Genomic DNA, 138,534 nt, shown 5'->3' on the forward strand with positions numbered 1-138,534 from the left:
GATCTCTTAATTTTTTCCAGAGCTGTATATATATTCATTTTGCTGCTGCTCTGTAGTTCATTTAGGGTCGTTCGTTGCATTTTATGTAATTCATAGGGACTGAAACTGCTGGAGTGACATTAAATACCAACTTGATTTTCTCTCTTGTTGGGATAAATGCAGTGAACCTGAGTGAAGTCAACCTGCTGGAGACCAACTCAGAAGCAAATCCTGCAAAATCAGGTGTCGTCAAATTCAACCAACCTAGCAACAAATGTGGCAGTGAGGATACAAAACAACAAGACACCCGGTCAGTAGGATGAAATAGGAATATATTTTTGGTGCTTTGGACCCAGAACACATCAGAACAGCACAAACAGACACCTAAAAGCGCTTCTGTGTTTAATAATGATCCTGAGGGAGGGATTCACATTCTTTGAGGGAAGCTGAGGAAGTATATTTTTTAAATAAAAAGGGAATAGAAAGAAGAAATAAGTGCTCAGACGGGAGACAGTTTGGTGGCTTTAGATGGATTCATAATGAGCTGACGTTGCAACAGTGTGGAAAATGCAAGAACACACATTTCAAAGCTTTTAACAGAAAGAAAAAAACATTACAAAGTACAATCATTTTATATAATTTGAACATGGGTAAAAAAAAAAAATCCAAAGGAGATTTTTTTCAATTAAAAACAAAATGTTTGTCTACATAATGTAAGTTTTGGCTGGAGTCTTCATCATGTTGTCCTCTAATGTCAGCAGAGTTTGAGACGAGGTCTTTGAAAGTTTATTGAGGTAGGCAGATGTGAAGTGTGAAGCAGCAGTGCTGGATTTTAAAAGTGTGTCTCATTTGGCTCAGTTTGTCCCTTTTTGATTTCAGTTCATTTAGTCAAAATCTGCCTCAGTGAGGCAGCTTGTCTGCTGACCGAGGCGCTCCGAACGCCTCCTGAGAGGCGTAGGTGATGTACAGGAAGCCGTCGGCGTCTCTGAAGCGGGAGTAGATGTCCCTCATGCTGGAGGACATGCAGGACATGCTCCGCTCTGCCACCAGGAGGAACAGCGTCTGGGTCTGGTCCAGAGCGATCTTATTCCTGAGGAACAAGAGACAGAAAGGTCAGAGGTAAAGGAGAACTGTTATACTTACATTTAGGTCTCGCCTGCTTCTACAACCAGCCCACACACTTAAAAAACCCACCTTGCTGTTTTTTTTGGTAATAATTTAATGTTTTTTGGTGTCTGGAAAATGAGCCGTCACCATCTACAATAACTCTTTAATTAAATAGGTTACAACAACATTTTATTTCCCTTTGTATCAATAAAGTATTTTTGAATTTCAATGTCATTTAAATTTGATTGTTAGGTCACATTCAAGAGGCACTGCACCGTTACCTAGCAACGAAGGTTTACCTGAGAAGGCAGAGGAACTGACCCAACGTTAGCTCAAAGGGAACCAGAAACTTTGTTTTGTCCAGCAGTGGGAGGCTTTTCTCTCTGACGTAACGTTCAACTATCACCTGAGCAAAAAATGCAACTAATAGTTAGAAAGAGCCTTCCAAAAAACACGAGTTATATGTGGAAAATTTCAACTCACTGGCAGCTTGTTGGGGAATTTAGACCGAATATTGCACACTTCATCTTTTCTCGTCGCTAAATACAAATGAGGAAGATTATTTTACACAATTTAAACCATCATCTAAGCAGCATGTGCAGAGTTTGGCGTTATGAACCGATGCAACAGAACTAAGAGAGTCTTACCGAGGCATTTCCTCTGCTTGAAGGGCGTCATCTCCATGGATTTCTCAAAAGGAGCCATGTTTGCTCGTCGTTTGGGACGGTTTTGGAAAGGCCAATGGTTGGAAGTAAGCGAACCTCAGCGAGCTGCGGAGACCGCCGAGGTTTTATAGCCGCAGAGCAGGGAGGAGTCCAAAGACTCCTGGGTGAGGATGCAGAGACTCGCACTGTCCTGCAACGGAGCATTTTCACATCAGCGTGAGACTTGAAAACTGCTTTTCAGGCACACAAAAAGAAGAGTATAATTAAGGCAGCCCAACAAGCCGTGATGAGACGCCTGGAAAACCTCCTGAGGCCATCCTGAAGCTGAGCACTCTCGACCTTCTAACTTCTGCAAGCCTGTTTTTAAAATGTTGTACATATAAAAATCTAAAAGTGTATTCGTATTCAGCCGTCCTGAATTTATACTTGCCTCTGGCTCTCTTTTCAAAGCAGCTGAGCAAAATCATAGAAGATGTAGATGATTTCTAAAAATCTATTTTCAAGTGTTATCAAAGACTCACTGGGATTTAATATCTATACTTAAGAGACTAAGCTGCAACATTTTCCATCACATAAAGATTAACTTGTGTATTTTCATTTAGTGTGTGTGAATATGGCCAGATTTTTATTTTGGAGAGACAAAAGTCGTGGAAGACCGCAAAGGACACGGAGCTCCAATCAGATGGTGTGTCGTGGTGAAACACCGCCCTCTGCTGGTTGAAATTGCGAAAAAAGTTAATTGCGTTTTGCTCTCGTAAGATTTCTTGCTTCACTTTTATCATCAGTAAATGATTCACACAATAACGCCAGAACAATCCACCTATTCTCTCAAATTTTGCATTTAAAGCGCACAAGAAAACATTTTCTTCCTGTGAGTTTATAAAAATAATACAGCACAATTCAAATTTAAAGCGGCGCCAGGTTGCAGATTTCCAGCTATTAAAACTCAGCAATGTTAGATTAGATGAAATGTAAGTTTTTTTTTCTACTTTTAAATAGATTTAACATTTACAATTAAACAATTAAATAGTTTAGGCTAAATTTATATACCTAGTAGCTCAAGTAAAGTTCAACTGATAATAATATTAAGACATAATGTTATTACAGGTTAGAAAGACGGCATGATGTTCTCCTCAGACTTATCATCCTCTGTAAATTGAGTCTGTTTTTGATTATAGCAGACTGATTGCTGCGTGACTCATCTGCGTGTGATACAGTTAGCCAGCTCTGGTTAATTTGATTAAAAAATATTGAGACATGAAATATGTAATGAGAGTTAAAATCTGGGCTGAAAGTTTTCACTCAGAAGGAAAAAAACAGTTGCAAGTTTCAACAATAGTTTTACTGGCAACAAAGGAAAAACTCAGGGAGCTTCAATCACATTAAATAATTGATTAAAGCTCAATTATTTAATTCTGAAGATGGTGATAATGAGTAGAGCTTCAGGACAGAAAGCAGCAAGTAAAATAAAAGGGAAATATAAATATATGTCGTTGAAATAAATGTCATTTTATCGGGAACTTTGCCAAACTTTGTCCAACTGTTCCAAAATTGACCACTAGGGGTCAGCAGTGCATGGGAATTATTCCCAGTAACTGGGATAATAAATTTACCTGCCGTCTAAACACGAACACTACTTTAGACTCACTTTTATCATGGTTGGCATTCGTTGTGTGAATTAAGGCAACTTTCTCAGCAACACAAACTCAAAACCTCCAGATTAAAATACTTACAACATTTATCATTAATATTAATTAACAGATGAACTAATAGATTTAAAGTTGCTTTTCCACTGATGCCGTCAGTGGCCAGGTGAGCAAAAATATCGGTAATATTGATACCAAGTTCAGATCGATAACTTTAGTTTCAGATTCCATCTTGAGATTTTATTTCATTTTTGTATTGTAGTTTCTCGTCTCTACTTTTAAAGAAATGTTTCGATTTGCTTTCAAATGATACATTTTTACACTTTGTTTGTTTAGGGACACAAATCCTGTTAATGTTATTTAAGTATTTTATAGACGCCTGTAAACTTCGTCTAAATTTTGTCTGCGGTTTGAACAAAACAACTCGGAGGAAAAGCCGCACAAACACCTAAAGGTCAGAGGTTTTATATAAACTTAAATAAGACGTTTAGACGTCAGCATTGATATCAAACAGATGAGCCATGTTTTGGTATCACATCATGCCTAAATATGCAGGATGGCGCGCTTCTAATTAGAGCATACAAATGCATGCCACACTTTTCAGAAAATGTACAATTTTCCTTTGATTTCACGGCATTTATGCACGTTGTGTTTTTCATAGAACAATCTTCAAAGTTTTTTTTTTTTTTCATTTAATTGAGAGAGACTGAAAAACGTGTTAGTCAGCCAGGTATAGAGAGTACAATTCTCATTAGACTCCACCGCTGAGGGGAGGTATAGTCAAATCATTAGCATACATGTATACTAATGATTTACTAATCAGACTATACCTCCCCAATATTAAATGAATGAACAAAGATTCTCCAAACGGTTTACTCGGTTGTTTACAATAAATTACTTGTGGTCAAATTCCTGCACACTATAGTCGGACATGCGGGGAGGTTTCTGTGCGTCCATTCGAAAATCCCGTCCGTCCAATCCGTGCGCAGGTCCGGACCAGTGGCTCCTCCTCTCCGCCGCCAGCTCCCACATGTATCTCCCCTCTCAGTCTGTTGCATTGTCTCATTGGGGACGCAGCGCACGGAGTCCAGCGGGCTGATGGGAACACCGGAGGATGTCAAAGGAAAGTCAAGCCGATGTGAGGAATGAGTTGCTGAGGGTTTGGACTGATTGGCTCCAGTTTGGCTGCAGTAAGGGTGAGAGCTGCGCGGCTCTGCACAGATGGACAGGGCTGCATTTCAGTCAGTTATAGCTATGTTAGTAGCGTTCGTCCGGAGTTGCGTGGCTCTACCCGGAGCTACACCGTAAATCCCGGTCCGAAGCCTCATTTCTGCCGCCGCCGTCTCCCAGGATGGCCGCTCGCCGCAGCTGCGTAAACTCGCTCTGGTCGGGCACCGAGCGGGTCCGCATCGGAGAGCGCCTCAAAGCGACGCTGGCGGGGGTTCTGGAGCTGGAGGTGCTCCGGCGCAAACACCTGGAGATGGTGGACGCCGCGCTGAGGGAGCGGGCGCCCGGGGAGCCGCGGGCGGAGGAGGCGGAGAGCGCCGCGTCGGATACCGAGCGTGGCTCTGCGACATCCCGCAGGCAACAGGTCAGTCTGTGCGTCTGTCAGCTCGCAGCCCGGGTGGCGACATGACGGGGTTATTAAATATGAATGCGAGTTGGCGGTGATCTGCCAAGGAGCCGGTCCCTCTGCGGCTCAGTGGGCGGATTTTTAGGATGCGCCTGGAGCTCAACGGAGCCGCTTGATTGAGACCGAGCCAAAGCTCATCCGAGCATGGTGGCTGGTTATTAGATTGAGTGGCGGTCACATGGAGCAAATGTCATTTAGGTCAGGGGAACCAGAACCAGCTTCAAGGTCGACCCTGCTGGTCCATCTCGCCTCTAAAGGTCACTTTAACATCCTGTTCGACTCTAAAGAGGCTAGAAGAAGGATTTATCCATCACTCAGCAGTTTTCAGCTCATTAGAGCTTTGTGGATAAATTGATTTTAAACGTCAAATTCTTTGCAAAAAAGAACAGACTATAGACAATTTCACTGGAATTTTATCTAATAGACCAAAAACAAAGTGATGCGTAACTGAAGTGATGAAAAAACGGCACAGATTACATAAAAATCTTGTGTTGTGTATTTGTGTACGCAGCTCCTCTGAGTCAATTCACTGCCAGCTTTTGGGTTTCGTCTCTACCAGCTTTGCACATGTAAAAACTTAAAAATGCAGCTTTTTTCCCTAATGCAAAATGCCTTGATCTCTGTCATATTGGAGGGAAAGCATCCGTGGGCACTGATTAAGCACTGCTTAAGGTTTCACACCCTGATCCAACACACCTGAACCAAATGGCTGAATCCCGTCATCAGCATAACATTCAGCTCTGCAGAGACCTGGTAACAAGCTATTCATTTGATTCAGGACTGTTTGAGAAGGGATGCATCTACAAGTTGCGCTACAGTAGCTTTCGAGGAACCAACTAGGACATCTGTGTTCGTTCTGCCGGAAGGTGAATCTCCGCTTTACTCTCAGGTCTTTTAAATCTTCTAACAGGGATTGTGTGTTCAGGTGTTAGTTTTCTTTCTAAATGACTTTCTATCTCCCTTGGCATCATGAAGATGCTGTTTGTTTTCTTAAAACCCCCAAAGCCTTTACAGAGCAGCTGGATTCATCCTGAGATTAAGTCGCACACAGACGGATTCAGAAGTTGGCTGTAGTACAGAGGACAAATGCAAGCCACACTTTTCAGGTTTTTGTTTGTAAAAATGTTGAAAACAATGTATCGTTTTCCTTGAACGTCATAGTTTCGCTCTATTTTCTTGTTACATAAAAATGTTAAATTGTTTCCCTTTTCCTCCAAACCTCGGCCTGTTTTGTGTTGAGAATGAGGGCAACGTGGGTCGACATGCAGGACAGGAATCTGTATCAAAATTATTACAGACATCAATTTTGCTGATGACGGAAAGACGATGGTGGATTTTTGCAGGAAAACCTCGAGCTAAAAATATGGAGAAGAAATTTATGAAACAATTTGACTTTTGCTTGATTTCTTGATGTCATCGCAAACATCTCATTTTTATGCTTAAGATAAAAAAATGAGTAGGTATTCAAAGCTACAATATGTTGAATCACAATATCAGTTTGCAATCACAAAGCGTTGGTAGATATCTGTTAAGTTATTTGTATTCCACGTGCCGTGTGTTCGCGCTCTGCAGTTGGATGAACTTTCTCTGCCCTGTTTGCCCACACTTGACACAGATTTACCAACGCTAAAGGTCATGGAGAGTGATGAAAACCTCATGATAACAGAAAAGATAGAGATTAGTGAGAAACATGGGTTTTTTGCAACAGATATCCTCAGCTGTAATATCACATTTGCATATTTTACTTATATTTTGTAGCTGAAAGGAAATTATTGATGCTTGGCTTTAGAAAATACATTTTTACGTTGTGTTTTTTGTTTTTCTTCTAATCGGTAAGAGCTGTTTAAAACTAACTTCTACTGGCTTTACTGTATGGTTATAAAATACTATGGCCTCTTTTTGTTTTGTGATATCCTTCTTTTAAACATGAATGACTTCACAAAAACAGGATTACATCGATTTATGTTTTTTTTGTTCTGACTTTACCTTGTTGGACAGAAAGCGTATCTCTGCGCTGCTTTGGAGGAAAAACCTCTGGATTGTTTCCAGCGATCAATTAATTCCCAGGACAAAATTCTAACATTATTTTTTTATTTTTTAGCTACAGCTTAGGCAGATTAATCTGTAACAAATTCACTTTTTCTGTTCTCTCTTTGGGAACTTCCTGTTCTGCAAAGCGGCCGAGTTCTATGAAAAGATTTCCATGCAGGAATATTCCTGTTGATGACAAAATTCACCGTCGGGGCCGTCGTCTTTGTGGCTGAACCTCGGAGAGGATACAATTAGACAGCAGTGGATGTGGTGGATCAGTTCGTCATGGATTATCTCCGGATTATCTCTAGATCTGACAAAGCAATGACATTACAGCTCCGCGCTGTGTTTGCAGCTTTCTCTTTTTAGATATGAAATCAGCTGCCGGTGGCTACAATAAATACCATCTCGCCGTTACTCTGAGCAGCTGATACTTCATCACGGTCACTTTGAACAAACTGTTATTACACCGTGAGTCACATTAGTCAGCAGCCTGCAGAATACTGATACACATAAACACGAGGTCTCCTCTGCAGAGTGCTGCTTATGGCCGCAACATTAAGTTGCATCTTAAAGCTTCGTTTCTGAACAGTGCGAGAACGGAAATTGCGATCTGAGTGTGGGCATTTGGATGGAAGCTCGTCTCCTTCTGTGCAGCCTTCCTCGCCACCCACCAGCCAACATCTTCTCCGTAGTTCCCCCTCCCTCCCCGCCTGTGGTGCGGAGGGATCCTGCGGGGAGGCCGGGCAGCAGCACTCATTCTCGCCTCCGAAGGGGAGCTGCTGGCCGGGCAGAGCAGCCTGGCTCTCTGCCCTTTGCCCCCGTCAGGCCCTTTCCTTACATCAACGTTTGCATAAACGGGAATAAAAACGGTTGTAATTGTTGCAAGAGAGGACCATAATTAGGTGAAAAGAAATTACAGAGAAAAGGGAGATTTAAAGTGCAGCAGCGGCGGATTTGTCTCTATCATTTAGTGTATGTTGTAATCTGTGGGTTTGGTTTTCAAAAGAATCTTATTTACTCCAGGTTTTTGGTCTGAGATAGATCTTCCAGAAAAATAACTTTGTTCCAAAACAGCGCTGGTTGAAGGAAGGAAATGTGCGTTTTGTGACTGAAACATGCTTCTTATCTTTTGACTTCTTCTCACTTGATACCAGCTTGTAGCAGCTCTTCTCGTCTTTGAAATGGGTGTCGAGGCCGAGTTGGAATCCTCATTGTTGCTGTTCTGTGTGCAAAAATAAACGTTCCCTCCGAAGATAACACAGAGAGAGATGAAGGGAACACGCTGCAGGGTCTCTCTTAATTTGCATTGGGTGAAAAGGGGATGCATCCACCTATAATAAATTCACTCACTTAAAGGGCAAATCTTAAATTTAAAAGCAGAAAACCTAAAAAAACCCCAAAATACAAAACTTATTCTAAACTTGCAGGAAGCATCTGTCTGTAAAACAGAATAAACACACATAGATGATGACATAGTGCAGCAGAGTAACTCTACCTTTTTTTTGTAAACACAAAACAATTTGTTTTTCTTTTCTAAAAGAAATATGTCAAATGGATGTGTGGCTCTGAGATTCCAAAGGTGAAAGGTCAATACTGATGCTTCCCCCCCATTGCTGCAGGAGAACTGGGTTAGATTTCTGAAAGTGAGAAGGATGAACTTTTCCTTTAAAGCAGTTTCTCTTCTGGAAACAGTTTTTGTTTCTGTATTTCTAAAAGAAATGAGACCTTGAAGTTAAAATCCAAAGCTAATGCCATTGTGGCAACAAAAATCTTGTGGGAACTACAGGTTTTATTTGTGAGCATAAAGTTTTTCAAGGCAGAAAATGAATGATTTCCTACGGTTTTAAGATTTGAAAACATTTGTTGCCATCCATGCGTTTTATTCTTAAGTAAAGCCGTAACTGCTGTCTAGAAATGCTCTTTATTTTTACCCACAATAATGAGTTTTTCATCTGTAGCCCTTTGACAATGATGGTACAAAAGCAAACAAATACAAGAATATGAGACAAACACACAGACGTGAGACTGGACTAAACAGAAAAAGACAATGAAACATTACTGCCTAGAAAATAGAGACAATACCATAAAAATAAGCAATACAACAGATACAGTTTCTTTAGTGTTGACAGGAGTTTAAATCAGCAAGCCATTCTTTCAATAGTTTAGCAAAAGCCTTCTAAATTAATCAGTTTCATTCCTGAGTACATCTCACTACCAGGCTGACTGAGAAAAAGCTACTGAAACCAGTTTTAACATGACTTCATCCTCCATGCTGGATAAATCAGCATATAATCTTCATAATGATTACACTGATGCATTCAGCGTTTCGCACTGCCTTGTTTTTGCTTGCATTTATTCATTTCTTAAACATATTTCTCGACTCTGCATGCAGAAATGATTGTGAATTATTAGCTTTACACTTAGGAAAAACGCACACAAATCACGTCAATATGTTTTTTAAAGTATTTTGTAGACGTTTATAAACTTTGTCTAAATTCTGTCCTAGATTTGAATGAAATAATTATATTTACAGACATGGCGATAATAAAGACATTTTTGTAACTATAGTCAGGTCTTTTCCTCAGGTTTTCAAGAGTTGATCGCATTTTCTTCTTTATATATACTGAATATGTGTGAAATTGGAGCAAATGACTTTAATGTTAAACATTTAATCAAGACAACAAACCAGTTATAGGGATAATTGTGGGATAAAGCCCTGTCTCACAATTATGCTTTTTGTGCTTCTATTGAGGGTTTTGTATCCTAAAACAAGAAATTGGAAAGTGTCTCCTTACATGGGAGGGACATTACTCTGACTTGTGGAGTGAGTCGTCTTTTGTCCCTCTTATTTTTTGCCTCTGGGGGTTTGGGGGGAATCTCTGCGGCTAACAGAGCAGCTCTGAAATGTCGATCCTTGCAGGTTCTCCGTCTGCAGCCTGAACGCAGAAACGCAGCGTGGGCCGCCTTTATATTCCAATCTGACATTAATAATGCATGAAACAATAAATAACATGCTGCATGGAAGTTACAAAAAAAAAAAAAAAAAATGCTCGCTCCGCCCTGCGACAGCATCGTCATCATCATTATCGTTGTGATCACTCTTCTTCAGGCTGGTGACGTCATGCACCTGTTAGGAGGAGGTGAATTGCATGTGCAGCTGCGTTATTGTCCAATCAACCCGCACATTTTCTGCAAATTGCTCCAAAGGGGAGCTGAGCTCCTCTCTCACATGAAGCAATATCATATTACAGAGCTCAGAGCTGACCTCCTATCCCTCTGCTGTCTTATAATCTGATCACTGTGTAAGATTATACCCCATAAAGTGCATTGCATTGTGATGTCGGGACGGTTTTGTGCAGATGTTTATGGGTTACTTCGCTAAAACTTGGGTTAAAGCAACCCAGAACGCAGGCTCAGATGTGCGTTCATGGCTCAGATAGGAAGGGAGCGCGCGGATCCAGGCTGGGGATGAGTGAAATATTTCGGGCCTGCATGTTGTGCGGCTCTGAGTCTGTGTGGGAGGCGAAGCGAGCAAGAGTTAGAGAGCTCTAGCTATGGTGAGTCGGGGGCAGCGGGCTCTGAGGATATTAGAGAAGTGGGTGAGATGGTGGCGGCAGTGGTGGGGATTATTTGTCGAAGGGAGCGTGGGGGGAGGTGGGGGTCCTTCAAGATGCCCTTCTCTCCTCGCCCGGCAACCGCTCCTTCCTTCCCTCCCTCCTCTGCCTTCACTCACTCAGTGACTCACTCTGCTATTCCTCTTTTTTTTTTCTTCATGTCCCTCGCACTCGTTTTGGTCACCCACGAGAAACATAAAGAGCTGTTAGCAAAGTGATAAGAGGAGAGGGGGGGTAAACCTGAGCTGGATCAGAGTCTGACATTCTTTCACCCACTTTTTCCCGTCCATCCGTCCGTCCGTCCCTCCTCCTTCCCTTCTGCCGCTCTGACTGCTCTTTGTTACATCATCTGTCCTCTCCCATTATCTGCTGGAACCCCCCCCCCCCCACACCCACACCCACACTCGCCCCTCTTCTCCTGTCAGCCCAGCAGTGAGTCACTACCTGTATTGTTTCCTCAGTAACCACTCACAGTGTTGCTCTTGTTTGGGCTCGATTGGACTCATCCCGCCGCTCCTGCCTGGTCTCCTGGAGGGCCGGGTCGGGGATTTGGAGAGTGAGGGGGTTTACTCTAGTGAGCTATTACTAATCTGGTAAATGGAGGCACTTTGCTAACTTGACAGCTGTTATTCCTGCTTGTTCTGCTGAGAGTGGAGTGACCTCATCGGAGACATGGTCCTACATGTCTCTTCTCACAGATCTGCGCGTCTCTGAACTGTACATGCAGAGTGAGCTCATTAAATAGTTGAGGAGGGTTTCGTTTGTTTTCTGGTAAAGTCTCAAAAGGTAAAGCAGAAACTGGTCAGTGTCAGTTTTGTCATCATTTCCCCTGTTTATTGAAGTTTCTCAGGATGATTGTTATATTTTCTACTCCTGATAGCGCTCCAATTGTTCACAAATATTCCTACTTAATTCAAATTGGGGTTTTATTTGTCAGTAGTAGTCAATAATTTTTTTTCCAGTGTATTTTATTGTAATTTCACATAGTCGACCCACAACAAATATAAAATAGTTGTAGGAAGTAAAGGGAAAACATGGCTTCCAGTTTTTTTTTTCAGATCATAAAAAATTTCATCTTAATTTTTTTATCTGAAAAAAAAAAGATCTAAAAATTCATATTTTAATAAAAATATATTCATATTTAAATATATTAAAGATATTTCCAAAATATTTTGGAACTATCTTTAGCTGGAATTACAGCCTCATGCTGTTCTTCATTATGGGTAATAAAAAAATTGATAGAGAAATATTTAATGGTTATTAGGCTAAATAACTTCAAATTGCATTGCACCTGTTTTGGACTGTTTCTTTCCTTTTTATATTTCTGTTTAGTGATTTTATTTGTATAAAAAAACAGTTTTTTATATAAATTTAAGTGATTTATGAACGGGTAGTTTAATTTAATTTGACAGGCCTTATGCTTCTGCCATTTCAAGTTGTTTCAGTGTTTTGAAGTACGGATAGTAAGGCTGTTGTAAACAAATATTTTAGTAATCGAGTAATTTATCAATTATTAGTGCAATTAATCGAGTAATCGGATAGAAAAAATTGTAAAATAAAATATTGGTAAATCTGGCATAAGACCTATGTTACTATCGGATATCAATATTGCATTTTTGAGCATCTCTAAGTTACTTTTTTGTATTTTAGAAAACTAACCTGTAACAATAATAGCTCACTTTCTTAGTTAACCTGAGGAAATGTTATACAAAAATCAGAAATTATATTCAGTTTAACAATAAAGTGAATGGGGGGAGCAATACGGGATATTTATGGCACCTTCGTTCGTCACACTCAGAAACTCATCTATCAGCCATGTACCGTCTCAATGATTTCCGACCGGGAAAATATGAAATTTATTGTGCGGCTCGTCCGTAAAGCTACACTTACACTGTAACCATCAACTACTCAGCCGCCCGCCGTGTTCAGTCTATCCGCTCACCTGTATAAATACTCCTGCAGCGCTCTTCCCGCCGTTCTCTCTGGACCAGCAGCTCCGGGAGGAGAAAAGCTGCCGTACTCCAGGCATCACGCCAGTCATTTTAAGGATGCTTATTGGTTCCCCCCAAAACGATGAAAACCCGAGCATTATCATAAATCAACAAAATCCTCATGGGCCGAACTTGAAAAGTGGACGTTATGCTGCTAACACTTAGCTTTCGTCAACGACTCAGAGGCGGAAGTGAGAGCTACGCGCAACGCAAGTAATGTCCCGGCCGGAACACGGTGCGCTAAATAACAAAACATAAATTAACGAAGCTTCGAGGCAGGTAAATTTTCCTCAAGGAATTGTAATAATCGAGGGATTCGAATTATTCGAGGAATCGTTTCAGCCCTAATGGATAACAAATCATTTGATGACTGAGTAAAAAATCAAGACTTTTAAAAGATGCTTTCACCAGTTTTTCACAGATCTACATGAAGGTTTTTGCTCATTCATCTTAGTAAAACTGCTCAAGCTCAGTCAGTATGACTGTAAACAACAAATTTAAAAGTTTTCTTACAGATTCGCGGTTGGATTCAAGTCTGGACTTTGACTAGGCCATTCTAGCACATGCTTTGATGCATTCATAACATGTCTGGCTGCATGCTTGGGGTTGTTAAGCTCTTCTGGAAGCTGAACCTCAGACCCAGACGTGATCATTTCACTGCATGTAGCAGATTTTCCTCCAGTGTTGCTCTGTATTTAGCTCAAGCACTACTGGCTGCGTCCCCTCAGCATGATGCTGTCACCACTGTGTTTTAAAGTGAGGATTTTGTGTTAGATTTCCATCATACTTAATGTTTGCTAGTCAAAATAAAACTGACCAGAGTTCTTCCTTCCACATGTTTGCTCTTTTTAAAACCATTTCAGGGATTCATACATTTGCAAGACACTATGTTATTTAATCCTGCTGATTTTTATTTGTTATGCTGTGTGAAAAGCTGATTTCGTAATTCTCTAGAGACGAGACTCTTAACGTGTGTGTAAAAAGCTGCCTGACATCTAAATGTAGGGGCATGTTTGAACCAGTTTTCATGGGAAGATGACACATCCAATTATCTTGAACGCTGATAGGGGGCACTACAAAGAGTACAGCCAGCTACATGTGAACACTAATTTAATGAAGAGTGTTTCTTCTTTAGCACCAAGTCTCCGCTCTGACTTACAGGGTGGCCTTTAAACTTTTAAAACATTTTAAAGCTTTTTCTGGCGCCTAAAGGGGTCAAAAGGAATTGAAAACTGAATTTTATTTAAAGCTAACCTGCTTTTTGTTGGGTGTAAGGTTGTACTGAAAGCTTCCTCAGGTCTCACACTTCTTTCTTCAGCTTTCTGAGAACATGTTGCACAACATGTTGTCATAGTTCAGATCAGAAAATGAGGGCAAAAGCAGGAAAAAAAGTTTCAAAACGCCTGAACAACTATTGATTAGGACCACTTTAAAAGATTACAAGACAGCCTGGCTCCTTCGAAGCAACTAATCTCATTTTGGTTTTTTTTGTTTTTTCAGGCTGCCTCCCCCTCAAACACAATGGGGTCAGGCTGTCAGAGCAGCCCAGAGGAGTGTCTCAGTAACTCGGGGGATGTGACCGTCCAGTCCTCATCTGGCAGGGGGAGTAACTCCCGGTGGTCCACTCTCTCCTGGGACGCCTCCTCAGATCTCCTCTCCCCTCCGACTCCGGACTCCAGCGGCGTGGTTCACCTGGACAGCGACTCCAGGCCCAGTTCAGGTAAATACACACCCAGAACACACACCCTGTCGGCCGCAGAAGTGGGAGATAATGACCCACGGTTTGTCACCTTCTGATATAGGTGAGAGATTTCCCATTAAACATTAACCACAATCTTTTCTTTTAGGTTTATTTACTTGAACTCTGAGTGACTTGACCCTGACTTGTTCAGTTTCTACTTTTTTTTTTTACTGTCTTTGTCACACTGTTTAAGAAGCCATAAACACTCTCACACTCTCTTACACTTCTTAGGTAAGCAGTCAGTGCACACCCTTCTGTTGGAACTTTAATATTATTTCAGTATCTATAGGTGATGCCTCTTTATTCAAAAATTAAACCTACACAGATAAAACAGCCTTTTTCTATTGTTAAGGTTTCTACTCTGTAAGTGGGAGCTCTCTGTCGGACTCCTGCTACTCCGTGTCCAGTGAAGCTGCCCATGTTGGACCGGTGACCCCCGCTAGACCCCCAAAGTCGTGGGAACAAGTTCCTGCTTCTGCTGACAACACTGACACCCTGTGGTCAGAAGGTGTGGTGCAGCTGCAGCAGCCTGCGACGGACGGCAACCCAGAGGAAACCGAACCAGCAGAGGATCCGATTGCACCTGCTCCAGATGATCCAGGTGAATTTTTACAGGGTCTTGCAAAAGTATCCATGGTCCTTGACCTTTTTATGCGATAGACAAACACAAAGTAGTGAAGTTATCGATTATTCTACTGATTATTTTCACTATTAATTAATTCACTGGACAAAACAATTTACACATTCTGCATTTTCTTTGTTTAACCACTTAATACTTTTCATTTAAATTAATAACTCAGATACTTTTTAAATAATAAAATAAACATATTATTGCTTAAAATACAATAACGTCATTTTTTAGGGTATGCTTGATCATTTATAGCAAATGATACATCTGCAGCTAAATTGTTTTGGCTCAATTACTGAGTGTGTTGCCCTTTCAGGAAATCAGATGTTTTAGTCTGTATTCTCCAGTTAACAATTAATCAGTTACTAAATTAGATTCAACACAATTAATCCGATTAATCCTTTCAGCCATAATTGTCATGTTCAAAGACTCTCCCACCTGTTCTCTAGCAAACCTCTGAGGCCTTCACAGAAAATATAGATTTGTCTTTTGCTAGCTAAGAGGCTTCTGAGGTTGCACTAAAGTTTATTAAAGGTATCGGAGGAAAGTGGGCTGAATTTTTCTGTCACTACATTAATTCTCAACTATCATATAAAATTTCAATCTACATTGAAGTCTGTTTTAGTGTAATAAGGTTATCACAAGCTTATATCTGCTACAACCTGGATGATTTAACTGAAAACTATAAAACTGTATTTATTCATGTTTTTCTTCTTGTCTTTACAGCTGTTCAGGAGAGTGATGCCTCTGGTCTCAGCTTTCTGTCTGATCTTTGCACGGTGGTCGGTGACTCCCTGGTCTCTTTCATCATCCCCCTTCTAAATCCGTCTTCATCCCCCTCCTCTGTGCAGCTGAAGCCTAAGTTGGACCCCTGCTACTGCACAGACCTGGTGTCTCGTCGAACCAAAGAGGTCTACTCTTATCCAAGCCCGCTGCACGCCGTCGCCCTCCAGAGCCCCCTTTTTACCTCCCTGAACCAAGAACAATCATCCTCCACAACTTCTGAAGGAGTCCAAGACGATGAGGCGGGAGAAGCGAAGCCTGACGCTGCCCCTCTCCTGCCTCAGCAGCCTCCCACTCTGGCCTCTGTCACACACTTGGAGCAGTACATCACTCGCCTGGCTTGCCAGTACCACCAGCAGGTGAACTCCTCCACCTCCGATCTCACGTCACCTGCTGCTCCTGCTCCAATCCCGCAGAGAGGTCCTTGTACTCCTGGAAAAAGTCACGGCTCCACCCAATCTCTATCTGCCTTTGAGAGCCGTAATACACCCCCCACACAGCCGGGTGGAAGCACCACTCCTTGCAAGTCCCTGCTGGGAAACTCGGCCAGAGTCAGCCTCAGCGCTATGGGGAAAAAGACCACCAGGAATTCAATCAACCTGGGTAATCTCCCTTCAGCGACCGGAGAAGATTTAAGCATCAATCTGCATCTCAACCTCAACTTGAACCTGGCTCCAGGGTTGAACTCTAACCGCGGACCCGCCGACGCAGCCAAAAACAGCAGCAGTGGAGCCATAAAGAGTGATGTGAACATGACTTCGGCTCCGTCTTGCAAGTCTCTGTCATCTGCCACTCCCACCGCAGGAGTCAGGTCTCGTTCTCGGATCTCAACTTGTCCGAGCAGTCTGAGCCACCGCAGTTCCCTGGAGGTCCCGCCGAGCTCGGGAGCCACTCCGGCGTTTGGGTCGTCTTCCTTCTGTCGCTCGTTGGATTGGAGCACCGGCGCTCCGCCTGAGGTGGGACAGCCAGTTTTTGTGTCAAACACGGGATCGGCTCCTGGATCTCAGCGCAGCAGCTTGATCCAAGAGTCCTGCTCCAGTCCCAAGCTGAGTGAAGACTCCCCGATGGTGGGGGAGATCTCGCGGCTCTCTGGTCTGTCTCGGGCCGTGGTGGTGGGACTGATGGAGCAAGGTGTGGAGCTGGATATCGACTGCTTCCAAACGGATCCTGCAGGTGCGGTGAGGAGCCATAGTAAAACTCACCTGACTCCGCAGAGGGATCCATCGCTTGACTACGGCAGGCTGATGGAAACCAGCCCACAGCGGCCGATCCAGCTCTCCCTCAGTGTCACCCACTCCCCCCAGTCTCAGTCCAGCCTCACCCCTCCTCTCTCACACTCCAACAGTCCCATTCACCCATACCAGTCCATCCACATCCCTCCCCCTCCTCAGTACTCCTCACAATGCCACTACCAGCACATCCCTTCTCCGTCTGATCTTCCCTCCTCTACAGCCTCCTCCCCAGCTTCACACCCCACCCCAAGGGCTCGCTCTCCTCCTCGCCCCCTCAAGCCGTCACCTATGGGGGCCACCCCTCTCTCGGTTTTCCGGCGGGATTCTCCTTTCCAGTGCTCCCTGCCGCACAACAACCGAACCTCCTCTTGGGAGCATGGAGGACTCCAACCAAGAGGTGGCTCGCTCCGACATAGTGGGGGAGGAGGAGAAGGTGGGGGCAGGTGGAAGAAGGTGGAGAGAGATGGGCTCTACAGGGGGAAACACGCCTCCCATAAGCTGGTTAGGGCCGCTACTGTGAGCAGCTACGCCAGGAGAGAGGACTACAGCTCCGTTTGGGCCGAGGAGGCAGCCCACACACCCAGGAAGTCCTCCAGCAAACTGTGGAGGGGCTTTGAGGGTCGATTGTGGAGGAAAGAGTCTGAGACCGAGAAGGAGGAGATGGACAGAGCCGAATACGGATATGGCTGGAGCAGGGGGAACATGGGAAGCTGGAGGAGGGAGCACCGACGAGCCAAGGGATCCTCTGACAGGAAGCCAAAGGTTGATCACTCCCCCGTCTTCTCCAGGTCGAGAGGGAAAGAGGACGGGGAGAGACGCAGCTCCAGCCTCCGGCTCTCCAGGAGGGCTCTGTTCAGGAGTGAGTCCCAGGGTTTGCTGGTGCCTCGGAGCCACAGGGAGGAGCTGGCGAAGAGGGGCCACTGGGTCTCCTCCTTCGATGTAGCGCAGGGTGGAACAAGCAGAGACGAAGGCGTCAGACTGCTGAGAGCCAAGGAAGAGGACAAGCGACTGTCCTCCACCGCCAGCCTCTTCAACCTGTCTCGCTCCCAGAGCCTGGAGGGCAGCTGCCAGTCGCTCTCGTCTCTGTCCTCGCCGTCGTTTTCCCCTTCCCCTCCTCCACGGCTGCCGCTGCAGCGCTCTCGGTCGCTGAGGGATCTGGGGAGGAAGGTGTTCGGCTCCATGAGGTCTCTTAGTCTCAAACGAAAGCCATCCAAGAAGTGACACTTGTACAGCCAACGAACCTCATGTTACATTCAAAACACCGTTTGTGCTTAGCATTATATCTGATGTAAAGGAAGTGCCATCTAGTTTTGTTTGCCGATTATTCAGATCTCTGATGCTGCCTTTAGGATCTACATGAAAGGTCCTCTCTGGCACATATAAAGTCTTTCCAACTTGCCATTACAATATCTTCATTCCTTCTACTAATAATCTGGTAAATTTGAACCAATATTGGTACTTTTGATATCCTCACAAACTAAAGAAAAAAGCGACAAAATGCTAATGGGTTACTTTGAAGCTCAGAGTAGCTGCGTTTCCGTTACAAATGTTCGCAGAACCTTTGATATTCTGCGAATATCGAAAAAACACAATCTCTTTCTTATTTATTCCATTAAAATAAGAAAGGCAGTTAAAATTACACATGGATAAGTTTGTTCACATAAGTCATTAAAAACCCTCCTGCACCTTGATCATCCAACCACTTCCTCTTCTTCCTCTTCCTCTTCTTCTACTTCGTGGTTTGTGCCGGTGGCAACATCCGGTTTTTGATCATGTGACTGGTGTGATGCGAATGAACTATCTCTATTCCAGTTTTGTGAGATAAACCAATTTAGATACAACCAAAAAAAAAATCTATTGTAGTGGCAAAACTTATCAACAGATGAGTTTGTTCTAAATTGATGTGTTTCCATTAAGCAAATTTATTTTCAAAATGTCAAATTGCACAATTATATGATAAACGGAAACGCAGCTTGTGTTTTGGATCAGCAAACTTATTTGTTGGGACTCCTGGTAATGGTGGGTAAAACTTTTATTGCAGCAGCACAATTTCACACCAAACATTTAAATTGAATATATTTTGGAGAAGAAAGATGCATATTTGTCCGGCTGTTTTAGGCGGTTGATACAGATTGACGTTTTGTTTTAAATTTGAACAAATGTTTGGACAAATGTATTTTAATGGGGAACATTAAAATACTTTGTTATATAATCTGTATATGACACAAAGATTATATAACAATCATAATTTTTGCTTTGTTAGTAATTATTCAGTGACTTTAACTCCAAAGCATACCTGGCTGCACCCAAACGTGCATTTGGTTGATTTGACTAAATAAAGTAAAATTTTTCTAAGAACAAGTTACCCAAATCCTTTCCTTTTTGCTGAGAACAGTTCAGAAAGTAAAAATCAGTGGAACTACCAAAGATATTTGGAAACTTAATGGCTTTCCTTTAATAAAACAAACCCATAAAACTATTTTTTATGTTTTCATTTTAGTGATTTTCACAAAAATATTGCAAGATTAATTTGTTGAGCTGGTAAAATAAAAAGAAATTCACAAAACATTTTGCGTTCATGATTTAGAAAAATAGGTGATGCATTTGCATTAAGAGGCTCTTGGAACACTTGATCAGCGTAAAATAAAAATTAGTATGAAATGATATATGCTTAAATTTAGCAGATTTTTAGGGAAAACAGCAAATGTACCAGCATTGATTTTAACAAACCTTTAAGTTTCAAACTGTAAACTTCTTTCTAAAAGTAATATTGTTTAAATTCAGAGATGATTTACAAAAAGCCCCACAAGTTAACCTAATTACTTAATAAAGTAAATCACATTAAATAATGTTTTTTTTCTTATCTTTTAGAATAGAACTGTGCTACTGCAATAAAAATATTAACGCATCTTTGCCCAGATTTGTCTGAATAACCAAGTCATATGTTTGTGAATACTGACCGAATAACTATATTTTAAAAAACAATGCAATGGAGGAAATATACAATATTTTAAATCTGTGTTTTTGCTGGAGGTTTTTGATGTTTCAACAATATCAGTTTGACGAAAAAAATCAACTCTGGGAAGCTTTTGTGGTTCAGTTTCATCATTCTGAATATTAACTCATTACTGGCTATTAAAAGCTTAGTTGCATAATGCTCCAACTCCCCTGTAACCATGAGAATGAATGTGTGCACACATACTCCCCGCTCTGCATGCTGCTCTGTGACTCGTTCAGTGATAATAGCTGTTGTGAGGATGTGATATTCTTTAATAATTGGCAATACAGCCTCTGAAGTACAATCATATTGGCCAGATGATGACCAAAACCAAGCAAATACTCTTTAACTTGATATTTTGCTCAGGACTTTGAAATGAATATTGAATTATTAAAATAATGAAGAGTTGTATGAGAATAATTTGTGGCATATGAGAAATAAAATAAGCTGATAAATGATGTGTCTAAAATATGTGCATTTTATTTGAAATAAAACAAACTAGATTTTTAAATAAAACATTTCAGCAACCAACATTCCTATTACTAGACAATCATAGAGGCATTTTGGTAGTGCATAAAGAGTCACTTTGATGTTCAAGAGCACAGATTACTTGACTTTCTTCATTTTCACGTTGCTAGGAAACTAACTCTTCTGTCCTCTTCTTTCTATTTTCAGCCATGACATGTTTACTGTCCTGCTCACTGCTTCCCAGCGGTCTGTAATCTGCAGAAGCCTTTACATTCCTATTCCTCCTTCAAACTCAACAACCGGTCAACATTACGGTTCAACAGGTGTATTTTCCCCTCAGGTGGTCCAGCCTGTCTGAGGTTGAGGTTTCGTTTGGCACAGAGTCCATCTAAACTCCATCACCGGCTCTGTTTGGCGGGTTAACTCTCTCCACTGTGCCGTCCTTTGAGCCGGAGGAGAACATGCCCTGATACATGGCCCTCTCTTTCTGCAGCTCCCGGTTTAGCTTCTCCTCTGCCCTCTGCAGGTGCTTCCTCACATTAGCATCTGTGGGAGAAAATAAAAGCAGTTTCAGCATGATGTACATTATCCCACAAGATGAAATTAGACCAAACATCCAGTAAAATCAAATCAGTCAATGATTGAATTCAAACTATAATTTTTTTTAATTACTGTCATTTTTTTATTCAAGTGTAGTATATAAATTATTTGTATTTTTTCATTTACAGACTCAAGGAAAAGTATCTCTGTATCTCTGAGACACAAACGGTAACAAGACAGAAATAAACATTGGTTGTTCATAGCAGCCACATTTACTTAAACAGATATTGGCTGATTCCAATGTTAACGCCACTGCATCCCTAAAAAACTTGTGAAAAAGTTGAGGGTTATGAATACTTTTGAAGAGACCTGGATATAACAGCTTACTAGCTTTGAACTGTAACTAAAATGTCCCTTTATTGGTTAAGGTTAGCTTTTAGTTTACTTTCATCTGAAGAAATTAGACAAAAAATTAACAAGCTTGAATATGATCAACTTTTTATTCCTCCAGTTTGACTCGAGCAAGAAAATGTGCCCTTTATGGATAAAAACTCAAATTAAGTTGATAGAACTGCTCACTTGTAAGGTTTAAGATGGTAACTATAAGATAAGGCAAGCATTTTAAACCAGTAGTTTTGTTTGACATTGGTTAATGAGGCGATGTCATGACTAAACTTCCACTACATAGAGTTAAAAGCCAAAGAATCAGGTTAATTATTTTATTTCTGTGGTCATTCTCTCTTGTCCTATTGGTATTTTTTTATTCTCTTCACATCTACAGTCTCTCTATGAAATTAGCTTTCTATTTTACTGAATGGATCTTAGATAAGCCAGAGCTTTTTTTTGTATATTAGTAAGTGTTACCTCTGCATGCTGTATTAGTTTTAATGCAGCCATGGAACAGAGAAAACCCCGTTTAGTGTCTCTTGCGTCATCCTAATCCACTCTAAAGTGCTGATTTTTATTGATAAGTGATCATTCATCAGTTCTAAAGCTGCTGTGGTTGAATGTCCCACCCTGGCTCCATTCCTACCATTTGGTTGCTCTTTGCAGACCTGGGTGAGGTATTGTTTGGCTGTCTGTGCGTCTCCCATCTCCAGAGTGGCTACCCCTGCCCGGTACAGCGCCTTGACGTTGCCTGGCTGCCACTGCAGCACCCGCAGGCTGTACTCCAGGACCCGAGTGGAATCCACCTTCTGTTTCTGCAGCAAACAGGCTAAAAGACACAAAAGGGCTTCAAATATACATCCACCTCTCCGGCTGAAACACTGAACCTGTACAAGCTACTGGCTTTACTTAGCCCTTTTGTTTTCTATACCAGCTAGGTTGTTGTAGCAGTCAACTTGTGTGTTTCTAAGCAAAGTCTCCTGTTCCAGTGTGAGAGGAGGTTTCTCAGGTCCAAACCCTTTCACTGGTGCCATCACAGTGGAGTCGAGGCCCCGGAGCACCAGCAGGGCACGGTGGTAATGACCAATGGCAGAGCGAATGTTTTTCTGCTTGTAGAAAGTATTTCCTTTAGTTTTGAACTGGACTGCTTCTTCCAGCAAAACTGAAACGGGCTTGGCAGAAGTCTCACTGTGTCCAGCAGGACCCGCTTCTACTGCCACTGCCCCCTGCACATCAGGATTATCGTCTGCTCCAAAAGCCTCCATCTCTGCTGTGCTGCTGGTTAGCTATGAGAGGAGGAAGAGAAATGCGTTTAATCACTTTCTGTAAAGAGAAATAGTTAGACAATAATTCAACTAAAGTTTTGTTTTATTTCTTTTTGTCACCAATAATACTGTATGATCATAGCGCTTAGTTAAAAGAAAAAACATAAATCTTATCACTGCTCTATAATACTCTTATTGCTCTGCCCAATCAAGATACAGACAACACATACAAGATGTATCAAAGCAAAAGAAAAACAATACTGTAAACCAAAGTGAAAATAAGTCCCCTTTAAACATTCCTTCCTGTTTTTGGGGTAAAAATCTATCACTGCGTTAATTCATGACATCTTACCCACAATTAAAACACACCCACTACCAGTCTGGGAAGCGCACTGCACCAGTTAATTACAATAGCATAACATTGGTATTGAATCATTATAACGTATAAAGGAAAAAGTCGGATTGTAAGCAGAATGCATATGTACACATATGTGTGTGTGTGAACAAATCAACCGTTTAGGTTCCTTTAATCATTTCAATCCGGGTCATTTCCCCCGTAACCAGTAAAAGAAAACCTGAACGGATTTTAACGGTTTGAGTTAGTGTTCACATGCTAGCTTTGGCTCCTCAAACCCTATCTCCAAGATTATTCTTATTTCAATAAACTGGCGAATAACATCAATTGAATCATCTTACCTCGTCGTGATAATTAAAATGCAAAGAAAAACTTATTTCTATAAAATGACAAACATATTTTAGCTCGCCAGTCTACCTATTTTCGCTTCCGGCTCTTCTTCTTCTTTTTCTTCTGGACTCTGTCACTACAGGTAATCGTGATGCTGCCCCCTCGTGTTCGTTGTCCACATTTTTTTTGTCCTTTGAGTTTTAGTGGTAATGTTTAGAAAATAGTCATGCTCTTTCATGGTGGAAGAAATTTTATTTTCTAATTTGGTGAAATGATAGTTTAATAAACCGTCTATTTTTTTATTTTTCATTTTTTGCAAAACCAATCTGAGCTCCTTGCTTGTTTGAGCCTGGGGTCATGTGACCAATAAACAAGAATTAACCCTTTTCACCAAGGTTAGTTGTAAACAAAACATAGCATTGCCAGTCCGGTCTAAACTCTAATTACTCTATAAATAATAGCCCATTATCTTTGTATTGGGAAGTTGGACTTTCCTGGCACTCAAAAATGCAAGAAGGGCAGCGCTGATCTCTGTATCCAATATGCCTGCCTCACATCCAGATGTAACCATTCTAGTTGCTTTTTTAAATCTCAATACTGTAAACAAAAAACACACAACACAGCCTCTATGAGTGTTTTTTGTAACGCATAAATTAAAGAGAATTAGATTGTTATGAGTTTGTATTGCTTGCAACAAAAAGGGGAAAAAACACTCAGCCGTGAGTTCCAGCTTCTGAGAAACTTCTATCACAATCCTGCTGATGACCCTTTGCCCTTTCATATAGAAAATGATCCCCAAATGAAATTCTACTTAGGGGCCTCACATATGAGCCAACCATGTCAAACGGCAGTTCCAAGCATCTACTAAGTCTAAAAATGTGAGATAATACCTCACACTGTAAGTCTGAATCTACATACTAGACTGTGTTTGAAATTGGATTCCATACTTATTGATTCTTTTTTATGTACTGATATAAAATTTGATAAAAGTTAGGTTATATAATTTTTCATATGAATATATAAACCAATTGTACACACGCGCGCGCACACACTTACATTCGACGAACGTGCGTCGCATGTATTTTCATTGTGGGAGGTAAGAACGGTCGCTAACGTCTGTGCGCAGGCGCACTGGCACTTCACACAACCGCAATAAGCAAATATGGCGGCGGCCGTCGACAGTGTTGTGAAAGTGTAAGTTTACCTTTATTTGTTGTAAGAGTGTAAAGACCACCCACACTGGGAGTCGTTTCCATTTGGTTGGTTATCGTTTTACAGCTGAGCTTGCCGTATTTTCCCACGGTCTTTCCTGTTGTTCAATACAAAAATTGTCCCAAGAGAATTACGTTATCTTTGTGCTAGGGTTAGCTTTTCTAGCTTTGGGCAGTTAGAAAGGAGCTGAGCTCATTGTGAAGGCAATGTTTGTGTCTAACTCCATCAGTTGCGGGTGTGTTTACAGTGATTTTACAAATAGTGATTCCACAAGGACTTAGTCCGCTTATTCGGAATGAAGGGACGACTTAATTCTTCAATAAACTGTCCGGTTGGCGGGCGCTTTGTTGCTAACAATCAACCTTTTGTTCTGGCAGCAGTCCGTCTCTACTGTAAAGGCTGGCTTTTACTTTGAAACCACGAGACGCATTGCGTACCCTATAAATAAGTATGACTTTAAATAAATAGCCAAAGGCGGAAAGTAAAACACAGATGCAGCAGCCTGTTTTTAGGGGGAAAATTGGGAGTGAGGAAAGACTGGCTTTATGAGGAAAGCGACCCTTGTCCTCAGGCTGCTGCTACTTCAAAGAGAACTGTTGTATTCTCACTAATGTGGTAAAATTACACTAATCAGGTGAGATCACATGAACCTCAGTGAGTGAGAAGATCTTCTCTATCAAATACGCTTTTCATTTAACCGGTGTGTTATGATAAAATTAGTAGCAGGACTTAAATTAATTGAATTTGTCAATAAACCTGTGTTGTGCTATTAGAAATGCGATTGATTCGATTTTGGGTTTTTTGTATAACTCAAAATGAATAGGGTCTATTTGTCATATAAAGTACTTGGACATGATATGTGCTGTGAATTGGTAAAAACTGATAATTAATTTTGACTTTGAAAATTGTGCAAGATTTGCAGTATTTTTAGTTTATAATTTGTTACGAATTTGCATCATCTTTCAGGCCAGATGATATATAAATATGTCTGAGTTGAAATAATAAGATAAGAAAAAAGCAAACAACATTTCAAACCTTAATACAAATTTGGACTGCAGTACATAAATGGTCAGTAACAGTTTAAAAATCTCTCCTGGTTTTTGTTTGTTAACCTGTCTGTGTCCTCCATTTTGAATTCAGTCTAGGAGAACAGTATTACCGGGATGCCATGGAGCAGTGTCACAGCTACAACGCCCGTCTCTGTGCAGAACGCAGCATCCTCATGCCTTTCTTGGATTCTCAGACTGGAGTTGCACAGTCAAACTGCTACATCTGGATGGAGAAGAGGCACAGGAGCGCAGGTGAATAATTACCACTAAAGATGTTATTTACTATTTTGTGACTAATATTTGATGTTTGTTTGTTGAAAGTAATGCATGAGGAGAACAGTCCAACAATGTCTCTGGTGTCCTTTGTTTCCAATGAATGATTAGGTATAGCTCCAGGACAGCTGTACTCGTACCCCGCTCGCCGTTGGAGGAAGAAACGGCGTTCCCATCCTCCTGAGGATCCACGCTTGGCTTTCCCTCCTCTCAAAGCAGGTACCAGCATTTGAGAAATATCTTTTTCCCCTCTACAGATACATTTAGGCATTGTCAGACTTGAATAATTCTGGGAAAACCTTAGGCACAGTAAAAAGCAGAAGCTTTTATGAACAACTGTGTGTTGTCCATGCCTGTTTTTCTGGATAATGCAGCAGATCTAGAGCTGGGTCTGAAACGTGAGGCTTTGGGAACGGTGGACGGCAGCAGCTTGGAGGCTCTGCTGAAAGGCGAACCCCTGGAGAGGAGGAGCGGCGTGTCTGACGTCCGCACCCCTGAGGACGACCCGGCCACTGTGGAGCCGCCGGCCACGTCGGCGGTCACTCACACGTCTTCTGGACGCATTCGTAAGGTTAGACTGAAAGCTTTCAAACACTGATGTGATTAGATGATGAAGATTTTAAATTTAATAGATGATCACTTTTTGATGTGGAAAGTTCTGGTCAGAAGTTTACATACACTCATCATGAGCATAGATTTAAATATATTTTCATTCTTGTTTTTCAGGGGCAGAAGTTTGCTATTGCTACAAACTCATATTGCTTGTAGCAATTGATTCAAAAAAATCCATAAAAGATCCAGAACATGATCAAACCTGTGCAACCAAATATCTGTGATTAACATTCATCAAAGTTGGTCATTGTATGATCATTCCACCATAGAGAAAGAATGATTCAAATTATAAATGAACCATTTTAAATCCATTCAGATCCCGATTAGATGTAAACTTCTGACCAGGCCTGTCAGGACCAGACAGCTAACTCTGATAACCATTTTGGTAGAAAACATGCCTGAACATGTGTTCAGACACGGGAGCATAAAGGAAACCTTGAGCTAACTCCGATTCTTACAGCAGAGAGTTCTTGACCACGATGATTACTTGGATGATCTGGATGACGAAGACTTTGAAGATGAGACTCCCAAAAGACGAGGCAAGAGCAAATCCAAGGTGAGCGTTCAAAGCGACAATGTGCAATTTAAGAGAAAGGTATGGGATGAAAAAAAAAAAACCTAAATAGATTTAAGTTGGATCGTGCGGAGCTGACACGAAGTTTTAATAGTGATGTTTCAATAGAATAGAATAGAATTACTTTATTCATCCCAGCAGGGAAATTACTTCGCAGTTACAGCATAGAGACAAGACACAATAACAACCACCACTGAGTAGCAATTGTAGACAAAATAAAAAATAAAAATAAAATATAACATTCTGTCAAATATAACATGCTGTCATACTGACATGAAGTTTCAATACTGACGTTTCAATACTGACAGTTTCAATGCTGGTGTATTGAAACTTCATGTCAGCTTTTACTAACATAAAAGAAATTAAAATATTTATTTTCAGATAAAATATTTAAGGACGTTGAAATAAAGTAGACACGAAGTTAAATCTCTATATCTACTGACACCTGCCACAAGGTAGGCAAGCCACAAAAAGTCTTTGCTAAAGAAAATGGCTGTTCAGTTCAAACTGATGGAAAGTTGAGTGAAAAGAAAAAGTGTTAGTCAAGCAACCAGAGCACTGAGATGATGCATCCAAATAAAATAGATCTATGTTTGTGGGTATAATGCACAAAATGTGAAAATGTTTAAGCGGTAAGTATTTTTTGTGAGCATAAACACAAAATTATAGTGAATACAAAGTAACAAAATAAAAACTCTAGTTTTATTTTTCTAATCTCAGGTTTAAAAGAAGATGCTCACTATCTTCTGTTTGCTTTGTTTACTTTGAGCTGGCTAAAAATCAAGTCAGTTTAGTGATTTAGCTTTTAGTGATCTCAAATAAGATCACTAAACCAGGGTGAATTAATTTCACTTTTGAAACAAATGAGCTTTTCAGTGATATTCCTATGAGATGCACCTGTAGAAAGTCAATATTTAAGTTTGTTTCTTATTGGTTCTTCAGGGCCGCAGTGACAAGAATGGGAAGAAGAAGACGGAGGCTGCGGCGGCGGCGCTGGAGGAGCGAGACAAACCGTACGCCTGTGACAGTGAGTAGCAGGTCTTCTGTCTGAGCCGTGCATGTCAGCAGGAGAGGCTTTTCGCTTTTCGCCCCTGAAACAACGAAGCGAGCCGTTTTGCTGTGCATGACGTGATCTGAAAAAAACGCCGCAGGGAAGCAGCAGTGTTTTCTGAGCTGATCCTCTGTGTGTGCGCGCGTGTGTGCTCTGTAACTTGGTTCTGGCTTCAGCTCGCTGTCCTACCTGCTACCTGCGTGTCCGCCTGAAATTACCTATTGTGGAAATGACAGAAAAAGCAAAAGCTGTCTTGGGAGTGATGAATGCCAAACTTCCAGCTCGGCTCCACGTTGTTCCCTGTTTTTGTTTTTTTGTTGGTAAGGGTGCCCGTATCACGATAACACTCTTGTATGACGGTGTGTGTGTGTATTAGTCTGTGGAAAGCGCTACAAGAATCGCCCAGGCCTGAGCTACCACTATACACACTCTCACCTGGCAGAGGAGGAGGGCGAGGACCACGAGGAGATCGAGGCACCACCCACTCCTCGCCAGCCTGAGGAGCAGAAGAGTGAGTCACTCCTCCAGTGCTGAGAGGCAGATAGACAGAGAGGAGGGAGGTTTGGTTGCATGCCTTGTAGCACGTGTGTTGGTGCAAGGGAAGTCTCTCATTCCTTTATTTTTGTTGTTGTGTGCTTTTTTACCTCCTTCTTTGATTTTTAACTTTTATGATTTGAAATTGTGGGTGAGACTGAAAGTTCCTGACTGAAACATGTTTGTATAGTTGGGAAATCTGGCACTTTTTCAATCATTTTGTTTTCCTACATAATATTCCATTTCATAGCTGTTGGGTTTTGGGTTTTTTTGTGCACGTGATGCCATGTTTGCAGATTCATATGTCAGTCTTGTGATTTAGTGTCATGACGATTTAAAGGTGGTGCTGAACTGGTTATGTACTTGTGAATCAAAATAAGAGAAGGTAAATTTTTTTTTTTCTTCTGGTTTTCTTTGTTAGAATATCCAATCCATTCGTGAGGTAGTTTGTTTCTAAGCGTTGATATTGGTGACCTTTATGTGTGGCATCAGTTCTTTTGTGTCTAATGTCAGTTCTAATGCGTGAGGAATACGTTTCTTTACTTTTCTCTTTTGTCCAGCCACCAAAAAGGGTCCCAACGGTCTGGCGCTGCCCAACGATTACTGTGATTTCTGTCTGGGAGACTCCACCTTGAATCAAAAAACAGGCCAATCGGAGGAGCTGGTGTCCTGCTCAGACTGCGGACGGTCAGGTATGAGTCTCCGCCTCTTTCCTATCTCATTATAACAGTAACATCCTGTTTGGTCAGATTCTGGCCCCGTTTTCACAGAGTTGGCTATTTAAGTTAATTTAAACATCTCTCCATCCATGCTGAAGGACACCCGACGTGTCTGCAGTTCACTCCAGTGATGATGGCGGCCGTGAAGACGTACCGCTGGCAGTGCATCGAGTGCAAATGCTGCAATGTGTGCGGCACCTCAGAGAACGATGTGAGTCTCTTTCAACCCTGAAACTTTGTGTCTAATCTTTCTGGAAAAGTCATAAATGATAGTTACAGGCATCTAGAGCAAATGTGTGATATTTACTTGTTTTTATGCTGTTTAAATTCATCTACATCTTCCAATTTGACTCTCAGGAGCTAGATGTTATAATGTGGCTCATAAACATTTACAGACTTTATTTATACAAGAAGCAACTTAAAAGATGAAGAGGCTTTTTTCCATGGATTAACGATCTCTCAAGAGATTCTTCCCAGCAGGATGGATATGAAATTGTTTGAAAAGCAGATTTAGGAAAGAGGAACTGTTTATCTTACAATTAGGCCTGTCCTTCATTTGTGCTGATCTGGTAAATGTCAGCAGCCTGATAGTAAGAGATGGAAAAGGTCAGTTGGAGGGTCATTCTGTCTAATCAGAGACGATAAAAAGGTTTCAGTCTGTTTGCATGTCAAAATACAACTAAAACCTAAAACCATCCCTGGATTGTGGATTAAATTGTTTTAGTGTTCATATTTTAAATATATCATATATTGTTCAGGTTGGATCGGTGAGTGAACATCATGTTTTGTTTCTGCAGGACCAGCTGCTCTTCTGTGACGACTGTGATCGAGGCTACCACATGTACTGTCTAACCCCACCCATGACCGAACCGCCAGAGGGTGAGCCGATGCTTCACTGTGGAGCCGCCGCCGACTAGTTAGTCTGATCTGTTTAGGTTCAGAGGGAGGGCCGACCATCTGAACCTCAATTTATTTTTTAACATCAAGGAGTGCTGGAGAGTTTTCTAACTTAATAATTTCTAACATGAGGACTTTTACTCAATTTACAGATGAATAATTAGATTTTTTGAAGATATTTTATTTTCTTGCCGTTTTGGCAGTGAGCTACCAAAAGAAAAACAGTTTTGTCTTTGAAGTCTAAAACTGTAAAGTAACTAGAGTTTGTTTTTTTTAAATAGATGATCTTTTTTACATTTTAAATCTTTGTACACAATACTAAATTTGATAAAAATGGCTGCAAGAACTAGTTATTGGGAAATCATCAACTAATTTAGTAATCGGTTAATCGCTAACTGGACTACAGACTCAAAAAAAAAGGTAATTTGCTGAAAGAACAACACCAAGAGAGCAGTAATTGAACTAAAACGACACAGAAATCTCTATTTTGCATTTAAGGTGAAAAATGTATCCAGAAGGTCTCAAGTGGAAGCTTTAGCCACAAATAATTTCCTATTAAGCACCTTTTGAGATCCAATTATTAACCAGTTAATCTAAAAAATTGGACCCTTGCACTGTGTTGATGTTAAGTCAAGCAGAACCGCTGAGCTTTTCACATGTTGACGTTAGAAGCATTTTATTAGCTGCAGATGAATCGTTTGATAAAAATTATTAAGTGTTCTTTAAGTAAATTACATTTTATTGCGTTTTAGTCAATAAATGTGTATTTTCCTAGTTAAAAAAAGTTATTGAATTATGTATCTTAATTTTATGTATTTCTAATCTTGTATAAAATAAGCCTATTTGTTTAAATAAGAAGAAAATAATTGTTAGAAACGTCAGTCCCGATTAGGGCTGCAGCTATGTAAACACATCGATTTAAACCCAAGGAAGTCAGGAAACGTATAAACTTCCTTCATCCTTTCCTGTTTCCATGTTGTCAGGGAGTTGGAGCTGCCACCTGTGCCTGGCTCTGCTAAAAGACAAAGCCTCCATATACCAGCAGAACCAGAGCTCAGCCCCCGAGTGACGTCAAAACACGGAGCCCGCCTCTCAGCACCAGGACCCCCTCGGCCCCGGCTCAAAAAGTCAGACCTCCTCTCAGTCCAGATGTAGCTGAGCCAGATCGCAGGTCAGCTTCACAAGTCGCTCTTACCTACAGTGCTAGCCGGGGGACTCAAAACATAAACAGACCTCAGATCAGTCAACACGGGGATCAAACTATCACTACAATCCTGCGTAGAGCGGCCTCAAGTCTTGCTGTCAAACATGTAACATATCATGTGTATTTACATCATAGACACACTTTCTACTGGACTGTTACACACACAGACAAACCGAATGCAAGCAGTACCAATAATAGCTGCTGTCTCCATGGGAACTCCCAAGAGAACAAGGATTAGCATCACGGCTAACTATTTGCACCCCTCCACACTCAAAGACACAGCGTGGAGTGTGGAGACAGTTTTTCTTCAGCTAAAAGATCTATTTTTACTCACTGATAGTGATGTGGGGACCACGTCACCGTATATCTGGTTAAGAAATCTAATTGTTGTTTCTGGTTATTAGTGGGCTTTTCTAGTGGCTTTAGTCGGTGTGTGCTGTTGTCCCATTCACCAAAGCTCTTACTGTGTTTTGATGAGGTTTCCCTTTGCGTATCTATCATATGTGACATCACAGTGGCGTTTCTCTCCGCTCACAGCCAACCCAAAGCACCACCGTCGCGATGGCTTTCATTTGGCTACATGAAATATGACACAAACACTTCAACGTTTGATCATAGAGTGTAATTAAACTGTATAAGTAACTTCAGAGTTCATCAGCTCCCTGCAGGAGGAAGCCAACACTTTTACAACGCCTCAAACTTTCCGGCTCCACTGATAAGTTTTTTTTTTTAGCTCACTACATGAAACGCAGAGGATCATTAATAAACGTGTTTTTCCATGTTTTTTTTTTTTTGACGCGCCATCATTTCACACGTTGTGCCAACGAGACTCACTCATTTCCAGACTAGCTGTTTTTATCATTTGTCACTGAGGTTGATTTGCATGCAACATGCACATAAACTTTCATCACCGCTGTTTCTTTTTTGTGTTTGTTTTTACATTTTATATCACCTGATATTCCATTGGTATTGGGAGTTTTTACTAGCTGAATTTGTAAAGTCCATGATATTGCAAACACTTCGATATATAGCTCCTAATCCATTCTATGTACTGTATTGACTTTTATATTTTTGTTATGACTGTGACATGTTTCAAATTGTTTATGTCAAACTTTCTTCATAAGTATTTGTAAGATGACGTACTTTGTTGTACTATTTTTATTTTTGCATTTTTTTGGTATTGAAGCTGATTTAGCCCAACTGAAATAAAGATCATTTTGAATCGTGAACTCCATCTCATTGGTGCATTGTTTCTGATTTATGGCCTATTTAAGAGGGGGAAAAAAAATCACTCTGACACCAGATGACACTTTTTCTTTTTTAGCTCAGGAAGGACTAAAAACTTTGTAATTTAAAATATTGAGGCTATCCCATAACTCTATTTTTAAGAACAGATCTCTGTTCGCCAAGATGTCAGAGTTATCCTAACTATTATAGAGGGTCATGTATTTGAAATTAATAAACTTCTAAATTACCAACATGTCTAGTTTGGTCAAACTTTCATTTTAATTCTAATATTGATGTAAAACAACATTGAGAACAGAGGAAGCTGCTGGCATTGGTAAAAGTATTGGGAAGTTTTTCTATGGTCACACCCAACATAATCAATCCTGCTGCTCAACCTACAAAAGTATTTCCTTATAAATGTATCACCGCTTAAATGGAAATAAACACATCTTTCTATTTAAGATTTATTACCAAGAAGCATTAGTACATCAAATAAATAACCAACTAAACACATATTGAATTACTATGTGCACCAAGTTTAGGAAACTGTCCAACGATGCAGAAACAATCATTTTTATTTATCACTGATGAAAACAAAATGTTCCTAAGTGATTGAACCATCAGAACCTTAGAGTATCTGGAGAAAATTAATAAAACTGTGGCAGTCTGAGAACTGATAAAGGAAGAACCATCAGTCAAGATCTGGTCAAGATTTGATGCCCAGTCTTAAAAAAGAAAGGTTGATGAATTGGTTTTTTTTTTTTCCACAAAAATCTTTGAAACCTATAAAATGATTGTAATTATACTTCAATATACTATAATAAAAATGTACAAAAATATCTAACTAGAAACTGTGAAGTTGGTGAAAAGCATATTTTTCTGTCCTGAACATGAAGGGTTTGAGGTTCAGAACCTGGACAGCTCTTTGGACCGGATGACTGCGGCGCTGTCTCTGGTGCTGAATCCTGGTCTTCATCGCCGAACAATGTTTGAAAAAAAAACCAAAAAACAAGCAGGATAAAAATGACTGTGGCAAAGAAACATCTCTGGAGCAGTTCGTGTTGACAGTTTTATTTTCAAATATCATCTTGTGTTTGGCAGAGAATAAATTTAAATCAGTTTTTCACTGAAAGTGCTCCAGCAAATGGCTACAAAAAGGAGGTTTATTTTCTTCTACATGAAATACAAGAAGTCACACATATGAACCTCAACTGTGTCACAAAATACTCAAGTAAATAAGTAGTACTTAACATTTTTGACAAATTAATGTCATGATTTTCTTCATAAATAATTAGATGGTCATTTGTTTCAATGTACGTGAGGGTTTTCTTTTTGGATATCAGCAAAGAGCCGGTTTTACTCCACCATCCACAGATCAGATTCTGCTGAGATGTTTAGATTTAGGAACAAGAGAGCAAAACAAAGGTGATTCATTTTCAGGAGGAACTGTGCGTAACATTTTATTGCACTTAAACGTTAGGAATGTGACCCAAACACTCTGACTTGATAAGCTTTTAGGCAGGATAACAGTCACTTTGTGCAAACATCGGGATCAGACATGCTATGTTGTTTACAATAACAAACACAGTAGTGAGATAAAAACTGTGACACTAAGCATATATGATAAAAGTGCACAAAATGGGAAGCAACTATATAAACCTAAACCCACTATAATCTTCTCTCTGAGGTTCCAAACTCACTTTTGGGTTCAGGTATATAAATTTGACACTTTAGAAACGCTTTTCTTCTGGGGTCCTGAAGTGCTTTAGTACAAAACTATTTAAAATACTCATTTATCAAAGGTAAACATCACCTACAGACATCCGGTGTCGCAGTAACGCATAGAGCCACGAGGATACAAAATCAAAACACGTGTTTGAGAAGACGGGACGGCGTCAGTGAAGTAGGAAAACAAGTCAGGAAACCTGTCTGTGTTTACGGGGCGCGTTCGCTCCAGCTCTACAGCCGCTCGAAGCCGACGGAGCAGAGAAGGAAGATGGAGTAAAGCAGCAGGAGACAGAGGCCCAGCCGGCGGTCCAACTTCCAGCGGTTCAGATGGACACACAGGACCTGAGGACGGACAGAGACAGGCTACAATGAGACAAAACTTCATGTGATGCTGCGCTGCACTGAGTTTAATCTCCAGAAAATCCAATCAGGTGTTTGCAGGCTCAGAGACAAAAACAGATAAAGTCAAGAGTGACAGGAGAGGAAACACAGGAAATGATCTGTGATCAGACAGATTTACTCACAGTGAGTGTGACTGAGGCCAGCAGCAGAATGACAGAGTACACCAGGCCTTTACTGTTGATCGTAACCTTAAATATAGAAAAATACATATTGTTATTTACATTTTTAAACTATCCTTGTGGGGGTTTTTTTTTGTTTTTTTTTTTACAAAATGTAACTTAAAGAAATCTATTTTTCTAAAAAGCTTCACAAATTAGCATTTAAGATTTCATTTGTTTGAAGCACCAAAAACTACTTAAATTAAACTAAATTAAGTTAGTAACTTTTTTCTTACATCTGTTTCATAATTTATGAAGATAAAAAAAAAATCAGCTTTACTTGGATATAATGTTCTTTCTCATTACAATGAGTAGCTAAAAGACAAGGCGCATCATGTCAAAACATCATGTTGGATTATTGATTATTAACTATAGGTTATTGCAAATGACAATAGTTGTAGTTAGCATTAGTAATTTCTTAATATGAGATTTTTTTCCTAATGGAATAGAGAAAAAATAACAGAAAATTTGCAGCGTGAGCTTATGCTACTGCAAAATAGAGGAATTTATTTAAAGACTTTTAACATCTTTTAGAGTGCAAATAAATGTATATGGTGCTAAATGTTTACATGGCCATCATGCAGATTGAGGTAAAATAGTAAAAAACTAGAATGGAGATCATTCATCAATTCTTGTCTTGTGTCTGTGCAAATGAAACAAAGCTTATCTGTAAAAACATCTCAATATTTCAAAACCTCTGTGGTTTATTAAGTGTGATTTTTTTTTTCCTCCTGCACTTCAAACACTGTAGCTTGAAGTGCAGCCCTGAACAGACTGGAGCTTTACATGTGGGCTGTAAGTAGCAGCTAAAAACAACGACAGTCAAAGCTTTGGATTCTCGTCTAGTTGCCAGGTGTAGTCTCAGTTTTAGCTGCACACACAGACAGCTGGAGTTACCACTGATCCATAGCTGACTATGAGAGTCCTCAGGGCCCAGGGGAAGCCCAGGCCCAGCAGTACGTCAAAGATATTACTCCCAATGGAGTTGGACACGGCCATGTCGCCCATCCCTGCAGAGTGTAAAACCACGCAACGAAGGTTAAAACCGTCAGCGACACAAAAGCTTAACAATCTTAAATCTGCAGGAAGACAATCATCATCATCTCATGCCTTCAGGCATTTCGTTAATTGTCTACGACTGAAATTTTCTGTGCAGAAAATAATCTGAAAGCTTTTTTGTAAGGTTGTCGCAGAAATAATTTCTTTCTGTTACACAGTGATGATGAAGTTCCTGAAACATTGGTTGTTGTGGACGACATCACGCACCTTGCCTGGCGACAATGAGGCTGGCCATGCAGTCAGGAACGCTGGTGCCAGCTGCCAGGAACGTGATGCCCATGATGACATCCGGGATCCCGAGTGTGTAGCTGATTATGGTCACCTTCACCGGGGAGAAGACGTGTGCTTACGACTTATGACTTTATGCGTGCATGCGTGTGCATGTCGGTGCGCGTTTCGTACCATCCAGACCATGAGGTAGGAGAAGAGAGCAATCCAGAGAGTGGAGGACAGGAAGGTGAGGAGGTACCAGCGCTCCCATCGCGGCTGGTTGCAGTCGGGGATGGTGCAGTGCAGCAGGAAGCTGAGAGGCCAGGACAGCAGCCACTTCAGTCGAACACACCAGCCATCTGCAGAGAGACGGAAAACAGCCACTGACTGTCCCTCCATCGGCATCATTCATCTCCACTTCTAAATTATTTACACGGCACGGCCTAAATGTGTCTGCGAACCTCTGTGTCATCTCCTTGTAATTAGTTTCCTCAGCCTTTAAAACCCGTGATAAGCTGTGAGATATTAACAGAGGGCAAAGCAGAAAGTAGGTGTGGTTTCACAGGAAGCATTCAGGGTTCAAGTTGCATTTCTAATGGAGATTAGGAGTTAAAAGGCTGAACAGACAACATCCTGTCCCCTGAAACCTTTTCTCCGCCCTCACTGCATCTCATATATCCCATTTCTTCCTTTGTTGCAAATCAAGCGCAGACTTTGTCTCTCGCAGTAAAAACGTGTTTATTATTATTAAGTCTTTGGTGCAAAAAACTGATTGAAAATCGATTTGTTCACTGCATGTTTATGTTTGTTAAGGTTGAGATGGTGCTGAACATGAAAACGGCTCTTTAAACCATTCAGACAACCAGCACAACAGAGACACAATCAATACTGTCAGATGACTTATTACCCGCAATAATAACTCAGAAATAGTCCAAATTAGGATGTATTTTAATTTCTTTCCTGCTTATGGAAAGTTTCTGTTTATATCATAGGTTTGTGGTGCCTTTCTATTCTAAAGAAAACGATATAAAACTTCAGATATTTCACAAAGAGATTAACATTCATGGAAAAACCTCACATAACCTTATATTAAAGCAGAAAGTACGGCGGCCACCGTAAGGAAGGCTTGCAGTATTCAATTATGCCGCATGAACTGATCAGTACAGTATTGCGAGGGAACGCAAAAGAGAAAATTGTCCCATGTCCCCTGGAGGGCTCCGTAAAGTAAATATCAAACAACATTGAATCAGATCATTTCACCTGCAGCTTTAAGGCATAAAATAATTTAACCTTTTCCGTCGTGCTGCAGCCATTTCTCACTCACGTGGCAGGATGAAGGGTTTGAAAGGAGAGTTTTCTTCCTCCTCTTCCTCCTCATCCTCTTCTTCCTCCTCGTCCTCTTTCAGCTGAGCGCCCCCGCCGGTCTCTCCCCCTGATTCCTTACCCCTCTCCCTCTCTCCCTCCACTGCCGCCCCGTTTTCTCTCCCCCAGGTCGCGCCCGGACCCGACCCTTCTTCCCCCGGACATGCGCCCTCCTCTGGGCTCACCCGAGCTCGAATCAGCCTCTGCCTCTGTGGGAAAGCAAGGCAAGATGAGAAATAAGAGAAATATTTATTGCAATTATTTCGTCTAAAGGAAAGCAGAAAACAGGCAGGTGAAGTTTTTCCAGCAGAGCACGTAAAAAAATACTTACATACACAACTTGCTCTGAAATCTGGCATGGAAGATAATTTACACCCAGAAATCCATAAAATATCAATATCTCTAAATGAATTAGACTCATTAACTAAGTGACACATCCAGCTTGATGATTTGTGAAGGTTGTGAACTCACTGCAAAAATGCAAAGTTAGCTTTCTCATGCAAACATCTTAGCTTGTTTCAAGTAAATATTTCCTTAAAACTGATGAAAAACTTCCAGCTCCACTGGCAGATTATTTCACTTATGGGAAAATGTTTTGTTATAAGTGAAATAATCTGCCAGTGAAATTAGTACTTGTTTTAGAAAAAGGAATTATTGACTTAAATCCAGTTTATATATCTTGCTGAAAAGTTACTTGTAAGTTAGTTTTGTCTTATTTAAAGTGTGATATTTGCCTTAGAAACGAGACCACAAATATTTTGTAAGATATTGTGTTTCTGCTGCAGATCTTGTTGAAAACTCAACGTGATGCCATGTGTGGGCGGATGTACGGGGGACTTGTGGCGTGATGAAACTGCGTCTTGCCTCTGAGAAGCTGAGCTGATGAGAGCGAAGGTTCGGTAGCTCATCCGCCGGCGCCACGCCCGAGTCCTGACCGGCCACCACACACGAGTCTACGGACAGGAAAAGAGACAAAGCAACGCAAATGTTTTTTGGGGGGGGGGGTTTCTTCTCCATCCAGCTGGAAGTTTTACACTTTTATTTCTTAAAAACCATAAACTTCAAGTGTTTCAATGGGAATTTCTGGGATGAAATCTGAAAATTGAAGCCCGTATTTGTATCCAGTCCCATGAATGAATAATTTGCAAAATATATCAATTTCAAGTGGCAACAAAGTATCTGAGATAATCTTGGAGTACACTGATGAACATTTTGAATAACACAAATGTAAATTCATCCAGTTGCAGCCTAAGGTTGATTTCCACAGACTGACCATCCTTAAAAACATTGGGTTATGGCTTACACCTGAAATCTGATCAAACCCTTAATCTTCGACAAACACAATCTGATACTAAATTACACACAGGTGATCTCTATTTACTAATTAGTTCATTTCTAGAGCAAATTGGTTGAACAATGTCAGTTTGGAAAGTTCAACCAACTTGCAAGCCCCTCCCCCGATTTTAAAATCAAATGCATGCCACACTTTTCAGATATTTCTTGTAAACATTTTTGCACTATTCTGTGTTGGACCTCCTCATAGAATCCAAGAAAAATACGCTGAAGTTTAGAAAATGCAATAGTACAAAACATGAAAAGGCTCAAAGGGAATGAAGTAGAATAAACTTAAGACGTCACTAAACTAAACTAAAGAAATGACGGAGAACTAGAAGAGGGTCAGTTTTATTTTAGCCTCTTTCAAATCCACGGGGAAACAGAAATCTTTGCCTGGCAGCCTAATCTGTGCTACCGGGTCTTCTGAGCACTGCTCACACACTGAGGGAAGCTTTTGATGTTGATGAGAACGTCACACAGGCGCACAAACACGTGCTGCTGCACCTGGCTTCAGCGGCACCATGTCATTTTCGCCGTCTCCGACGTTTCCGACAGCGGTCGTCCGGCGCAGACTGCTCAGACACGGCTGACCGTCCACGCTGCAGTGTCTCTCCACCAGGCAGCACAGGCGTCTGTTGAACCTGCACAACATACAACACACGGACGCTGCTTCCTCTGTTGGGCATAAAGCAGGAATCAGCTCTGATCTGGAAGGTGAGGTGAAGAAACTCACTTCATGATGATTATGTAGATGCCGTACATGGAGATCAGGATGATAGTCTCCCACCTAAAACATTCAAACATGTCTGTGGATCGGCTTTAAGAAACAACAGATTCCTCACTTAAAAAGTTTAACTAGACTTACCACAGGACTTTTTCATCATAGATCACCTGTGAATACAAAAAACAAATAGTTAAAGCTCAAAAACAGACCTTTTAGGTCTGTTAATAGACAAAAAGTTTAAACTGTTTCCTGTTTGTTGGTTTAGGATCTTTCTGAGTTGTACTGTAGGTCTTGCTCAAAATCTTATGTTATTTCTTGCGTTTTAGATGGTAAAAATTATTTGATTTCTTGCATTATTACAACACTGAAGATGGCAACAATCCTGAACAATAACCAGATTTGTAGACAGGACAGAAAATGATGAATAAGCATTTAATGTTCATGTCAGACTCAGAAAGTTGAGCTTCTATATTCATCTAGTCAATCAGGGAGAAAAAAATATTAGTTTAATCATAATAGAACACAAAGGAATTTTAACAAAAAATAGTATTTAAAGTAACATCAAATTCACCAAGACTAAGGGGCAACAGTAGAATATTCTCATTCTTCCTAATATAACAATAAAGTTATTTATCCCAAAATAAATCACCAACTACTTTTACTAAAAATATGATTTAGGCCAAAAAAAAAATAAAAAAATCACTTTTGGCAAAAAAAACCCTTACTTCCTTAATTTGGTAAGGTGATGATAAATAACTGAATTTTTAAATGTACTTATTTTTTACATTTGAAATTACATGTACATTTCATAATAAAAGAAAAAATGGAAATAAAAAAGGAAATAAAATGTTGGGAAGAAAATAAAATAAAGAAAAGAGACAAAATAAAAGAAAAGCATTAGATATATGTATTTAACCACAATGAGGCAGGATTAGTCCCGCCCAGTGCAGCATGTGATCTGGAAATAATAAAACTAGATTATATATATTTAGTCAAGACACACTTGTTCATTAGTTTACAAATTATTAAAGCTACTGGCACAATTAATCACATTTTGTTTGGTTAGGTTTTTATTATATTATGGCACCATTGGAGCTCCATATTAACTCAGTCAAACATGTAGTTCTGTGTTTTATTTGGTGGTGAAAAGGAAAAGAAGTTAAACACTCAATGTGGTTTCTCACCAGAATAAGCACCACTATGGACAGGATGTAAAAAGCAGCATCACGAAACAGAGGCCACCAGTTCAGAGAGATGGGCTACGGGAAGAGAGAAAGGACACATTAAAAGTTGTGTGGAGAGTGGGATTTACAATCAAAACCAGATATTTACATACAAAGTAGGAAAAAGACATTAAGACAGTTACTAGTGTTCTCTAACGAACCTTTAAATATTGCAGTTGTTTTTATTTATTTAAAAATAAGAGCAAAATTTGCATTTAGCTTGTGAAAAAACTGTTTCTGCTCCACAGTTGTAGACTGTCCGTGTTCGTTTATCACCCAAAAAACCAAAATAAAATGCATTAAACGTTTATGGTCGCAATGTAACAAAATGTAGAAGCGTTCAGAGATATAAAAACGTTTGTGAGACTCTGTATATTGCTGTGCCAAGAGCTGCTTTTAAAATAGGCTGCAGTCTGGGTCTCTAACTATGGATTTGTGGTAATAAATATAAAAGCCACACAAACCTGTCCGGAGAAGATGCCGCAGAGCCCAATAATGACCAGGATGTTAAAAACCGCTGATCCCACAATAGTCCCCACACCAACATCTCCCTTTGTGATGAACACGCCTGAAAGCAGAGTGAGAGTAAGCACAACCGTGACATTCATTCAGACAATATGAACAGCATCAATTCTCTCTAATACATATTAAAAAATAGAAATATATATTCTATTTTCCCTTCAGATAAAATTGCTTTTTTTTTATTTCCACTGACTGTGTGATCCTAACACAGTGTTAGATTTGCTGAAATACTTGTATTTATAAAAACCAAACTTTTTCAACACTTTAGAAAAAAAATTATTCCATTAAACACACAGTTTCACAAATATGTTTTTCAACTTCATAAATGTGAGTTTTCACCAAGAAAGCGATGCGATAGTTTGAACCTGCTTCATTTGTTTGAATTTTAGCCGTAAAATGGACCAGAGTTATTAGCATTAAAAATAATTGCATGTATTTTACAAGTAAAAAACAAACAAACAAACAAACAAACAAAAAGGTCTTTGTAAGCATCTAATGTTCATAGTTATGAAAGCCGTGGGACATTTTGTTCAGATGCCTCCACTGATTTAACATTTCACAGCCCAAACTGGACTCCAATAAGTGGATAACTAAACTGGAACATGTCAGAGTTTAATCAAAACGTCACTGATGAGATCAGCATCTCACTGACCAATCAGAGAGGTGAAGAGTTCAGGGGCGGAGCTCCCAGCTGCCATGAAGGTTGCCCCGGCAACATCCTGACTGAGCTGGAGGTTCTGTTGGAAATAAGGGAACAGTTGGATAGAAAATAACGTAAGATGCCAAATTTATATTAACTTTCTTTGACATTTTGATTTTTAGGGTGTCTAAGTGTTCATAAAAATACTACTTACTAAGGGAATTTTGAGTGCTTCGATTTTTGACAAAGCTAGTTCTCAGAATAAAGCATACTGTTTGAATTTCAAAACACAGTTCTAAAGTTTATCTTTCTACCTCTGATACTTTTTCCAGTGATGGCACAAAGTAAACATCACACACAATGGCCAGAGCATGAAACATGTAGATCGCCTATTAGAAAGGAGAAGAGAGATGATCAAAGGCAATTTATTCTTGTAGAGAAAGAAAACAAGTTTGTATTGTCAGTCTGCCTCTGAGTTGATACTCACACACAGAACATGCAGGAGCATGGCTCCCTGCCTCCTCTGAGCCAGAGTAAAGATGTCCTCTGGGAACTCGTGTATAGCTGGAAAAAGATGGAGAATGTGGATATGAATATAACTGATGAACTAAGGACATCTGAGAAAGAGGCGAATATCAAAAAAATTGCAGATTAGTCGATCATGAGATGACATGAGTGAAACCAGCCATAATAACTGTCTAGACAAAAACAATGTAAACTGTTTGTAGTTTTATTCTGAGCCAGAGTTTTCCATTTAGTGTAGTTGCGTTTTTTCTGACCAGGTTACGTTTTTTCAAAGAAAAAAAGCCGCCTCGTGTGGTTCTTGAAAAAGGCCAGAGAAAAAAATTCTAATGTTTACGATTTCATTTGGTTCATTGGAAGCATCCACTCACTGTCTCTGTAATACAGAGAAAGAACCACGTTGAGAGAACATATGTGAGATTTGAATCCTGCAAGAAAATCCTTTTTTAGGGAAGCAAAAAAACAATCATCCAAGAAGCTTTATGCCAAATGTTTTTTGTTTATTTAAAATTTAGTAGTGAGTCATGATTAATAAAAATCTCCACTAAAGGTAAGGGTTGGCAGCATCTAAGCAAAGAAACTATTACTTATTACTAAAGTGAGATAAATCCTAAAGTCATGATTTCTTTTGGATGATGAAGTTTCACACGGTACACTTCATCATCAATAACAAAACACTATTTCAATAAATCTGAATGAAAGGTAAGTTAAGGAAAGGAAAACACTCATTAAACAGGACGAAATCTCCAGCAGAACCTGCCCTGCATGAGCAGCCGTCTGCTGCGACCGACGGGATGGAACCAAAAACCAGAGCAAAGCCTGGTAGTTTCATGCACCTGATCTACCCAGTGGTCCACACAGCACACAAGCATCCGTAATTATCAAGAGTCTGTAAACATAAACCCCATTTTTGATTGTAGTTCTCTTGGGGCCCTTCTGTCTGCAGAGCTATCTACATGGTGTAAAGTTTGCTATTAGCTAGGGCTGACTGTGGTAAATGTACTTACTTTCTAACTTCCTTTGAGAAGATAGAAAGAAATCCAAACTCTAAACAGTTTGGATTTTTTTTTTTCTTTCACTTGTCAAAACACAGCAAAATGAAGAAACTAAAAACGACTCTCAAATAAATTAGATCATTTTTGTGCGTCTGCTGCCGAATAAACCAAAGAGCCAACCAGCTCCAGTGGCAGACAGGTTGGCTACAATCAGCAGATCATGTAGGCACTTTGAACTACAACAGAGAAGCAGCAACATCCGACCACAAATGCAGCATTCAGTTTCCTAGCAACTGGGTCCCTCAAAGGCCTGACCGTGTTCAAACATCTAGATGTGCAGAGTTGGAGGAAATGAAGAATGAACAGGGAGGCACATCAAGCAGACATGAATGAAACGCATTAATAGAGATGAGGCGCCACACTTTCACTCAATTAACAAAACAAATGCACGTCAACAACAGCAAATTCTCGGCCTAATTATGGTTGCAGATGTAAAGTGCAACATGAAATGGCACAGCGGAAGAGACAGGAAAGTCTCACCAGATCTGGAAATACTGCCATTGTGGTTGTCCTCTGTTTGCTGGATGAGTTCTCTTTTAGAGAAGTGCCTGCCAGTCTCCTCAGTTTGGCCCTGGAAACCTAGAATAAAGCAGATAACCACGTTGCTCCTGGGATGAAGTTTAAATCAAATTTCATTTCACAAAACCTCTAATCTCATTCGAATGCAATTGGTGCGTTTGAACGAGAAGACACCACATTCTTGGAGCACCTGTAATTTCAGAGAGGTGGAAGACCCAGACAGCTGCGAGCAGACCCGCCGCGCCGACACACAGCCGGGGAAGGAGCAGCGTCTGCCTCGGTCTCCGCGGAGCCTTCATCCCGCCAGCAGCAGCTGCTCTTCCGGCTCTCCGATCAGAACATGCCACCGCCGCCGCCGCCGCCGCCGCAGCGGGTCCCCTCCTCTTCCGAACCGGATCTAACTGGCCTGTTGCTCTCCGGTTCCGATTTGTCGTTCCTCAGCGTTTCCGTGTCGGAGCTCCATCAGAGTGACAGGAGGCGAAGCGGCCCGTCATCAGCATCCAGCGGCGGCCAAGTTAGGATGCGGCGAACACGAGCAGCTGATGAATCACCAGCAAGCGTCTATTTATAAACATCCCCCGACTCGGACCGTCTCAGCATCCACTCTGCTCCAAATGGGATCCAGTTTGTGATCCTCCCCACCGGGAGGGGCTGATTTCCTCCAGAGCAGAGCTCCTTCAACTCGGCTGGGTGGGTCAACCACGAGGGGGAAAGCTCTTAATGCGCCAATCAGCATGGCTGAAGTGTGATTATTATCATAAATGAAGACTAGGACTAATTTCCAGAGTTCAAAAAAATGTACTCTTACTTTGTAAATAATGGTTTGGTCCATGAGAGCTCTGCATTCAATGTACACTAACCCATGAAAATATCGATGAACAACTAATAATCAGTTCAGAAAGTGAAACTCATATAAAGATTCATTAAACACAGTGTTATAGTTCAAGTATTCATTCATAATTATGGTTTACAGCTAAAATAATTCTCCCAAATCAGTTCCTCAGAAAATTAGAGCCATCACCTAAGATGAATTAAGAAAAAAATTATTTTCATGTACAGTGAAACCAGGGTTCCTTTTGAATGAATTACTGTATCAATGCAGCGTGGCATGGAGGCAACCAGCCTGTGGCTCTGCCGAGGTTTCTTGACTGCTTTGTTGGGTCTGGTTTCTCTTCACAGATTCTCTGTGGGGTTTTGGTCATTAAAATCAGGTACAGGTACTTTTGAATTTGAACCATTAATCAACACTAATCAAACTGCTCCAGCCTTCTGCTTTATAATCCTCTCAAACCAGAACTCATCCTTGCTGCTTGTTTCCCATCTCATTTTTTCCTTCTGCACAACTTTCTATTGATATTCTTGGATGTATCACTCTGTGAACAACCTGCTTCTTTACCAGTGACCTTAGCATTGTGGACGGTGATACTGACAGAGTGCTGGACACAGTCAGCAGTTTCCCCCAAGACTGTTTATTGTCGTAGGCCGTAGCATCACCAGGTTAACAAGACACTCAAACTGAAGTGGCCATTTTGCAACTTTACTTTTGTGTAAATATAGCTTAGCATACAAATACAGAGGTTCTTCAAGTTAAATTCCTGCAGTTTGCAGTTTAAAAACTACAAACAACCCGAGCTCAAACTTGAAACAGGTTGACGATAGATTAAATGGGAGGTAATGCCTCATATTGGACGCTGACGAAGGGCGGCAACATTATCAAACTGTTGCTGAAAAAGTTGCCAGCGTTTCGAACCCAGCAGCCACAAAATATAAAGACCAAAACACACATGCTGAAGATACACAGCATGATCAGCTTCCGGATGGTGGCCCTCAAGATAACAGCACAGCTGCTCCCACTGTCAGGAGAGAGATAAAGACACAAAACAATTACGTACAAGAACTAAACATCGGAGAAAAGTTGGATGCAGAACATAAATATTGATTATATTTGCAAACTAACGTACCGTTTGGGTTGGAGGTTAGTTGCAAGACGGGGAGGTTCCAGCTGCTCCTTCTCACCAGTCTTTATCTGCAGATACAATACAACACAAGGTTAATTTCTTCTACTTCATTCACACAGGACTTTCTGAAAAACACAGATTGAATGCGGCGCACTCTTATGGCTACTGCCGGCAATGCAGAAAATGAAATCACAGTTGATGAACCATACTCTGTAAATCATATGAAGTATTTTCAGTCTGGAGAATGCAATAAATCATTATTATTCATCAAATATTGGTTGCATAGTTATTCATCAAGACTCGTTTTACTACATTCATAACAAAACTTTGAGCATTTTACATTGTCGTCCAGATCAGATGCCACAGAGATCGGATGCATGGTGTCTTTTGTGCAGAAATTCATGCCAGCAGATGAGAAGAGGTGCTGGATTTCCTCTGCTATGGACAGGTGAGGACTGGGCTGTCCCTCCTCCTCTCTCATTGCCTCAGTCACAGCAGCACTGACAACAAACAGCAGCACGTCTCAGAAAGAGGAACCTGCCCTGTAAGAATCCTGTGAATGTTAAGGATCTGAAAGGCGGGGTTACAATGAAGCCTCGTCTCGTCTCTCCTCCAGCTGGTGGATCAGCTCCTGCTTCGTCAGCCTGAGGTCCTGCAGCACAGAAACAACCGGACTTGTGATCAAGAATGATTTATGCTCAGCTTTTCTCAGATTGGGGAACACCTTGTGTGAAGCAAAACTGCTTTCATTTAGAATAGTAATGGTTGTAAACATAATTGCCTTCATGACTTCTGAGTATTCCTCCACGGTTTCCTCCAAGTGCTTTAACTGCAAGGTTTTCTGTCCAACAAATACATAGTTAAAAATCCATATGAAGTGATGAATAACAGAGAACTGCTGACTCTGGTTTCTGTGCTCCTACCTGATGAATCAGCTCATCCCTTCGCTGCAGCTCTAGTTGAACCTCCTCCACTCCAATCTGATAGAGCACACCGCATGACAAAGAGTTGCAGCCCATTTGTCCGTTTAATGAAATTTGCGAATCTTATTAAATATTTGTAAAAGTAAATGTATGTCTTTGTGGTGATGCAATCCAATAAAGACAGATTGAAGTTTGTGGTTGCAACAAGATGAAATGTAACCTGCATTAAAGGGAGTGAGTAATACATTTCCAAATCACTGTGGCTTAGAGTGAAGGTATTTCATTACCTATAACACACACATTACACATTTCCAACAAAAATCAATTGGCAAAAAAAGTCCTGTTTGAGAAGACTTTGGAAGAAATCAAAACCAAAACACGGATTTCAACATATATATAGAGAGAAATTATTTATTGAGTTACCTCAAGGTTTTCAAATTCAGTCCTAAGCTTGTTTAAAGCGATCTTGTCTTGCTCTTGTTCTTGTTTAAGGATCTTTATCTGAAAAGGATAGAAACGTCTTAAAATGAAAGACTTCACTTTGCAGAACCTTGAATTGGAGAACTTGAAAGCCAACATATGCATCTTAAGTCATTTTATATAGAAATAATGCCCAATTTCTTTACTTATAGAAATGCATTATTAAGCACTGCTGATTAATCTAAACAGCAAAATAATATCGCTACCTTGGTGATTAGCTCCTTATTTTCTTCCTGGACCTTTAATGTTTCCTTCTCCTGCAAAACAACATCATCTATCAGATAAAAGTGATGACGACTAGAGGCGGCTGAAAAAAGCAACCTGTCTATACATTTAATCCATATTTACATTTATGCAGGTAGGGAAATAAATCTGATATTAACGCACCAAATCCTGAATCTTCTTTTCACAGATTTTATTTTCATCCAGGCCATCGGGCAACAGAGGCCCACAAGGTTCAACTTCAACCTGTTGAAGCTCGCTGAAGATCCTCTCCAGGCTGCAGACACACAGGAATAAAAGAGGAAAATAAGATTCTTCACCACGGCGACTAAAAAGTCATTGGGTCAGCATTTGTGGTGGTTGAACTCTAAAAGAGTGGAAGTCAAAGAAGACAGACGGCATGGTGCACCCACTCTTTCACTTGTTTCCTGAGGCTGGCATTCTCTGAGCGCAGCACTGCCATGTCGTCGTCTGCAACATCCAGCCAGTGCCTCATCTCAGTGTTCAGTTCCCTCAGCTGACTCTGGCTGTAATCCAGCTCAGCTATTTTCTCCAGCATATCCATTCGGGATCTTTACAAAACAAAATGTTAGAGGTTGATTGATCATTTAATTAAACCTGTGTGTGTGTGTGTGTGTGTGTTTGCATAGATGTTTTTGTTTATTGAGCATTACACACATATTTTCCTCTGTAATGTCCATCGGGCTGGCCAAGTACTCCCCTGTGCTGCAAAAATACATCAATAAAGTGATGATAGAGAAATTCTCACAGCATCAGTTTTAATATACCTACATTTTAAAAGAAGCAACAACAAAAAAAAGCCAACACTGACAGGAAATAAAGTTAAATCAACAATGGGAAAGTCTTTTATTCTAGAAAAAATAGTCAGTTTAAAATACTACAACTTTATAACGAATAAAGGTTTAGAGTCTCACTTTGAAGGCATCTGCATCCAGTAAATCTAAGACTTGTATTGTCATATGAACAGGCCTTTATTTATAAGGATGTACCATCCACACATTTTTTTACTCCCCAACTTTCTCCTGACTAATTAGCTGGAGTTTTCAACACTTTAAATTAGCTCAAGGACAAAACAAAAAGAGCTTCATGGAATGCCTCCTAGCTTTACATCACAAAATGTAATTCAATCAGTACACAAAGTTGTTGAACCAGTGGACTCTGGAACAACAGAGATGTTCTGTGGAGTGATGAATCCTCCTCTGGGAATTTGGTTTGGGCGTGGCATTGGCCAGGAGAACAGCTTTTAACTGAGAGTAATGTGAGAAATGAAAACTGAGTCATAGAGACGATAAGGGTGTGGGGCTGTTTTTCAGGAATTGGGCCTGGCTCCTTTGTTTCTGTGAAAGGAAATTTTAAAGCTTCCAGCTTAGCAAAAATGTTCATTCTCATAACTTTGTGGGAACAGTGTGTGGATGCCCCCTGTCATGTTTGAACATGATGGTTACAAATGGAAAAAAATTACTTTGCAACAAAGGATTATCTGAGATTCCTTAGATATAAAGGCTCGGTCATCTGGGACGGTGTCAGAGCTGCTGCTTCTTCACATCAAGAGGAACCAATTGAGGGAGCACAGGTTTAATAAATAATCCTCCCTCTTGATCTCATTATTATGGCAAATAGACATAATTCAGGTACTTCTAGCCGACCTAAAACAAGATATGTTTGGTCTCATTTAAGTTCACAGTGAGAAAAAAGGTGGATGTTTCTCTGGTTTCAACTATTCCTATAAGCAGACAAGAAAAATGTCTTTATCAACTGATTAGATCGTAAGAGTTTAGGAAACCACCTGCGGATGTTTGTTAAAAACTTAAATGAGAAAGAAAACTGTGATTTATAATGTTACTGAACTTTATTGGGTATTTCAAAAAACCTTTTTTTTTCCAAATTAAAAAACCAAACACTTATAACCTTTATAACACAGGGTTTAATTAAAAATAAACTAAACCCCGCATTTATTACAACATGGTATAAAAGCTGTTGTATTTAAGCTAATTTTGAAAACGTTAACTACGGGTAATCTAACTAACGGATGTTAAAATAGTCAAACAATAAGCTACAATGCAAATGATTTCGTCCAGTTTTGAGATAAATATTTACACATCCTTCATCTAAACTCCGTGGCAAAGCTAAAGAAAGGGAAACGGATGTTTTACGCGGTTCACAGCCATTATTCACAGGTCAGTAATGGCGTCGGAATCGTTAGCGACAGTTGAGACGGTGGCCCGAAGCCGACAAACGGCTGTTAGCTTGAGAAGCGCAAATTTTAAATTGGTTGTGAATTCACGTCTGTGCCCGATTCTAGTTCACAATGTCCCACCAATTTAACTGTTAACAGATAAATAAATAACAAGAATTGTGGGGAAAAAAAACCAAAAAATAAATCTTACCAACAATAACCTGGAAGCAACAGGTGTGGCAGTTGTCAGGAACTTTTCCCAATGGCGGCCGTTGAAAGTCGGACTTCTTCCGTTCCGCACACCGATACTCAATAAGCTCAGTTTAGATCTAACTTTTACTACAGTAAAGTGTACAGGGACCCTGCAGGGATGTGTATTTTTTATGTTTAGCTACTTTGTGCTGGATTTTTTTGATTTTGTGTCTTTAATCTTTGTTTTATTCCCTCAATTTCCTAAAGGTTCTCTAAGATTCCCTGAAAGTTACACCGTAAAAGTTGAAGACATTTAGTTTTAGAGAAAATTCCCTGATAGTTTTCAGAAAATGGATTAAACTAGCCTTCTGAGATCAAGTAAGAGACCATTCCTGAAAGGTTCTCTGAAGGGTAGAAAATTAGTAACATTTAAAGGATGTTCCCTAAGCATTATTTGTCAAAGAACTATGTTCTTCTTGTGTAAAACATTCCTTAAAGAAGATAAGACTGTTGTACCTGTAAGGAACATTCCCTGAAGGAACCTGTAGGGTTAGTGTTCAGGTTTAAGGATAGTCTCTCTCTTGTTGAATTACATTCACAAATGTTTAGTAGGAGTAACAGGTATATCATTGATTTCCATAGTTTTAATCAAACATTTGAGAAACTCTGAAGCAGAAGTAGGAGAAAACACTTTTCTGAACAACAATTTTCAAGTAAACATTTCAACACAACACATTTGCAGATACAAAATAATAAAAACAGCAAAGCATCTCAAGTCAGAGTTTGATGGACGTTTAAACAACAAAACCCAACAGAAAAAACAGCAATCTTTTTCAAAACAATTTAAATTAATACAAATAAAACTGAACAGTTTTTGCTAGATTCACCAACACTTAAGAACCTGTCAAACCCAAGGCTTGTGATTTGTTGATTCACTTTAAGGCAAGGAGAGTTTGAATTACAAAATACAGGCGAAGTAATGAAAGTAAAGCTGGCATCAAGTGCAGTAAGACATGTTAGCACGGTCCAAGGGCAATTCTACATACTGGACTGAAACAGGGCACCATAGGAGATAACATGCTGAAATTATCAGCCTCCACAATACTTAAAAAAAAATCAACCATAAAGAGACTGATTCAAAGATTAAGATAGGAACTGTCACCTTGCAAAGGAAGGAAGTTATAAAGATCAGTTTGCTGTTGCAGAAGGGAATGGTACAATGACACAATGCTGCTCAAGTCCCTGACAGCCAGAAACACTAACAAATTAGAAACTATGAAACAAACTGTTGACACACCACTGTAATACAATCATTTTAAATACTGGATTTGTTAGATGACCTTATGTGACATCAATCTGTAAACAAAAAAAATGACACTCTGTCAGAGAATTTTTGAATAAATGTGAAAGTCAGAGATGCACCACTAGTATTTCTGATCAAACTTTGACCTACCGATAACAATTTTAGCCAATTCTGACTTCTCTTTAAGAGCTATAATGAAAATGTTTCTTATACCCTTTTTACAGTGACTGGTCATTGATTTTCTTTTATTTTAACATCAGAGTTGATGTCCGATTGTGTGAGGAGTTCTTGTAAAGCAGAGTTTTTACTATTATTTTAAGGATCAGCTACACAAAACTCCATCGTTTTAATCTCTATGGTTTTGGCACAATATACATGACATGAATTAGGTTGTGTACATATTAGTTTACACAAGTAATTGAACAGAAACCAAGTCAGGGCAAATTGAGACAAATGTTAAATAACCTACAAAAACGCTCCATTTTCCTTGTGGTTGCTAGCACAGAAAAAGAGTGTGGGCAAGTGCAAAGTGGGTTTTAATCATAATTTATATTTAAAATATCTCCTGATATCCTGTCTGAATGTTTTTGCCACCAAGAAATATAATTAAATATGAAAGAGGGTACAAAAAGAGCAGAAAAACAATTAATTAACAAATGTGGACAGGACCTTCAAACCAAGACAAAGTGATTACAAAGTTGACATTTAAAACCATCTTTAGCATCATATATTAGCGATTAGCACAGTTAGTATAAATGACTGTCTCTGTCTGTATTCCCTAGAGAATGCAAAACCTCATCTTAACTAAGATTTACAAAAGGCAGACAAAATTTCTAAATCCAGCAGGTTCCCTAACAGAGGCTGAAAAAAGCCACTGTATGGAAAAGCTAAAAAAAATAAAAAAATGCACAATTGCTCAGCCTTCTTGTTATGAGGTGAAGGAATTTTTTTCTCTCTTACAGCCTAAGTAAACACCACCAAAGTTTTAACGTGTCACAGAAAATAGTTTCCTTCAAATTAACTTCTTACGTGTTGTTGTTTCCCTCTGCTTTTACATTAAACACCTTGATGTTATTAAAAATACCTGTTAGACTTCTGCAGACTGAAGAGTAATCTGCTTAGTGCAGCTCGTGTTTACACATCACAAAAACGATGAAAATTTTGAGTTTATAATCATTTTTTAAGGCTGGCCAAGCTGAAACTTTACCTGAATCCGATCGTGCATCTTCAATATAGATATTTTTGTTCAGCTTGAAACAGCCCCCACTAAAGGCCTGTGATTATATTCAGCAGCAGCTCAGAAGTGGATGAAGAATATCCTGGAGTTTAATCAGGAAAAGTGCAAAACAAATCTGAGTGAAACTGATTTAGGCAGCTTAGGTCTTTAGGAAAAAGTCCACTCAAAGTTAAACTACATCACCACATTTGTGAGTTGCAAGTGCCTTCTAAGAAAGATTTAATATTCTACATTTACTTTTAATCATTGATACAGTACATTCTTACTTCAGTGCTGTTTTAAATATATGTTCAGTGCTCAGTGTTGTACAGAATTGAGTAAGTATCTGAGGTTAGCCTTAACCGGTGCAGATACCATTTTCAGGTCGACCCCTGATTTACCTTCTCAGCGCAATTAATAGGCTGATGAATAATTTCAAACGATAAGACCACCACCAAGCGTCTAAGCAGCATCCCATCCAAAGCTACCTCCTCTTAAACCGAGGTAATGTTCCGGCTGCTGCTCCTGTCAGCATAAACCATCACCACTAAAGACTCAGACTCTGTCCAGACTTCTGGATGTTACTGGCAGGGTTCCAGCGATCCTGTGACCTGGAAGTTTATCCCGTCTCCAACAAGCGGTGATGGGATGAGCGGGGAGAGCCAGCAGATGTACCAGCGGAGGCCCAGCATGTGCCGCAGGTTGTTAACAAGACCCAGGTTATAGGGGCGGCGAGAAGAGTACCATTCCCTGGTGGTCTGCCCTCGAAACAGCAAGAACAGGTGGAAGAAAAAGAAGGCGGAGACGAGCAGGAAACCTACAACGCAGGTGTCAGCGATAAAGGCAAAGGTGAAGGCCCGGGCTGAAACTTGGCCTGAAAAACAAAGGAAGATATTAGCTTGTATAATTTCAAATAAGGTAATTATAAGAATGTCTGAACCAAAATGTCTGTTTTTACAAATTGTTTTCCTTAGCTATTAATTAATTAAAAAGAACTATAAATGTAACATTTCGAAGCGAATCCAACTTGGAGCTAATATTAAAAGCTACAAAGAATACAAACAAAAGCTAAAAGGCAGCATCTGTAGAAGACCTGAAACAAGCATGATCCACGGTATGAGCAGCAGCAGGATGCTGTGCAGAGTCACGCCCTCCTTCAGAATAACGATGAAGACCTCAGCATTCATCACCATGGCGTAGAGGAGACCCAACCACATGAACAACAAGCAGCACACGAAGTAGCGGTAGTTGCGGAAGCCGACACACTGGCCGAAGAAGACGCAGTGGTGATCCCGCCGCAGAACGCACACCTTGCAGTCGTAGCAGTGGGAGCAGCGAGGAGGCGTGTGTGTCTCGCACGTGTAACAGTACCTGCGTAACGAAAGAAAACAAAATATTATTTAATGCTGAAGATGTCTAAGATAGTTTTACTTTGCTACAGTATCACAAAAATACAAACTGAACTTTTATAATGAAATTTTAGCTGACACATTTCCATTGACAAATTATTAAAAATTTTAAGACGGTAATTAAGCATTTATTAACTTTAGATAAGAAGTACTGAGATAAACGTAATATCAACCAACATTGTGCTGAATTTTTAAAAATAAAATCAGGAGAATTATGTTGTTATTGCACATGAAAGCTATAATAGAAAAAGCTCAATATGTTTGCTTACTTGTGAAAACTCAAAACAACCATTTTAGTTGGGATTGCTGCAGGACAGGAGCATAATGACACAAAAAATTCAGTCTCCACTTGTGGAAAGCTAACCCTTACCCCAAAAGAACTGCAACTGTAACTGCAATTTGTTCTGTAAAGATTTTGTTCTGAACTAGTATCCTTTTCCACTTCATAATTATGCAGGACTTTGTATTGATTTGTCACATAAAATCCCATCAAAACACAATGAAGTAATGTGGAAAAGATTTAATGCTTTTGTAAGGCTCTATAATACTGCACTGACATTATGTAATTCTATATGTTTAGGAAATTTTAGCATGCCAACCAGACACTTCAACAGGTTTTACAGAAAGACCTACATTACTACCTACAGTGTGTTGAAAACAATAAAATGATCTTTTCAGCCAAAGTTATCTTCTCAAGCATGACAAGCTAAGATGAGATCACTGTGTAAACAAAAAATATTTTACCCAACAAACTGGTATTGATGTGACCTTTTGGATAATGACACATGATCAAAATATAAAAGAACATTATCTTCATTAATTTGGTTGTTGCTTAATTTAGAACGATCCACGATGAAATGAACTTAATTTTGCGTCAGATAAGAGTTGAAATTGAGAAGATAGTAAAAAGGCGTGTGTGTTAATTTCCTGACGGGTTCCTAACCTCTTCCTTACCTCCAGCCCTGGCCCAGTCCATTTCCTCCCAGAAACACCCCCTTGATGCTGGGGCTGACTTTCAAGAAGAGGAAAGCGTTCCAGCAGATGTTTCCCAGCATGTAGTACTGGCCCAGCAGGTGCAGCGCCTTCCACCAGGAGGACCACGCCGTCTTCTGCTGCTCCGCCTTCAGCGGAGCCCCCACCAGCACCAGGTAGCTCACCTCCCCGGTGATGGAGAACACCAGGAAGGTGTTGAGGAACACGGGGAGCTGCTCGCAAAGCTTCCCGACCTTGTAGAACAACCTGCTGCCCAACCCGGTCATGTTTGAAGTAAAACTAAAACCGCGACGCGGTCAGCCAGCGTACTGAAGGAGCGATTTTACAGACGCACAGTGGTTAGCTAGCGGCTAGTCAAATAATACTCTGTTCGCTTTGCTACGCGACTCTCAATTAATTATATTGAGTCACAAACCTTCGGGAAACATTATTCTGGCCTAACATACGAAATCATGTTAATCTTTGTTGAAAATAAATCAAATATTACTCTTTAGATAAGGAACTGCTCTGTTGAATTTATCTCAAATCACGTCCGAGATGTAGTGCTACATGATAATATAACCGGAGGGGGACAACACAGTACAGTTCCGCCTATTAAAATTGCCTCCGCCTTTTTCAAACTTTCATATCTCGTACAGAATATTTACCTTTTTTTCTGCATCTATTTTACATTAGCTTAAAACCCAGATAACATCCAGATATTTAAATTAATCCATTACATGTTTAGTTTCACGTGCATATTCCTCACAATTAGCTTTATTAATAATTCCCTGTACTACTACTACTACTACTAATATTATTATTATTAATAAGAACAACAGTAGTAATGTTAATATGATCAGCAGTAATATTATTCTTAATAATTTAAACAACAGTAATTATCATTAACAACAATAACAATAACAACAAATATTATTATTATTATTATCGCTGTTTAATTAGTGGTAATAGTATGAAAAAGACATAAAACAGATGTGCCCATTTCTACCCATTTTTAGATGCTGAAATTTTGTGGTTTTACATACAAATTTATTATATTGTTAGTTGACTTTAACTAGAGCCTTAATTAAAAATGTGAGGATTTTAGATGTCAGTAAAGACATTTTTGTGAATGGTTCCATAAAATCACCCATTAAGACTGAATTTTAAAATAGAATCATTGTGCATTTAAAAGAGTGCTTCAGAAAGGTTTTGTGTGCTGTGCATGTGGATTGGCAGCATGGTTATGGTCCCTCCCCCTCAAAGGATCACTCTTAATCCCTGATAATCTGTTCATCTAAGGAGCTCAGCCAGTCATGGCTGCACCAGGGGAGAATTTGCTTTCAGTTGAGCATCTTACAAGCATGGATCAAAATACTTTTACCAAACAAAGAGAGCTCTTTATAAAGAAAAGGTAAGGTACTCAAAAAGACGCCTGGCAGGCTTGACACATCTGGGGTTTATACTGTCTGTAGCTTCGTCTTAAAGCTTCATAAAAAATGATCAACATGACAGTACATTTTTGTTTTACAGCAACCTATTAATGTTACAGTAGTCTGGATGAATGTACAGTGCTGGTTAGAAGTTTACATGTGAATTATGCTACTGACAGTTTATACAGAGGTAATCGGTTTTAAATCCTCATTGTGATTCCTCCAAAGATTCTTTTGGTCAAAAAAATCTTTGTCTCCTCTGACTACAAAACTTTCTTCCAGAAAAGATTTGACTTGTTCATAAAGGCAGCATGCAGAAGATGAATTTTCCCTACTAGTTTAATCCTGTGCAAACACAACATGGCATTGGATGCAGATACAGATTTGCTCCACGCTGCATGCCACCTCAGTTTTTAACATTTCCCTCTCTATTTCCTGTAGCAGAGGGATGCAACTTCAGCAGCGTCTGCAGGAGCTGAAGGAGAGAGAGCGCAGAGCCCAGCAGCACAACAGGCAGCTTCTCCTGCAGTTTGAGAGAGCCCAGGAGACACTGAAGGAGATGCTGGCCTGCAACGCTGCCATGAAAACTATACGGGTTACAGGATGCACACAGCCAGCACACAAACACAACAACCTGCACTGTCAGATTCTCAAACCGTTTTTATCTAGCACCAATCAGAGCGAGACAGAGCAGTTCTGTTGCTGGTGACAGATACAGTGACAGTAAAGGCATTAAATTAAATTAAATTCAGTAACTAGGAGATGTTTTAAAGTAACTCAGGATTGAAAGTTTGTCTTAGATTTTAACAGTTATTTAAATGTACACTTTAACATTTTCAGATGGAGTACGAGCGGTACCTGGAGGAAAACCTCCACTGCTGGCAGCAGCAGCTTCAGGAGAAAACTGAGGCCTCTCACAAGAAGGTACAACCACAGCTTTACCAAACTCACTGGCTTAAAAAATATTAATGTTAAACTTTTTTCCCATTTTGTCACAACTAAGAAAACATAAAAATATTTTTGGCATTCTATGTTACAGACCAACACAAAAGTGTGGTGTACATTTATATTTGGTGATATTACTGCCTACATGGTAGACAAAGCCCCTAAAATACCTGCAGTAAACAATTGTTTTGCAAAGTATGAACTAATAAGAGCTTAAACCAAATGTGCTCCACATTTTTTCAAATTTGATGCAAATTTTTTCTTCCACTTCACAAATATGCATTGCTTCATATACAATGCAATGACAAATAAAGAAAACCTCTTGGTATCATTATATTTTCTCCATAAGCCCTCCTTTAAAAAAAAAAAGTGTTTCTACAAAAATCCTATACAAATAATAAAAAAAGAATTTTCTGTTTATTGCTCATAATATTTGTCGTTTATTTCCTCAACAGAGAATGGAAGATTGTTTGAAGTCTTATCTACAGCACAGTAAAGATCAAATCTCAACAGCAACAGTTGGTGAGCCTCTGATTTCACAAGGTTTGTTTTCTTCTTTTGCCATTTGAAGATATGAAGCTGCAAATGATTTTTCTTGTTAAAGAAGCTGGAAACTTGGAGCTTCTTCCACCAAGTTTCTCTTTATTCACAGATCCTTCCATAAAGGCTCCAAACGTTGATGCTCCTCAAACGTTTCCCACCGAAGGAAGCTCTGCTTATAGCCGAGATCGTTCCTCCTGTCATCCCCATCAGGAGTCTTCCTGGTTAACCCAAGCAGGCATGCCTCCAGGGTTCCTCCAAACACCTTTTCAATCCCAGAGTCCCTCACCTTTCCCTCCACCCAGCTTCCCATATCCTCACCCACTTCTGCTGCAACGCCTCACCTTCCCATTTGATCACCGTCAGCTGTGGGTCAGCTCTGAAGCTGCAGGCCGCCCTCCTGAACGCTACAGTCACCCCTGCTCTGATGGGATCGCTGCAGGATCTGCAGGTCAGCTCCACACCGAGGAACCGCCAGCGTCGAGTGCTTCTCAAATTGTAGAGCGAGAAAATGAGACGAGCGCAGCAAATTCAAAGAGGGTGAGAGGTGGTGGAGGCGGAAGGTGTTTGTCCTCTGAGCTCGACATTAAACCAGGTGAAAAGCAGGAGGAAACAAACTCTGTACGTAAGTAAAGTGCCCACATGTTTGTCTGATTGATCATTTCTTTACATCCTGCAGTCCGTCTCTCTAGTGGACATGTGGAAAGCAGTGAAAGCGGCAGAGACTCCAGTTTGACCAGCAGAGAAAAGAAGAAAAGAGAGAAGAAAGGAAGAACAGAGGCTTCGTCCTCAGAGTCAGAAAGATCTGGTTCTCAGAGGTAACAAATGATGATTATGTTCACCCTCACCAGCAATACGTGCCTCCATAATCTATGACCAAAATGATACACAGCCATGTGCAAATATTTTAAACAATCCTTCATTTCTGAACGATACGTCTGAAGAAACGTATCATGATACATAAACGTTTTATATCAGTCGATATTGATAATTATTAATTAGGTTTTGGTTTTAAATAGCTGAAATACTGACAAACTGATGACTTCAACGTTCCTCTTTTATCTACAGTTTTCACTCCACCCACTGTTTTTTTTTTATTTGTAAGCAGTTATGAAGCACAGAGGTGAAACCTGAAACGACATAATTTCACTCACAGATTTTTAAAATAAGCTAAAAAAGACCAAAACCTAAGAAGTTGGTTTTATTTTACCTGACTGATGCTGGAAGACAGTTATTATAACTTTGTTCATCATTTTCTTGTAGTTTAAGGATTTCTTACCAGAAAACTAAATTTAGCTGTTTAGAAAAATAAACTCTGTTACTGTTCTCACATAGGGTTCGCTCTCAAATCTTCGTTTTTCAACCATCTCTTATCAGGTCATCCAGGACTTCCATTGAGGTCGTCGCTGCCTCCTGCGCCGTCGCCCTGGACTCAGAAACAAACTGCTCCTCTGAGGAAGGAGGCACAGCAAGCAGGAGGAGGTCAGAGCGAGGCAGGGGGGTCAATACTGGGTCACCGCCATCCGAGAAGGAGGCAGAGGAGCTTAGCAGGAGTGAGGAAGAGGAGCAGACTGATAGCTTGAGTGAAAAAACGAGAAGTCCAACTCAAGACAATAAAACAAGAGGCTGTAGAGGAGATGATGATCTAGTAAAAAGTGAAAATGGAGATGATGAGGAAGTTTACAGCTCCGAGCAAAGCATTGCAGAAGAAAAGGATGAAGGAGGAAAGAAAAACCAAAGATCTGGAGATGAAGAGAACGAGAAGGAGGTGAAAAGTAAAGAGGGCGGTGATGTTGAGGAAGACGATGAGGAGAGCAACGATGAGGTTCCTCTAAATAGGAATCAAAAGGAGGATAAGGATGTGGAAGAAGACGAAGATCAGTCAGAAAAACTGGAGAATGAAGACAGAGACGACGGGGAGGAGGACTCTGACTCCTCACAGGATGAAGATGAGGAGGAGAGAGAATGTAGTGAGAGGATAGAAGAGGAGGAGGAGGAGTCAAATGAAGAGGAAGACCAACTCAGGAGTGAAGAAGGAGGAGACTCTGAGGACAGCATCATCTGTCCGCAGGAAAACAGGTACGACCATGAAACCATGAAACTTTCTTTTCATTTGGCACAAACTAAACATGCAGCCATTTTGCTTCAGGTCCAAACAGATGAAGAACATTCCAGAGGAAGCAGCTGAAGATGAGGAAGAGGAGAGCGACACTCGGTCCTCAAACAATAAGTCAAAAGAACCAAGTGATGAAGAAGATATTGAGAATCTTCTGGCACCTCAAGAGCCAATAAACAAAAAGTGAGTAAATCTTCTGTCATAAAACAAGTCATGGGATATAATTTAATCGCTTCCGTTTCACTTTTCAGACAAAAGGCTGTGAAAACCGAGGAGAAGCCAAAAGGTTCGTTCAGGAACATCAGGAAATAAATATATTTTGCAGGTAATTGAAGACATTCATCATTGAGATTTGTACTGAATATATTTTTCAGCCACATGTCTCAACTTGGGCATCTTTCAAGTGACGGAGGACGGAGCAAAGACGGGGGATAAAAGTGACTCGGATGAGTCTGATCACTTTTATGACTAAATGTGACATGGTGGACACCATGAAAGTCCTCCAAATAGCAACTATGCAGTAGAGAAAGCACCAGATCTCTGATGACCTCAGCAGGTCGGACAACATGCATGTCGGACATGCAGGTGTTAAGGAAGCCCAGGCTGATTTATCAGCAGCTTTCAGTGTTTAGGTTGTGAAGTCTCTGCCTCTCCTTGTTTTCCAAACGTAACGGCAGTCTGGCCTGTTTGGTGGCTCTTGAAGCTTTGCAGTTTGTGAATCTTTGGTGATTCCTTTTGCATGTCCACCTTTTTCCTTCCACCCAACTTTCCATCGTTTTTCTCCTTCTTGAACTGAATACTTTTAAACTTAGATATACTACTTTGAGATGCACTTGCATCTTTCACATTATTTTCTTCTTCGTATGCTCTATTTTATTCTTAATACATTTAATGTCTGTATGCTGAAACCACTCAGCATGAATTCATTGTGCCCACATCTCACCAATACAAAAAGCCGATTTTGATGGATAGATAAAAAATGTTCATGGCAATGTTTGTAAAATGCTGATTGTTTTGAAATCTGCTTCTCATTAAAGTAGAACTTAATTAGGATTGGGCCTGTTGTAAAACAATATTTTAGAAATCGAGTCTCTCATCACAACTCGGTTCTGAGCGCAGAAAAACTGTCGTACTCCCAGCATCGCACAATTTGGCAATGCTCATTTGTCCCTCAAAACCTGGTAAAACACTGAAAAATGCAACGTCATGCTGCTACCACGTAGCAACAATTCATAGGGTGCTGCCCACCACAAATAATACCCGGGTGGAACACAATTTAACGAAGCTTCGAGGCAGATGAATTTTCCTCAAGGAATTTTAATAATTGAGGTATTGGAGTCATTCGAGGAATCGTTACGGCCGTAATTAGGATAAATTAATTCCAACCACCAATAGAAAAGAATAAAAAACTAAATCATAAATGATCCAAAGAAAAGTTTTGTTAAATCAGCACACAGGGCAGAGCTGGTTGTTGAGATAAAGCTTGAAAGAAACATTCAGGACAGAACAAAAACTGTACAAATGAATTTAATAATTTATTTCTGCTGCATTTCTGAAAACAGCCCTTTAGACATTTTTGGAATATAAAAGTAGGCTACTAGGAAACAAATGCTTTTAAAATCCTGGTAAGAAAAACTTGTAGAGAACTCGGCTCATTTTACATGTTCGTAACAATCTGAATCTTTATTATATCATATTTTCACAACCTGAGCGGTTAAACATGGGCTCTCTCGCTTGCCGTCTTCGGGTGCGGCGCTGCGTTGGATGAGCAGCCTGCCGTACGTTCCTCCCACCTGGCCTTTGGTGAGCCGTCCAGGATTCACGCACACACAACCCGCCACATCCTGATGATGTGAGGAGGAAGGGGAAGTTAAAATATTAAAAACATGGTCAAGCGGACATTTGGTCCAGTTTTTGAAACAATTCTGAAATGTTTCTACCTTCACGAAGTAACGCAGCTCAGAGGGAACAACGAGAATATCTGGTGTGACCAACATCTGACCGTGAATCTGGAACTTCTCGTAATCCATGTTCACCTCCTCGGCGGGTGGGTACAGGGGGTAGTAACTTCAGGAAGAGACGGACATTAGTGCTTCTCAACGTGATAAAAGGTAAAATAAAAAGGAAGACTTGGATGACATGTACCTCCTCTGAGTCAGCATGTGGTTTAGGATGCGGGAGAATCGGTCCGAAATAGTGCCGCTGCAACACCGCATAGCTACAGTTACTAATCTGAGATGACAGGAAATTAGAGAAAGGTTTCCGTCATCTGTGACCGTTTCCTCACCAGCTGATCTCCTCTGCTCCCATGTGGAACAGGATGTCAGAAGACGTCAGGCCAAAAGTCACTCCGTCGATCAGCAGGGTGCAGGGGTCAGGAACCAGGGTGACCCGCTGCACAAATACGTTAAACATTGGAGAACCATCAGAACGAGAGCTGAGAGGAGAGTCTCAGTTCACCTGCTTGTTTAAACTGATTCCTTTGAGTGAATTTGCAGCATCACAGCTTTCTGGAGGAATTGATTTACACTTGCTGCACATGTTGAGTCTACCAGGATCAGACCATCTATTCTGTGAGTGTGTGTGTGTGTGTGAGAACGACCTGGGCCTGGTCCTTGATGAGGTTCGGCAGGGTGAAGGGAGGCTGTGGGTAGATGAATTCGTGGTGGATGTCTCTCTGGGCCGGGACAAACACCAGCTGACAGCCGACACTTCACAGAAGAAAAAATAAGAACATTCCAGATTTGGTCTCAGCGTTGAGTTATGCAGAATGTGTTTTTGTTTCAAACGTTCACTGGGGACATAAACAGTGGAGTCGAAACGCACCTTTTGGTTCCATCTACAATGCTGTCGATGCAGCGGTAGAAAATTGTCTCAAACGTCTCAGTCACCTTGGCTTTCTGTGAGAGAAACAGATGAACATCAAACTATGCTGCTCTAAAAACGTCTTACTGGCTTTAAACACGGAGTGAAAAGGAATCGTACCTCGATCTGTTCATGTTTGGAATCCACAAAAGGACCAAACTAGAGAAGAGAAAAAGAATAAAAGGACATGCTGCTCACCAAACATCCAGACTGCATAAAACACACTAAGAAGCTTTTCCTTCACACTGATGAGTCAGCATCTGACAGGCTTACCAGCAGGCAGACATCAGGACGATCCCTGACAATGACATTGATCAGGTCTATCAGAGGGTCAAAGGTCAGGCTATCAGAGGGCGTGTATGGTCCACAGGCCACAAGAATGTTTAACGGCTCCACCACTGAGCGAGATGAGGAGTAGAGAGGAAAACCAGTTTTTCTCACAGATAATGAATAAACAAGAATTTATGAGTTTCTACTGAAAACTAATTACCTTCATTGGTCTCCATCTTTGCACTGGTGGAGTAAAAAGGAAGAGGGACTCCCTAAACAAACACAGAGTTAATGCAGGACGCTCAAATGGCTCACAACAATAAACAGAGGAAAGAGCAAAATGAGCGCCTGACCTCATAAAGCTTGGAGGCCACAAGCTTTCTTCCTGTTGTGTTCATTCCCTCCATCAGCACCACCTGAGAGAGAGAGAGAGGGAGAAAGGGAGAGAACAAGAGAGAGACAGGTGGGACCAGGATTAATGGACAGAGTGGTTTTTATTTCTGAAGTGGAATCAGCTGATCTGTCTCAGGGTCCAACACTTTCTTTATGCATCACCAACTCAAAATATCAGCAAACAAAGAAATGAAAAAAACAAACAAAATAAAACGGGTGGCTAGAAGGACAGATGAGTGAATGGATGAACTACAGGACAAAAGCGTTGATTAGATGGATGAATGATGGTTGGATAGATGGACAACCAGAAGCACAGATCAATGGAGAAAGGGAGTGATGATCAACAAACGGATTTAGAGATGGATGGATTAAGGAAAACACATGGATGTTGGATGGATGTTGGATGGACGGACTGATTTTGGACAAACGGGTGCACCAGACACATAGATGGATGGATGGACGGAAAAATGGATGAAAATAAACACCAGGAATATAAGTACGGTAGATATTTTAACTCCATTTTGTTTTTCTAAACTTCTCTAGACTTGGAAAAAAAAAAATCTCAGATTTTTCCAGCCTGATGGATGCCAGGACATTTGTAGGTAGATGTTCATGAATAATAATAATAAGAAGAAGAAGAATTGCTGTTTGACTGTCAGAGTTCTCGGTCAGATGGTGGGTTCACCTCCAGCCCACCTCCTTGGCATGCTCCGTTTCTCTTGGTGGCCTTATAACCTGCTGCACACTGACCTCAGCGCAGAGGCAAAGGAGAAACCACCGCTCACTGCATCTGCACTTCAGCTTTAACGGCCGCTTCATGTTCGGCTCACCTGACCAGGAAACAGAGAATACTGTTTGAGCTCAGACAGGTCGACGGACACCAGCTGGCCGCCGTGTTCTGGTCCCGCCTCCAGCAGAACCGACTGGGCATTCAGTTTGCCGTTACTGTCGCAGCAAATCTGACCCAACACAGTTATGCTGTCCTGGAGGAGACGAGCAGAAACAACGAAGCAGACAGTCATCATTATCATCATTTATACAAATAAAGGGCTTTGAAGCAGATCATGTTAGGCGGCAACTCATAAAGCTCCAGTGAAGGAGTTTAGTCCTTCACAGTTTAAAGGGAGGACAAAAATAGCCTGGCAGGAGTAGAATAATATGTGCTTCAAAGATAAAACAGGTAAACGTCTTCAATAGACATTCAGAATAACTTTACAACTCATTCAAAAGATAAAAGTTGTCCAATAAAGCGATTGTATATTTTCTGATTAAATCTAACAATATTTAGCTTATGCAATCAAGCTTACTAATCTTCAGAGGTAATAAATGAAGACAAAAAAAAATCCCTAATTAATTATTATTAGTATTATTTCACATGGATATAAACTTGTCCATACAATCTGAGACTTGCTGGGATTTGAGGATAATCCTGCATCTGAACTGATGCGTCCGGCAATCTGCAGAAAACACCAGTTTCTGGTGATGTAAACAGTCAATAAATGAGGACTTCTATCTTTGTCTGATGTTTACAGAGCAATTTAACTCTGAAAGAAATGAGAGGCTCAGGCTGACCTGGTATCTACCTCCTTTTTACAGAGGGAAAAGATTATTAAGACGCCTCCTAAGTGCATGAAGGAGCAATAGAGGAGATTCACTGAGTGGTCATTTTTAAGGTAAATCAAACAGACTGTTTCTTGTCACAAAGTTGCTTCACTTCTGGAATTTAGTTCCAGGACCTACTTAAAATTTTTATTCATATATAAAAAGTAAACTATCGATCAATACATCCCATAATGAGAGAGTCTGGCAGCTCTGTAAGAAGTCAAAGAAATCAGAGGTGGCCTAAATCTTTTACACAGATATTTGGATTTATTACATCATGCACACCCTCTCTTATGTCTGTAGTTGTTTTTATTTGAAGTTGAGCAGCTTTTGTACAATTATTTACATTTTAAATTTCATCTGTCTTTACGTTTTGAACTTCTGTGGCACTTTGTTTGCACCTTACTGTAGGAAAATGCTCTATAGATGAAGTTTTGTTGGTTGATTTAAGAAGAATGAAAAGCTTTGTTTTAAACCTGAGCAGGCAGTGAGATGGCTGACAACTCTTCGATGCTGAAGTGAGACCTCAGCTTTTCTCCCATCTCTTCAATCTTCTCTGACAAAACTGGGGGGAAAAAACAGGCATAAAGGGAAAAACGTTGATGGTTGTGTGACTGAACGATACAGATTATAACATATTAAAATCAATTTATAATTAGAAACAATGAAGAGCAAGACCTTTGAAGTGAACCTGGTATCAAATATGGCATAAAAAGCCAATGGCACAGAACTGAAAAGTAGGTTGATTTTGAATTTGACATTCTCTGACAACTAAATTACATTTATTAGATGAATAATGTCCTGTAATTATTTTGATTGGACCTATAGGAGTGGTAGATTGCTTCAACAGGAGCATGAGAAGAGAATAAGAAAGACTCTGAGAAGCAGTAATGCATTTTGTGAAAAAATGACATAAGAAAAAAAAAATTTGTGGAACTGCTGTGTACCATTTCGAACATCCCGCAGCCTTTGGAACATGTATTTGTAGCCGCTGCAGAGGGATTCTTCGGGCTGCCCCAGAAGATTCACCTGGACGCCTGTGCCCGGGTCTTTCCGGCCCGTCCAGCGCGCGCCCTGCACAGCTCCAAACGAAACCACCACCTCCCCCTTACCGCCTCGCTGGCTGTACTTCTGTGAAGGCGTCACACTTTGGAAGAAAAGACAGATACTTGTTGTTAAACAATACCTTCCACATTTAAAAGATTTCTCAGTGACATTACCTCACGGTGTTTCATAAGTAAATAAAAAAAAACAGAGTAAAGATGCACTTTGCAAGTCTTTGAAAAAGTATCAGTAATAAAATGACATCTCTAAATAAAGTCTAGAGGTGTTGCAGATTAATACCTGGGGGAAAAGTTAGCTGGAGACAGCAGGAGACCCGGACTGGTCAGCAGAGAGGTGGTCCGTTTGGACTGAGGATGCTCTGGAGTGGAGAGCACTCGTTTCTGAGAGCTCTGTATGACATAAAACAACAAAATTGAGCAAATTCATCTAAATGTTTTATTTTAAACCTGAACTCAGATGAGCAGGACTCAACAGCAAAGCAGTGACAGCTCACCTTCCCGGGAGTGGAGTAAGAGTCTAAAAGATTCTCCTCCTCTTCTTCAGCTTTTATTCTGGGGAAAAAGGTTTGTCAAGGTCTGCAGTCGCACCCAGTTGGTCTTTACAAAAACATTATGAATCACATTTTTTCTTATTGAGAGATCGCCTTAGAGGATACAGTTCCTCCAACGAATGAATGTCTCTGGTTCGGTTATAACTCTCGTCTTTCCAGGAGCTCGATTTGGATTTACTCTTCTTGTTCAACAACTGAGAAGAAAAATAAATTAAAAGTTGCAGAAACACCATGAGAAACACAAGATATCGGCAACAAATCCAAACATAACCCAGTTCACACATGAAGCTAATCAACCTATCGTCATAAGCAACAGTTTTAATCAGAGGCCCACAGCGTCACCAATTGAATTGAATCCAAGGCTTTAAGATAACTTGGTGAATGAAACTGAGTTCAGCTGGTTGGATCTTAGGGTCGACGCCCTTTGAGTGGCCAGTATGAATGGACAAACTCAATGTAAATGTAGTCCACTCTACATAAATGTTTTGTTACCTCATGCTCAAAGTGCTCCAGGTTGTTCAGGGTGAGCTCTAGTCCACCCTTTGTGGTGCTGTAGGCAAGCCACTCAAACAGCATCTGCTCTGTGTCTATCCTGTTGCAGATGCACAGTTCAACCACTGCGGGACAGAAACAAAAAAGTATTTATAACCCTTCAAATCACAAACACAAACTCCAGAGCATTTTTTTTGTGTTTTCATTTTATGTGGCAAACTAACACATAAGTTTGGGGCAAATGTTATGTTTCAGGATTTATAATCATTAGTAATCAAGTAGTGAGTAATTTAATCTCAGATTAAATCCAGATTAAGTCTGGCCTTCGTGGAAGAGTGGCAAAAAGAAAGACATTTTTGATCACTGTTGCCACTAGCCGCTGAAAACCAACACTGCACATCACCCTCAACACACCATTCCTATGTGGAAACATGACAATGGCAGAATCATGCTGAGGGATGATTTTATCAGGAGGAACAGGGAAGCTAGTATCAGGATCAATATCAAGCCTGCATCTAAAATGTAAAAAAACAGGGAGGTTTATGGATGTAACGCTGCCAAATGTGAAAAACGTCAGTAAGTACAGACACGCAATGAATGCCTTCCTGTGGATCTTTACAAATTAGCATAAGAGACATAAGCAGGAGCACAGAGAACAACAAACGTGACTTAATAAAGGACCAGAGAAGGTAAAACACTCACTCTTGTCGAGGACAGAGTCATCTTTGCAGGTAATCTCGAAGGTTTCCAGCTCTGCCTTTAACTTGTCTGTGGTTACAAGCGCCATTGTTTTTGTGTTTAATCAAACAGAGCTCGAGTTCTGGCTTCAGTTGGTCCAAATGTTGCAACGGTCCGTTAACGGCTAACTGTTAGCTTTCCGCCGCTTCATACCAAAATCAGCGCCGCGACTAAAGTGAAAACAGCCGATAAACTCAACTTTACGCTCTGAACCGATCTGATCCTCATAACGAACAAGCCAATTTCATTTTACCGCGAAAAAAAGACAGTCGGTGTTGGCGGACGGAAGTTACGTCACAGCGCACTGGCGAAAACGGTTGAGCTACTAAAATAAAAGTCCACTGTTTCCGTTGGTTTAATTTATTACATTTCTCCACCTTTCCTCACTGTAATACTTCTTTAGACTCTAAGTAAGAATAATAAAAAAAATAACGCAATGTGTTAAAACAAAGTTTTTTTTTCTTTATGTTGTTAAGGATAAACCATTTTAAAGATTTAAGCAGGTTCTTCAAATTTGACAAAGTAAAGTAAAAATAAAAATAAAAGAATAAAGTTTGTTTGTTTTAACCCTACACGCGGTGTAATGTGCTTTTTATTTGTATTTATTAAGAGGTTTGAGTAATTTGTGATGGAGCCATTGTCAAAGAAGAATTTCTGCCAATTGTTGTTGGGACAGATAATACAGTTCTTCTGTTCTGTTAATTAAACCCGGTTTAATTTAATTCAATGACAGCTTCGTTAAAAGTTTTAATAATACAAAAGTAAAAACAAACTCTAAGGTGACCAAATTTAGATTGATCCAGTTTATTCCAATCCAATCCAATCATCTATTCACAGATCAAATTCAGTCCTAAATTATTTCTGCTCTATTGAAAATTTTAATTCCAAGTTGTTCCTTCAACTGCTGAAACAAAACTGTAACCGTTGGAAAAAACTGATACAACTCTGGAAAGGAAAACATTCACTAACCTGAGCAGATCAGCTCCTGTCACTGAGAAGCTATAGCTCACAAAAATTATGATAAAGTAAATCTTTTTATTTAAATGTTAGAACTGATTTGATGCTTTCTAAAAGCATTCATTGTTCTTTAAAAATATCTTACAATCACAGAGATCAGTGTGTTTTATTTGTATTTTATGTGGTAGGCCAACAGAAAGGAGATAATTGTAAAGTTCAAAGGGAAATAAAGGATATCAAAATATCAAAATAAAGGAACTTGAATACAAATGCACACCACACATTTCAGATTTTTTAAATGGTTTATTTGAAAATCATCTCTTTCTTCCAATTCATGTATATGTGCTGGTTTGTTTGTCCATCACATAAAATTCTAATAAAGCACAAAAGGTTGGGTCAAAATGTAAAAAAGGTTCAAGGAGTATTTAAAGACATATTAATAAACACCAAAATGTAATAATTATTGATAACTGTGATAATCTGTAGCTCAATTTTATTCCATAGAGTGATTATTGTTTGCTTTGATTACATAAACTCCCCCCACCACACAAAACACAAAATTTATATTTTAAATTGTTAAATGAATACAAAACCTCACATATTTGTCAAACATGTCCAAAAAATATTAGTGAAAAGTAGAAAATCTGTAAAATTGTTTATGTATTTGTATCTATCTTTTTCCTTACATCTATGTTTTGTTGTTTTGTTTATTTTTACTTTCAGTGTTTTTCAAATTTACTTCGCAGAGCTCGTGTTGATGGCCTGTTGTTGCAAAGAAAATCCTCTAGGTGGTGCTCTAACAAAGCCTCTGAAACTGAAACAGAGGTTTGTAATGGCAAAGGTAAGTTGTATTTCCTTTTTTTATTGGCTATCTGTTTATTGCTATCTTGTATTAAAATAAAGTATCCATAATAAATTTAAATTATAATAAAAAGCTAATATTTATTCGAAAAACTGTAGCTTGTTAAAATTAAGCAGGCATTCAAAGCTAAACCCTCTCATTCTTAAACATCTTTTTTTTTCTCAAAAGTTTACACCACAATACAATCGTGCAGAAAATCTCAACATAAAAACAATAAAAACATGGGATGAACTAGACAAGAAATTTACTGAGATGTCACTTAATCAGTTATCAGTTTTGGGCTGATCAGATTAAAATGTTTTGTCGTCACTATATGATGCAACTGATTATCTGCTTTGAGCCGAATTGCTCTTCATGTTCAGGTCTGAATATCTGGGAACTACAAACATAAATGCTTTCAGCTTTTATCTCTAATCAGCTGTCATAAATACAATCAGTAGGCTGATTAGATTCCTGTGCAGCTAGAAGTTGTAAAAATTATTATTTTTTGCATGTTAAGGTGGGGCAAGATTTTTTTCTTTAGTGTCCTTTTAAATGACTGCATGTAGAAAACTACAGAATACACTGCAACAAAATTAATTAACAATCCTAGAATGACCTGAAAAACCTTAATATAACTGACTTGAAGAAAATGCTCTATTTCACAAATAGTAAAAAAAAAATAAACCTATGAGCTGTGTATTGGTTTACACTCCCTTTACATAGTTTTGTTATCCTTTGAAAGACGACTCTCTCATTTCCTGACAGAAGCAAGTTTCTTGGTTGAATAAAATAATTTTAAAACTAAATCTGCCGGTGGAGTGAATAGTTTTGGGCTTAACCGGAAACTTACACACATTTTTCCCTCTGAAATGTTTGTGAAAACAATCCTCTCGATTCAGGTAGATTTTAAGTGCAGCTAAAAACGTAAGGTACAGTCTATTCTTTTCACTACTGTCACCTTAATGATTTTGTTTTTCTCATCTTTCACCAAATAGTTTGGTTTTACTCTTGATTTTATTTATCTCCTTCTGCAAAGAACTGAGCAAGTTCTTTTTCTGCACCTATAGGTAGACAGAGCTTCTCTCACAGATAAACAAAATTTCTCTCCAGCCAAAAGAATAAAGTTTTGCTTTTAATTATCTCACAAAGAATCTTTACAAGATGGACGTAAACGTTGTGGACGCCCAAACTATTTAAGCCCCATTTTCAGATTTTAATGGATAACCAGCCCTTGTAGGGAAAAACCTCCAAAGCATCTTGGCTATCAGTTACATGTTTTCCCAGCAGAGGTTGTGTTTACCAGTCCCAGCTGCTGGCTGGGAGGGAATGGGAGAAACAGGGTGGATTTGGAATGTTACTGGAGCTGCAATACATGTCATGCCACAGAGACAATAAACTCAAATTATCCGTTTAATTCAACTCAAGGCACACACACACACACACACACACCCCCACACACACGCCCACACACACACACACACACGCACACACACACACACACACACACACCCACACGCACACACACACACACACACACAAAAACCCCTCTGAGAGACAACATGTCTAAGCTCTTAGAGCAAAACCAATCAGGCAGAAAAACTGGCCTGTGTGATTTTTACATTTAGTAATTCAACTGAAGGAATATCCAAAGATCTTCTAAACATTTGAATGAAGTTCCCAAGTTTTGAAAACTTTGGTTGCACGAGTTCATCCATCTCTAACAAAAGTCAAGGTGTTGAACAAACTTATTACTGAGGTAAATAATCTAGAAATGCAAACTTAAGGCTCTTGTGTCCTAAGCAGGACTCACTGGGCAACAATAGCAGCAAATAGGTTTCACAGAAGCAGCTTCTATTAAAAATAGACATATGCAAAGATATTAAGTTACTATCATCTTACACAACCCTGCACTGGAACATTTTTTAATTTTAAAGCGTCTAGTTCTGAAGATAAGTAATAATTACACTTAAGAATAATTATTCTCTCTTATTTTCACCACCCAATCTCAACTGCAAATTATGTTGCCTTCATTTTACCTCAAAAGAAGGAGGAGAGGATCAGTTGTTTTTTTATGACACAGTTGTAAATAAGAACTTGATCTTAATTTGACCTGGTGGTTAAATAAGATACGATAAAAACTTGAACCTTGTTCTACTAGCACATTTTTTCTCTTCAAAATCTGTTTATTGTCTTTTATATTTCAAAAGAGACACACAGACAAGTAACTCACAAAAGCACAAAAAACACCTAACAAAACCAAAAGAAAACACATTAACAACTTAAACATTCAAGGTGACAAACATTAGTTGATTGCAGTCAGACAGAGTACTTTAAGTTTACTAGCACATTTTTAAAAGTTACACATACTGTATGCTCCCTTAGTAAAGGTGTGTAAAAAGCCTAAACATAAATTATTCACTTATTTGTTTTAGGATACAGAAATTGTTTTGTTTTTTACTATTTTTGACTGATTAACATTTATTTTGATAATTTAAAATAAATCAAAAAGCCATTTAAAACTGAAACAGAAGTTAGCAAAGAGGATCAACACTGAGTCCTGAATTTATAAATCCTGACAAGGTGATTGATTATTTATTAATAACCTGCTGGTTATTACGTCACAGTAGGGCTCCTATCTGCAGTGTGCTATCTGTACATAAACTGGTCCAGATGAAACGGCACCAACAGTTCATGGACAACCTGCAGATGAAGAAAATGTAAGCTTGACCGTAAAACTGCAGGTTCAGTCTTTTTCTATCAGTTTGACATGTCCCCGTTTTATCTTCAGGGTCAGACACAATAAATTCACTTTGGGGGTTATTGATTAAGCACCACACCTAAAAGCTTCTGCGACAGCACGCCTGTGATATTTTAACTTGTTCCAGGTAAGTCAATGACGTAACATTAAGGCGTCAGAGAAATGTGCAAATCTGTGTGAAAAATGGTTTTCTTCTATTTGATCTTAGTCTTTAACTGAGGAGGGTGGTAACAGCTACATAATATATTTACCAATCACGTGTTTGTTAGTTGGAAACACAAAACAGCCAACCACAGTGCAGCATCTCAACGTTTTTAGGCATCTACGAGATGAAGACAACTTGCTGAAGTTCAAACAGGGAAAACAATGGGGAAGAAAAGAGATTTTAGTATTAGTTTTGGATCATCAACTGCTCTGCTGTCACAAAATGTTAGTGAATTTTAAAATGGCACAGCCTGCATTAGCAGGGTTACTGACCATGTCGGTCCATTTTTGGCTCTAATAATCTCAAACTGGTTCCATGAAATGGCCTCCACAATACTCGGACATCAATCAAACAGAGAACCTTGACCTAAGACTCAAATCATGCAAAACGTGCAGCTGACCAATCTGCAGGGACTCTGTGACGCTTGCATGTTAATGTGGATAAAAAAACTCTGAGGGATGCTTCAAACACCTCGTCAAATCTATTCAGCAAATAAAAAGGGCAAAAATGAATGTAATAAATCTAGTTTGCAAGCAAATTTATAACATATTAGTCGACATAAACCCACATTTAAACAGGCTCTCTGCTTGCAGATGATGATTAGTATCTATCCTGTGCATCATCTACAGGTCAAAGGATTTTGGTGTAGTTGGCTACGTTTATCTTATCATACAAAAGACTTAGTAAAAAACAATCTCTGGTATTTGCAGTAGTTTCTAAAGTTTATTTCTTCACTTTTGAAGGTTTCCCTTAGTCAGCAGTTTTATGTGCAAAATTATGTACGTGTCTCAAGAATTGATTTAATCAACTGGCTTTATGGGAGAATAATTATATGAGTGCATATTAAAGTGTTATAAAACACAGAAACAAAGAAAACCCCATATTAATGAACAAAGGTGAAACAACCGTATCTGTTGATATTATGTAACAATCAAATCTAAAATATGACGTCCAGCCTGAATCTCTGCTCTGGTGCAGTGTGAAAAAATGTGACTTTTTACATGAAAGTTGAACAAAATACAGGTTTCGTTGTCAGTTTTTAGCACATTAATTGACACAAACTTTTTTTTGTCCCATCAAACTGACCTTAAGATGGGTTTCCAGGGCAGATGAAGTTTTGTATCCTATCTGCAAAAAAGATAAGATGTTATTAGGCTGAGCTTATCATTAAATTATGTAAGAAAAAACAGCAATGATGAGTTGGCACTTGTGTAATTATTACGCAAATCTACCATTACATGTGTAAATAATTTTCATGCAAAAGTGAAATTGTATCAGGGTTGAATCTATAAACCACTGGCTTCTTAAACGACAACAAGATTATTTTTTAAATCTGTTGGGATCTAGTATCTGAGGAGGAGGTTTTGCTTTGAATAATACTGTGAATAAACGTGTTTTGTAGAGTCTGTGTTGAACGTTTTGTTCAAAATGCAAAAATGGTGGAAATGTACAACGTCAAATACCAAACATACTGAAACTTGATTATTTACGTTTTTTACCTGATATTTTATGGTATTTATCCTTCAAATGGTAAATGTTAGAATAATTTTGTTATCATTGTTACATTAGTCATCTATTGGTTAAAGTGAACATGTGTGTGAGACAGAGCTAACCTTTCTTTAACCCTTAAAACTAGTTCTTTGAAAATGGTCTTCTGATGAGTTTTCCCTGGTCGTAAACCTGTGTTTGTTTACACTCTGTGCCCTCCTACGTAGAGATTCCTTAGTCGTAAATCTACCTTTTGTTATGCATTAGTTCCTGAGTGACTGCTGATCTTATCAGCACCAGCCCCGTTTCCTTTGTTTTGTGTTAATAAAAGACAAGTTCTACTGCAGAGCTGCAGAACACGTGGTGAGCTGTTCAGAGGAGCAGTTCGTTGTGTTTTCTCCTTTTGCAAAAGCTTGGTTGAAAACTCAAACGTTGTCTGTGGTTCTATCTTTGTATTTTAGGTACACAAAAATGCCTATCAGTAAATTCAGCAAATATTTTTATATGTAATTTATTTGAAAACAAAAATCAAGCCTATCATTAAATAATGTACAAAACTTTATTTGAATGTAAAACATATCGAGCACAAATTGTGCAGTAGTTGTCAAAATAGAATTATTTTGACTGAAGAAATTTTAATTTTGCTAAATATTTTGAGCCAACAAATATGAATACAGACAATTTCCAATCACATTTATTACATTAACCCTCCGGATTGAACAGATATGAAGAATGGCTCTGTAGTTATATGACAGAAGTGGCTGTTAACCTTTGAACAGAATAACTGATTATTATTCTCTATTTCCTTTGCTTTAATCTTATTGATATGATTATATATCTAACCTGGAAAGGTTATGGATGCTAATGTAATTTTTAAAATAAACTAGTAGACTTTATATAAATGTTTAATTAATATTGTAGTTTTAAAATTTTACTTCATCCCCTTCTCAGATATGATTACAAACAAAGTAATGTAATATTTTGAGTCTTTAATAAAGACAATTAACAAGCTTTGTGATTTCTGTAGAACATCGGATCCCAAGTTTTTAAAATTCAGACTCAGAAAGCTAAAATATTTTAGCAGTTTGTTAATAGTTTTTTCAATGCCTGCTGCCACAGCTGGTCCTTTAAGGACTTTCCTTATCTTCAAGTGACCCAAAATGAAAATGAGTTTGACCCGTGTTGGAGACTCGCATTTCCAGCTGAAGAGATTCCAGAAGAGCCAATGAGTTAAAATCAACTAAAGTTTAATTAATGTACAAGATATATATTTTGGAGATCGACTTGCACATCAAAATGTGAACAAAGTTGCAATTCCAGTGCGATCTAAAAGTCTCTTGTGCGAACACACCGTTGTGTATAACAACCACCCCCTCCTGCTCTGTTCCCTGATCCACTCGTCGCTGTGATCACGCCCGGCTCGTCTCCCCTTTGATCACGTTGGTTCCCCTTGTGATCTGCTCTCAGTTATCATGATTGCATCCTTGTGTCTTCTATGGTAATGAAATGCGGATCAATCTCCAAGGCTATCAAAGCCTGGCATGTCAGGAGGAGTGCTGTAACAGAGCAGGACCCACTCGAGTTTTACATGTGACTAAATCTATGCTTATACATCAATATAACATTCAACAAAGGTAATTTCCTTATTCTTCACAGTACTAAGACATGTGTTTATGGGAAACCTACAGTCCTGCCATCCATGTGAATGTTGCTTGTCTCATCACAAACCATAAATACTACAGGAAAGTTTTGGACAAAATTTGTTTGAATCTGATTTATGCCTCAATGGCAGCAAAAAGACCAATTAGTTTTCATGTTTTATCAGTGTATATTACCAGTTTTGGCACAGAATGTTAATCTTTTGAAAGAAATTTATTTAGCTTCTTGATAAACTTTCCAGATGGCCCATTTGGTTTTGTGACACGACAACATGCTCAAGTGCCTTTGGGAACCAGGACTAAAAAAATTATCATCACTGATTCATTACATTAATATCTTATGTTTATCTGCTGCAGTTGCTATCAAGCAGGTCTTGACATAGTTTCTTACTGGACTTTAAACTGTATAAAATGATAAAACTTTTTAAATGCTTGATGTTTCCTTATGAATAAATGGTGAAGCAGCTTGTTAATAACGACACTGTTCATTAACAGACTAATTAGAAAATTGTTTAGGAAGAATCACTGCAGTAGAGTTATCTCTGTTTTTGCCTGTTAGTGAACTGGATGAGGTAAATATGTTGCACTGGTCAAAGTTATCTGTCTTTTCATATCTTATGAAATTTTGGATCCGAGATGTCCATAAAAACACCTTTAAGAACAAAAAGAATTTTATTTTATTTGCAAGTTACTTATTCACACATATAACATTCAGAGACGTGTTCTATAAGAACCAACATGATCAATGTATAGAAGGTTTATACAGTTTATATGAATATATAAATATAGTGTACAGTGTGAGGCTCTTCTCCAACGTAAAGCTTTATCCCTCCCTGCTAGACCAGTCCAGGTAAGAGCCGGTGTAATTACGTGCTCTGAAAATAAGAAGAGAAACATTGACGGTAAGAGGAGACGTCTTCAGTATCGACTTGGGGAACTTTAATACTGTCAACAAAACTTATTAACGTACGTCACATATCCGAGTTCTCTGACTTTGCTGATGGCCTCTGCTGACCGCTTCCCTGACCGGCAGTAAAACACCAGCTCAGGTGCATCCAGGGCAGGTTTGGGAATCCCGTATGTGGCCTGGAAATCCTCTGGGCTCATTTTGAAAGCAGTTTCGACAGTGCCAACTGACCAAAACAGAGGAGAAAGACACAACAGCAGTTCACTCACATAGGCCACCAGAAAGACCATCTAGTGAAAAAGATGCAATTATTTAATAAAATTATAATAAATTAGTTCTTACGGGCAATGTGAGTGGACCTGGGGATGCGTCCTTTGTTCACCTCGTCTGTCTCACGGACATCAATCAGAATCAGATCTTTGCTTTGGGCCAAGAGAACCTTCAGTTCCTCATATGTGACTAGAAAAAAGAAAAGATGTTTTTTAAGGAACATCCGGAGAAATTTGCGTGAATAAATTTTTTAGGTTCTATAACTGCACTTAATTTTTAGGTAGTGTTTGCAAATATTCTGAGATCAAACTGGAGACAAATGTTAAAAACTTTATCAAAGATTAAAAACCTGGAGATCCATGGTTTAAAAAATCCTGCCTTCAAACTTCAAGTATGATTTTCTTTCTTCTAAATTGTTAATTACAAAACGTGCATGTAACAAAATGCAAAAAGCACAAGTGAGCAGATATGTTACAGTTTGTGCAAAGGTCTGAATAGAAGATAATTAATGTTTTAAATGTAAATGTGAAGCCATCAGCTTGACCCCATCTACTCTGCTGCGTCACGGTGAAATATGCGTAAAGATTTAGTCATAAATCATTATCTCCACATTTATCTGTCTTTGTGTAACATTTGACATACTAACATTTGCAAATCATCAAAGTATACTAAACTGAAACAAAAATATAATTTACTTTGCATTCTAATTAATTTGTAAAATTCTTTTTAAAAATATTTTAAATGAACGCTGTAGGATGTCCCAGTTTAATCTTTAAAATGAGATACTTACTGTACCATCAGAGGAAAACACTCACCTGGGTTTGTCATGTTGGTGTGTGTGAGTGAAGCTGTAGAGACGAATCAGGAATCTCTGCTTAGTTCTCCTCTTCCACATCGCCGCTTTTATGCAGCTTGGTGGCAAATAATTGGCTCAGGTTGGCTCAGTGGGCCGGCTCTGACCTTAAAGACTCAGCTAATGAGCCAATAATTATGTAAGAGCATCACAGTTGAGGAGGTGTTTCAATTACAACACGGGCTCTGAATCATTAGGTTCTCTATGAACGGTCAAAAAAATTAATAATCTATTAAACGATTACATTTAACATCTAACATTTTAGATGTAGACAGACAATATTTGATGAAAGAAAATCAAGCATAAAAAACTGACATAATTTAGTACAAATATGTTCACATTTAAAGACTCACTGAAACAATTTCTTTGTTCAATAATCAATAAAGAAAAAATATATCACAGTGAGGGCAGCTCTGCCTGGACCCTGATGCTCTCAAGTTCTCATTATTTCATCAGTGGATTTAAATCCCTCCCTCCTTCAATTTGTGACAAAGTTTTCTATGTTTTTGTTCAATTAAGAAATCACACACTTTACAAATGTAAAAGTCAACAAAACAGACTGTATGTAATGTTTTTTTTAATGGGTATGTATTTTTAAATTATTCCTTAATATATATGGGCGAAGTGAAATTAGAGTTTTTGCTTATATAATTGTGCAATATTATAATATAATTATTTTCAACAATTATTATCGACAAAAATAAACAAAAAACCAAAGCAAGTGGAAGTCAGGAACTACAGGCATATTCAGATCAGTCCCATCATGGACACTTTCTCTGCTGAATTACTTTCAGGTCAACAGTTTATGCAGGTATGCTGATATTTTTTTCTACTTTATTTCAACCTAAAATAACCTCAACTGCAGATAATGTTTTGCATACATTTATTAAAGCAACCACCATCACAGAAAAGTCTAAACCAAACTTTATTGCGATTAATTAGATCTCAAATCAGTAAAAAAAGTCACATTCACGTATACTTTAGTGTAAAATATATACTTCTAATAGAGTACTAGAAACACAAAATATTCGCAGTACAAACATGTCTCTTTAGAAAATAAATAAATTAATTAATTAATTCCTGGCCAGAATTAAAAAAAAAGAAAAACTTTGTCACATTTCAGCTCTGATGGCCTCGTTACTCGCAGCTTGATCTTCAACCTGCTGGAATAATATTGTGACGCAAAATGAAGCTAAAAGCAGATTTAAACCCGATTGTGGCAGAAATCAAACAACACACTCACCTGAGCAGAATAGCACCCGGCTTTAGGGAGCCGTTTCCATGACGACACCCTCCACAGGGACTCTCTGAGGGAGGCTGATAACCCGTGAGTGTCATGAACCTGACGAACACGTAGATATGTACGTTTTCAGGCTTTTATTTTAAAATAATGTCATGTATTAAAATAAGAAAATGAAAGCACCTTCATGCGTTTCAAGCAGGCACTTCTGAAGTCCATGTTGCTGCTGCTGCTCACTATGCTGATGGTGGAGCTGATGATCACCTCAGCAGCCGACTGCAGCTTCTCTCGTTTCTTACAACACAAACACACATATTAATTTTATACGACTTGTGAATATTTAGATGTCTTTTTAAATAGAAAGCACAAAAATACACGTTATATTTCGTCACTTTAAAAGCAAAAACTTCAATGTACTTTATTGAGCTTTTAAGTGACTAACCAAGAAAAAGTACTAGAAAAGTTTTTAAAAAGTAAAAAAGACGATTAAACTAAAACGCAAGTTTTTAGTCTACATTCAACACAAAGAGCACATAACATCCACAGTGAAAGAAGATGGCGGCTGCATCATGCTGTGGGGATATTTTTCTTTCAAACTCAGAGTTGATAGGAAGACAGACATAGGGGTAAATATAAGGCAATTCTGGAAAATAAAACTGTTAGAGATGTAAAAAAACTGGAGCAGAGGTTTTCCTTAATAAAGACCTTAAACATGGCACAACTTGAGGATTGAAACTCATAGATGTGTTGCCTCTTTTTAAAGTTGAAAAAGCAAGAAAATTCAGTCTCTAGAGATAGTTCTGTATGCCACACTACTTTATTTGACTTTTATTTGTAAATAAATAAATGAAAACTATGTATATTTTTACTTTCACATCCCATTTATGTACCGTATTTTCCGCACTATAAGGCGCACCACATTATAAGGCGCTCCTTCAATGAATGGCCTATTTTTTAAAACTTTTTTCATATATAAGGCGCACCACATTATAAGGTGCTCCTTCAATGAATGGCCTATTTTTAAAAACTTTTTTCATATATAAGGCGCACTGCATTATAAGGCGCATAGAATAGACGCTACAGTAGAGGCTGGGGTTACGTTACGCATCCATTAGATGGAACTGCGCTAAAGGGAATGTCAACAAAACAGTCAGATAGGTCAGTCAAACTTTATTAATAGATTACAAACCAGGGTTCTGACAACTCCGTTCATTCCCAAAATGAATAAACAGCTGTTGCTTCCTCCACTTCCGCACCATTGATTCGTTCATGTTAAATTCTCTGGCTGCTGCTCTATTCCCGTGTTCTACTGCGTGACTGATCGCCTTGAGCTTAAACTCTGCGTCGCAAGCGTGTCTCTTAATAGGAGCCATTTTGGGGTCTTTACACAAAACCCAGCATGCACCGCGCGCTTCTTCTTCTACGGGGGAAAATGAAGTCGACGGCTGCTTACCGTAGTTGTGAGACCTGTTGTGGCTTAATATTGGTCCATATATAAGGTGCACCGGATTATAAGGCGCGCTCTCGGCTTTTCAGAAAATTGAAGGTTTTTAGGTACCCCTTATAGTGTGGAAAATACGGTACTATTTTGAGATAATCTGTGACATAAAATACACTGAAGCTTATGGGTCGATACCAGAAAAAACTTAATTAGTCAAATTATTTTCCCCCTGTAAGCACAGCAGTCTTACATAAAGTTGAGAACTTAATACAGAAAAATGTCTTTCTTGCCTTTTTTCTTTCTTTTAAAGCCTTCATTGTGTTGAAAAGTTCAGCCTGCAGAGCTGATGTGACGGCCTGCCTGTTGTTGCTCAGAATGTCCTCTAGATGGAGCTCTAACAACAATTCACAATCTGTGGGGGGAAAAAACTGGTGAATGTTTTCAGCTCAGGGTTTCATGTTCACATCTGCTGCGATGATGATGATGGTGGTAATAAATTCTCACCCATTTTATCTGTGAGCTCAGAGGTGAAGGGGTCACTATGCTGTAAGAAGAGCAGGAGTAGGAGACTCTGCTGAACTGGGAGGTGACTGGGTTCCTGCTCTGGATCGTCCCAGTTTTCCTGCCCCACAGTGAACACAACACCATCACCGTGCACAGGATCATCAGGGAACGCTGGGACATTTAAAAAGCAATACAGAAATTAATATTTACAAAATATAACTAATAGTACTGTTCTGGTTTTATGGCCTCAGTATGTATTTTATAGATCGAAGAGTTGCATCTTTTGGCTCTACATCATTTAGAAAAAAAAAAGAATAACAACAAAAATATAAACTTAGGAGTAATCAGCTTATTTTTGTCATGATGAGAGAATAATTCACTAGTTAACTGCACAATAACCACATTTGGAAATTAGTTACAGTTACATGTGAGCCTGCTTAGCTGATGGAGAGAGAGCTGTGACAACGTGTGAAAGGAGTCGATTATCGGCCCGTCTTGGTAAATAAGCCGCAGTTTGAGACTGATAGGAAATGACAACCAGCGAGGTTTGTGAGCGACAACCTCACAAACCTCATTTTAATGATGTACAGATACAGTATATGCTGTTGTTTAATTTCTAACTCCCCCGCTGAGTACAATGATGTTATTAAAACGGTCTATTCTGCTCGAAGGAAAATATGTCTGAACTGTGCAAAAATACACAATCATGTTTGCTAAAATGTACTTAAAAACATTGAGTTTATTTACACTTGTTCATTTGTGTTATTTTACTTCACTGATCAGTCAGTTGATGACACTGCATAGGTAGTGCAGCAGCGCCATCAAGTGGTCTCATTAAGACAAAACAGCCAGATGAATCTGATTTTAAAAACACTAAAATATATTCAGCAAATATAACTTCTGTCTTTCTCCACATTCAGACCCTGGTGTTCAAATGAAATGATGTATCTTCATGTAAATCAAAGATTTTAGACGTGCAGGAGGAATCTGAAAGAAAACTGTTGTGTGTCGCAGCTCTTCAGCAACTTCACCTACTATTCATCTCTGAAACTCCCACAAACTCTAGCATGCACTTTGTTTCACAATTGTCTTAGCTGTGGCTGCAGTTTTTCCTAATACATCTTGTCTTTTCACTTAATTTGCTAGGAATGTGTTTGTATCAGCACAGTCAATCTCTAGTTTTTTTTTAAGCTAATACACTAGAAAAGGTAACTAGAAATAACCTTCTTGGGTTTACCCTCCTCTTGAAGGAGTCTGTTCCTAAAAGTCTAGACAGCGGTCTTCCTCACTACGGAACGTTTCTACTGAATTCTGGGTTTCCATCACCTGTATGTCATTATCATAAAAAACAGATAAAGATAGAAAATATGTTACTGAGTATGTAAATCTACATGATTTTCCTTTTTTGAATCAAACTACTGAATAAAATTACATTTCAATGACTGTAATCTATGGCAAAGAAGGACAGAGAGAATTTGCCAAAGTGGCAAATTTACAAAAATAAAACATATTGGCAAAATAAAGCAAAACAATGTAACCTGGTTTATACATCAGTTTTTCCTACAGTCAGCATCGACTGTAGGAAAAACCCACACAAATTCACTGTTACTTATTAGATAATAATAACCGTTTTCTCTGAAACGTGATAAATGTTTTATCCCAAATTAGATAAATATGACCATAAGAACGAGAGGAAGTTTGCACATCAAAATGAATGAACCAGATGGGGAACAGGATGAGTCATAGTTTCCTCAATTTTTGTTTAATATGACTATATTTTTTACTACCGGATGCAACATATGAAACCAACACAGGGATGATGGTGGCTGTGCCTTATAAAGCTTTCAACATTCTTTATTAGGTCACGCTAAACTGAACGAATGACTCTGTAAGATGGTAAACATTGCTAAACATCAGCAACCTGGTATTTTTATTGTGATGTTGAAGTTGCACTAAAATAGTTAAAGGAAATTAATCCCAGCTTCTATGGAAACTGCAGTTTTAACAAGACTACAGAAAAAAATTATCACAGTTACAAAGATGTTCACACACCTTCTTATTGCAAAAAGCAACATTTAATGAAAATAAACAGCATTTTCATTTCCCACATTTCACTTCAGTGGAGTAGATTTGCAAACATTGTTTATTCTCTCTGCTGCTGCTTTCAACGTTTGTTTTCTCTCATTTGATTTTAATTATCTGCTTCTGGGATCAATTACAGCTTTTTCTTATTCTCTCACAGCTAAACATGTGTTTTTTTTATTTGCAAGTCCCTGAAGAGAAAAACAAATCTGTGCTTTAATTGTTTTTGAACGTCTTTACTAGAAGAGATTGAATGTTCAACCTCCCAAAACTCTATTTCCAGATTTTTTTTATTGGAAAACTAGCCCTTCCAGGTAAAGACCCACAATGCATCTGGGCAGTGGGTACATGCTGTTCTCCCAGCGGTGGTGGTTGTTTACCTTTGGAGGAGCGGCAGTGCATTCTGTCCAGTCCCAGATGCTGGTAGTCCAAGGCAACAGGAAGGGTTTGGAAGAAACCAGACGGAGCTGAAACAGGGATGTTACTGGGGCTGAAAACCAGAACCTGAAAACATGGCGAGTCAAGGATGATTCACTCAAATCAGACGTCTAAATCCCCTTTGGAAACAAAGAAAAACACCCAGTCTACCACACAACATAGCGCTGCATGTCTAAACTTAAGTCTGCACAACGAAGCACAGACCGATAGTTACAATATCGCTGTAGGCAGAATGAATATCGAAGAACTGGAAGGGCTGCAAGAAACGTTGCATAATTATTTAAGCACAATGAAATCAGGATGTTTATGTAATATATTTGCCGACATGTGTGTGTTTCTACAGTATTAAGCTTTTTACAGGGTAAACAGACATTAAGGTGGAGAAGACTTTCAGATACAACCAATTAGTTTCACTACCAAAACAGCAAAACGACGACCTGAGGCAAACTTTTAGTAAAACCTTGTGGTTGAGATGAAATAATAATCTTTTGTTTATTTTTATTCCTTAGAAAGGCAAACACTTTATAATTATCACAAGGTGCATTTTTATTGCAATAATTCCAAATATAATTGCATATCCCTGGTTTCCTGAAGCAGATATTTTTCTTCTCCTGGTCGCTTTAACTCTGATGAGATTATTTAAGATGCTGAAAGCAAACTGAGACCCCGCCAGGAACGTTAGCTGGAGATAGGCACCAGCACAACTCCCGACCCCACTAGAGACAAGGGTGTTAGAAAATGGATGGATGGATGATGGATGGAAAGCAAATTGAGTGCTAGGTTTGCTGCATCTACAAATAAAATTTGAGGGGTTAAGGATGGTGGAAGATCCCATCAACACGTTCTCAGCTATTTAAAACCGTATCACTTCGTCTTTTGCTATCTCAGTTGAAAGTGAATACGGCAGATGTGCAGGGGAAGCAAAACCACAAACCCGTCTAAAGTAGAATATCTTGGCTTTATTATTTCATTTTCTATCCAGCTTCAGTTTTATATGCACTTCATTTAATTTACAAAAAGAAAGAAAGTCGCATTAAATTCTAGGGTTTCACAAAACAGAACAGAATAAAATACGATCTGGTCAAAAACAGGTTTTGAAATGTAAACTCCAAATTACAACACTTTTATTGTTGAGTACTAAACAAAAGAGAAACCCAAAAAAAGCTGTGTGTGAAAAACTAAGTGTTGGGTAAATTGTATTATTAGTATTATCAAATATTTGTTGTATCATGTAGCCTTGTAGTTACATTTAGATAATGTTTCTGTGTGTTAAATAACTTTGATTCTATCCTGAGACTTCCCTGAGAAATAGAGGTGACAGCTACTCTCAGCAGCTGTTGCCCTGCAGGACTTCCTACAAGACAGAGGTGTTAGTTGCTCCCAGCAGAGTTTTACAAGCCTGACAATAAACTCTGCTCTGTGCTTCTTTGTGCTACAAAGCCGTTGCTTTGAAGCTATACAACGTGTCCTATTCGACGCCGTGCCTGGAGCAAGAAGGATTTAGATTGTAGATACCATGTGTTTAGTTAGTGATTGTCATTTAGCGCTGCAACGATGTGTTTAATTATCCCCTCCACCCTTTTAGAGTTGCAGCGCCCCGTGTGGCAGGGTTCCTAAAATCAATAAAACAGAGGAGCGGGAGATGTGTTTTTCAGAGCGGTTGGAGATTTGTAACTGAAAGCATATCTCTGTCTGCTCTCCTCGCGAGAAACAAAGAATCTAACTCTCTTGTCTTTCCTGTGTTTGTTTAAAATTGTCTCTAATAGGTATTTAGACCTGACACTAAGTACTCCCTTTCCACATCTACAAATGTTGAATTTGTAGCTGTGGCTGCAAGCCTTAAAGGAACTGAGGCAACACTGAACAAATAAGGTCTTGGATTAGAGCCCACTGCTCTAATTCAAGTTTTGGTTTACTAAACAATGACAGTGTGGAATCTGTTGTGTGACAAGTTGTGAAGTTAGAGCCTGGTAAAGACAACAATTCTGTCTTTTTTTTTTTTAACATTTTGTGGCTCTAATGGCCTTTATTTATTGGTAGCTGTTAGGAAGAAGGGAAGGGAGAGAAGAGGAAGAAATGCAGTAAATGGCTTTGGGCCGAGAATCGAACCGGGACGACTGCTCTTCCACTGAACCATGTGGCGCACCAGATCATTTTTAATTGTGCCCTGACCTATAAAACCCTCAAATTAAAAAGTAAATTTTATTTTATTTTATTACAATAACTGTATTTTAGAAAGATTGATAAATGACCACCTGCTGATTGTCATAGAAATACCTACTGTGTTTAGTCAGGTGCTTCAATAAATTTGCTGTAATACAGACTGCTACAGGAGCCCACCACCATCAGCACCAACTCTCTGAAATAAGGCAAATTCCCTGAAGGGATCGCCGGAGAGATGCAACAATTCCTATTACTGGTTGCCATTAAATAGACTAATTTAAGAATTATCTGTGCTATACATCATTAGGACATTCGAAAGTGGTAACAAATGCATATCTAATTTAAGTTGCTTGTTGTTTTGTGTATGCCATGTGGAAAAGTAGAGCTACAGATGTGACTACTTCCTGTCCAACTGACTTCATGACACTGAAAACCCATTAAAGCTGCGACTGGACAGTTTTTAGCACACAGGGACAGGCAGAGGTCTAGCACAATCTTGTGATCCTTGTGTCCATAGTTGGTAGAACAAGTCTAAAATAACTCATCTTTATGTTTCACTGTCATATTTGGATAAGATGATGTAACTATAAGCACACCTCATTAATAGGGAAGCTGGATGAGTCATGATTCTGCACCAGAACAGTTGAAGCCCTTGTCATGTAACCGAACACAAAGCGAGCTTTTCTTCATGCACCGGTTCAGATACTCATCTTTACAAAGAAATCAGAACAGAATGTGATTAAACCAGACAAAAGGATATTTGCATGCGAGATAGCTCCGTAGGCAAATGGGGGTACTGCAGCACACAGGGGCTCAGCAGCGTAACAATCTGGACACTGAGCTCTCCGAACAGGCCCTGGTCCATGGCTTTGGGTGGGATGCTGAGAGGAAACCGTTCTCCGACAACAGGATGTCCTTTCTGACACCACGATCCTCTCTGATCGCACCATGGTCTTAAAAGGAGAGAAAATCCCTGTTTGTACACAGCCGTGACCTCACTGTGCCTGCATGAGCAGCAGGACTTTCAAACATTTTAACAAAATACAAAAAAAAAAAAAAATCATAAAACAGCAATAAACTAATATTACTGACTGTGCAGAACAAGTGACGTCCAAGATCAGAGGTGGTCGGACTGAAAGAGCAACTTTACTTATGAGGAAAGCGCTGTCGGGTTACAACAAAATCAGGAGTTAAACTTTATATATCTTAATAGCTTTAAGATCATACAATACAACATAAATGTATGAAAAAAGCTACAATCAAAAATTTATTTTTTGTGCTTTTTATTATAATTGCAATACACGTGGAGTGTAATTACATTTTATTTCACCATATGGATTGATTGGATTACATTAATTTGTGTTTCTGAATATTATTTGGATTTGTTCATCTTGTGCCTTATCATATTTGTTGTAATTTGGTGCAGTATAAATAAAACTATCTGAACTGAGCTGAATATGTAATTTCATTGAGACTCATAAGCTCTGAAACGGAGAACTACTACAGTCTGTGATGTTGATGTCTTACCTAAAGTCATGTTGTGATTTCTGTCCATGGATTTTAAATTTTAGTTGGATTCTTATCTGGATAAATATAAAATAAAATCTATTTATATTTTTTCCTTTCCCATGATATCATTTAAAAGAGAGGGAGGAGTTTCATACCCCGGCATTGGTCAAACCGAACGTCTGAAGAAACGCTTTAACATGAGCCTGCCATTTGGATGAGTAAAGTCCTGGATTTTTCATCTGGAAGAACGACATCACATCTTTAAAGCATTAAATAAACAAGAAAAATAAACACATGTCCACATGACAACAAACTTACTTCAGAAGTTAATATTTTTAAGTAAATGAGTACTTATCACATTTAATGAATTGAATTACCTGAAAATTCAGCAGGAACTTCAGTGATCCGTACAGATCTGTGAAGGCGCTCAGCTCCTCGGGATCGGGCTCAGGACAAGGCCACGCTCCGGGAAGCAGGACCTTTTTCAGATCTGTTCATGTCAATGCAAAACAGATGAAGTAAATATAATCTGTGACTCAGTCTGTTTGTTGTTGTGTTTGCATACCAGCTTGAAGGGTGTGCATTGCAATTCCAAAACACCAGGAACCAGCAGTTGCAACTAGAGAATAAAATGACAATTAGAATGAGTTTTTGTCTGACGAGTGAAGGAGTATGTGTCGCACAGTTAATGTTGAAAATGGAGGACATATTATTAAAAATAATAATAATAAAAAGATCAAACACAAGTTTCTCCACATTGTCTGTTATTTAAAATATCCAAACTGCTCCAGATGCCAGTCTAAAAGATTTTCTGGATTTTTGAGTAAATGTGATTAATTAAAGTGATTAAGTGATCCTAGTTATGCTTTATTGGATTTTTACAGAAATGAGGTTGGCTTTCAAACATAACATAAAGACTATTTTATTTAGAAACTTGAATCAGATTTACTTTAAAATCTAAATTAACACTTAAATTAGTTTGTATTTACTTGTACTTTGTTGATTCATTTATTTTAAGAAATAGGGGATACCTAGAACATATACAGTTTCAAAGATGACACACAGTCCAAAACACTTTCAGACTGTTTTAAGTTTTTCATGTCTGTATCATTATTAAATTATTTTATTAATTATTTTTATTAATATTTTATTAATTATTAATTATTTTACAAACTAAAGTATACAGTTAAGGGAAAAAAATATTTAGGGGGAAATTTGTATTGAAAACGTAAATAAATAAAAGTATTTCTTAGAACCCAGTCAGAACAACAGTTCTGTCCATTGGTTTGACAGAAATTAAATTTCAAAAGTGGGAATTTATGAATAATGGGTGTAAATATGAGAGATCACTGTAAAAAGTCCTTCTTTCTTTAATAATTAAAATTTTTTTTCATCAATTTGACAAAAAAAGATGAATTAAAGTCTGGAAACCCCAACCTCTCTATCTAGATAATTAATCCAAAGTAGCAAAATGCTAAAAACAAATTTCTAAAATAATTCAATATTCAGACTATTTTTACCACATACTTTATATAATCAATTATAAAATGCCTGGATTATACCCTTGCTGTTCTTAACTTAGAGAAACTTAAAGTAATACTCCTAATAGTTAAAATCACTTACTGTAGTTTTTAGTCTAAAGTTTTGATGGATATTTAAACCAGACGAATTAGCACGATATATCAAAATTCAGCAAATTATCAGGAAATACAGCCATCTTACCAGTGCAGTTTATCCTCTGATGGGACGAGCCCTTTTCGGTCCATAAAAGCACTAAAAGTGCTCCAGTATTCTTTAAACTAGATCGTTTCCTTTGTTTTCCCATCAGCTGGATTAGCCTCAGCACCTGAACAGATGGACAAGCTAACGTCATGCTAACATTAACATTAGCGTCGACAATAAACCATTTATACGTGTTAAAAAAACTTTTAGAAAACAAAAATCCAATTAGCGCATACCCAGTTTAAGTTATAAACAACTTATTCAAGTAATTACCTGCCGTATTTCTCTTAACATTTTAAATTCAGAAGTTGAATTTTAAACAATCAGCTCAGCTCTCCAGAACTGCGCAGGCGCGTAGGAACACCTGTCTTCAATTATCAGAAATCAAGGAAAGCGGAAGTATTCATCGCGATTGATCTGCAGCTGAGGGCGGAGGATGGAAGAGAAGCCAGAGGGAGAAGCTTAATCGTGTCTATGGGACATTTTTCTTAGTTTTAAAGAATCCTGAGGTCAGGGGGCCCAGTTAAGATTATCCTGTCCCGTTATGAGGCAAAGCAGTCAGCCAGCCTGGCTGTGGAGGTAATTCAGCCTGTAGAATTGCCTTTGTTAATGCAAGAACTAGTCTGACATGCAAAAAACTGGTTCAGTAGAGTTGTCCAACATTGACGTAGATCAAAGTACAGTGAGCCCTCGTTTTTCGCGGGGGTTATGTTCCAAAAAGAACCCGTGATAGGCGAAATCCGTAAAGTAGTAACCTTTATTTATATTTTTTACAATGAAATACAGTATATGAATACATTTGAATGGTGCAGTCAAAGTCCAGGCCCAAATCCAGATGAGAATTTCTGGAAAGATTTGGGTTGCCATATACCATAATTATATGATGCTTGTGTTGATCTATTACATAAAACCTCCAGAAAATACATCAAAGTTTGTGGTTGTAACATCACAAAATATGAAGTTGCTCTAATTCCTTGAAGTCAGTGTTTATGGCCAATATGTTTCAGATATAATAATAATAATAACAAAATGTTCTGTCACCTCCAGGTTTGGAGCTTGGTCCGGGGTGCAGAGGAGGGACAGGAATTTGAGTTAAAGAAGAGGAAATGGGATGTAAAAAGGAGATGGATGGACGGAGTCTTGCCATGTTTTTAGTGGAAAAAATGCAGTCCTAGTTGACCTTAGGTTTGTCATAGTTCATAGTCATAGCATGGCTTAAGAAAGTTTTGCTCCACCCAGGATTTTATTTTAGTGAGACAGTGGGTGAGGGTGGAGTGCCTTGTAGAGCTGACACATTTGGAAATGTCAGCATAGCAGTGGTAATTGAGGCCATGTTGGTAGATGATGTTACTAAGAGGGAAAAGGTGTAGAGGGTAAACACAAGAGGACCAAACATAGAGCCATAGAATATGGCAAAAAAGAAAACAAACAAAAACTTTATATGGTATTTAGTACTCTAGTTAGCCTATTAGGGCATCATGCAAAAATAAAACTTTTTAATTAAACCACTGCGAAATTCTCACACAGACATTTAAAGAGTAAACATAATTGATTTTATCGTAACTTCTTATGTGCTATGAATTCAAACTTTAAAGTTTTAGTGATTCATTGTATGAGACTTGACAACATCAATCTGCATCCATTTTCTTTGTGCAGTTTATGTAAACATAGTGCACAGTGTGAGGCTCCTCCTTGAAAGAATTCAGTTCCTTTGTCTTCTTGAACATTCGCTGTAGGCTCCAGCATAATTATGTGCACTGGCAAAAAAACAACAACACAGAATTAGGAGTTGCCATCATTACAAAAAACAAACACATGATTATAATCACATCTCTGCTATTAGTCAGAAAATATTTTATAGTAAGAACCTTAAACTGGGGAATATGGCACAATGCCATACTAAGGATTATTTAAAAATACATTAAAATAAAAATGCAGAGCTCATGTTACCTGAGCTGCTGAAAGCTATGAATGATTAATGTGATGATGATAAAAAGCCTGTCTAGAAATCTGTAAGAAAATAAAAATTAATAAAGCCAGCATTCATGGTGCATTCTGCTTATTGCACAACTTGTTTCTGGGATTTGGCAGTAAGGTCAAGATGCCCTCATAGATAATGCAACATGTTAGGGCATTACAAATATTTTAAGTGGTTTGTTTTTTGATGCTCTGGCAAAAAACTGAAATGAAACTTCCAATGGATCCAGGAGGCTTTAGATTGTACCTTATCTAAAATGCTGAGTCACTCCAAAAAGGATGAGAGAAGTATTACATGGGCATTTCCTTTATTTAACATTTACATCAATAAGGACATTCCTAACAAATTTCCAGTTTTATTGTATATTTTTCCCCCCCGAAACTACGTTAAAGACTGCTAGTTTTTTAAGTTCATTGCTAAGATGCATATGCATTTTATCTGTTACAGTAAATGAAATAGACTTACCTGCGTTTGCCATCTTGGTGAAGGTGTGCAGATGAGCTGTAATGTCTTCCTTTAAGGTGATACCTTCTTTCTCATTTTGCTTACTGAGACGTTATTGGCTCATATACAGAAAGTGGGTGGGACTTAGAAAAGGTTGTGGAAGCAAGCCAATAACTATCCACTAGCTTACATTATTTTTTTTTTTTAAATATATTCTAAAAAAGTTTCATTTAAAAGAATTGGTACCTCCTTTGTGGATTGTATCTATAATGACTGTTTGCTATACAATGTTAAATCAATGATTTTTCTCATGACTGTGGCAGCCATAACGTAACATTTTTGACATTGCGTATTATTACAGTTTTCATAAAAGAATGATCAGGTCTCATATAATTTCTCTGTAAGAAACCTATACAATATTTCATGGCTTTAAATACATTTCTGAAATCAATTCATTTTCAGTATCAGTTTAAAAACATGTCATGCATATCTTACGATCAGAGGTTTTTGTCCAGTTAACACCCATTTTTAAATCACCAAAAAACTTGCAATAGTGGGTATGTGAGGGTGCATTAGGGTGTGAAGCATAAGGCTGCTGTACATGCTTTGCTCAGTCTGATAAATTGTGTAAATTGAACAAATGAGGACTATGCCTTATAGCGTAAGCGTAGTCAACTACAGACTACAAGTGGACTTATCTTAGTGTTCTCTGATCTTATGCATAAATGGAGAGGAAAGGAAAATTCGACCCATGGCATTTGGAGCTGAAAACTAAACATGTCACACAAGTAGAAGTCTAAAATACAAGCAATTTAGAAGGCAGCACATATGGGAAGCCAGAAGTGCCAAAGTTCAATAATCCAAAAAGTATCACAATTGATATATATGTTTGTGAAAGTAATAAATCTGAAGGTACATGCATCAAATTAATCTATCTTTATCTTAGACAAATTAAAGAAATATACATTATTGAAATCTTTAGTAATTATACATGTATATATTTTTTACATGGTCATGGGCTGTAGAGCATCATCCACTTATTTTATCTCTTCACATCACAGAGGACCAAATCCCCAAAATATCAAGCAGTTGTATTTCCTGAAACTCCTTGTCTTTAACCAGACAGAGACTAATATGACCCGCTGCATAGTTCCAGACATTAATATAAAGGGAAAAAAAACAAGCTTTTTAGATTGTACATTTATTTACATGTATTTATGACTTTATATATACAGCATGCAAAATTTAAACAGTTTTTAAAAATTAAACCACTACAGTAATCTCACAAAGGCCGCTTTAAGAATAAAAAACATTTTATTTCATGCTAATTTATTGTGCGCTATGACTTGAGACTTTACTGTTTCTGTGTCAGCATCAAAATATTTGCAAAACTTGCATAAACATAATGCACAATATGAGGCTTCTCCCTAAAAAGAAATCATTTCCTTTCTTTTCTCGACCATTCGCTGTAGGCTCCAGCATAATCACGTACACTGAATAGGACAAAGAAAGCACAGAATCAGGAGGTGCCATAATTACATAAAAAACAATGCAAAATTAATTTGATCACAGTCCGTATGCTGAAAGTCAGAAGGTATTTTAAAACAGTAAGGACAGTGAAATAAGAAATATGGCAAACGGCCTGCATCTACTCGTTAAGTCTGAGGACTCTAAAGTGCTTTACACAACAATCAGTCATTCACCCACTGATGGTGGGGAGCTACATTGTAGCCACTGCTGGCCGGTGGCAGACTGACAGAAACAAGGCTGCCACTCAATCTGCGCCACCTGGCCCTGTGTCCACCACCACCAGGTAAGCCGGGTGAAGGGACATGACGACTGGCGGAAGTGGGAGTTTGAGCTGGCAACCCACCGGTTACAGGACAAACCCCTTTCCTTTGACCACAAATAGAAGCTATAGACATTCTGATAAACAAAAACACAACAAAAATTGTTCATTTACTTAATATATCCGTTTCGGATCGCCGTTGTTGCTGCCATCCTTGATCGCCCGCCTGCCTGGCAGTAAAACACCAGTTGAGGAACATTCAGCGGTGGCTTCACTAAGCCATAGTTGGCTTTAAAGTCATCTGGGTTCATTCTAAGAGCAGCGTCTAGTGCGTGAACTGTTGAGATAAAAGGAAGAATAGACAACAGCCTATTAGTCAGATTCTGCAATATGAAGACGAGCAACGGATGCAAAATATACAGAACCTGAAAAACCAGAATAGCTATCCTTGTTCACCACGACACATTGCATGTAAAGCAGCACACCCTGTAATACTTTTGCTTTCAGGTGTATCTCACTATCTTTTTCTACAACTCATTACATGGAGAATAAATTGTACTAACAAATCAGGTCTTACTGGGAATGTGAATGGCACCAGGGATGCGTCCTCCAGCCACCTCACCTTGGGAGCGGACATCAATCAGAACCAGATCCTTGTTGCTTTCTATAAGAGCTTTCAGTTCCTCGTATTTTACTAAAAAAAAATAGATGGAGAAATACCCAAAACATTTCAAAACTTTGACAAAACGGCACCAACCACTTTTTAAAAACTCAAGCTCAAGTGATAAATCAGTCGGACACAAAACTGTACTTTCTGCGGAAGCGCCTACGGTTCGTGCGATGGATTACAAAACCTGATACGAGCTACAACCCATTTAGTTGCTCTCGGCTGTACATAAAGGCGAACAAAAAGTACTGAACGTTGCAATGAAGGCGTCAAGTATCAACTGCTCATCAGTGGGAGGTAATGTTCAGGATCACGTCCCTGACTCCAGAAAAAAACATCTGAAGGATTCATGGCGCTTCTTAACATTTGGTAGATGCTCTCTTAAGTAATGCAACAGGTTGGCGTCGCAAATTTCAACAATATTTTAAATGGTTTGTTTCGTGATGCTCTGGCAACCGGCTCTACTTCCTCCCACTGGATCCGGTTATGTTGTACCTTATCTAAAATGCCAAGTCACTCCATAAAGGATGAGAGTAGCATTTTATGAACATTTAAAGGTTTTGATATTATGAGGAAATATTGTAGCAGTCTGAAGCTGCATTAAAGTCTACACGTTGTTATAGGCCAGTGTTAAATTGCATATTATATCTGTTACAGTACATGAAATTGACTTACTTATGGTTTCCATCCTGGTCAAAGGGCGAAACTGTGAAAATGAGCTGTAATGTCGGTTTCTTCCTCGTTTTGTTTACTGACACATTATTGGCTCCTATGCAGAAAGTGGGTGGTACTTTCTATGCTCTGGCATACCTTGAGAAGACTTTCAAAATAAAATGAAGCTTTATTTAATGTCTGTGTTGTTGAGGTACTACTACACTGCTCAAAAAAAAATAAAGGGAACACTTAAACAGGTGTTTAACACTTAAAGTGTTCCCTTTATTTTTTTGAGCAGTATATTATAGTTTTGGTCTAGTTTCATTGGAAAGGCTTGTAGAGAAATTAGATAATATAGGAAAACAACTGCTTATACATTGTGAAGGGAAACAAAAGCCATAACAAGTCTGATGGTATTACCTGACAAATAAAAATAAAATTAAAACAAACCCTTAAAAGTGTGAAAGAGAGGAGTTTCTGAAGGGACCCTGAACTTAATTTAAAAATCCAGAGCTTTGCCTCATGTCAGGACATAATGACAGTTTTAACAAATATATAAAAACCATTAAAAGAAAAACATGAAAGTTACATACCCCATCTTTAAGGGGTTAAAATGAATTACTGAAGCCCTTTTTAATTTACAATGTCCTGCATTTCAAATGCAATTTTTTTATCCAGTCAAAACCCATTTTTAAAGAACTATAATGGTGGGCATGTGAGGGTGCATTAGGGTGTGAAGCAAAAATACTGCAGTATATGCTGAGCTCAATCTTTTATGTTAAATGATCATGTGCATAAACAAAGAAATGAACACTGCAGTGCCATTTTCACTGAAATCAAATCAGTCATACTCAGGCTTTTATAAAAAAATAATTTAATTAAAACAATTTCAGTCAGCACTCTAGAAAAACACAATTAATATGGAAGCTTAACAAAAAAACAACAACAAAATCCTGTAAAATTAATCTACTAAGGTTAATTCGCCTGCAAACAACCCTGTAAAACGTACAACAAAACAGCAAATGTTAGTCATATTTCACTGATTTTTGCATGATTGTGTGCAGATTCTTTGAAACAAGAGTTTAAACCATGTATTTGTTATAAGACACACCATTAAAAACTATTAATCTTTTGTTATTAATTAACTTGACTGGATTGACCTGTCCACATTTCTTTTTTCTGGTTCATGATGCTCTTTCTGATTTGTAAGAGGGGTTTCCCAGTCCACTGACTGATTCCCTCTGTGCTTTCTGACACAGTTTTCTCCTACAGAGGACCACAGCTACTATAATAAGAAGCAGAATTAAGACGATTCCTCCTCCTATGACCCCAGCCAGCAGTTTGAGCTCCAAAGATTCAGGACGTTCGTACCGCTTACAGGAGAAGTCAGAGTAACTGCTGTGTCCTGCTTTGTTTATTGCTTCCACGCAAACCTTTGTCCCCACCTCCAGATATCCCACCATGCCTCGTCGGGCACCATTCCCAAACTCCAAATCGCTGCCACTTCCCTCTACAATCACCTTGTAGGAGGAAACATCTGAGTCAGGAGCGCACCACTGCACTTCTACCTTCCCTGCATTTTCCCCTGTGGTGATTGGCTGCAGTGCTTTGATACGTGGAGCATGAGGAGGCCTGTCCTCACCACTCCGCCCAGGGCAGAGACACCCTTCTCTAGCTTTGATCATTTCACAGGGCTCCTGATTTTCCAGGCAGGAATTGTAGTTACAGGCTGTAGTCCCGGGTTCATTGTGCAAACGGGGATGTTTAACAGAGGGCACCACTTCAGGAATAATACTGTAGTCATCATAATCAGTGCTGGTGTTAACTAAGGGAAAGTCTTTCATGATTATGATCTTCTTGCGAGTGGTGGGTGGGGAAGATGTAGAAGCACGAGCGAAGAGGTGGGAGTGCATTAGAGGTGAGAGGAAGAGGAGAAGTACAGCCAGGTTTCCACAAAGTGATCCCATGTCTCTAGAAAAATAAAGCCAAACATAGATCACTCACATTATTGTGACCGGGCACATAAAGTTATTCATGTTATATCAATACCAGTTTTAATAGATAATGCAACTACTTTGTAAAAGCAAGGCATAAATATTAGTAATTTTAAGATTGCCAAGTCAATCAAAAGCAAATTCTGGAAATTGTACCACACTAAAAATAAAATCTGTGGAACTATATTTATTTTACATAAATAGCAGAGAAAAAATGTATTAGGGTGAAAGCCTAAAATTTTGGAGAATAAGAACTTAATAAATCCTAATTGACCTTTCAGTTGGTCTTTATAGTAAATAACACATTTTAAAACACACTTTTTTTAAAGGATATTTTTGTGTCTAGTGGCCTAAATTTGACAGCAGATTGATGGGGAAGTGGATAATAAGAGAGGGAGAAGCCATGCAGCAAAGGTCAACAGGGCGGGACTCGAACATGTGACGGCTACATCCAGGACTGAGGCCTCGGCATACGGGCCGCACTCTCCACCCCCCACGACCAGAAAACACTTTTTTATATTAATTAAAAAGTATCAATTGAGTTTATACTACAAAAACAGGAAGGAGCTACCATTCAGTGGTCGATGATATAATGTCTGCAACAATACCATATGAAAATCTCTAATTGTTTCTTTTTTCTCTCCAGACAGTTTTAGTGGTATAATAGGCCACTTTAAGGGGAATATGGTGAGCAATTTGTGGCTTTTTGGTGAGACACAAAAAAGACCTGCGGACTATTGAGCACTTTTCCTATACAGTAAATGTGTTTGAGCTCCATGTAAGTAAAAACAAGTATGAAGGACATATTTCTCTTCCTTCCATTGGAAACACTATTTTGTCCCAGGATTGTGCAGCAGGTGGAACCTTGGGCATAAAGGAAGCAATTTGAAGTTGGGGGGTTTAAGATACACCACAGTTTATGCTCACCAACAGGTGATTGCTTTTAAACATTTATCTTTGCCATTTAAATATTTTAGCTTTTGCATTTGCCCTTCCAAATGCTATAGAAATGGAGCTGGCATTTTAATATTTTGGGTTTCGGCTGCGTCAATTGGTATTGTAAATTTTGTTTCCACACATTTAAAACATGAAAATGCATGCGACTATCATGAACCACAACCTTGAACACAGCTGAAAATGAACAAACGTTTTAAAGACAAAATGTAAAATTTTGTGCCTTTTTTTGCTACTTTGAAATAAAGAGTCAAGACTTTAACTTAACATCAGTCTTTTTTGTTCTCCCTTGACCACAGTTTGATCCCCCAAATTTTTACAACAACAACAACAACAAAAACACTTGTTTTTTAAAGGGGGAGTCTTCAAGTCTACTTTCTGCTAAGAGATGCCTTTAAATACACCCAGACATCTGCAATGTTCTGGTCTCCATCCTGTAAACACCGTAAGATAAATAATCTGACTGCTGGAAGCTATTGGGGTGACACAGATCAGCGCTTCCATTTACTCCTGGCAGAAAGCCAGATAAGGTCTGTGGGAGCCCGAAACTTCAAGGGCAAACCAGTAACAGCATTTTATGACTTGGTTAAATCAAAATTAATTTTAGCAGGCATGAAAGTTCTTCATGTGTTCTTTAAAGCAATTACTAATGGCTGAACCTTCAGAAAAACAAAACAAAACAAAACATGCAACTGTTTTGCAGCTAGTTAAGAGAAGATATTTAGAATAAAATGAATGAAAAGTTGTGAAAATACTCTACCTTTTGATGCTGCTTAGTTTGTTTTCTTAAAGTTTTCTGTTAGCGCTGCTCTGGCTCTTTCCATGTGCTCACAATGTCTGCAGTTCTCACTGTTTTAAGCTATTTCTCAAACTCCCTCCTCCTCCTCCTCTTCAACACCCCCTCTGTTTCTCCCCTGAGTGGCTGCCTCTCCCTCCCTTCTTTTCATCGTCATACTCTGTTGTTTTTCACAGGGCCTTCTCTTTCTCAAGCAGTCCTCCAACTAGCCATCAGTGTTCCTTTCTTTCTTTCTTTCTTTGAACTGAGTTTTTTAAGCTGTCTGGAAAGGGGTGTGAGGTGGGGGCCAGTTACCACAAAGATGAGTGTTGTCCTGCATGTTAATTGGCTCGGCAGCAGCAGGAGGCATGCTTGTGCTAGTTGAGAGTGTTTGTTTTATATGGGAGGTGAATATGTCTGCTTTTGATCGCATACTTTAAAGATAAAGTTCCTGCATACCCTGCAGGTGATCTCGTGGAGCAGAGCGGGACATAAGGTCGTTACAGTGTGTGTTTATGAGTGCCTCTGAGAGTGGGGGGTGAGGAATGCGTCCATGTGTGTTTATTATAGGCTCCCTCGTCTCATGCGACCCCATTGTGACAAAGGAATGAAATGATGGAAACCTTCTCTTTTCTAATCCTTTTATGGAGTAAAAATTGCTAAGCTGTTTTTTTTTAAAAATTGTTTGTTCTTCCCAAGTGGCACTATGGTACCAAGAAAAAGAAAGGTACCCGGGAAGAGTATTCCCTTTGGTTTTAGGAGATTTACTCAACCTTTACCAACTTTAGCTGAAAGCACTGAGACATGTCTGGTATGTCTGGAGTTTATAACGGATGGATGAACAGGTTTAGGAGTTTGCTCTCTGGAGAACGGTCCCTGAAACCAGTTTATTAATTACTTCACTTGTATATAAAACCTACGCAGAGGCACAGACTGTAGAAAAGTGGCACAGTAAAATTGCAATTTTATCTAAATACACAATCTTAAATTATAATGAACAGTGGGCCAAAGCTAAAAAAACCCAAAAAACTATTTATTTACAGAAATAAAGCTTAGTATTGTCCTGTTACAGTGGCTGAGGGCACAACAAAATCACTCAATTAGCCTGCTTAGCTTAGTGTAGCTTAACTCCGTAAAACTATGTATTTTAGTGCCATTATGCAAACTCTATTCAACTTATCCACTTGAAGCCAACAATTTTGAAGTATTATAGACCACATAGTGAAAACAAGTTTGCTTACAGCTTTTTCTCCTTCATGATCAAAATGGGAAGGCCTTTTTTGTGCAATAGTTTCAGGCTACTTCTTGTTCTTCTTGTATTTATTAATATGAATGGTAGTTGTAAAACAACAAAAGGAGCATTTCTGACACCTACTGACATGAAGTGTGGACTTGAACATGGTATTAAAAACAGAAGAAAAAATATTATATATCCTTCAGAACACATTGATATGCAGTCTGAGGCTTACAGTGTTAAAAAGAGAATCAAACAAACTGACTGGCAGCTCTGGTGAGGGTGACCAACCAGATTCCAAGCCATCTGGCCACGCCCCCTCTGACTTTGCCCCACAGTCTGAGAACAATTGTCTAAGATTAATTGGTCTCAAAATTTGACTTAGGAGTAAATGTGTTTGAATGGTTGTTTGTCCGTTGTGTCTTGGTGTTGCACTGCGATGGACTGGTTTCCTGTCCTGGATGTAACCCGGCCCCCTATCCACCGACGGACAGCCACATGCTCCCACTTGACCCTGCACAGATATACAGATATAGACAGTGGATGGATGGATTGAAATGGACTACAAGAAAGAAGAGATGCTGTATCTTACTGGGACAATCCTGACTAAATAAAGAGTTAATTATTACCAATATTAATATCAAAATGATAGATGGATGTCATCACACAAAGAGGTGCTGAAAAAAATTGCATGCCACACTTTTTAGATTTTCATTGGTAAAAACATTTGAAAAGCACGCATAACTTTCTTTTCCCTTTGCCGTTATGCATTACTGTTAGTTCATCAAAATATCCTGATAAAATACATTTAAGTTTGTGGTTGCAAAAGGCACACCAGCACAGCTCTTAAATAAACACAGAAGATATTTATTGTTGTGTGTATGCATTCTTATAAACTAATCCAACAGTTTAAATAGAACAAAAGTTTCCAGATTCAAGAAAACTTTTGAATCTGAAAAACTTTACCTATTTTTTACTAGATAAAAAAAAAAGACAGCAACTATGCTTTTACTAGGAAGGACCACACACTTGTTTACTGTTAGCCTAGGAGAGTCATGGGTGCCACAATGTTAAGCTCTAAATAAAAGTTCTTTGTAAAACTAAGTTCTGGAAACGAAGCGTAAGGGATTTGGCATCTAGCTGGGATTAGTGCTCAGAAGAGGTGACGCCAAAAGAGTGAAACCTCAGTAACTGCATGTACTCTTTACTTCTTGTTGTGCAATGCAACACAGAATTACTTTTGATGAAGTTTATTACACTACCTAAGGCTAGATGAAACACACCTGGTTCTCAGTCAATTCATGCTTTGAACATGCAGACCAGATGCATAGAAGATAAGGGGTGAAGCCCAAACTACTTCAGTTTGGACACAAAATCATAAAATGTGTCATTTAATCAAAATGAATATGAATTTTTAATAATTTTCTATTTAAAAGAATATTTATTTTGCTTGTAAATGCTGTTTTGGAGTTGTTGGGGATCTACTAAAGCAAGAAACTGCTTTCTTTTTATTCTGAAATATCTTAGACACACATGTTAGACCAGTTCTAATGTGTTTGTCATGTTCCGTGTTTTTCTGTGTGTTTATTTCGAGTTTTCTGTGTCTCTGTGCCTCTGTGTTGTCCTGTTCTCCCCTTGATTATACTCCCAGGTGTTTCTCGTTCCCTAATTACCTCCCGTGTATTTAGTGTCACCCGTGTGTCTGTGTCTTTGTTGGGTCCTTGTCTCATTTGACTGCTAGTCTGTTGTCTGTGTATCCAGTCCGTCGTCTTGTCCGTGTGTGTAACGGTTGCTACCGGCGTCGAGCCCTGGCTTTCCGCTCGGCTGTGCTGCCCGTTGGTTGGACCATGTTGGACTGTGTTGTTTCTGGACATTTATCATTAAAACAACCATCATTCATTTCAATCTGGGTCTGTTGCCTCTGCCTTATCACCTACACCTGCACTTCATGACAGTGTTAAGATTGCCATTTGTTGAACAAGAAGGCACAAAAGTATGCAAACAAAAAAAAAAGCCAAACTCATTTACACTGTTTGGCTTGTGTAAATAAGCTTTACATTAGCCCATTTACCGGCATCTCCCAAGCAACTTTACTCAAAATGTATTACTTCAGTGATAAGAAACAATACAACATATATTTTGGTTTATATTTTCTTGTAAATTACAGAAATTGAAGTAAACACTATATGATAAAACAAGTAGTATTATTGGACTTTAGTATTTGGTATATATTTAGCATTTAGCAATGGCACTAAGTGCTGACAGGTCTTACATTTTACTGCTTCATGTAACAGTAGACACATGAAATCAATCAGTGTTAAATACAAACATTGTGTTCCTCATGGGCTAGTAAAAATTGGTAACATTCTTCATTCAACCCCAAATGTGGTTTGCTTTGTACCAATTAGCATTTGTTAGCATGTTTATGTCTTTAAACACAGAGCTTGCTGACATTAGCATTTGGCAGAGACTTGCCAAAGCATCACTCTGTTTAATCATTCAGTGGTATAACAAACCACAGTGGAAAATTTTGTACTTTTTTCCTGCTCCTCCCATAGTTTTCCCTCATCACCACTGCTTTTTCAGCTTTACTCCATGCTTTAATGTTTTGGCTACATGAGACAATCATCTCTTTCACATCCCCTATGTGTCCCCCTGTTTGTTTTTTTTTACTGTCAGAGAGTGATAAGATTCAACTGCTTGCTTGGATCTGGCTCAGGTTGCAGCGATGTATCACAAGAATAAATCACTGCATTCACTGTTAACCGTGACAGCCTCTCTCAGCAGTCATATGACCAAACTCTGTCATATGACCTTTTCTCGTAAGCAAGCTTTATGAAATTCCTTAAACTTTTTTTTTATTCCCATGTGCTTAATTATTTTCTGGACAAACTGGTAACATCTGAAGAAACAGCTAAAATGTTATGAACAAATATTTGACCCTTTTGAGATAAGTCATTTATTAAAGAAAAAAATGCTATCCAAACCGGGTTGCCAGATGACTGACTTTTTCCTCCCAAACAAACACAAAAACCAGCCCAACTCAACAATCCCAGCCCAAATCTTAACCTCTGTTCAAACTCATCCTAAAATCTTACAGCTATTACACACGACAAAGAATATGTTGCTAGCAAAGAATTGTACTAAAGCGAACAAAAAATATAGGACGTATAGGAAAATGTATTTTGCACAAAAAATATTTTTTTGCAAAATATTTTGCACAAAATATTGTGCAAAATATTTAGTGCATATTTTGCACAAAATATGCAATCAGGCAACCAAATCACCTGTCACCATGGCAACAGAAAAAAAGATGTCAATCTATTGTAAATCTGTCTAGCAACATCAAATAAACACTCTTTGTATCAGTTGAACTCTTAACCCCATTTGTAGTGTTTACAAATGACATTTCATAGTGAAACTATATTAATTATTGATTATATCACGTTGAACAGATTTTAGACGTTTTAAATAAATGAGTGCAAGGACACAACACTTGATTGAAATTATACATTTTCTGCCACACAATGACGACTACTTCGGTAGAAGTTTCCTATGAATACTTTCTATGAACCTGCTAAATGTTGTGAGAAGCAACCCAAATTGTATAAACCCACCCAAAGCTGTTTTTCTTGCTCAACATGTTCAAAAGATGACCAATTAGGTACAACCATTTCCAAACCACTTTATCCTTTGTAAAAACAAAAAGCCCTTCTTTGGTGAATTCAGCTGAGTTCAGTATCACTAGCCACACCCGAACCATATGTTAAGGAAAGAAAAAAGCACCTAAACAGAACCTGTCTGACAACACAAAGTTGGCCAAAAAAACACAAAAAGCAATTTGTGCTGTAATCTAAAGAAACTCATGAAAGATTGAGAATCAAACTCTTTTCAATCTATCAATTCAGATGGGTTGCAATGTGAACTCAGAATAGTAGAAAACTTTCCTACCATTCCTACCAAAATGACTCCAAGAGTGCTTCAACAACTTATCCAAGTGGATCACAAAAGAACCCAGAACAACAGTTAAAGTCCAGTAAGCCTCATTTGGCTCAGCTAAGGTCATAATTCATGGAGGTAAAAAAGAGCATCAAGAGTTTCAATGTGAAAATCACTGCTGAGCAAAACAAATGTTTCACATTTGCCCAAAAGTATCTTGACAACCACAAAGACATTGGGAAATATCTGGAAAGTTTGTTTTGCATTATTTAGGATATAAAATAAGAATTTCAGTAAGACAACAACAACAAAAGCACTCCCAAACAAACCAGAAATCAAATTTGACCAGGACAAATTGCAAAGTAGAAATTGTGATCATAAATTCTCCTTTCTAAAAGAAAATCTGGAAGAAATTTTCTGTTCTCTTGGGTTATGCAGCAGGGCAACGACCTGAGGTACAGCAGTAAATTCACATCTGAATGGCTCAGAAAACAAACATCAAGGTTTGAAAGGGTCCTAGTCAAAGTTTCTGATAGGTATTTTCCTTTCGAACCTAAATAAAAGAAAGAACCACAGACAACGTATATGAATTTTATGTAGAGCTTTTGCAAAAGGAGAAGGCTCTGAGAACCTTTCCTCCGAGGAATCCACAGAGCATTCTGGGCTGCCCTCACAACGGCTCCTGTTTTTATTGTCTAAGAAGGACAGGCAAGGGGCAGTCAGGAAAAACAACAGAGGTCGTAAAGCTTCTAACCCAAACATCTAACAACCCAGGTCCAGATGTGATATCTGATCAAAGGTCTGAGCCCGGTTCAAATCTCGGTCAATACTGTCAAGAAAACAAAATACGACTGATTAAATTAGGAGGTGTTCTTGCAAAAGGGTTTAAAGTCTGAGAAACTCAGTGTTATCTATTTCTCGTAAAGTTGAACAGACAGTAGTGACCTCCAGGTCATTTAAAGAAGAGAACACTTTAAACAGAAAATCACAAAGATCTATAGACTTAATGTGAACTAGAGTAAGAAAATAAAATGATAATACTAAAAAATCTCTAACAGTTTCCAAAGAAGAGTGGGTCAAAATTCCTCCACATGGAAGCAAAAGTCTCATGATTTGTAATCACATCCATCCATTTTCTAACACCCTTGTCCCTAGCGCGGTCGGGAGGGTTGCTGGTGCCCATCGCCAGCTAACGTTCCGGGCGAGAGGCGGGTTCACCTCAGACAGGTCGCCAGTCTGTTGCAGATTTGCAGCCACAAATGACTACAAATCATTTGTAATCTTGTGTCGGTAAACTCAATAGATGACAAACCATCTCTCAAGTTCAAGCACGCAATAACAAATAGAGGGAGAAACATGATAGGAAACATCTTTTGAGAAACAGTATGAGTATGGGATACAGTTCCTCGTATCCCAGACAACTATTAGTGTCATAGTCGGTAAGTAAAGTTGCTGTGTAACACTCATACTCATTCCAGGATGAATTACCCATCTTGTCTTTGAGGGGAAACCAAGCAGAACTCAATATGCAGACACATACCTGCTTGCAGATTTCACCTGTGATAGACCTCAGTGTTTTGTCTTCTTTATGACTTCACAAAACAAGGCATAAACTGTTAAACTGCATGGTTTTCTGTTGCCATGGGTATGCCAGTGTGTTAAAAATTTCCAACATGGTACCAAAGACTGATTAAAGGAAGTAATGCACTGAGTCACAGCATTTAAGATAATGACCTGCCTTCCAATGCAAATTCCTCCACCCCACAACAACAAGTTGGAGCAAGACGTTAGACACGTATTAGGAGAACTTAAATGTATCACTGCCAGCACTTAAACATAACATAATCTACTTTATTTTGTAAAATCTGTACTGGATACTGCTATTTCTTTGCAAGCCAAGAACCATATAAGGCAGCAATTCCTCTAAGCAGATTATTTCTAATAATTGTATCACATGGTTTTGTTTTTTCATTCAGTCAGTGAGTCAAGCCGCAGCTGACTCGATGAAATTCAGAAATGTGTGGGCCTCGTTCCCCCACCTACCCACACACCTCTCTGAGGATTTCAACTATTTCATTTTGAACAGGAAGCGCTACTCCCCGTCACCTTTGACCTCTCGCCACTTCATTCAAAAGGAATCCTGAGGTAGACACTGAGAACATGAGTGCACAGCTAATTTTAACCCGATGGAGCCACAGTGGCCCACACTGTCTACTCAGTCCTCAGGAGAATAATAGGAAACACATGTTTGATGATGGAGCAGCTCGTATAGTAAAGCGGGCTCATGTTACGTGTCATGCCGCACTTCCTTAAAATCAGTATGACAGAAAGTATATTCTTCACTTAATATTTTTAGCGTTCTTTTCTCTCAATTATAAAGGCTACTTCAGTTTTAATACATTTTATTGCTCTCTTTGTATCACAGGCAGCCTTTAAGGACATAGAGGAGAAATATTTCTGTGGTATCACTTTCAGTCACAACAGTATATAAGTAGCTCCCTCTAATCTGTTACTGAAGCCAAACTGTAGGTGAAATGTGGACAATATGAGATTTGATTATTAGTTGAAGTCCAGTCTTAAGGAAATGCATATTTGAAAAGTGGAGGGAAAGTGGTACATTGTTATAAAAATATTTTTCCAATAAAAAACAGGAAAATGTATTTGCATCTGGAGGCACTGCAGCTCTGGAAAGAGAATCTGATGACAAATATTAACAGCCACAAGTTTAGACTTCATGGAAGAGCGACAAGAAGAAAGACATTGTCAAAAGTCAGACTTGAGTCCTGATTAGTTTTTTTTTTTGGCTCAAATCATATATGGGACACAGCAAAACCCCAATTCTTGAACAAACTTCCAGAAAACTGCAAAACAGCTGAAACACTGATTTCCTTTTAATCTAGACTAAAAACCCACCTGTTTAGAGTTGCTTTGAACCATAATAAATGAAACATTGACCAATATTTTGATTTGTAGCGATGGCACTGGACCAAATGTAATGTTTATTGGTTTACTGTGTGATGTCTTTTATGACTTTGTATTTTTGTGTTTTTATGTTTTTTTTGATATAAAGCACTTTGAACTGCATTGTTGCTGAAATGTGCTACACAAATAAACGTGATTGACTAATATTAAATAAGATGTTCTGAAAAACAGTGACCAACACCCTGAACAACCCAGCACAACTGAGAAACATGGTGGTGGATGTGTCATGCTGAGGTGTACTTTTATTCAAAAATATCAGAAAAACTGGTATTTGAGTTCATGGGAAGTGGAATGAAGCTAAACACAGGGCAGTACTGGAAGAAACCCAAATAATTTTACAATGGGGAGGAAGTTAATTCCAGCAGGACAAAGACTCTAAATATTCTGGCAGAGCTACAATGGGATTGTTTAGACCAAAGGATATTAATGTGTGAATAGCCCAATAAAAGTCCAGACCCACATCCAGCTGGGAATAAATGGCAAGATTGATATTCACAGATCCCTCTTTGATCTGACTTAGTTTGAGCTACTTGGTTTGAAGAACAGACAAAATGTCACTTTCTACATCCGCAAAACTTGTACAACATACCCAAAAAGACCTGAAACTGTAACAGTGGTTCTTATAATCAACTCTGACCTGAAAGTGATAAAAGTTGACTGCTTTCCCATGTTTTAGCTTTGTAATCGTAGACATTTTACACATGGATTTAGCGCCCCGTAGTGGTAGATGCTTGCTATTGTAATATGTCTTAGTTGCCATTTGAGGTTCCTTTAGTTCAATAAGTGAAGAAAACATATGGGCATGCCATTGAGTATAACTTTACTTAATCACAAAGGTTCAACTCAATATTTAAATAACCAGAAAGTACTTTTACCAGGCTGTGGCTGCTTGTGTAATTAGATATCCATTGAGTATGCTGTAACTCACATTTCCCCTATTATATTTTTAAGTGTTGTGACTTCAAAGAAAAACAAAAGGAAACAAAACAAAACAAAGGTCAAACTGCTATTGAGACACTTTCCTCTGGGTGGGAAGCTTTTTGTCAAAATAGAGTAGAGAGCAAGTAAAACGGGTTCAAGCAATAAAATTGTTAGTGTTGTGTTAGAAATGGTGCACAGATCCAGCGGAGTGCCCTTAGGAAACAATTTTGGCCATCTGGCCATTTTGGTCAGATGGCCTTTATCACCATCAACATAAAGGCCAGATTAATTTGGGGTGTTTAATTATTTTTAATTTTTTTACTTTTGATTTATTTTTTCATTGTGGATGGTGATAATATATGGAATCCACAACTTCAATAATAAACTGTTTTAATTTATTGTATATATACTGCAGTCATAATAAAAACTAATTGTATTTGCAAATTGTTGAAAATTTAAAGCTTTCTGTAGGCTCTCATACTTCCAAGCCACATTTAAGGCATGTTTAGGATAGTTTTTCCTAGCGTTGAGCTGCTGAGCTGCGATGAAGATGAAAAATTCAAAGACAGTCCTCCTCCTCATTATTCCATCTGCTTTGTCAGTCACACTAAAACAGACCCATATCATCATGCTACCACCACCATGCTTGGATGTTGGGACGTGGTTCTTAGGCGTAATCTCTGACCACAAAACTTTTCTCCAGCTGCCATTTGGCGTATTCATTTGCTAGTTTCAGTTCTGTTTGAATATGTCAACTTTGGCGCTTCTTTCTCTTTTGACTCCCTCACGGTTTGTGACGATGTAAAACTGGCAAGATTGTAGATAGAGATATTTAAGTTTCTGCAAATTCTGGTTTACAATATGAAATTTAGTTTAGTTTTTTTTTTAAAAACTTATTAACCAGTTTCCTTTAACTTGAAGATAAAAGTTTGGATAAGACAGTTGAAATATCGACACAGTAAAGTTTCCCAACAAGACAATAAACCTAAGCAAATAAAAACTGGCTTTGAAAGGCAAACAGTCATGAATGGCCCTCCCAAAGCAGTTACCTTTACCGTCAAGGAGATTTGTGGTGTAAACTTAAATGGTAGGTCCAAACTGCCACAACTAGATTGTTTCCAGCAACAGATAATAGCAGCAAAATAAAGTTTTTTTCCAAATGCTTTGGATCCATTTAAAACAAGATGTCAAATGACTTACTGAGTAAACAGTAAAACAGTCCTAGCTGTCAGTTTTCACATCTGCACACCCTTTTTGTCAAGACGAACAAATTAAAAATGCTTGAATAAAGGTTTCTGTTGCTCTAGGGGAGTTTTAGTGGTTTGCAGATTCAATGCCTGGATTGTGCAGCTGTGTTGAGTTATGAGAAAGCAGACCTTCTACGTTACTTATCATTTAAAAGCAGAGTTCTCTGCTTTAATTTCCACTGTTAATGTAACTGATTATGATAGAGAGAGGGCTGTTTTTGGTGCTTACTGAATTGAAATTCCTGCTTATTGTGAAATTTGCTCAATTAATCTCTGTCTGCACACTCTCTTCTCCAAATCCTTTAGTCATATGGATGGTTTAGGAGAGACAATGCTGCTTTTGTTTGAAAGCATTGACCTAAATGGTGAAAGCACATTTCTATCAATGCTTTATTTCTAAATTAGTGAAACAATTTGACAGCAGTGCAGAAAGTATTCAAAAGAAACATCATCTCTATCAGTTGTGTTATTTTTTTAACCTGCATTATGGGATGTCAGCTCCTACGCTGCGCCATGTGCAACCCCAGCTGAGAGAATGACATGTGACAGTTTTCAACAAACACTTTGAAGGATCCCAGTTTGATTCCAGTCTGCCCCAGTGCTTTTCAAAAAGCACTTCCATGTGTCTTTAATTGTTGCCAAATTTTCCTAAAATCCATGTAGACTTCTCATGTATTGATCAAACACTCTGCTGCAGCTGAACAGAATAGAGGTAAAAATAATATACATGAAAAATGTTATTAAAAACACTGAAATACCAAGGAAAAACAACAAGAAAAATAATAAAAATGTTACTTAAAACCACTTAGTTGTCTTAGAGACAAAATCCTGTTCAGGGCAGAGTTTATTTTATCTCCTTAAACAGTTCATTTCTTACAACTAAATAAAAACACAAAAAGTAAAACTGATGTATATCGGTGTAAATCTATGTCTTAAATATGTTTGACTGATTTTGCGTTTATAATTTAATACCCCCGGAAAATGCCTTTTACTTTGCATCATAACTGATTTTCTTGGGGAAATCATACGAAACATAAAGCTATAGAGGTGCACCTTATTAAATTAGAATCCCATTGAAAAGTGCTACTTTCCTAAATATTAAATTAGAAAAGTGAAACAATTTCATACATTCATTATAAATATTGATATAAACCAGGGGTTTTCAAAGTGTGGGGATTTAACTCTCCTGTGGAGAGGCAAAGTTCTGCAGGGGGCGAGGGAGGAAAGGGAACATGAGGGGAAGAAACATAAATACAGTAACTGCAGATATTTAGTCAACTTTACCAAGACTTTGCCAAAGATGAAATGGTTAAATTTGTAGAATGAAAAGCTACGTTGAGTAGGAGACTAAGGAAGGATGGAAGTATGACCATAATTTTGTCCGTTTGTTTCTGAAGGGGGAGCTAGCTTCCACACGCTTTGAAAACCCTTGATTTCCTCTAAAGAGGGACCTATTATTCAAAATTCATCCAAAAGCCTATACAGTTGTTTTCTGGGAAAAAAAAAAGTTTATCTATTTTGGTGTCTGGAAAATGAGCCTTTTCAAAAAACCTCTTGACACTGACATTAATCCGCGGGCACTGCCCCATACAGCAATTCTAGTCGAGCCCCGTCCTTCTCATAGCAAGAGCTCAACCCACTTAATTAGTCGAAGACGAGCAAGTTTGGTCAGATGGTTCTACTGCTCTTTGTGTTGTACAATGGTTGTTGGAAAAGACAAGTGTTTGTTGTTGATTTACCATTCAGAAACTCCTTTCTGTATTATGTATTTTTTCTCCCCTCCAGTGGGCTCTAGTGTCCCTTATATGAAAGTAGGCTGACAGGGAAAGAGGGAGGGGGGGAAGCATGCGGCAAGTATCACCGGGTCCGGAAATCGAACCCACGACGGCTGCGCTGAGGACTCAAGGCCTCCGAACGTGGGTCACGCTAACCACTACGCCACCACAGCACGCCCCCTTGCTGTATTTTTGACGGTTGTGCAGGAGGCTTCACTTCTGCTTCTGGGTCTGACTGAGAGTCAGAGATATGGTTGTAAATCTTGTTGCAGTCATCTTACACATAAAATGAGAATGTAAACACTGACCACAGCCAGCAGCAGCTTATTTGCATAAAACTGCTCATTTTGAAAGGAACTCAAAATACACAGAATTTAGCAGGTGAAATAATTTTGTGCAAAAATTATAATGAAGATGTTTGGTTTAGCCCACAGAAATATCCCAACATTTTTAAAAGAAAGGATTCCTGTTAAGGTTACGTTTACTGCTATTGTTTGTGCAAATGTTAACGTTTTTTTTTGCCACACTTCTTCCTTCCAGTTAACGTTTCATTAATATGTTTGGAAACATTAACCAGCCAGCTACTGTAGCAATGTTTATCTAACAATGATGATTACCCTGTAGTGACGACCATAGCATAACATATCTGAATTGCTTGTTTTTTTCGTGCAATGTTAGTCCTAAATTGAATTTGGGTTTTATTTGCCTGGCATCTAAATCAAGTGAAAAAAATGCCTGATGAATATGACTTTTACTTCTGAATTGAATCACTACAATAAATGTTTTCAAACTATAATATGATTTACAGAGACACCAGCATGTTGCCTTTCAAAAGAGATTGTGGTGTTTATTATGTTGAAACTGACACCTTTATGATAATTGTCTACTTTTTAGACATAAAAATGTGTAAGACTGATTTCAGATATGCAATAATAACGTCTAAACTTAACACTTTTAAGGTTTACCAGGTATATTTTAACAGCTTAAAGTGCTACAGCTGCTGAGAAGCTACATGCTAGCTTATAGTATGTTAGCTACAGCATGCTAGTTGTGGATTCGCCAATATTCGCCTCTTTCCGTCACCGCCACGAAGTTGTCCCATTGGCTCCCACTGTCTGCCCGCGGCGGGGAAGGGAGAGGAGGCGGTGGCGAGCAGCAGCTCAATGACGGCAGAAGCAGCGTTGACAGTTGAGAGCCGACACAGCCCACAGCTGGGACCCACGCAGGCCTAGCTGCATCCGAAACAGCGTGAACGTGTGACGGCAAAGACGGGGTGCGAGACGCCGCCTGCGAGATGTTACGGACCGGGTGCGGACTGCGTGACAACACGGCGCGGAGACGACGCGGAGCGGAATCAGTAGTACAAGTAAATAAATATATGGGTTAATTCTCTACGGGCAGTTCCTGGGAACGCGCATTATATTAGAAAGGAAGATTAGGTCGGTGAATTCCTGGAAACACGGAGTCCAGAATGGGAAATGTGGCGCTTGCAGGCTGGGGTTTATTCTCAGAAGTTGACGCTCAGACTTCGGCTTCCAGCGGCGTGTAGGAGGCTTGTGTGCCAGTGAGCCACCATCCGTCTTGCACGTTTGACAGATAGCCAATCAAATCTGTTATTCAAATCGCTGCTCTTATGTCAGTGACCTATATCCCGGGCATGAACGCCAAAATCCAGCAGTAACCTCCCCTCCAGTCCAGACAGCATGGGGACTAACGGGATAGAGATTCAGGCGAAGCCGTCCACAGAGACGGAGCAGCCGGGCGCAGAGCCTCAGATGGAGCCGAGAGATGCTCCCCCGGAGGCGGACGGCAGCAAGGATGGACAGCCGGCGGGCAGCGAGTGTAAAACTGCGAAGGAGGATAGTGCCGTGCAGCTGATAGACGGAGAGTCCAAGCCTACCCTCTCCGCCTCCCCTGATGCTGAATCTGGGGTGCAGCTGGAGATGCACAGCCAGGGACTCGGGTTTGTCCCGCCAGAAGGAGGCTGGGGCTGGCTCGTGGTTTTTGCTGCAACCTGGTGCAACGGATCCATCTTCGGGATTCAGAACTCTTTCGGGATCCTCCATACGATGCTGGTGAAGGAGCACACAGACCCGGAGGACCAAACCTCCCAGTTCAAAGTGGGTGAGTACGAAAAGCAGCAACAAGTGGACCCAGGTGATGCACTTGTAGATGCACCAGCAACCCTAAAAACATAGATGTTCACCAGTTTTTACTTCGAATACAGAAGAATCTATTTCAGCTGGTTAAATGAAACAAAAATAAATAAAAACGGGAATTTCCAACCATTTTCAGTACATAAACAACCATTAAGTCACTTTTTTAGTGTAATGGTTCAGTTTAAGCTTTGATGCTTGAACCCTTTCATTTTCTGTTAAACTCAAAATTATTACGTCTCCCAAATAATATGTAATTTCTCTTTTATGTGCATCTAGTATGTTCATTATTTAAGTATAAGATAGCATGAAGTTCTTATGGGATAACTTTGACCCAAATATTTACAGACAGAAAATGTTTAAATAAAAATAAGCAACACACTCTAATTGTTTTTAAGTAAAATAACACAATTACTCTTACTGCTCCTAGCATTACAGAGAGATTTAATTTACAGATTTTATTTATTTATTAGCAATATTGCAAAGTTATATTGCTATTTTGATTTTGCATGGAATAAACATCTGGTAAACAGTCAAATATGTCTGTTTTGTAAGTGGGGGAGATCTGAAGTAGCCTTCTTTCAGGGAGCTGTCTGGCAGTGCTCAGCAACTGGATTCTTTACTTTGTGTTACTTTATGTCATACAGCCAGAGAAAACTCCAGTCACTCTGAACCTTCCTCTATTTAAACAAACTTTAAGATGTAGCAATATTATGATGAAAGCATTTTGAGTCTCTAACTTAAACTTAAGCTTAAAATCTCAACCCCTGTATATTATCACATTTTTCAAAGCCCCAACAATATTTTAGATTTCCCATGTGAGATTATTCCAGCAGTGTTAAACACTTGGTGTAATGACATGACCCTGTAAGCAGTAACACTAATGCCCTTAAATGACCACGTCTGTGTGTTATTTGTTCTGCAGCAGCACTGCAGTAAAGTCTGCTGGAAATTAGCTGTAATTTGTGAACAGGGAACAATTTTAATAGATTTTTTTCCACTTTGAGGCTTCAAATTACAGCACACATAATTAAATAAAATGAGATTTATGAATAACTGTATAAAAAAGACAGAAGCAGGGCGCAAATTTTATTTTATCTTTACAGCTTGGAAAGTCACAGCAGTTCTATTTCGCAATAATATGCACATATTATGGTCGTTTGACTAATAGCTATGATCAAAATATTAGCGCTGAATTCATTGTAATCACTCAGCCTGCAGTTATATGACTACATACAAAGGTGAAAATGCATGTGTGTTAGCTGCTGCTTAGTGAATTATTTCTTGTGGGTGTTATTTTTGGCATTGGGTTCCTCCTTTCATTCTTTCCCGTTCTCACCATACAGTAACACTGGAGGGTATTTTTCTAAAGTGTTTCACAATCATGGTACAAGGCTGTGTGTGGGAGGAGATTAAATGGCTGCCTGTTATTAATTATTATAAATGACAAAGTGTGGAAAAAATAAATGAAGATCTTCTCTTGTGTTATTATTTTTCTAAATATAAATGTGAATTGGTTGGATGCTAGGTTTTTTAACCCTACATTGAGGAAATTGTTTAGACTGGAGTGGCTGCTTTAGATCCAGTGTCTGTATTGCAGAAATTGAAAGTCATTCTTTTGGCTTCAAGTGGAAAGGCTATTGAGATTCACTTTAAAAAAAGCATGTGAAGCCAAAATAATAAATTTTTCTTTACAGGTTGTTAAAGATCTGTTTCACTTTTATGCTTCATCTCAAATATTTATTTTACCAGGCCTTCAGGGATGCAAAAGGAAATCTTGAAATACCACAACGGGGTGTGCATAAATTCTTTTAACAGTAAAATGGTGGTGTGGTGGGTGGGTGGGTTGCGAAACACAGATGGTGTTGTTACTGCCCAGTGATTGTAGCCAGTCACAGTTTCATTCCCAATCTTTTCACATGCAAACATGAAAGACTAATGTTTTCAAGAAAAGACATTTAAAAAGAACGTGCTGCTTTAATGTTCGTGGGGGAGCGAGCCCCGGGTAACACGGGTGTGCCCAACGAGGGAGAGAAGTTCAAAACAGCTCGCTGCACCGGCTGCACAGTTTGCGAATCAGGGGAATTTGTGAGACGGGGGCAGAAGAAAGGCTCGACAGGAGCGGCGGATTAATTTTTTATCAACGCCTAAAGTAATTTTGAACTTTGTGCTACTGATCTGAAACAGAGCAGAAGGAGCGCTGCGTTGAATAAGAAACATATTCCTCACTCTTTTCATACAAATCTGTTACTTCATTAGAAAGGAAGGAGGCTGGAAAGTTTTTGAAAGACTGCATTAGACGTTTTGTTGGTAACGTTTGGACTAACAGCTTATCTGTTTAAAATGCACCGTAATGACTCCAGGCAGAGTTGACACCAAGCAAGTAGAAACTAGTGAGACTAGCTTGAGATGTGCTCCTAAAACTGTTGTAGCATTGCCCAAGTATATTTTCCAAATAGTTCTGTATAATTACACCATTGTTGTCATAGTGCGGCCTTGCTCTGTGTTATTTGGCTTGGCTCTGGCCAACAGTGGGGCAGGACGAAACTTCTGAAGTCCATGCAGAATTGGGGAGGATGATGACAGATTTATTTTAGTGTTTTAAAGGTTACGGTTACTTATCTGTTATTCTATTCCTGGGGTTTAAAGGTGTTTTAATTATACGGTTGAAAAAGTGTTGCTGTGGCATTTGCTATGTCTCAGCTCTATTGAGAATAGAGTAAAGCCACTCTGCCCCTCCCCTACCTGCTGCTTCACACTTACAGGCAGCAGGCGGATAGAAAGCAAACTTGGTTTACTCTCTTTAAAATTTGTTTTATTCAGCATTTATTGTTAAGTCAAGTAGTTGGAAGCCCTATTCAGAACATAAGTAAAATAAATGAAGTCAACATATTATTAAACCAAGCAGTACTAAAGCATACTCAAGACTCAAGAGCAAAAATGAGAATATTTATCATCTTAACCCAAAGAATTAATATATATAGGAGCAGAGTGATTAATTTGTGTCAATTCATGTTTTTGAGTCCAACTATATAGTTTAACATGAGTTAAACAAAACAAAACAAATCTAATTTTTAACATTTTTATGAAAGTTTTGATGAAACAATTGCCTCTTACACATAGTCTCTTTTTGGTTTTAAAGGTATTTTTTAAATGATTAGTGTTCGTAGTCTGATAATAAATTATTTATTTCACTTGTGTAAATATCGTGATACAGTAAAAATATTTATCAAACCTCGGCTTTTTGCCAATTTATAACTTAATGCCACCTGGAATAAATAAGCAGAAGCTCAAATAAGTTTTGCACCAATAAACTCCACTAACTGTAATAACCTTTTCTGTCCTCATAATGTTAAGGGACAATTAGAAAATTGTTGGATTTTCTTGCACCGAAGAAGAGATGGACCATTTTTTGATGGTTTTACATTCACCAGAGACATTAGAGGAAATTCTCAAGCATTATATTTCATGATCAATAGGTGATCTGCTTTTCTTGAGGGCACTCAAAAAAGCACAATGAGAGCACTCTCCAGGGTCCAAACAAGTTCATTATGACCCTTGGTGCTGAATGGTCTCTCTGCACTCTGAGATTTCTCCAGGATCTCTGCTGGCAGCTTGAAATCCCAAGTTGGCAGAACCGAAGGTACGGCTGGCTTTCTGGCATTCCAGAGGGCAGGGGAATGGGTTCAGGTTGGATCATGGTCTCATGAGCTTTCACACTGTTATATGAGCACATAGATACAGACGGTAGAGATTTGCTGTTTTTATGAGCGGGTGTTTGATTTGTCTTTTATTTGGAACCTTATTTAGTAAGGTTGGAGAAAGAGAGCAGAAGGAAATGCATCCAGCAAATGTCCTCTTGACCATAATTTTCTGTTTATCAAAAACACATTTATCTATTTAGAGATAGAACCTGAAACATATTTTGCAACTTGTAAACACACATACTGTATATCTCATATTGTTTTGCAGTAATATTGATATCCAAACAGGTAGTTTTCAGCGACTCGCAGCTTTGAGAAGCTAAGAATCTTTAATCATCATGAGGATCTTAGGAACATTCAGAAAGCAGAAACAAATAAACAAGTCATGAAGCACAAGGTTTCCCCCAGAGAACTTGCTAAGCCCGGTAGTTGGGTCCTACGGCAGTCATTCATCCAGCGGCTCGTTTGGTTTTTTGAGTTAAAATATGTTTAAAGTTGACACGAAATTTGAAAATATAACTTCATAATTATGTGTTATTGAAAGATTGGGAGATTAATATCTGAACACCAACTATAAAGACTTGAAAAATGCAAAAAATTTAAAAAGACTCAAATAAATAAGTATTGCTTAGCCTGGCGATCTGCCAGGCTTATAATACACTGGGGAAAACCCTGAAGCATCCAGTGATTTCTGCTGTCAATACTAATTTTTGAACTCAGGCTCTTTGAGGACACTTCCCTCTTATCTGTTGCAGATGATTTTGCAAATGTTTGTCCAGCACTTTTAGTTTCTTACACACATAAAGTTTGCTCCAAAGAAGTCATCACATCCAGGTAGCGTGTGAAAAAAGATCTGATGTTGGGATTTCCTGTAATTTATTAAAGGCCCTTGGACTCTTAGCTTTTCACAGTTTGCTGCTTTTCTGCAAGACGTTTTGGAACCTGAACAAATTTGTCTGAAACAGAGCAGACAGTATCCATCAGGAGAAGGATACTCAAAAGTTTTATACCAATGTTTATCATTCGGGGCACTTTAAGATGGAGTCACCATCTCCAAAATTATCAAAAAGACAAGCTGGACGCTGATCAGTGAGGCTAACAAGACACCAACACTGGGGTTTGTCAGCAATCTGCTATAGAGTAATGAGACAGAAACCTTTTGTTATCAAAGAAAACATCCAAACATGAGTAAAATCTCCCTAAACCTTGTTGATTAATGAGTTTCTGATGAAACTAACCTAAATTAAAACATCAAAAGAATATTGTGACTATTGTAAACCTTGGTGGTAGCAGCATCATGATGTGTGGTTATTTTCCTAGATGAAATTGAAAACAGATTTACATAAGTAGTTATTTTGACCCCAAATCTGGAATCCAGGAGAAGATGGATTTTTCTGCACATTATACAGCCCAGCCATATTAAACCCAGTAGCTGGCTACTGGGCTTCCCATTTTTAATGGTTTTACCTTCAAACTGATTTGTCTTTTTTAATTTAAATAATGCAGAGTAAATTTCTTATTAAATCTGGGAAAGGATTTAAAAGGATTTATTAAGCTTTCATTTTTTTGCATCTCAACCTAAGCATATTAACTACATCTGTACGGTATGTGTACAGATCGTGAGCCACGGTACACCTTAGTGGCTCACTCAGGCGTACTGTGCATTTGATGCATTATTTTGTAATTTCTTAATTTTCTCTATCGAAAAACCCACAGCTTGTTTTTTTTCATTTAAATCTCATAACATAAATTCAATTGGTAGGACTCCAAAGAAAGCTAAAAATCTCTACCTAAACTTAATTTCCTGTCGTTAAAGGTTTAGAAATACCATGTTAGTGTTTCAGACCAAAATAACTTTTAACGTCACATACTGCTGCATGTTCCATCTCCAGCACCTGCTGAGGACGTTTTATTTGGCCTTGAGGAAAATGTTTTCCATATCAACACTATATTCGTGTAAATCCATGTTTCCATTAATAGTGCGAAAATATGTATGGCTATTGTTTCCCTCTTGCAGTGAGAAGTCCACACAATGCCAGCCGCAGTCTGCTGCATTGTTTCATTGACTGAATATTTCCTCTTATGTCTGTGCGAGCTACAAACAATGTCGTCAGAGAGCATTTGTACAATGAGCTGTTTCCGATTGTTTGGCAACACCTTGTGCATGAAATCAAATTTTAATTGGTGTGTGCGAAGTGGATAATATTATTTTTTTACGCTCTACAGTTTTCATTTATTTGCATTACCCTTCAGAGCTCATTCTCTAACATTAATGCTAAAACCACGCAGTTTACGCTCCTTTATCAGTTCTAGTTGCTTGACTGGAACAGCAGTTGCATGTCAACAAGTGAATTTTTCTTTGTGAAGTTGATTAATTTGTGAACGCTGCGGTTATGTAAACGCACGTTTCATCACCAGGCGGTTTTAAAAAGGGGTCAGAGGCATTTATGACTCAGGGTGCATGCTCTTACGGACTGCACATTGCTTACAGCTTGAAAAAAAAGTGTTGATTTGCTTGGCATGCACAATGTTTATGAAGGCACAGCTGTGTAGCTGCTTGCATTGCGTAGATCAAAGAACTCCCATACACACATAAAAACATGGAGATTGTTCTGCTCTGCCTGAAAACAGAGCTTGAAAACATTCACTGTGATGTTGTTTAAATGTGCACAAGGTTTTACATTTTTTAGAGGAAGCTTCTTTAACTATTTTAGAGTTCCTGTGCTAGAAAATGCTTATACAGAGAAAGTCTGAAATACCTGCTGTCAGACTGTGTCTAAGCAGAACGAAGAGCTTGTGAGCCCACACAGAAACACACACCTTTCTATTTTATTGCAAGTTCAGTTCACAGTGTTCTTTTTCCTTTTGTCTCGGAGTCCTCTAGTCTTCTCTAATGAGAACGCTGCACTCCATTTATTCTCAGACTTTTGCTTTAGTCAGAAAGGGTTTCTTTTTTTTTTGGGGCGTTGCTGGGTGACGGGTGGGTTTCATTTTGTGCTTTAGCAGCACATAGCACTGAAATATGGGTTTGTGGTTTTAAACTTTCAAGTGAATGCTGCCTTCTTCACAAAGCCGCTAACAGGGGCTGCTGTGGTGGTGCAGGGGGTAAGCACAACCCACATAAGAAGGTCTTAGTTCTCAACGCTGCCGTCGCAGGTTCGATTCCTGGCCTGGTGACCTTTGCCGCATGTCTTTCCCTTCTCTCATTGCCCATTTTCCTGTCAATTCACTGTCAAATAAAGGCCACTAGAGCCAATAAAACCTTGAAGAAAAAACCCCCAATGTGGTCCATCTTTTTTTTACGATCTCTGTCTCCAGCCCGTGAAGCACATAACATACTCTATTCTGAAAATGGACTCTGCTGGGTACAGTTCGTTCTATTCTTTAAGAGTTCAGGTTGGGGCCATGCAAAAAGGTTAATGCTAGCCTGCTTCATCCACTGCCAGTACTGCTGTGTTTTTTGGATTGTTTTCCTTTTAGAACATCCAGTTCTGATCACATTGCGACAATCCTGCCATTATGTCGATAAAAAGTTGATGGATTTGAAGGTTTTATCATGTTTTTCCCACTTTTGCAAGTTCTGAATTTGCTTTCAGTTGCTTTTTGGTATATTCAGTTGATGAGAAATTGGCGCCTCCCAATGTTTAGGAGGTGTCCCCTCCTTGTTGCTGGCAGTAGAAAGACTAGCTAACATGCTTTTTGCAGGACTGCAATTTACCTTGCTCCAGAATTTTATAACAAACTCATCTAAGTGGTGGTTTGAGAACCGCCACTTAATCTACTTGTGCCACTGGCAGAGAAACAGATCCATAACATCATAAAGATGCTTACAACCTGGGGCAGTGGTCTTATTCTCCCAGTACGAAGATTATTCTTGTAATTGTGGCCATAAAGCTTCATCTTCTTCTCTCCTGACCTAAGCAATTTATCCATACCGTATTTGACTCGTCCATGTGAGGACCTATAAAGTTCCATTGTAATTGAAGGTGCTGATTTTGTAGAAGGGACTTCTTTCTTGATTACCACCTTCCATGCTGATATAAAACTTGCTTTATTGTTGAAGGCAACATTAGCTAACCCACAGTTCTCAGTTTGGGCCAGACTTGAGCGTTTGTGGTTCTTGACTGGCTCCTGAACATTTGGACCAAATTTCCTTTCATTTAGGTGAAGATCTTTGAAACTTGGACACATTTTGTTGTTCCAACAGGAAGATGATTCCAAACATTTGTCAATGCCAGTTTTGGAAGGGTTAGATTAAATGTGATGAATGGCTTTCATGAAGCCCGATCTTATCTCTACTAACTTTGGGTGGATTTTGTTTAAAAGATGGTCAGTTCCACCAAATCAACCAGTTTTGAAGAACCCACCTAATCTGCCAATATGAAGTCTAATATCCATCCACAATTGTTAGAGCAACCATTGACAAATGCATTAACCGTTGCAAAAAACATAAGGTTTCTATTTAGGGACATTTATCCAAATATGACTACGACGTTTATCTATAGTTGAGATAAACATACAATAAATGTACATGTTACACATTGTTTTTCATGAAAAATTTCTTAATATGATAAAAATTTTGAGTAATGTTGTGTGAAACCCGCCAACAGAGATCGTAGCGTGCACTCCTGCCTGTCCGTGGTTCAGTATTCACCTCTTAGCAGATTTTTCTGTTGACCAAAACTCCAGATACTTTGTGGAATATTTCCCTTTTCGCTGATTTCACTGATATTTCAAAATGCAGCTTGGGAAGTTTAAATACCTAGATTCAAAGCTACTTGACATGCTATTGGTTGGTATTTGCAAAGCAGCCAATATTTCTGTGATAGTCCTAAGACAATTTTCACTCTGCATATTAATGCACATTAAAGTATATTTGATGTCTGATCTATATAGGCATCTATAAATATTTTTAGCTGTGGTCTCAAGTATTGGCAGATTTTAGCTATTTGCAGGCTCCTGTGGTCTCTAATCCTTGCGAACACAGGGGGTCTACTGTGTTGTTGTCTTTGTTACTTTTAATACTTTCCCCTCTTAGTTCCCTGCGATCATTAGTACGCGTCAGTGAATTCAAAAATCTAATTAAATTCAGATTGTGTGTGCAGCTTATTGATGAAAAACACATTTCTTTATGTAACTTGTCTCCTGAGCAACCTTGCTACAAAGATTTAGGTTTTTAAAAGCAGTATTTGTGTTTGTAGGTTTATGGCTGCCCCAAAAAGATTGCAAAAAAGTTGTGAATATATTTTTTTATCACTTTTTTCATTACAATTAATACAAGAAAATATTACTTTAATTTAATTAATTTAATCCTTAATGTTTAAATTTGACTCTATGCGGATTAGAGAAGATTCACAGTATTCAAATTTCTGCATGGAGTCTTCTTTTTGAAACTCATCACAGTTGTGTAACATGCAATAATTTCACTCTGGAAAAAGAACCGTGCAAACTAAATACCTAAAGCCCAAAATCAATGGTTTAGTTCACATTTTTAATAAAATGTAAACTTCTGACCTAAACTGTAAGTGCATTGCAGTCTTGGGTGGCAAAATAAAACAATGTATGTAAAACAAATATTTGTCTCAGACATGGGGATGATGAAAATGAACAGTGTTGGCCCACATTGAAGTAAACACATAGAGTGTTTGAGGAAGAGACATGCCTGTGGTCTTTCCTGCCACAAAGTGTTGACGCTGGTAAACTGAGTAGCTGCTTGAGAAGATTTGAGAAACGCTGTCAAAATAATGTCTGTAGCAGAAACTTTCAACACTGTTGGCATTCATATCTGTCATCTAAGAGAGCTCTGATTGAGCTCGCAGAATATTTGACCCTGTATGTCATCAAGGAAATTATGCAGAAAATATTAAGCTAAAGGTGACAAAAATAGTTGACAGAGAAGGGTAGACGAAGGTAAACTCATATTTGACGTTGAATTTGTGAAGCTCCATGGTGGGATGAAAACGTTCCTCCTTAAAAACTTGGAAGATCATTTCAGAAATGGCTCAGAAGTCGAGCAGAAACATGCAGGATGTTTATGTCCAGCTTCACAGCGATGACCCTCCTAAGCTCATGTTTCACTTCACTGCACAGAAGTCAGACGAGGTCGTCACCTTTTTCCAATGACCTGTTGCATCAGTTAGATCACAACCAGCTAGGTAGACATTCAAGCTACCTTTGCTCCCCTGGAGACTTGAATCAGGCATGTGTTTTTGTTTGCTCTGCGCTGTGTCTCTCAGAGCCATTTGGCTTGTTCTGCTTGGACACTTGCTTAATACTTAACAAAAACACTTTGAGCCACTTTTTGATCTGTCGAGACACTAAAAAAAACACATTTATGTGAAAATCCAAAAAATATTAAACTTTTTTTAAAAAAATCATTTTAAATTACATTTTTAAACTTGTATTAACTGAAGCATGTTGATCTTTTTCAATATTTTATTGGTTATTTATCCACTACTGTGTAGTTATGTTGTCTGACATGACATTTTAGGTCTTAAACAATCACTGTGCAGGATCTTTAAGCAGAATAAAATAAAAACATTATAAAAAACGTTATTATTAAACTGTTAAACTATTAGATATCCACTTAAATTGCTGAAAAACAAACCTTTAACTTCCTAGAAATCTTATAATTGTGTCACATTCATGTTGTTTGAACTTCCTCTAAGGAAGCTAAAGTACATAATCAGACATGAGGTATACTGTATGTCTTCCTTTCACTACAGCTTCCACTGAAATCAAAGGTTTTATTTGTTCAAAAACCTTATAGAATAAAAAAGTAGGGCAAACGTAAATGTTCTGAAAACATGCGAAGAAACTGATGCAAGAGTGTTTTTTTTTTTTACCAATGTGTCTCATGTGGTAATCAGAAAACTGCCACATTCAGAAAGGATTATAAAAAAGCAGGATTTTCAGGTTCCTTTTTTCCACCAGTTTCTGACAGACGTTGCACACACTAAAGCTGATTAGCTGTTCAGAAAGCCATTTTGTATGAATTTCTTCCAAGTCCAAGCAGTATGTGATGGATTAAAAGCAAACTGTGCCCTTTGATCCATAGTTATACATAACAATAGCCCACAGGGTTTTAATTATGAAATAAAAACAAAAAAATCATGGTGCAAGGACTCTGGTGTTTGTTCTGTGGTCACCCAGGGTCATATTTACTTTCAGTGATTGCCACAACACATGCGGTTTCCACATGTTTCTAACGATGGTTCTGTCTCCTCTCTGCTCTCGCTCTGCAGCCTGGGTCGGGGCCCTGGCCATGGGCATGATCTTCTTCTGCTCTCCTGTGGTCAGCATGTTCACGGACCACTTCGGCTGCAGGAAGACCGCTGTCTGTGGGGCGACAGTGGCTTTTATAGGGCTTCTCACAACATCATTTGCAAAGTAAGATGCCTATTGTTACAGTTGCATAGTCAGTGCATTTTTACACCTTTCTGCACTTAGACATACTGTACCAAGACTGATTGCACTTTAATTTAGTCAAAAATCAATAAAATGATAAAACATGTTAACATTAATAATGCTTCTTTATTTCACTCTGTTCACATTGCAACCGATGAAGACTTTTTAAGAGAAATACATTTTTGAGAGAAGAACATAAAAAGATATGTGCTGAGCTTTAGTTACTGGTAAGTTACAGCAAATGTCCAGCGGGGAAAGTCTCCTTAGCCAGCCAGAGAAACAAACTCTGCTCTTTATAAGTCACAATGAAAGCACTAATTTGGTCCAACCCAACAGACTTTTTTTTTCACTTTTGCCCATAAACTTGTAACTGTTGCAATATTTATGGATACTTCCCACTGGAAAACATATTTTATTAATAGTAGATAGCATTTTTGCGATTATTGTGCAGTTTTTCTTACAATTAAGCTTTTCTTCTTTGCTTTTGCAGCTCCCTAATCCTTCGCTACTTCACATATGGGATATTGTTCGGTTGTGGCTCTTCCTTTGCCTTCCAGCCGTCGTTAGTGATCCTAGGTCACTACTTCCGGCAGCGACTGGGCCTGGCCAACGGTGTGGTGACGGCCGGAGCCAGCCTCTTCTCCATGGGACTGCCAGTTCTTCTGGACAGATTGATTGGCCCTCTGGGTCTTAGCAGAACCTTCCAGATTCTCAGCCTCTTCATGCTGGTGCAGGCCCTGCTGGCATTAACATTCAAACCTTTACTTCCCACCGTGGGAGGCAAGGGCCCACCAGGGATGGGCCCCGGCCCTGCTGAAACCCAGGCCCAGGCCTCGGCTCAGGGGATGAGCAAGTGGAGCAAGGTCGTTGCTGGGGTTAGGAAGTACTTCAACCTGCGTGTGTTTCACATTGTGACGTATCGGGTGTGGGCGTTCGGAGTAGCAACAGCTGTGCTGGGATACTTTGTGCCATATATCCATCTGGTAAGAAAATCTCTCCTCAGTATTGTGTTCTGGTACCTTCAAGAGTTAACAGTAAAACATCAACTTTGGCTGTTTTGAAGTCTTAAACATGGTTTAGTTAAATACTGTGTCTTGTTTTCTTCAGGTTAACTTAAATATATTTTATGGGAATTTTATGTGATAGACTGACACAAAATATTCAAAATTTGTCAACTGGAAAACAGAGGAGGGATGGATGGTTTTTATGACGTGGTGTTCGTGCATGTTATATGTTTTTCATTATTATTGCGAATACATAAATATTTAGTCCAACTGAGTGTGTTGTTATAGTGATAATTAAAATGTCGAATCACTGCCAAATCAAAATGCGCTGTTCAGCTTTTTATGATGATAGCCGTTTAGATTTCATGATTGCAAAATGTGACCTTGAAATTTAGCTAATTTAATGTGAGATATTGAGGGATGTGAATGAACTGTAACGTTTCAACACAGAGGTTCGAAGTCGATCTCCCTCTATCCAGATGTCAGATGTTCCAGCTCCGGCCTCCCTCTGACCGGCCTGTTGTTTCAGGCCCGGGCCCAGATGTAAACACAGCCCCGGCCTTTGTATTGGCTCGACCACCTCAGGAAGCCTCTCCTGTATGGCCTCTCTGTGTCCCTAAACATGCTTATCCTATGGCCACTGAGGGATGTAGAGCTCTTCAAAGCAGAGCAAATATTTCACAAGAACCAGGAGTCTCAGGAAAGACTTCAGAGGGCGGTTTCATGTTTTGGGCCTGGTTTGGGGGGTTATGGCTAAAGGGGAGTGAGGGAATGTGATGTATATGTACCGGCTCTTCCTGTTCAGCTGTTCTAAAGGTCTGTTGATGAGAACATTTTGTTATTGTAAGGCCTTGATTTGGGGCTGGAGATGAACAATTTCTTCTTCCCACAGAATAGTTCTAGTTTTTTCTTCTTGTTGTAGGTGAAAAGTTGTGCAGAAGCCTGTGCAGCATATTAACGTTATGTTTAATTTCAGATCAACTTTGTGAAGGAAAAGTTCAAAGAGAATAAAAAGGAATGGGTGCTGCTGGTTTGCATCGGAGCGTCGTCGGGGGTGGGACGACTTGCCTTTGGAAAGATCGGAGACCTCATTCCTGGTCTAAGGAAGATCTACATGCAGGTGAGGCAGTTGTGGAATATGTGGGATGATGTTAGTACTTTGTGTTTCTATGAAAGCTGTAACATTATCTGCATTGCAAAAATATTAATTTAATTGAGCTTTTCCACATTTTAGGTCATTATAACAGGCTGCACCCTCGCGCCCACTTCAATGCATCGACTGTAAACCTAACTTTAAACTTTTGTGTAAACACCTGAGTAATAGATATCTGGAGCGCCTCTAAACTCTCTAATCAATGCTCTGCTTGTCAGTTTAGGTGGATGCCTGTCTTGGTGGTTTGCATTTGTGCTTTACTCTTTCCACTTTCAGTTGATGAATTGAAGAAAGCTCGATCAGATTGTCAAACCTGGAAAAGAAACCTCGCCCTGCTGTAAACCTCTCCACCATTTTGTCCCCAACCTGTCTGCTGTCTTCCTTTGGACTAAATACAAATGCCTCTATTTTTACATTTTAATTGAAAACCATGCATCATTTTTCTTCCGCTCCACAACTATGTGCTACTTTGTGTTGATCTATCGTACATTAAGGTTCGTGTCCAAAAGGTGAAGAAGTTAAAATTATATCATTGGTTTTGGTAAAGATGATTTTTCAAATCTTATTCAAAATAATATTTTTTGCTGTGTAATGTTTTCACTTTCTACTAGTGTGGAAATTCAGTCTTTTAATTATAAGGATGATTTATTTATAATTTATGGTTCACAGGTTCATTTTACAAAATGCTTTCTCTACTAAGAGGTGAAGGAGCTTTACTGCTACCAGAGAATTACGTAGCTGCTTATTGGCACTGATTGTTCACTTCTAAGAAAACAGGAGGGGGCAAAGCACAACAGGCGGAAGCAAGAAGGGTTTATTTCTCCCTGGCGTATATACAGAGGAGCACAAAGTTTATGGACTGGCTCAATCTGACAGAATCATTTACAGACGTCATTTCATAATATTTACATTTACAAGAAGACCTGGGCTGAGAAATATTTATTCTAAGTGAATTCTCTCTGCTGTCTGTAAATATTTGACAGCAAAGAATAAAACATAAAAAGCATCTCCTATTTGATTCTCTTCTGCAGAGACCTGCCAGTTTCTTGTGAGTGTACAGTAGCTACAACCTTCTGTCATTCTCAGATGGCAGAAATTGGCCTAGATGTCCCTAGAATAGCCCAGGAACTGTTTCCAGTGTCACTGTCTACAGTGAAAAGGGTTTAACATGAACTCTGATTTAGAGGGTGCTGAACAAGAAAAAAATGCCCACACTAAAATAGACTCCTTCAACCACGAATGAAATTTGAGGCTGCCCACGTGAACAAGTCAAAGGTCTGCTGGAGAAACCGTTTGGTCAGAGGAGACAAACTGAGTTATTTGGCCAAAATGACTTGTCATATGTTTGGAAGAGTCACTGGGAAGCTTTAAAACTCAATAAGACCTTAACTGTCTAGCATGGTGGTGGTAGTATCAACCTGTGGGACTGTTTTGCTGCCTGTTCTGCTCAAAAAGATGACCTCCAAATTCTTTCTCTACTCCTCAAATTATGACAACATGACACTGACCCCAAACACATCAAAGCTGTTTTCAGACTGAATGAAGCAGGTACTGCATGTATTACATTTCTGGAATGGCACCTTTTTAAAAAATGGCAAAGAATTCATAAAAACTGCCTTTTTTCCAACAAATCAACCCATTTAAATTAACTTTACCACTGCTGATGAACAGAGTAGTCACAGGTCTTTGTTGATAGGTACACAAATGGGTAGTTATGTTTAATGTTGCTGTATTTATTTACTTAAGCCTGCATTTACAATGTTGAGACTACAAATTAATAATCAGATAGACAATTAAAATAATAATAAATAAAGCAAGTGTTATTTGTAAAATGTGTTAAAGTTGAGTCACATTTTCCTATCACTTCTAATAAAGAAAAGTGACATTTAATCATAAAAATATATCTTTAAAGCCTCATTATCATTTGTAGCCATTCTGTCGGTATGTAAATTATATTTTAATTTGGTTAGAAATAGTGTGTAAATTATAATGAGCAGGGTAAGATTGTAAAGTTGGACAGCCTCGATATGTTTTTATCCACTGCTGAACCCTTCTTAGAGCGTCTTGCCTGTGACTATGAAGGGTTTACAGTAACACTTTTAGCTCATAGTGAATACACGCAACCTCTCCTTCTCTCTTCACAGTATTATTGTCACAGACCTGGAGCTTACTTGAATTAGGCGGTATTAAGTGACTGGAGGAATCTGAGCTAACTAATGCTTAAAGCGCTGATAAAAATACCACAGAGCCTTCAGACCTCATGATGTGGTTCAGAGATTTCCTCAGATTTGGATTTCTTTATCGCAGATTATTTCCCACAGAACAAAGAGCTTTACCAAGAGAGTTAGTTATTATAAATTTTCTCTTCCAGGTGGCGTCCTTCATGGCCCTGGGCCTCATGTCCATGATGATTCCTCAGTGCGCGGTGTTCGAGGCGCTGGTGGTGGTGTGTGTGTTCCTGGGGCTTTGTGATGGTTGCTTCCTCACTATGATGGCTCCCATCGCCTTCGAGCTGGTTGGCCCCATGCAGGCCTCTCAAGCCATAGGTTACCTTCTGGGCCTTATGTCCCTCCCAATGACGGCAGGTCCACCAATTGCAGGTGCGAGTCGTTATTTCTTTATTTCACTTCTGAGTGGTAACATGTGTTCTATAAGGAATGCATTGTTGCAAAACCTAAGCTGACTGCTGTTTACAGGAAAAACTTCCACACAAGGGAAGACAATATGTGGGAAGTAAAGGTAAAGTGGGACAAATGCCTTGCTGCTTATACAATGGTTTGCATTTATAGGCGTTTGGGACTGAGGCCAGCTGCAGGCTTCTCAAAGGATTTGTGTTGAGGTTAAAAGCACAAACAAGGTCGGAAGTCAGTCCTTTACCGCCATAAGATAAGATGCTCCTCTTATGGTTCCTGAAATTATAACCACTAAAAACTAATTTGATGACTCAGATGTGGTTTTACTCTGTCTTGCAGGTCTCTAGGTTCAGATACAGATTTTACTTTCTGCTTTAGCACATAACTCAGTTATTAAGTCGGACTTCAGATGATAAACCATGTTATGTAAAATTTCGTTGTAACTTTACAGCAAAATAATGATGTAAATTCTAAAAGCTTTGACTGCAATTTAAATGCAGATGTTCTAATAGGACAGAAATTTATTCAATAGTTACTTTAGTTACTTGGAACCATCTTAAATGATTCTCCGTTGCTTAAATACACACAGTGTCCCTCTGTTCTGCTGAAATAAAAGGTCCGGCTTGACAAGGATCCAGTCTGAATGAGGACAATTATTGCACCGAAACGTTTAAATGTTGTTCCGCTCTGTTGTCCAGGTTACCCATTCTCTATTCACTCATGGACCCGATTACACCATTGATACAGTGCTGAACCTTTTTGTGCAGAAGAGCAAGCCAGCAAAAAAGCTGCTGAAGTTCTACTTAAAGTTTGCTGACAAACGACCGGGCCTCATTTTTACGGTCTACCTCTCTGAGCTTGGATGCGTTTGGAACAGACCGATCTTGTCAAAAAGCTGTCTGACAAATCCATATTCAAGATATCATAAATAGGAAAGAAAAGTGGATGCTGCGGGTTAAACAAGACGATGCACAATTTCACACTTTGACTTGATGGGAGAATAATGTGCCTTGCATGAACCAAGAGTTTTTGACATCCTGTTACTCCTCGTAGCAACGCAGCTGAAACTGAGTCAGATTGAATCTGTGAATGTCAACTTTGCAAATCTCGCCAGAGATGTTCATTTTTGGGCTTTGACTGGGCCATTCCAACACATAGTTATCTCTAAATCAGTTGTCCTCAAACTGCGATGAAACAAAAATCATGTTTCATTTTAATCCCATCTTACCGAATCACCTTCTTCCACATATTTGCTGAGTTCAATAAGTGACTTGTAGTAAACCCTTATTCTTCAAAGAGTAATTGTGGATGTTGATTCTGTCAGCAGGAAGGATCTCTGGTAGCAGTCAGTCTTGCAACAAATCAGAAGAAGCTTCTGACTGAAGGCACTTTTGTTACTCATGACATGTTAACTCAATTTCTGGGCAGTAGAGACAATGTTTCACAGTAGCTTGTCTTGGATGACACCATCAGTTGTTAGCAAATACTGCTAATCCACCTAATTTGCTTTTGCCTCTTTAAATCTCTGTCTAGCTGTAGAGATTTAAAGAGGATTTCTTTTGGCTTTGCTTCAACAATGGCTTTCTATTTCCTTCTCTGCCATAATAGCATAAGTAAAAGTTATGCTGTTGACAGATTCTCACATCTGAGCAGAGTATCTCTGCAGCTGTGACGCATCCTTTCCATTTATAGATGATAGGTTGAACAATGCTCCTTGAAACAGTCAAAACTTTGTTCTGTAACTTAATTTTAATCTTCAGGGTGTTGCTTGCTCATTGGAGTTATATATCCAACCTCACAGAAATTCACAGGACAACTGGATTTAGAATGAGATTAAGTTAGCCATTATAAGCTACGCAAACATTTAAGGGGTATTTATAGATTTCCAAGAGCATATGTGGAAAAAATTAGCAACAAATAGCTCAAAATAAGCCTGCAAGTCTTCCTACCCCAAAACTTTAAAAATGTTTCCTTACTAATTTGAGTAAACAATGTTTAATATTCGTTTGTGGATCTATTCACAGGTCTTCTTCATGGCTACTTTGGCAACTACACAGTAGCTTTCTCCCTGGCTGGGGTACCTCCTATGATTGGGGGCGTGGTGCTGTTTTTTGTGCCCCTGATCCACCGCAGGATCCAGCGAAACCAAGAGTCGTCTGAGGAGAAGTTGACGACTGTCCACATGTTGCCCACCACCCCACCTGCTGGGGAACCCAAGAGCTGCTCCAACGGAGACATCCTGCCTGGTTACACAGACGTAGAGACACACATCTGAGTCACGTCTTACAAAGGTAACATCCTGTTTAAACCCGCAAGTGTTAATAAGAAGCTTTTTCTTTCTTTTTTTTTTTTTTTTACAGTATTTGTTTGTCATTTTTGGTTTTCTGTTTGTATTTACAGGGATTCAGCCCACCAGCACTTTTTCCATCCCTTGAATCGCCTGTATCTTTCACAGAAGTCTCACCTTTGGACTTCATTTCTGGTTTACCTATAATCTCTAACCCTTCCAAATCTCTGCCGGTTGTTTGCTTTTTTTGTTGTTGTGCAAAGCAAAGTTCAGAAGCGCACGCCAGCTAGAACCAGCATGGAGGGCCAGAAGATGGGGGTTCAGCGCTGGATGAATGCAACAAATTGTCAACGAGAAGAGTTTTCTCATCAAAACTGTGTAAAAACACACAAACCTCCAAGGAGGAGGGAGAGAAGAGAGATCAGCAGTAGATTCTTCTGCATCATTTATCTTACAATCATTTTATTTTTTTAGTTTTTTAAATAAATTCATTCTTAACATGAAAAGCTAGACGAGAGATGCATTTTCTATGCAATTTCTGCAGTTTCTATGTATTGAACCTCACACGTTTATGTTAAGAGCTCATCCATTTTATTTAGTTTGCGTTTCCTAAACAGTCTTACCTTCATGGGTTTAGAGTTTATTCTGCAGCTTCTGCTTTCTTTCCAAACCACCTGAAAATGGGCTATTCCTCTCACAGATGAGCCACTAAACACAATCACCTCGAATTAGCTGCAGACAACTTTTAGGTCCTGACCTTTATGCTGTAGGAACAGGTGGGGTCAGAATCGCTCTGCGATCAGGACTGTTTGTTTCCTGAAACCGTCCTCTTTCAGGAGACAGATGTGTAGATCTGGCAGCTGGTAGTATGTTACATGTTTTTTTTTTTTTTTCGGTTCTCTCTTTTCAATTTTGATCCGTTCCTCGTCACTGCATGGGTACAAGTTTGGTTTTACAGTCAAATGTATAATAGGCTGAGCATATTATTGATATCTAATCATCAAACCTTCCGTTGTGCTACCTTTTCTACGTTTAATAAGGTGCTAGATAAATCTGCTTTCACTATGTTTCTGATAGCTTTGAAAAATAATCAGCTGTTACTTTATTTTGCTGTTTTAGTGGAAAGGAACTCAATTATGGAGTAGTTAAGAGAGATCTAGTATTCCTTCAATAACCTTTTTTATTTTAAATACATACAATACGTTGGAATAATGTAAAAGTTGAAACATTTTCTTTTTTTAAATGTGTGTTACTGTTCGTGCACACACAAGGTTAATTACCAATAGACAGCTGAGCTACCATAATGTAACATTGATAGATCAGTAAATAACACTAATCTCCTGTTGTGGGACTTTTCAGTGCTTTTATAAACGTACGATTACTCAACTCTGACTTTTAAACAGCATATATAATAATTTTACACTTATTCCTTTTCAGCTGTGTTATCACTTGTAGCTTTTAATGGCTAAATTCATTGTTATGACCGAAATAGAGAAATAATATAGAGAAAAGAAAAAATAAAAACAAGAGAAAAATCAAATTGGAGCCAAAAGTTACCAAAGACTGATAATGTTACTTCTGCAACCAAACTGGCATTGAAACAAACAATATCCACTCCAGACAGTAGAACGGTATCCTGAGATACTCATTAAACCGTCACCTTATGAAGGGATTCTAAAGCTCCCTCTACCTGTAACCTGCAGGTAAAAAACTGTCATTTTAAACACTAAAATATTTCTTGCATATTTAAATTTTTCTTCTGGTTCTGACCAGTCTAGTTACTGCAATGCCAGCGGTCACCTGCGTACGTTATATTAGCAAACCATGTGGTTTAATTTCTGAATAATTATATTTTACTGATTTTCTTTCTTTTCTATATTTAGGAGTTTTTATATTTTATGCTTCTAAAATATAAAATATGCCCTTTAGGCAGTCAAAGGAAGAATAGCAGGTGGTGTCATGTCAGAGCAAATATCAGCTCACACAATCCTGTCAATATTAATTTTGAATAAGAAATATGTTAGAACATATAATAGTCTAAGAACAAAACATGATGTACCTTCTTTTCAGAAGTGACTCCATAACTCTGCAGAAATGTCCTGAACGTAACAAAACAGGGTTTTTTGTTTGTTTTTGCCCAAATTCTGCACATCTAAATGTGATTCCAGATTGTCTGAAAGGAAAAACCGTCGTCCACAAAAAGTTCTGATCCACTGCAGTGTTACTCATTAGTTTTAAGGTTGAGGCTGGTTGTGCCAGCTGATTATTTTGATTGCAGACTTCTTGAATTGACGTTGCCAAACGAGACAAGCTTGGGCTGTTTCTTAGATAATTGCGTTAATTTGCTGCTTTTCATTTGACTCAGTGGAGGGCACAGAGTATTGTTGAGGCAGTAATGAAACACAACATCACACCCCTGACAATCCTAACGGGGCAGTTTGCAGTTATTTCTCTCACTGGGACCACCTGCTTCTGCTGCACTGTAGACTAGAAGCAACGCTGCACTACTCAAGCATTATGATCGGATAGAAACAGAAACAGCAAAAGGTGAAGTGGGGAAAAGGGAAAGCTGTGGTGCTTAGCTAACTTTCCCTCTTTGTTTAGATGTTTTTACCATCAGGTCTGCTGCTGTGCTGTAACAGTGTGCAGCCTGAAAGTTACACAAACCTTCTCTTGAGAGGTTTCCTGCTGGCTTCGCCAGACGACCGACGGTTCCTGAACACTTATACCTCAGTAATCAAATGTTCCTCCGCAGTCCAGTTGAATATCATGCTGACATTCTCCATTTGTGGTATTTTTCTGTTTGTGTGTTGTATTTCTGTTTTGTGTGAACCACAGTTCTACCAATTGCCGTTCATTGATCATGCCAACATTTACTTTCAACGTTTTTGTTCTGCCTCTTGACTTTCCCTTTATTAGCTCTTGGCTTTTACTTTTATGCTCACAGTTTAAATGTCCCTGCTATGCGTCTGTAGGATGGTCTTTTTTATGTCCTTTTGCTAAAGAAACATTTAGATAAATGTCAAATATCCTTAAATTAATCAATAGAAACACTTGACTGTAAAGACAGGAGATCAGAAACACCAGTTTGACTACATTTTTAAGCTTTGGGGTTCATTTAAACTGAGTTGCCGACAAGTTTTTTAAAGTTTTGTGGTTAAACAAAATTGCAAAAGATGCTGCCTATAAAAGCTGCATGGGAACTGCATAAGTGAACAAATGCCCTTTGCAGATTTTGTTTTTTTTGTTTCGATTGTGTGAAATATTTTTATTGAAATAAATACAGAAGCGTGTTTATATTTAGCTCCTGCACTGAAGCAAAAATATTCAATTATGTTGGAATTAAACATTGCACTTAGTTATTCCTGTAAGTAAAGGAGGGCCCAATGTCGCTACAGCCACACATTGAGGGAAACGTTTAGGGGTGTAAAAGTTGTAAAAGGGCCAAATCTTCTGGCAGCCATAAAGTAGGACATTGATGTGAAACCAGCTGCCATTTAATAGCTTGTATAGATTCTGTTTATATATGGTCTGAGTGGTTATTGTTTGCCCTGTTTTATAATGACTTTGTCGTCACTTTGTTAGTCGTCAGCTTTCACCTCTGTCTTTTTACACAAGTCGTTTCTTGTTTAGTCACTTGGACTAAAACCAAGTGGTGAAGCGTTAACCTGTGAAAACCCTTGAATGGAAATCTGCCTTACATTAACCGTGTCATTAGCAGGTGGCCAAGCTGCACACCAGAACAGGATTTGCTTTTAACTTTGAAGAATCCCTGCATGTCCCCGCTTAAAAGTAATCAAACTTCACTTTCACTTAGCTTCTAGAACCAACCAGGTGCTCCTTTTTTTTATCAACTACTGTAGATTTAAAACAGGAAACGGAGCTGATTCGATGTAATTCGTAATGGTTTTGAGTTATGATTTGTTGCTGTTTGCATTGAAAGTGCTGGCAGGAGATTTGCTGTGCTGGCTTATCTGTGAAGATTAGAGCTAATATATAATGGTGAAGGAACGAAGTGGATGTAGAGTGATAGAAAGCATTTGGATGGGCGAAGGTGTGTGTGAGTTTAGTTTGCCAAAGTTCTTTTGTCTATGCAGCATCACTTGTCCTGTTACTCTGACTGTTGAATTCTGAATACACCAGACTCCTGACGATACAGTGCCTTAAAACTGTGTTCATGCTCTTGCACTTTGTCACATTACAACCACAAACATCAGTGCATTTTATTGTTTTATGTGACAGACCAACACAAAGTGGTGTATAGACTAGAGCTGCAGGTGTTTATTGTGATATCACTACCAGAGACCACTGTCCATTTTCTTAGCAAAATAGCTCAAGCTTAGTCAGATTACATGTAGAACGTTTGCAGAAGTCATTTCTCAAGTCTTGGCACTAATTCTCAATTGGATTTAACTCAAGCTTTGATTAGGCCATTCTAACAAAAGATGGTGGCTTAATCATCCAGTCAGAGCGACAATGAAATGGTCAAATTCATAGTTACTTTCCAGATGTGAATCTCAAATCTTTCCCAGCCTCTTAACAATTGTTCCTCCATGGGGATGTTTGTGTTCATCCCACAGCATGTTGCTGCCATCACCATGTTTCACACTGACATGGGTGTGTTTGTTGTTTGAAACATTCAAACAAATGTTTATGTTTTCATCTAAACCATAGATGTTTAGGCCCATTCATTTGATCCACATCTTCAACCAGCTTCCCTGTTCCTGCCGATAGCATCCCCACAACATGATGCTGCCACCACCGTGTTACACCTGTGGCATAGTGTGTCTTTTTCTGTTCTGTCAGGTTTGATGTATGGCCGTGTCTTGGTAGGCTTCACAGTTGTGCCATACTACTTCAAGGTCCTGGTGGAGTCTGTTTGCTTATTTGGTAACTTTTGGTTGGACTGAACCTCATGTAGTATCAGAGTAAAAAGACGTTAAACCACAATTTTCATATTTTTTGCAACTTTTCCAGTCTGTCGGTCTGTTGCATAAAGTCCCACTGAAATACATTGAGGTTTGTGGTTGAAACAAAAATAAATGCGGAAAGGTTCAAGGAGCCAGAATACTTTTGCAAAGCACTGTAAATGTTTATTCAGCATCGAAAGCTACGAGCTGCAGTAGATACTCACAGCGAGGCCTCTTGTGTTTCACTTTAATGAGCACCAAACACTAATACTAGTTTTTATAATAGTTTTGAACATGTGTTTTTCTAATTAATAACTACCCAGGCTTCCTTTCTTTGTATTTCTTTAAAGTCACTCTTTTTACCTGCAGACTGCCCAGCCACACAGTCTGCAGTTTGAAGCCTCGGTGTGGGAGGTATAATTCATGCTCCGTTTGACATGTGACAAGGTAAAACCTCCCTAGGGCAAAATCCCCAGTTGTTGCAACGCTCTGGAATTCATGCTAAACAGGTCGGGTGAACTTGAAAAAGTTTGAGCTGTATGTTTAAGCAATTCATCTGTTCTTCTTATTTAAAAGCGGCCAGAAGGAAGAAGCTGGCCTCTTAAGTTTCATCTCATTATCGGACTCACCGGCTTGAAGTGAGTCTAGACTTTTTGTAACACCCCGGTCTTGTTATTCTGCCGTGCAGCGGGCCATTCCCCTGGACTCCTCTGACCTCAGTCTGCTTTACGTTCTAACTGGTGTGCTTTACCTCACTTCCAAACCACACAAACACCTGAAACCGATAGCTGAAGGACCGATTGTTAGAAATCTGAGCCATGATACACAACATGTCTGCACTTCATAGACTGACGGACTTCCAGCAAGAATACTCTGGTGTATTTTTGCCAGTAAAGATCTGAATTTCTGAATACCATGTGAACCTTTCTGTGTTTTTCATATGTACCAGAAACTACAAACTTTTTATATGTGTGTTGCCATTATTCCAGCTGTAGATATGTTTTCACAGTTACCGTTTGGTTTTGCTGGTCATTGTTGTTTATGGTCCTACGTTCATGTTCAGCCCAGGCCTTCCCGCAGCCTTACATGTTGAAATATGCAGAGACTTTCAGTGCAGAAGTCTGTCAAGCTTTCTTTCTCTGTAAACTCCAGCAGGTTGCTGAAACTAAGCCTCTTTTGCCTCTCCGCACTTTGCAAAGCTGCAAGCTTCTGTCCCACACCAGCTCTACCGTTTCATCTTTTTGTTTAATCCAATGTACAACATGATCTATCTAACATGGTCAGTAAGCACATTAGATTGGGAATTTAAGTCATGCTGCTAGGAAAATTTGTCTTTGTGTTTTGTTATAATTTTGAATCCTCATCAAAAGAGTCACATTTTTTTTTCTATTAAACTTTCAATAAAGTGTAAAATTGAATCTTCTGTTGTAAATTCTTTGTTTTCATGTGTCATTCAGATGAGAAGGTTTATTATCCATAACTACAGTGCATCTGGAAAGTATGCACACCTTTTTTATTAAAGGGGAGGTATTATGTATTTCCGAGGCACATGGTGCCATTTTCCAGCACAATCAAGAAAATATATTACATTATATCATATACCTACAGTTGTTATAAAAATCCTGTGTATATCAAACATGACTTAAAAGAAACTTGACTTTGCAATTAACGCCTTAAAATTGGGCCTCTGTGTCTTTAAGAAGCTCCTCTTTCCGACACTCCGCCTTCTGCACGTCATCACAACGTTTCTCCATTAAGCCTTTAGCAACGTTCTTAGGAGCATTGGACTCAGTAGCTTGTATATCAAGATCAACAGGCTCACAGTTCCACCTGGTGTTTGATAATTGCTGCTGCTGCTAGTCTGGAGGACCCTGGAGACTTCAGCTCCAGGAGGAACTTGTGGAAAAGACCTCACTCAGTCTCTCCCCAAGCATTTTGCACATCCGAATGGCTTGCATGGGAGATTCAAGAGTTTCTGAAACACACGATATCAACTTTCTGGGTATGTTTTGATGAGGGAATAACCTTGTTACATGATATAAAGCTAAAAGAAAGTTTGATTTTGCATACCTCCCTTTGGTTCACAAAATACTTCATAATGAGAAAGTGGAACAGTTTGAAACGTTTACCCAACAAAAACAAAGAAAAACATACATTTTCACAGTCTTTACAAAATACTTTGTTTAAGCTGCTTTGGTAGCAGTTAAAGCCTGGTCTTTGCCACAAATGTCAATCATCCACCTGTTCTTTCCAGAACCTGTCCTGGTCCATTAGGTTGCATGTAGAGCATTACCGCATTGTAAATTTCAGATCACCAGAAATGTTCATTCGGGTTAAAGTTTTGGGTTCTACCATAAAACGATGTTGGATCTTGTCTGGTTTCGTCCAGACATGAAGCCATGAAGTTTGGCATCCAGACCAAAGTGTTCAGTTTCCCGTTCATCAAACCAGACAGTTTAGTTTCTCTTTGAAAACCTCCAGGTCATTCGCTTATTACCGGGACGAGCGCTTCCGTCTGACTACTCTGCAATTCAGGCTTAATTGGTGAATTGGTGCAGAAATGGTTGTCCTTCCGGAAAATTCTCCTCTTTCCACACAGCAACGTTGGTTCTCTGTGAGGACGACAGAAAACTATAGGTGAGTCTTTCCACATCATGTCCAGCCACCTGAATATGCCACAGGTGGGCTCAAGTCAAGTTTGAATCAGTGGACATTGCTCAAGTTTTAGTGTTTTAATCCATTGTCAAAGGCTGTGAAAACATACAATATGTATAATACGTGAGATTTTTGTTTTCTGTTT

The 138,534-nt window shown here is 39.0% G+C and overlaps 14 protein-coding genes across 22 annotated transcripts; 4 read left to right on the forward strand and 10 right to left on the reverse strand.

The window, feature by feature from the left end:
• Window positions 1-294: 294 nt before the first annotated feature.
• map1lc3cl (microtubule-associated protein 1 light chain 3 gamma, like) lies at window positions 295-2,119 on the reverse strand. The gene is made up of 4 exons (XM_028009311.1): window positions 1,734-2,119; window positions 1,570-1,625; window positions 1,386-1,492; window positions 295-1,069 (listed from the first exon to the last, which is right to left on the reverse strand). The coding sequence occupies exons 1-4, from the start codon at window positions 1,789-1,791 to the stop codon at window positions 880-882; spliced, it is 411 nt and encodes a 136-aa protein (XP_027865112.1). The 5' UTR covers window positions 1,792-2,119; the 3' UTR covers window positions 295-879.
• LOC114139380 (mucin-5AC) lies at window positions 955-18,895 on the forward strand. 2 transcript variants are annotated; one of them, XM_028009308.1, is made up of 4 exons: window positions 955-1,091; window positions 14,170-14,389; window positions 14,763-15,011; window positions 15,765-18,895. In XM_028009308.1, the coding sequence occupies exons 2-4, from the start codon at window positions 14,191-14,193 to the stop codon at window positions 18,272-18,274; spliced, it is 2,958 nt and encodes a 985-aa protein (XP_027865109.1). In that variant the 5' UTR covers window positions 955-1,091; window positions 14,170-14,190; the 3' UTR covers window positions 18,275-18,895. The 2 variants fall into 2 exon arrangements, with proteins under 2 accessions (XP_027865109.1, XP_027865108.1); XM_028009307.1 differs by lacking the exon at window positions 955-1,091 and adding an exon at window positions 4,218-4,988.
• Window positions 18,896-20,506: 1,611 nt separating this feature from the next.
• On the reverse strand, window positions 20,507-23,590 carry ttc9c (tetratricopeptide repeat domain 9C). 2 transcript variants are annotated; one of them, XM_028009310.1, is made up of 4 exons: window positions 23,484-23,590; window positions 22,378-22,732; window positions 22,093-22,275; window positions 20,507-21,065 (listed from the first exon to the last, which is right to left on the reverse strand). In XM_028009310.1, the coding sequence occupies exons 2-4, from the start codon at window positions 22,709-22,711 to the stop codon at window positions 20,908-20,910; spliced, it is 675 nt and encodes a 224-aa protein (XP_027865111.1). In that variant the 5' UTR covers window positions 22,712-22,732; window positions 23,484-23,590; the 3' UTR covers window positions 20,507-20,907. The 2 variants fall into 2 exon arrangements, with proteins under 2 accessions (XP_027865111.1, XP_027865110.1); XM_028009309.1 differs by having other exon boundaries at window positions 23,408-23,547.
• An 895-nt stretch (window positions 23,591-24,485) lies between these two features.
• Window positions 24,486-32,755, forward strand: LOC114139433 (zinc finger protein ubi-d4-like). 5 transcript variants are annotated; one of them, XM_028009379.1, is made up of 11 exons: window positions 24,486-24,590; window positions 25,749-25,909; window positions 26,042-26,149; window positions 26,305-26,501; window positions 27,006-27,098; window positions 28,059-28,143; window positions 28,544-28,678; window positions 29,262-29,393; window positions 29,519-29,631; window positions 30,218-30,299; window positions 31,301-32,755. In XM_028009379.1, the coding sequence occupies exons 1-11, from the start codon at window positions 24,559-24,561 to the stop codon at window positions 31,384-31,386; spliced, it is 1,224 nt and encodes a 407-aa protein (XP_027865180.1). In that variant the 5' UTR covers window positions 24,486-24,558; the 3' UTR covers window positions 31,387-32,755. The 5 variants fall into 5 exon arrangements, with proteins under 5 accessions (XP_027865180.1, XP_027865181.1, XP_027865183.1 ...); XM_028009380.1 differs by having other exon boundaries at window positions 26,308-26,501; window positions 27,003-27,098; XM_028009382.1 differs by having other exon boundaries at window positions 26,308-26,501.
• Window positions 32,756-33,803: 1,048 nt separating this feature from the next.
• LOC114139385 (sodium/potassium/calcium exchanger 3-like) lies at window positions 33,804-44,805 on the reverse strand. Its single transcript, XM_028009316.1, has 17 exons — window positions 44,398-44,805; window positions 44,169-44,267; window positions 42,599-42,675; window positions 42,426-42,500; window positions 42,124-42,208; window positions 41,414-41,517; window positions 40,911-40,985; window positions 39,868-39,893; window positions 39,736-39,789; window positions 39,507-39,643; window positions 38,532-38,620; window positions 37,630-37,876; window positions 36,498-36,664; window positions 36,303-36,417; window positions 35,934-36,046; window positions 35,001-35,066; window positions 33,804-34,818 (listed from the first exon to the last, which is right to left on the reverse strand). Exons 1-17 carry the CDS (start codon window positions 44,504-44,506, stop codon window positions 34,708-34,710), a joined length of 1,749 nt encoding a protein of 582 aa, XP_027865117.1. The 5' UTR covers window positions 44,507-44,805; the 3' UTR covers window positions 33,804-34,707.
• Window positions 44,806-45,660: 855 nt separating this feature from the next.
• On the reverse strand, window positions 45,661-50,350 carry LOC114139386 (kinectin-like). Its single transcript, XM_028009317.1, has 12 exons — window positions 50,199-50,350; window positions 48,469-48,516; window positions 48,204-48,362; window positions 47,956-48,067; window positions 47,775-47,825; window positions 47,512-47,589; window positions 47,089-47,145; window positions 46,947-47,006; window positions 46,753-46,817; window positions 46,506-46,665; window positions 46,169-46,233; window positions 45,661-46,060 (listed from the first exon to the last, which is right to left on the reverse strand). The coding sequence occupies exons 2-12, from the start codon at window positions 48,489-48,491 to the stop codon at window positions 45,868-45,870; spliced, it is 1,023 nt and encodes a 340-aa protein (XP_027865118.1). The 5' UTR covers window positions 48,492-48,516; window positions 50,199-50,350; the 3' UTR covers window positions 45,661-45,867.
• Window positions 50,351-50,803: 453 nt separating this feature from the next.
• zdhhc24 (zDHHC palmitoyltransferase 24) lies at window positions 50,804-55,668 on the reverse strand. The gene is made up of 3 exons (XM_028009318.1): window positions 55,062-55,668; window positions 53,792-54,069; window positions 50,804-53,572 (listed from the first exon to the last, which is right to left on the reverse strand). The coding sequence occupies exons 1-3, from the start codon at window positions 55,364-55,366 to the stop codon at window positions 53,280-53,282; spliced, it is 876 nt and encodes a 291-aa protein (XP_027865119.1). The 5' UTR covers window positions 55,367-55,668; the 3' UTR covers window positions 50,804-53,279.
• A 502-nt stretch (window positions 55,669-56,170) lies between these two features.
• Window positions 56,171-61,498, forward strand: LOC114139672 (myb-like protein X). The gene is made up of 9 exons (XM_028009717.1): window positions 56,171-56,493; window positions 56,954-57,436; window positions 57,913-58,000; window positions 58,110-58,592; window positions 58,677-58,815; window positions 59,375-60,076; window positions 60,147-60,296; window positions 60,365-60,399; window positions 60,488-61,498. Exons 2-9 carry the CDS (start codon window positions 57,353-57,355, stop codon window positions 60,583-60,585), a joined length of 1,779 nt encoding a protein of 592 aa, XP_027865518.1. The 5' UTR covers window positions 56,171-56,493; window positions 56,954-57,352; the 3' UTR covers window positions 60,586-61,498.
• A 126-nt stretch (window positions 61,499-61,624) lies between these two features.
• Window positions 61,625-68,399, reverse strand: pola2 (polymerase (DNA directed), alpha 2). Its single transcript, XM_028009716.1, has 18 exons — window positions 68,053-68,399; window positions 67,351-67,475; window positions 66,964-67,052; window positions 66,802-66,859; window positions 66,588-66,697; window positions 66,191-66,390; window positions 65,720-65,808; window positions 64,472-64,624; window positions 63,602-63,664; window positions 63,469-63,520; window positions 63,252-63,376; window positions 63,099-63,137; window positions 62,940-63,013; window positions 62,716-62,824; window positions 62,401-62,507; window positions 62,259-62,315; window positions 62,054-62,180; window positions 61,625-61,957 (listed from the first exon to the last, which is right to left on the reverse strand). Exons 1-18 carry the CDS (start codon window positions 68,135-68,137, stop codon window positions 61,805-61,807), a joined length of 1,815 nt encoding a protein of 604 aa, XP_027865517.1. The 5' UTR covers window positions 68,138-68,399; the 3' UTR covers window positions 61,625-61,804.
• Window positions 68,400-76,651: 8,252 nt separating this feature from the next.
• On the reverse strand, window positions 76,652-78,102 carry LOC114138705 (thiosulfate:glutathione sulfurtransferase-like). The gene is made up of 4 exons (XM_028008096.1): window positions 77,991-78,102; window positions 77,248-77,364; window positions 76,969-77,131; window positions 76,652-76,873 (listed from the first exon to the last, which is right to left on the reverse strand). The coding sequence occupies exons 1-4, from the start codon at window positions 78,001-78,003 to the stop codon at window positions 76,822-76,824; spliced, it is 345 nt and encodes a 114-aa protein (XP_027863897.1). The 5' UTR covers window positions 78,004-78,102; the 3' UTR covers window positions 76,652-76,821.
• Window positions 78,103-78,218: 116 nt separating this feature from the next.
• On the reverse strand, window positions 78,219-89,523 carry top6bl (TOP6B like initiator of meiotic double strand breaks). Of its 3 annotated transcripts, XM_028008095.1 has the most exons (14): window positions 89,401-89,523; window positions 89,128-89,251; window positions 87,971-88,024; window positions 87,783-87,895; window positions 87,561-87,644; window positions 87,424-87,479; window positions 86,989-87,060; window positions 86,657-86,849; window positions 83,676-83,799; window positions 81,214-81,384; window positions 81,000-81,121; window positions 79,452-79,562; window positions 79,272-79,370; window positions 78,219-79,191 (listed from the first exon to the last, which is right to left on the reverse strand). In XM_028008095.1, the coding sequence occupies exons 1-14, from the start codon at window positions 89,419-89,421 to the stop codon at window positions 79,141-79,143; spliced, it is 1,395 nt and encodes a 464-aa protein (XP_027863896.1). In that variant the 5' UTR covers window positions 89,422-89,523; the 3' UTR covers window positions 78,219-79,140. The 3 variants fall into 3 exon arrangements, with proteins under 3 accessions (XP_027863896.1, XP_027863895.1, XP_027863894.1); XM_028008094.1 differs by lacking the exon at window positions 89,401-89,523 and having other exon boundaries at window positions 78,219-79,188; window positions 89,128-89,362; XM_028008093.1 differs by lacking the exon at window positions 89,401-89,523 and having other exon boundaries at window positions 89,128-89,362.
• Window positions 89,524-92,810: 3,287 nt separating this feature from the next.
• Window positions 92,811-94,797, reverse strand: LOC114138681 (thiosulfate:glutathione sulfurtransferase-like). Its single transcript, XM_028008067.1, has 4 exons — window positions 94,681-94,797; window positions 93,916-94,032; window positions 93,513-93,675; window positions 92,811-93,042 (listed from the first exon to the last, which is right to left on the reverse strand). The coding sequence occupies exons 1-4, from the start codon at window positions 94,691-94,693 to the stop codon at window positions 92,988-92,990; spliced, it is 348 nt and encodes a 115-aa protein (XP_027863868.1). The 5' UTR covers window positions 94,694-94,797; the 3' UTR covers window positions 92,811-92,987.
• A 719-nt stretch (window positions 94,798-95,516) lies between these two features.
• LOC114139529 (leucine-rich repeat neuronal protein 4) lies at window positions 95,517-98,498 on the reverse strand. The gene is made up of 2 exons (XM_028009518.1): window positions 98,368-98,498; window positions 95,517-96,630 (listed from the first exon to the last, which is right to left on the reverse strand). Exon 2 carries the CDS (start codon window positions 96,624-96,626, stop codon window positions 95,844-95,846), a length of 783 nt encoding a protein of 260 aa, XP_027865319.1. The 5' UTR covers window positions 96,627-96,630; window positions 98,368-98,498; the 3' UTR covers window positions 95,517-95,843.
• Window positions 98,499-111,396: 12,898 nt separating this feature from the next.
• On the forward strand, window positions 111,397-137,152 carry slc16a2 (solute carrier family 16 member 2). Its single transcript, XM_028008467.1, has 7 exons — window positions 111,397-112,604; window positions 123,585-123,729; window positions 124,238-124,730; window positions 125,728-125,871; window positions 128,276-128,504; window positions 130,562-130,828; window positions 130,938-137,152. The coding sequence occupies exons 1-6, from the start codon at window positions 112,184-112,186 to the stop codon at window positions 130,810-130,812; spliced, it is 1,683 nt and encodes a 560-aa protein (XP_027864268.1). The 5' UTR covers window positions 111,397-112,183; the 3' UTR covers window positions 130,813-130,828; window positions 130,938-137,152.
• Window positions 137,153-138,534: the final 1,382 nt, after the last annotated feature.

This window comes from Xiphophorus couchianus, chromosome 23 (genome assembly GCF_001444195.1).
Source record: "Xiphophorus couchianus chromosome 23, X_couchianus-1.0, whole genome shotgun sequence".
Classification (NCBI taxonomy): domain Eukaryota; kingdom Metazoa; phylum Chordata; class Actinopteri; order Cyprinodontiformes; family Poeciliidae; genus Xiphophorus; species Xiphophorus couchianus.

Excerpts from the sequence above, each read along its gene's own strand:
- ttc9c (XM_028009310.1), bottom strand. The coding sequence starts at position 22,711 with ATGGAGGCTTTTGGAGCAGACGATAATCCTGATGTGCAGGGGGCAGTG. Across the intron at positions 22,276-22,377 it reads CTGCTACAACAACCTAGCTG|CCTGTTTGCTGCAGAAACAG; the intron begins GTATAGAAAACA and ends TGTGTCTTTTAG. Across the intron at positions 21,066-22,092 it reads CTGCAAAGAGCAACCAAATG|ATGCTAATGTGAGGAAGCAC; the intron begins GTAGGAATGGAG and ends TTTCTCCCACAG.
- LOC114138681 (XM_028008067.1), bottom strand. Across the intron at positions 93,676-93,915 it reads TGGTGCCATTCACATTCCCA|TTCACGCACTAGACGCTGCT; the intron begins GTAAGACCTGAT and ends TTATCTCAACAG. Across the intron at positions 93,043-93,512 it reads ATCCGAAACGGATATATTAA|TGTACGTGATTATGCTGGAG; the intron begins GTAAATGAACAA and ends TGTCCTATTCAG.
- LOC114139529 (XM_028009518.1), bottom strand. The coding sequence starts at position 96,626 with ATGGGATCACTTTGTGGAAACCTGGCTGTACTTCTCCTCTTCCTCTCA.
- zdhhc24 (XM_028009318.1), bottom strand. The coding sequence starts at position 55,366 with ATGACCGGGTTGGGCAGCAGGTTGTTCTACAAGGTCGGGAAGCTTTGC. Across the intron at positions 54,070-55,061 it reads GGACTGGGCCAGGGCTGGAG|GTACTGTTACACGTGCGAGA; the intron begins GTAAGGAAGAGG and ends TTCGTTACGCAG. Across the intron at positions 53,573-53,791 it reads GTGGATCATGCTTGTTTCAG|GCCAAGTTTCAGCCCGGGCC; the intron begins GTCTTCTACAGA and ends TTTGTTTTTCAG.
- LOC114139385 (XM_028009316.1), bottom strand. The coding sequence starts at position 44,506 with ATGAAGGCTCCGCGGAGACCGAGGCAGACGCTGCTCCTTCCCCGGCTG. Across the intron at positions 42,676-44,168 it reads TGGCAGTATTTCCAGATCTG|CTATACACGAGTTCCCAGAG; the intron begins GTGAGACTTTCC and ends ATCTTTTTCCAG. Across the intron at positions 41,518-42,123 it reads ACTCTTCACCTCTCTGATTG|GCGTGTTCATCACAAAGGGA; the intron begins GTCAGTGAGATG and ends CTCTGCTTTCAG.
- LOC114139672 (XM_028009717.1), top strand. The coding sequence starts at position 57,353 with ATGGAGTACGAGCGGTACCTGGAGGAAAACCTCCACTGCTGGCAGCAG. Across the intron at positions 58,816-59,374 it reads GAAAGATCTGGTTCTCAGAG|GTCATCCAGGACTTCCATTG; the intron begins GTAACAAATGAT and ends ATCTCTTATCAG. Across the intron at positions 60,297-60,364 it reads CAAGAGCCAATAAACAAAAA|ACAAAAGGCTGTGAAAACCG; the intron begins GTGAGTAAATCT and ends TTCACTTTTCAG.
- LOC114139386 (XM_028009317.1), bottom strand. The coding sequence starts at position 48,491 with ATGGACATTACAGAGGAAAATAT. Across the intron at positions 47,590-47,774 it reads ATAAGGAGCTAATCACCAAG|ATAAAGATCCTTAAACAAGA; the intron begins GTAGCGATATTA and ends TATCCTTTTCAG. Across the intron at positions 47,007-47,088 it reads GGGATGAGCTGATTCATCAG|AAAACCTTGCAGTTAAAGCA; the intron begins GTAGGAGCACAG and ends TTTGTTGGACAG.
- slc16a2 (XM_028008467.1), top strand. The coding sequence starts at position 112,184 with ATGGGGACTAACGGGATAGAGATTCAGGCGAAGCCGTCCACAGAGACG. Across the intron at positions 112,605-123,584 it reads AACCTCCCAGTTCAAAGTGG|CCTGGGTCGGGGCCCTGGCC; the intron begins GTGAGTACGAAA and ends CTCGCTCTGCAG. Across the intron at positions 125,872-128,275 it reads TAAGGAAGATCTACATGCAG|GTGGCGTCCTTCATGGCCCT; the intron begins GTGAGGCAGTTG and ends TTTCTCTTCCAG.
- top6bl (XM_028008093.1), bottom strand. The coding sequence starts at position 89,278 with ATGACGTTAGCTTGTCCATCTGTTCAGGTGCTGAGGCTAATCCAGCTG. Across the intron at positions 87,061-87,423 it reads AAATCACAACATGACTTTAG|CGCTTTCCTCATAAGTAAAG; the intron begins GTAAGACATCAA and ends GTAACCCGACAG. Across the intron at positions 79,192-79,271 it reads CCGGGTGCTATTCTGCTCAG|CAGGTTGAAGATCAAGCTGC; the intron begins GTGAGTGTGTTG and ends ATATTATTCCAG.
- LOC114138705 (XM_028008096.1), bottom strand. Across the intron at positions 77,132-77,247 it reads CAGGTCCACTCACATTGCCC|TTGGCACTGTCGAAACTGCT; the intron begins GTAAGAACTAAT and ends TGTTTTGGTCAG. Across the intron at positions 76,874-76,968 it reads AGAGAACTCGGATATGTGAC|AGCACGTAATTACACCGGCT; the intron begins GTACGTTAATAA and ends TCTTATTTTCAG.
- LOC114139380 (XM_028009307.1), top strand. The coding sequence starts at position 4,749 with ATGGCCGCTCGCCGCAGCTGCGTAAACTCGCTCTGGTCGGGCACCGAG. Across the intron at positions 4,989-14,169 it reads CGACATCCCGCAGGCAACAG|GCTGCCTCCCCCTCAAACAC; the intron begins GTCAGTCTGTGC and ends TTGTTTTTTCAG. Across the intron at positions 15,012-15,764 it reads ACCTGCTCCAGATGATCCAG|CTGTTCAGGAGAGTGATGCC; the intron begins GTGAATTTTTAC and ends TTGTCTTTACAG.
- LOC114139433 (XM_028009378.1), top strand. The coding sequence starts at position 24,559 with ATGGCGGCGGCCGTCGACAGTGTTGTGAAAGT. Across the intron at positions 24,591-25,748 it reads GTCGACAGTGTTGTGAAAGT|TCTAGGAGAACAGTATTACC; the intron begins GTAAGTTTACCT and ends TTTTGAATTCAG. Across the intron at positions 28,144-28,543 it reads CAAACCGTACGCCTGTGACA|TCTGTGGAAAGCGCTACAAG; the intron begins GTGAGTAGCAGG and ends TGTGTGTATTAG.
- map1lc3cl (XM_028009311.1), bottom strand. The coding sequence starts at position 1,791 with ATGGCTCCTTTTGAGAAATCCATGGAGATGACGCCCTTCAAGCAGAGG. Across the intron at positions 1,626-1,733 it reads CAAGCAGAGGAAATGCCTCG|CGACGAGAAAAGATGAAGTG; the intron begins GTAAGACTCTCT and ends ATTTGTATTTAG. Across the intron at positions 1,070-1,385 it reads CAGTTCCTCTGCCTTCTCAG|GAATAAGATCGCTCTGGACC; the intron begins GTAAACCTTCGT and ends CTTGTTCCTCAG.
- pola2 (XM_028009716.1), bottom strand. The coding sequence starts at position 68,137 with ATGGCGCTTGTAACCACAGACAAGTTAAAGGCAGAGCTGGAAACCTTC. Across the intron at positions 66,698-66,801 it reads CTTACTCCACTCCCGGGAAG|AGCTCTCAGAAACGAGTGCT; the intron begins GTGAGCTGTCAC and ends TATGTCATACAG. Across the intron at positions 66,391-66,587 it reads CCAGCTAACTTTTCCCCCAG|TGTGACGCCTTCACAGAAGT; the intron begins GTATTAATCTGC and ends TTTCTTCCAAAG.